Genomic DNA, 142,993 nt, shown 5'->3' on the forward strand with positions numbered 1-142,993 from the left:
AGGGGTTCCTCCCAGCTCAGGCTTTGCAGAGGGAGTTCAGGGGTGTTGAGGGGTGGAGACAGGAAGAGGGGGCTCTCCTGCTTAGTTTTTGTCCAAAAATGCTCATTATTTGTCCCATGCACTGTCCCTTGCTGATTCTGAATAGCAGATACAAGATCTTAATGGCATAATCACCTGTCTATCTGCGGAGAAAACCTGAGGAGAAAAATGGACTGAAACGGCCAGAAGAAGGGAGGGCGGCGAGCAACATGATGCGCAGAGAAAATGAGAGCAGCTTCTGCATCTGAGGATGTTCGAGCTGCCAGGGCCTCAGAAAGCAACCATTTCGGGCCCAGGTTGATGCCTGGGGAAGGGGTAAACACCAGGGGTAAGGGGGCCTAGACCCAGCCCTCCCGTCTCCCGACAAGAGGCAGGCTCCTAGACCCCTCCCCTCAGGAAGAAATGGTGCAAAACACACCCAGGGCCACTGGGGTCCCAGAGTTTCCCCCCTCACCCCTGCAAAAATATAAAAGTCGTTCAGGTCAGGTGGGAGTGGAGGCCCCGCTCTGACTACCCCTGCTGCATCCTGGTCTTCACCTGCTCAACCTACTGGAAAGACTGGGATAGGAGCCCTGGTCATGCCCTCGGGAAGCCCCTGGCAGGTGGGGGGACCAGCCTCCCTTACAGGTCGGCTGGAGAAGAGCCTGGGCTGAGGTGACAGACAGGCTGCAGGGTACGGCTCTGCCGGCTGGGTCAGGGGAGCTCACAAAAGAGAGGCTGGTGGGGGCCCGGGCAGTTGGGGAGGCTTCTATGAGAGGGTGATAGAGCTGGTCCTTTGGGACCGACCAGAACATGGAGGTTGAGGCGGAGGAGCCCTCACGCGGAGGTATTGTCTTGTGCTAGTTGACGCTGAGTTAAAAACGAACAGAGACAGGGATGGGGAGGAGCAGGAAACCTCCACCTGGCCGGGTCAGGGAAGGCTGGAGTGGAGACTCGGAAGCCGATTGCAGAGAAAGTTAGGCTGAGGGTGTTAGACGGGATGCGATGGGAAACAGGGAGCCATTGAGGATTTTAGAACGAGAGCACGGCTTGGTCAGATTAGCAGGGGGCACACTCACTCTGACGCTGGCTAAAGAGGGGGTGGGAGGAGAGGCCTGGTGACCAGTTGAGAGGATACTGCAACTGGTAAAAGGCGGTGACCCCCTGGCTCGGGTACTTCCCGTGGTTGAAAGGAGGGGCGCAAACCTTCCTAACGTTGGTGAGGCCCGGGCTGGGGCTCATTACGGCTGGATGGGAGTGATCTATGCGGGGTGATCGTCCTACCTAGGTCCTGGGTCTGGCAGCTGGGGTGCGGGGAATGGCGGTGCCATAACACAGGGATGGACTTGATTTTGGACTGTGCGAGTGCGAAGTATCTGTCAGGCATCGATGTGGAAGAGTCCAGGACATGCTCGGGTGATAGGCTGGGGCTCAAAGGAGGGATTTGGTCCAACTGGCAAATAGACAGTGGATAGAGAACAGCACTCGGGCGGCTGGGTGTTGGGGGGCTGGCAGGAATAACAGCCCATGGTGACATCTCTGTCCCCTCCCACGGAGATTGGGATCCCAGTCTAAGTGCCGCCAAAGAGTTTCTGCTCAGAGTGAGAAGAGGGTCAAGCCCCAGGGGCACTGTCATTTAAGGGGCGGCAAAGGGGGAGTGGTAATGAGTGGGGTCAAGGAAGCCAAGGGCATGGTCGTAGGCGTCCAGGGTTGCAGATCGGGAATGTGGTGAGGCCTGAGGCTGGCAGGAGGTCATGGGGCCTCCAAGGCCTGGGGTCAGCTGACGGAAGAGTCCAGATCCCAGAACTAAGTCTGGTCTGCTGCTGCTAGCACCCATTGGGTAAGCTGGGGTCTGTAAGCTGTCCAGGAAGGAATGGGGGGCGCACTACTCTGGGCCCCCAAAGCCGAGGGAGGCCCTCCATCTTGTGCTCCTGAGGGTCAGACTCTCTTTCCAGAAGGGCAGGGTTACCATGAAGATCGAACCTGAATTGTGTGCTGCAGGTCAGATCTCTGGCATGAATAACCCACGGCTGAGCTTAGGAAGGCTAGGCTTTTGGGGGACGCTCAGACTGGGACCAGACTTTGAGGCGAAAAAGTGTACCGGCAAGTTGGCCACAGGCTCACTGGCTGGGAGAGTGGATGGCTCTGTGTCACCTACCCTGCCACGGTGATCAAAGATCAGTGACCACAGTCAGGCCGACGGCTGAGGGAGGCGGCCAGCACCCGGGCGCTGGGGCGCAGAGAGCACAGCTCTGAGGTCCCTAAAGGGGGCACTTGGCGGTCTGGGCAGAGGCTGAGTCATCTCCGAGGCTGCTGTGGCTGAAACATCCAGTCCCTGCTGGTGGACAGCGGCTTATCTGGGCCACCCGCCTGGCCTCCTGTCTGACGCGACCTCCTTGGAGAGACAGAGTCCTCGGCACTTGCTGCAGCACGAAGGCCCCGGGGAGCAGGGCCGAGGAAGGGTGAGGGCGGGTCCCTGAAATTGTTGACTCTCCGACCCGTGCACAAATCTTGGGTCTTAGAGATACAGGGTGAGCTCTTGTCCAGAGAGAAAGGGGACCCCAGCTGCTGTTTACACAGTCCCTGCCAGGTGCCCCTGGACTGTAGGCCCCTCCCAAAGGGGCACCAGTATCTCACCCTCTGGGCTCAAACATCCTTCTGGGACCACCTTGCTATGCCGGGACAGAGGTGAGGGATGGGTCGGGGGGCCTGCAGCATGGAGAGAGGCAGACGGCTTTAAACACATAGGACTTTTAGAGAAGGTCTAGTCTGGTGTAGACTTTCAAGCATTTTTAGTAGAAGCGCCATGACTAAAACATATGAAAGTGGTCATTCTGATTGCTGATGGGCCCACATCGCAGCGGCCACTGGCGTGCTGGATTAACCCCTCGGACTCCAATTGTTAGAAAAACTTAATCGGCTTCAGTCTCTGCATGATATATTTGGCCTACCTGCCTTACAGATAAGAAGGAGGAGCGACTTACATGAGGTTGTTTGTGGCAAAGCCAGGGACATGAACCCAGGTTCCTGCATCCCAGCCTGGGTCCTGCCAGCTGCCTGCAAGGACTCCATCTTCCTGGTGGCCGACTGGATTCTGTCAGCTCTGTTTTAAAGAATAATCGTACTGTCCTAATTATGCGTCTCAATATTCTGAGCCACCTTGCATCTGCTCGGGAGCTGGCAGAGTAAATGTAAGTGCGTATGTAAAGTCATTGTGCTCCCTTTTTGTTCGGCTCTGCTCCTCTGTGGGAGGAAATAAAAGACGATAAATCTGGCCCTGCCCTTGACGAGTTCACAGTCAGATCGGGGAGTCGGGGAGACACGGTGGCAGACTCTGGACCCACCCTCAGGAGCTGTAGGCAGGCTTGGGAGGAGAGCTGGCACCCCGTACTGTGCAGGCTAGGTGGGCAGTCTGGTAGGTGCTCCCAGGGCATCGCTGGCTAGCTGCAGTTCCTAAGTCTCTGGCCTGAATGCTGTCAAGAATATGGACGCTGCCACTTACTAGCTGCACCCTTAGTCAGGTTTGCTAACCTCTCTGTGCCTTAGTTTCCTCATCTGCAATGTGAAGATCACAAAAGCACAAATCTCAGAGTTGTGAGATTGATCACGTATCAGTTCTTGCAAAACACTTAGCACGGCACCTGGCACAGAGCATACGCCCCTTAACAATTAGCCAGTGATGATGATGACACAGGGGGGTTGCAGTGAGCTCATGCGAGTGTCCACCTCAGGAGGGGCAGTGCTTCTTGCCTGAGGCTTGGTCATTGGAGAGGAAAGAGCCCTGGCCCAGGAAGCAAGAGCCTTGGGGCTCAGGTCCTTGCTCTGCTGCCGAGGACCCGTATCCTCTCTGAACCTCAGTTTTCACATCTATAAAGTGGGGAACATGACAGCAGGCACACCATGGCGCTGTGCGTGTTAGAGCAGATCGATGTGTAAAATGCTACCACTTACCTGGCTCATCGGAGGAGGTGTTCAGAGGCTCCTAGCTCCCCTCCCAAAGAGGCTGGGCGGGAGGGCTCGGGGTTACGGGTTACATAAGGGTCCTCCTGAGAGTTTGGGGGGAAGATGGCAGCGGCTAACACAGATGGAAATGGGCCAGGACAGAGGAAACTGTCATTGTTTCTCATTTCCCTGAAGTTCCTGAGCAGACGGACATGATGACATTACACCTGCAGAGCTCCCGGGCTGGACAGAGCAGGGTGAAGACATCCTCTCAAATGAACACTCTGCCAGGTGGGGGTACAAAGTTGCCTGGGGGCTGAGGGCTGTCTAACCTGGGAGGGTTAGGGTTTGGTTCCTTTTGGTTTGGCTGCGTTTTGAAGGACAACCACCACAGAAGACATTTAAGCACGCCGGACAGGTTGGCGGGCACTCCAGGTAGAAGGAACCCAGGGCAGGCAATCATGGGGGGCGGAGGTCCAGTAGATTGTGGGAAGGTCTAAGTCGTGAATTTTTCTCCCCAAACCGAGGCAAGCTGGATCTGAAACTCAGCTGCATCCCTTGCCTAGGTCACCCCATTCAACTAGGAGCCACAGTTCTTTCTAGAGGCGTCTGCAAGCCTTTCAGCCCAGAGCCGTTCCCAAAATTCCTACAAAGCAACAAACTGTACACTTAATAGTCCACTCTTGAAATACAGACCAAAGCTCTCCGGACGCACAGGAGAAAAGTGACCGAAAACCGCCCCCCGCGGGCCCTGGGAGGGCTCAGTGAAACCTGCGGCGAGCCTGGGCAGGGTCAGCCTAGGCCAGGAAGGCTTCTCAGAGGAGGTGATGTTGGCAGAGGCCCGCCCCCTGGGTCAGGAGAAAGCCAGGCTAAGACAGCCCCCGGTACGTTCATTCACTTCCTACTGCAGATCAGAGCTGGGAGTTTTCCGCAGATTCCTTCTCACTAAGACAGGCCTCTTCTCAGCGGAGCTGCTGACATGTTTTGTTTTCCCCAGATGGGGATAATCAGCTTGTTTGGGAGTCGGGCTGACAGCTCAGGCAGCAGGCGGGGGCTGGGGGTGGGAGGCCCCGGGGCTGCAGGCAGCTCTAAGGAGCAGACGCTGCTGTCTGGGCGACAACCTCCAGCAGGTGGGGATTTCCGTTTGCCACATGGAGGAGAAGGCTGTGGGGCAATTTCGCTCAGTTACTGAACCCAAGAGCCTGCCTGGCCGCCTCCCCATTAATTCATGCCGTCCCCTGAGACTTCTCGTGATCTGCTTGGAGCTGCTCTGGGTATTTCCAGACCTCTCACAGGAGGGGGCTGTCCCTTCTCCCTCCCCTTCTCAAGACGACTTCCCCGGCTTCCCTGCCTTGCTGGTGGCCCCACCTCCAGCGGCCCCCACAACCCTGAAAGGCCCAGACTCAGACTCCAGCCCAGGTTGGGTGTTTGCTCATCGCCAGCTCACGAACTGGAGGGTGGAGTGGGGGAAGCACCCACCAGCCCCTGGGGGCTCCGTGGGCAGGCGAGCCCCTCTCCTGCTCCAGGATCAGCACCCAGGGCCTTGCCCTGCTCAGCATATTTAAGCAATTGGCTGGAAGCCTTTTGCACTAAGCACAGCAGGGCTGAGGAATGTCTGTTTGAGAATCACCTTCAGCAAGACAGTCATGTCCACCTTGGGGACAGTGGGTGCCTCCCTCCTGCCCCCGCCCCTGCACCGTGGGTCTCTGGAGGTCTCCTGCTTCTCCAGCTCCAAGGAGGGGAACCCGGCCCGAGAGCCCTTCTGAAGTCCTGGCCCTCTCCCCACACCCAACACACACCGATTTCCTCCTACACGGAAAGAAGAGGGTGGACGGCCCCCGTCTGAGGCCCCGCTACCCTGTCTCAGCGTCCCCTCTCTGGCTCCCAGTCAGGGCCCAGCAGGGAGCCCAGCTCCCGTCCCTGTTAGCTCCCTGCACTCTGCAGCCACACATTCTGGCTGCTCATGCGAGCAAGGTTTAGTAGGCGCTCCTGAGGCTTTTCAAAGGGTCAGGGCGGGAGGCCCGGCCTGGCCTCGGACAGCAACGTGCCGCGCGGCTGCGTGTTCTGAGTTTGCAGCTCCAGGAGGTGGGCAGAGCCCAGGGTTGAGAGGCAGGGCTCTGGCTCTGTCCTCCGCCCCTCCCCACAGACCCTCGGTGTGTCACTGAGCGAGGAACTCCATCCCCCACATCTCAGCGTTTCTGTCTGCCTCACGGCTGTCTGGGAGACCCCAGCGAAGTGCACAGGAGGCTGTGGCCCTTGGGAGAGGCACCTGTGGGACCACCAGCCATCTGTCCCTCAGTAGCCAGTAGCCGTGAGGAGCAGCTTTTCCCCTTCGTAGTCTCCCAGGCAACGCCGAGCTGCCTGCCAAGCTCGCTGCCCAGGCCTGGCTCCACACACATCTTTAGTGTCACACAGAGATGGCTGATGGCAGGAGCCAGGACGAGGCTCAGCCTCCCCAGCTGTCGCAGGGAGCAAATCAGACAAAGGCTGAGTGAGGTCGGGAGGGGGCCTGGGAAAGTAGCTCACAGCTCCTGGCTGCCCTCCGCCTACCTCATCCTCCGAACAGTGCCCTCGCAATGACCCTGCTTTCCAGAACACTCCATTTGGAATCTCGCAGCTCTGGGCCTCAGTTTCCCCACATATCAAAGGGGACGGGGGGCGGTCGATCTCTAGACCTCCAGACTAACGGCCTGAGGCAAGAGCCAGGATGTCAGAGGCCTGTGGGGTGGGCCCTGAGTGGTCTTCAGAGAGCGGCCCCAGCTGCCCCGGCAGGACCCTGGAGGTGTCTCGCTCATGGGCATTTATTAGCTACGGTCTCCAGAACCATTTGCTCCAAGATCCAGAAACCACTCTCCGCTCCTCACTCTGGGCCCCTGGCGAGGACCCTTCTCCCGGCTGGCTTTGCTCCATTAGCCTGTCCCTCTGCCGCTTCCAGGATCCGCAGGGCCTGGAGGCTGGGCACTTCTTTCTCAGGTTATAGTCACTCCTGCGTTAAGGCCACCATTCCCTCCCTGTCCTGAGTGATGTAGAAGCTGAGGCTGGCCCTGGGGGATGTCCAGAGAGGAGAGCATCCTGGGGACTGCTGCTGGGGCCACTTCTCAGCACCCACAGATGCGGGCAGGGGAAGGAGGTGCTGTTCCTGCAGCAGATTCCCAGGTCCGGAGCGGAGATCCAAGCATTTCCCATCCAGGCTGGGTCCCACGGGGCCTGGCCAGGCCTAGAGTACCAGAAGAGACCATGTCCGTTGGGACTGGGCACCGGGCAGTGCCAGGCCGCCAGATGGGCAAGGGCCCCTCTGTGTGAACTAGAAAAAGAAGCCTGCTCTTGGCAGACGCAGCCCTGCAATGGGTGGATTTCTGCTCCTCACCACCACCGCAGACTGCCGAAACATGGCCCAGAACCTGAATTTCCATCCTAGCGGCCGGCCGAGCCAAAACCGGAGATGCCGTGACTCTGAGTCGAGAGAGATTCCTGGCACGGCTGCATGGGGACGCTTTGGTGACTTCTAGCTGAGGCCTGGAGGCCAGCGCAGAACAGGCACTGGTTCCTTCAGCAAATACTAACCGAGAGCACCTCCTCTTTGCCTGGCACTCTTCTGGTGCTGGGAGGACCGTGCTAATCAAGACAGACAAGGTCGCTGCGGTCCTGGAGCATATGTTTCAGAGGGAAGAGACAGTAGTAGCCTAGAGGGATCTCAGGGGGCGTGCAGAGACCTACACTACGGAGGTGATGATAGGGTGGGGCCAGGTAGAGACAGGTTGGGGGGCGGTGCTCATTGAGCCTTAAGCTGAGACCTGAATCCACAGAGCGAAGGTCAAGGGGAAAGCGTGGCAAGTAGAGGGAACAGCTGGGCGAAGGCCCCATGGAGGGAGCAGACTTGGCCGGTTCAGGAGCCGCAAGGAGGCTGGGAGGACTGGAGCACGGGGCGGGGGGTGGGGGTGCCCAGGGGAGGGGAGATGTGCCCAGCAGGCAGGGGCCAGGTATCGGGACTCTGTCACCACGGTGAGGCGTTTGGACTTTATCCCCAGTGCAGTGAAATGTCATTAGAGGAATTTAAACGTAAGAGACTCAAGAACAGAGATTCTCAACCAGGAGTGGCTCCTCACCCCAGGACATGGGCAACGTGGGACTGAGGGGAGGGATGGGGGTGCTGTTGGCGTCTAGTGGGTAGAGGGCAGGGATGCTGCCAAACATCCTGCGGTACACGGGACAGCCCCCACGATCTGGCCCACACGTCACGGTGCCGAGGTTGCCAACCCTCTCCTAAGTGTTGGTGCTCCCCAGGGCTGGTGCTCTCCTTTCGAATAACCCAGGCTCACTGCGCTCACATCAGGCTCTTTCTATATATATGCTGGGTTCAAATTCTGGCTCCACCCTTGCCCGGAATGTCCCTGGTGCAGAGGGACAGCTGTAGGAGAATGGAAGCGTCAGGACCATGAGACCCACACTGGCCGATGCCGCAGCCCCTGGCCACACGAGGCCTTCAAGGGTGAGGTGTGACTGGTGTCAGCTGAGAAGTGCTGTGAGTGCAAAACACACCGGATTTCAGATTTGGTCCAATAAAAATAACATAAAATCTTTATATTTTATATCGATCGCACGTTAAAATCACATTTTAGCTATATTGCGTTAAATAAAAGGTATCGTTAAAGTTAATTCCACTTGGTTCTTTTTCATTTTTTAAATGAGACGACTAGAAAATTTGGGATTACACACACGACTTCCCTTGTTGCTCGCATCGTATTTCCATCGGAGGGTACTGAGTTGGATAGTGATAACCTTGATTAAACGGCTTCCTATGTGCCAAGTATTGTTCTTTTTTAAATAGGTCATTTGGCTGAATTTTCGCAACCACTTTCACAGAGGAGTTACTTTGAACAGCAGGTGGAGGGCGATGCCGTTCACGTTCACGGAGGTGGAGAAGCCGGAGGAGGAAGCAGGTTGGGAAGAGGAGCTCAGGGCTCTGGGTGGTTCCTGCTAAGTTTGAGATGACAGCGGACACCGTCTGGAGATGTTAGGGCAGCTGGGCTTGCAGCGAGGTGTTTGGGGTGGAGATAGACATTTGGGGGTCAGCAGCAGGTAGAGAAAGTGCGGATGCTGGAGAGAAGCTTGCTCAGGACGGAGCCTGGAGCACATCGGCACCGTGGAGAAGGAACCCAACGGGAGGCTGAGAGAGAGAAGCCAGTGGGAGGAGGAGGAGGAATCTGAAGGGAGGCGGGTCGGCGTTCACGCTCACCCTGGAGCCGGCGAGCCTCTATCCACTTGGACCAACACGGCGGGAGAACTCGCTGGCCCTAGTAGGGCATCTGGGCTCACTCTGGGCTGGAGCCCCGCAGGCCGAGCCCCTGGAGCTAGGCACCTCAGGTTCCCGTGTCAAGGGGCCCCAGCTGAGGTGAGAGGAAGGTGCGGGTGTGGGAAGGGTGACCCAGCAGCTCGGTTCGTTTGGCAGTCAGGGAGTCTGGTAACCCTGATTGCAGTCCTCACTGCCTCAAAGTGAGCTTGCAGTTCTTCTCCGTAGCTAAGCTGAACAGACCCCCTCATACATATCGTCGAAAACAGAAAATGCTTCTTTTTACCCCCTTATCCTCTCATAAACCCCTCAGCTCTGTCTTTCCCAAGCTACTTCTGCTTCCTTCACCCAGGGCAGACATTGCTCCTTCATGCAACAGCCACAGATTCAACTCAGGGCTCCAACAGTTTGGAGCTCAGGACACATGGGGAGGGATAAGTAGAGAGTCTGATCTGAACTTCCCAGGTCCTGTCTCTGGCTCTAGAAGCTTCCAGCTGGCCCCCATCCCTAATTCCCTATCTTTTCCAGCTGATTTGAAAGGTCTCTGCCTGCAGGAATCTCTTGTCAGGAGTACTTGTTTCCGGTTTGGCAACTTGCTTGCTGCCACCTGGCTCCTGACTGCGGCCCAACCTGGCTTCTGCCCTCAGTCTGCCCACTCTTGGCTGTTTCGTGCCCCATCCCCACCCCCACCCCGGCGCACGCCTGGCTTGGCTCCGCTACCTTTCCTCAGAGCCATCACCGCAGTGCTCCAGCCCCTGCCTGTCCCCGATCACTAATCTCTCCATCAGCAGCTTCTCTTCAACCGCACTGCCCACAGAACCAAGTGCTCTGTCGATGAAAAAGCCCTTTGGGGGCAAACACAGGAAATTAAAGACTCTGAGCGCAGTAAAAAAAATCTATGCTTTTTCATGGATTTCTGCAATCCAATTGCTTTGGCTTCTGCTGGCTGTCTGGATCTGCCGGTCTTTGCTCACACCCTTGGGGGGCTGTTCAGTGCGGGGTGGGAGGTGGTTGTTAACAAGTGTGGCCTCTGTCTGGGATTCCGCTGCCCACAGTCCATGCCTTTGGGCCCGTGAGGCTGGCCACTGGGCCACCAGGTGTCTTTAGCAAAAGGGAGCATTGAGGCCATTGTCAGAGGCTAACACACTTGGTGGGGATTGTTGATGGCCAGCTGAGAAGGAGCATGCCCTGCTGCAGGGGAGGCTGGCAAGGCCGGGGCTTTGTGATTGAGTGTCACGTGTGAGTGGAGGGGCCTCCTGCAGGATCACGAGGGAACCACGGCCACACCTTCTAGACCAGCAGGTTAGTGCTGCTTTCAGTGGCGTTGCTGCTCGGTCTGTATAATGAGGAGGTTGGGTCAGCGAGACTTAGGGCGCCTTCCGGGTGTAATCTGTGCAACAAATGTTAGTAGAGCTCCATCCACGTGAGAGAACTTTTAGGAGCCTTGACTAATAGTGCCCAGGGCTCTGAATCAACCAGGAAGCAGCTGCCTCCCCTCACCCCCTGAGGCTGGCCACTGCCCAGACCAGACTCAGCCTGCAGCCTGGCAGACAAGCTCACTGGCCCACAGCTTTGGAGGCCCCCATGCTTCCGGAGGGCCTTAGGGACCCTGGGCTCAGGTGGGCATCTTCTCTGAGAACCCCGAGATTCCATCCACTGAGGGCTTTTCACATCGTGGCTGGGCTCCACACACTGGGCCACTGAGAAGGCAGGCCAGGTACTGGGGGAAGGGAGGCAAGGGACGCCTTACAGGGGAGGTGACAGAGTACAAGGAGATGTGGCCTCAATTTGGGACCCTTTCTTATTATCTAGGGGGACAGGGTCAGAAAGACGAGGAAGCGCAGGGCTTTGGGGTAGGGTGCCTGGAGGATGCCTTCGAGTTCTCAGGCCCTGCCAGCATGCCTGGGTGAGGAGAGTGTGGGCAGAGGTTGCAGCTGGCCCTGGTTGCAGCTGGCCCTCCGCCTCAGGGTTCTGGGAGGTGGCCACAGGTCAGGCATTGGGAGAGCAACTGCCACAGGCAAGACAGGCCATCCTGGCCTCAGGGGAATGGCAGCAGTCATGGGGGCTGGAGAACCTGTTAGCACCCAATTATCCAAGTTGGCCAGGTTTCTAGGCTCAGCCAGGGGCACGTGGACTCCAAGATGCCATTCATTCATCTACCCACACAGGAAACACTTTCTGGTGGCCCGTCCTTTACCCTCTACCCCGCATTCTCATTGACCTCCTGCTCCAGGGCTCCTCCCGCCCCCACAGGCCGTGGACCGGCCCCGTGTCAGGCAATTCTTCTTGGCCCCGTGTAGGACCTTTCACATCTGCTCCTGGCACCCCAGGTGGAGTAACTAACTGGCTGCTCACCTTGTAGACGGTCACTACAGGAGCCGGTTCTCAAAGGCCCCTTCCCTCGACAGCCTACGACACCGCCAGAAACCTCACCGTTACAGAGAACCGATAGCCCTGACTCCGCACCTGTCCGGCACTGAAGGTGCACTTGCTTGAACGTGGTGGGAGAAAGGGAACCAATACGCACTCAGCGCCTTGGTCAGGCCTTTTCCGTATGAACTCGCAACCTTCTGAATTTGTTATAATCCTGTTTACGGCCAAGGTAGCTAATATTTACTATTGCCTACTGCTGCGTTCTAGGCTTTATACTAAGCGATCTGTAGGTGAAGAAACAGGCTCAGACCTGAAAGCACTCGGTAACTTGCCCGGTGTCACGTAGAGTGTGGCAGTGTTGACATGCAGCCCGGGTATGGCTGACCCTTGGCACCTTCCACCTTGGCCTCCCAGAGCAGACCCTGGCCATGTGCTGTGGGGCTCTGGCTGATGGATAAAAATGCTTGCTGTTAAGAAATGCTGGGGCTGGAGTGACATTCTGGTGGGGCTGTCTGTATGCCGTCCATTCCCACTGGCCTCTGCCCTCGTAAGCCGTGGGTGCTCCCGACTCAAAGGCTGTGGGCTTTTTCCTCTGGGGCTCTCGCTCGTGTCAAGCATGTCGCTCTATAAGCGTCCAAGAGCAGAAGGGATGTCTGGCTGCCCCGCATCTCTCTGCCTCCCTCCCTGGCCCTTCCTCTCATCCGATGTGCAGAACAGTAGAGAGAGGGCAGAGGAAACGTGCTCCGGACAGTCTTTTCATTTCACTGAGCACTTTGAGGCTCGCTCAGAATGTACAGTCTTGGTAGGGCTGAATATAGCAGGGGTCCCCAACTTCCGAGTGCGGACTGGTGCCGGTCTGTGGCCTGTTAGGAACCGGGCCACACGGCAGGAGGTGAGCGGTGGGTGGGCAGTGAAGCTCCATCTGTATTTGCCGCCGCTCCCCAGCGCTGGCATCACCGCCTCAGCTCCACCTCAGATCCTCAGGCATTAGATTCTCATAGAAGCCCCGGTCCCTGGTGCCAAAGAGGTTGGTGACCGCTGGCATATAGCCATTCTGTTTAACAGATGGGCAAGCCGAGGCCCAGAAAAACAAAATGGCTGGAGAGAAAGAAGGTGGTAGGTGCCCCGAGGACTCACATGGGCGTGTGCTCACAGTGCAGCCTGGCCTGGCACTGGCGGGCAGGGCAACCGGCTGCAGCGACATCTCGTGGAGTTGCCTTGGGCAGGGCTCCCTCCCAGGAGGGCAGATGAAGCCCCCTCCCGAGCAGGTCAGCTGTGAAGGCCAGAGCAGCTCCCTGAGTGGCAGACAGGTGGTCCCAGGAAGGAGGGAGGAAAGGACGAGGGTGGGAGAGAGAAGAACCAGTTTTGTCCCCCCGAAGCCCCCGTGCATCTGAGAGGACGACTGTGCTTCCAGCTTGGTTCTCCGCGTTCCCGGTGAGGACTGTGACAGGGGTGGCTGGGCAGTTGCTGTGTGTTATCTGCTCTTTCTCATTCCCCAGCGGGGCCCAGGAAGTGTGAGAGGGACCGCAGTCCATGTGACCTGCCGATCGATTCTTTTCTCACTCCATACTCCTTCCCTCGGCCGTCGTCCACCCCTGCGGTTTCGGTCACTTCCATCCACACCTGTGGTTCTCATCCCTGGCCGTATGTGAGAGTGAGAATCACCTGGGGAGCTATGAAGAATGCCGACGCCCGGCCCCGTCCCAGACCTGACAGAGCAGAATCTCTGGGCTCGGGCCCAGGCATCGGAATTTTTTAAATGCTCTTGCGCAGTCAGGGTCAAGAAGCCATTCGTCCTGTGATGACGCTTTCTTCCGATACCGGTCCCTCTCCTGAGCTCCCCACCTGCTCCCTGCACATCTCTTCTTGTTTCCTCTTAAGGCGCCTCAAACTCAGCTTGCCCAAGTCAAGTTCACGGTCTGAGCCACTCCCACCCCACTCTACCGTGAAGGCTGCATCTCCCCCTAGGGCTCCCTGTCGGAGGGAACTTGACCAGCACCATCCAGTAGTGTAAACTAGAGGCCTGAGGGCAGCCCTGCCTCTCTAGTCCCTCTGCTCCACATCTAATTCTCTTTAATCTATCAAGATTGGATTAAGCAGCTGTCACAGAAACTCAAAATAGCAGTAACCAGATAAAAGAGAAGTTTACCGCTTTCTCGCCTGAAAGTTCATGTAGGCAACTCGGGGCTGGTATGGCGGCTCCATTACCACAGGGGCCAGGCTCCTTCGCAAGTGCGCACCTTTGCTCTCCTGCGTAAGTATCTTTCCTCTCTTCATCTATGCTGGTTGTTCCAGTTCCCATCATCTTGTCCCCGTTCCAGCCAGTTCTCTACCAGACAAGGGGCAAAGAGGTCGTGCCCTTCCCTAGTGGCATGAGCTAGATGTTCACATGGCTTCTGCGCATGTCCCATTGACCTGAATCACAGGCTCACACCTGGCTGCAAGGGAAGATGGGAAATGGAGTCCAACTGATTTCCTCTCCTCAGGTGGGCTCCAGTTTGCTCACTTCCCTCTACTTCCACCATTCCCTTCCCCCACAGCATAATCTCCTACCTCATCTCTTGCCACAGCCTCCTAGTTGGTCTCCCCACCTGCTCCAGGGCGGATAGTTTTTCCTTTGCATCTTGAGTGATATTATTTACATGCAAACGAGACCTGATCATCTGTTTAGCAGCTTCCCACTGCCCTTAGGATAAAGCTCCAGGGCCTTGATGGGCCCCCAAGGTCCTCACCATCCCATCTGACCTGGCCCTCTGGCCTCATATCAAGCCTCTGTCTCTTGCTGCCTATTCTCCAGCCATATTGGTCTGATGCATTGAGTCAGGGTAGCTCCATCTCTGTTCATGCCCTTTGCTCTTGTTGCTTTGTCCGCTGTAGTATGCCCCATCCCCACCCCACCCACCCACCCCACCCCACCCATGTCACAACCAGCCCCCCTCGCTTGTCCTTCAGATTTAAGATAAACTGTTTCTCTTGGATGAGATCAGGCCAGTCATTATACAGGCATATGGCACCCTAATCTTTTATTTCAATATCACAAGTTGTATTATGTCATTTGTGTGATCATTGCTTAACTTCTGTGTACCTCATCTGACTGTGAGCCCCAGGAGGGCAGGGACCATTGCCACTCCAATGCCTGGCATGGTGCCTGGCCACAGGGTGTTCTCGATAAATGGTGGTTGCCCAGGAGAATTGTGAGGGATGTAGAAGTGCAAAGAATAACTCTCAGGTTTCTGGCTCACTAAGGAGACGCATGTGGTACCGTTTGTGGAGACGGGGTGCTGGGAGGGGCCTGCGGATTGAAGCTGGATCCTGCATTCAGTGTTGGAAATGCTGGACTGGGCGTGAGACGGATGGATCTGGATCTCTGGGGAGACGTCCTACTTGAATCAACTGACATTGGATTCTTGAGCCGACTCAAGGTTATCATGGGTCAAGTCCACTAGAATGGCAGCTGCTGCTGGAGACGGGCATCCTGGCAATGTGTCTGACTTTAGAGGGGGAGGAGTTGGCAAGGAGGAACCAGAAGAACTCTCCAGTTCTCCTTACTGAGTTCTGTTCCTGAAAGGGCCTCTTCAGAGTCTTTTGGATTGTCGGGGAAACTGAGGTTCCGAGTAGCCAGCACAGTGAACGCAGGAGGCCTGGAATCTGAGCTCGCCCACCTGTGTGACGGTGCATACGTCTCACTACGTGCCACGCTTACGAGCGGTCTAGTCCAGCAAACACATATGGACCGTCTGCTGAGTGCCAGGACCCATGCGGATCTATGACGATGGTGGGGGTAGCAGCAGAGTGAGAAAGCTACCGTTTATAGAGTACTCACTCATACCAGACATCATTCTAGGCGCTACATATTTAAACACATTTATTCTCTGCGACAACCGTATGCGGCTTTAGTCTTCGCATTTTGGAGCTGGGAAAACCAAGGCACCAAAAAGTTAAAAAACAAGATTACAGCTACTGGGTGGCAAAAAGGAAACAAGACTTTGCTTAACCCCTTTGCTTAGAAACACTCCGAGGTGTGGGGTTAGCTCCTGTGATACAGAGGCAACTGTTGTCACTCCATTGGACAGACGCGGAAATCGAGGTCCATGAACGGGATTTCGGCGGCGATAACACTTCTTAGCTGCACTTTTTCTCCCCGCCTATCTCTTGTGCTTCCCCTTTTCTACCCATTATGACCGATCAAGTTCCCCTGCGAAGAGAGAAAACCAGCTTTAAGAAGACAGAAAGCAGATGAGCTGGCTGTATTTTAGCTGGGGCTGGTCGGTTATGGACAGGGCAGAGACCTAAACTCAAATCTCCAGACTTCCAGTCTGTCTGACTGTTCCTACCGCTTCTGCCTACATCATTTCTTCCTGGCAGGTGTTCAGATTCCTTCCCAACTAGGTTTTCATTTCCCTGGTGGTATATTTTCCTTTCCCCACCAGTTTCTTTAGAACCCCGCTTTTACTAATTTTCAACTGTTCCATGAGTGAATCAGCTAATTCATGCTAAAGTGTTAATGACTGATAATGGCTCTCAATACAGCCCCTCTCCAGAGGGTTTTACATATTTTTAAATAGAATAATAACAATACAAAATTCCTCTTATGGGTATTGCTCTTGGACTCATTTATCTTATTTTCTTCTCAGCCCCAGCCCCAGCTTTTCCTCTCTGTTGCCACTGCCTCAGTTCAGTTGAGGCCTTTCTCATCTATGTTCCGAGACAGGAATCCCTCGACCTTTGTAGGAGTGAGCAGGGGTGATGTGTGTCGGACACGTTAAATGACTAAGGGGGTCTCTTCCAGTTCTGCTGTGTAGCCGCGTTGGTGGGGAGGAGGCGGCCGTCCCTCCACCTTAGAGATGCTGAAGGGAGAAGTAGGGAACGCAGAAAGACTCAGGTTTATTTGTTGTTTGAATCGTTACAGAGTTCTTCCTCAAAAAGCTCCAGGCTTGTTAAGGAAAAACAATGACCTATTCCAATGACCTGACACTGTCTTGGTGTCAGCCAAGGTGACACCAAGACAGTGGGTTTTAAGCTGGTCTCCCTACCTCCAAAACGTAGTCTGTCCTGCTGCCTAAAAGATTCTGTTTAACATCCCTTGCTTTAAACGCTTCCCTGGCTCTGCACCCTCCACGGATAAACCATCTCTTGGTGTAGTTCTTCCTACATCTCATGCTGGGACATGTCTCCGTGAAGTCAGCTGTCAGTCTCCGTGTCACTCAATTTCAGGGACAATTGCCAAGCTCTCCAACTGCATCCTTCACCCTTTCCTACCTGCCTTTCCTTGGGAGCCCCTCATAAATGTAGCCTGAGCAATTTTCATTTAAACTCTTATCTTCTTTCATATAGCCTGGAGGTGGGAGGGGGGATGATGTCGGATAAACAAGCCATTCCTTTAGCAAGTCTTGCATGGACAATCTCTCCAAATAGTTCTCAAGTGGGTAGAGTATGGGCCATGTTGCAAATGAATGGGAGTGTTTTTAATGTCCCAACATCTGGGCAATGCCACTGGCATTGAGTACTATAGCCTGAGCTAGGGATGCTAAATGGTTTGTATCGCAAAGGACAGCCTGGCAATAAAGAAGAAATAACCTAACCAAAAATCCCACCTCGAAAAATGAGTGCGGGGCTCTGTGGCAGATATATCAGTTGGAAGCAGTGTTATGCAGTAGAATGCAGATCTCTCACCGTCACACAAGAGCTCTCTGTGCTGCATATTCCCACTTTTTACCAAAAGAGAATGAGTCATGGTGGAGAAATTTTGCTGAGGCACGGAACAAGGGAGACTGCTGAGGGAGTAGAGCATCTTTCCCTGCGACCCTCACATCCCGCGGTCATATGGGCCACACTGCGTCCTGTAGTGTAATTAGCACGGTACCCAGAATATGAGCTACGGTTTCCCCCTTCTCCACCTAGGTGACTGCAGCTCTGAAAGTTCTGTGGGTCCATCCGTCCTTTCCAGACAGGAATCCCTCGACCTTTGTAGGAGTGAGCAGGGGTGATGTGTGTCGGACACGTTAAATGACTAAGGGGGTCTCTTCCAGTTCTGCTGTGTAGCCGCGTTGGTGGGGAGGAGGCGGCCGTCCCTCCACCTTAGAGATGCTGAAGGGAGAAGTAGGGAACGCAGAAAGACTCAGGTTTATTTGTTGTTTGAATCGTTACAGAGTTCTTCCTCAAAAAGCTCCAGGCTTGTTAAGGAAAAACAATGACCTATTCCAAGACACTAAAACCAGCCAAGGTGACACCAAGACAGTGGGTGGCAGAAACGGAAGGGAGAAAAGAGTGAAGTTGAGAGAAGAGAAAAAAAGTTGGGAGATGTCGTGGAGCATGTGGCCACTGCCAGGCTTACGGGGACTCATCGGTATCAACATCTTCATTTGTCAAAACCATCAAGGTCAACATCCCCGTGGCTACCTCCAGCTCCAACACCACTAGGGCCACTTCCGCCGTTGCTCACCTGACTGTCTCACCAGAGTCAGCATCTCCACCGCCAATAGTATCTTGACTCTGGGTCAGATTAACCCCTGACCTCCTTCTCATATTAGAAAGAGCTCAGAGTGGAGCAGAGCTGCTTCTGGACAGAAGACCTTCCTCATGCCCGTGTGATGGAGAGCCAGCTTGTTCTGGGCTTGGGGGCAGAGTTCGGCTAGGTCTGTAGCTGTGAGTGAGTTTCCAAAAGCCAGCATGTCTCAGGGGGCTCTATTCTACCATTTTAAGGAATCCTACTGGTCTTTTGGATTTGGATTCTTTGAGAGAGTCCTATTTTCAGAGATGGATGGCTTTATTAAGCATCATTTGGAGGAATCTGTTGGTGAGATCAGGGCTCGATCTCAGGTTAAGGCTAGAGGTTAGAGGTCAGTGTGTGACCCGGGCAGGGTCTTCCTCTGACACTGAGATTAGAGGCTAATTTGAGGCAAGGTCAGGGTTCGGCGTCCAGCCTGGGTCAAAGCGCTGACCCGAGTTGAATCAGTTCTCGGGGTAGAAGTCATGTCAGGTGTCCATTAACTGAACCTACATTTTATATCCAAAATTTCTTGCAAAGTACCACCATTTTACCCCGGGCCAATTCATTTTCTTGATGGATTTCTGCACCCGCTAGACCCCTTGCCACCATCTTCCTTTTAGCCCTTAGTGCCCCGGGGCTCAAGACACAGCCGTACTCTTGCTCAGAACAAGATGGATGGATGACCTTCTAAATTCAAAGCCCTCTGCAGCCTGAGCTTGCAGTTGGAGGCGAGGCCACTGCCAGGCCTGGTGCTCAGCCAGCCCTGGCAGCTGGATGGCTAGCTGTAATGGGATTAGGGCTGGCCATGCCCGCCCCCTTACATGCCACCCCGAAGCCCTCCCTCCCTACCTCTCCCTGCAACCTGATTAGGATGCAGCTCTCAGCTCTACTTACCCAGCCAACCTCATTGTCTCAGCCAGTCCAGTGCCTAGCAACCCTCACTGGGAGCCCTTTCCCACCGCTGTCCTAGCCACTCTCCTGTCCCTCAGCTGTGAGCACTGGCACTTGTGTTTTATCACTGCAAGGAAGCCAACGAAGCAGAGGCAGCTGGTCTCACCAGATTCTCCCGATGACCCGATTCCGAAACTCTTCTGAAATTCGGGCCTCCTTTCCAAGATTCTTAGGTCTTATCAGCAATTCTCAGGTTACATTCTGAGATTCCAGAATGTCAGGGAATTCCAGAATTCCCTTTTGGAATTCTACAAGTCTTGGAGTCCATTCGAGGAATCCATGAACTCTACAATTCCAGGATTTTATGATACAGGTGTCAGACCGTTTAATTGTATTCTGGAATTTGGTCATTCTATTACAGAAGGGTCTGTGGTTCCAGAAATGAAGTCTGCTGTCACGAATCGGGGTGACAGAGGTTAGGAAATGAAGAGGGCACAGAAGTCGCATTTTTGTCTTCTTAAATTAGAACTCCGAAAGGTGCAGAGCGAAAGGGAACCGCCTCCTTGGAAAAGGGAAAGTGGGATTCGCTGATTGATTCAACGCTGTCCAACCCCCTCGAGGCGCTGGAGATAGAGCAACGAGTAAAGACCGACCCTGACCTCAAGCAGCATCCATTCCCTTAGGGGAGACGAATATTAAAGAAATGGACAAAAAGTATACAGCATGTCAGAGAGTGACGGGTGCTGTAAAGAAAAACAGTGAACAAAGGAACGATTCATACTTTATTGTGCTTCCTCCGTGCTAAACACTGCTCTAAGGCTTTAACATGCACTGACTGATTGAAATTTTATATTCTTAAAAATTAGATGCTACCGTTTAGTCCCACTTTGCAGACGAGAGAACTGAGGCACAGGAGGTTAAACGGTGGCAGAGACATGATTTGAACCCAGCAGTCTGGCTCCGAAATCTACCCTTAACTTCTGTGCTAGAAGGGAGGGCAGGGACATTTGACCAGACACCTACAGAGGTGAGGGGGCGATGCACACGCATATCTGGGGAAGGACACTCCCCTGGAGAGCGAGGCAGACCGGGCTTCCATCATGGAGTACCCATGTTCTCTGTGGCTCGAAAAAGCCTTCCCCAGCGAATCTGGTGGGAGGGGTCAGGCTCAGGGAGATGCTTGTCCCTGCAGTCATCGAAGACCCCTTTGCCCGCCCTGGTCAGATTCGCCTGTGTCCTCTCCCTGGTCACATAGATAGCTCCCCTTCTTTGCACAGAAGTGTCTTCAGAACACAAAGGAAAGAACTAAAAGAAACAGTCCCCTTGTGACAGGATTAATCAGGCTGGCTAATTATGAGTAATTAGAGACAGCTCCCCACTTGTCAGGCCCAGTGTGAAACAGAGTGATGACTCAATCCCCCTGGGATGGAATGGAGAGTGGTGGGCAGAGGCGCCAGGGAAGATGGCCAAGCATCCTTGACCGTCCTGCACACCTGGCCTCCTGATGCCGCTCTCAGTCTGTTCTGCCTGCAGACACGGGCAGCACAGTGTGGGAAAAAAAGCATCAAGGACCTTAGGATCAAGCCGATGGCATTGTGACAGCGCTAGCAACGCTCTTGGAAAAGAGGTACTTCACCTGCCAGAAACTTGGTCTGTTCATCTGTAAACTTTGGGTAACCATAATCTCTAATCATGCAGCTTTTTGATGATTCGAGGAGCTAGTAAGATAATCCCATGTGGTGCCTAGCATATAGTCAGTGTTTAGTAAATGATAGTGTTATCATTGTTTCGGCCGTGTCATCTCTTGCCTTGAATGACTTGAAACTGTACTTTCCCACCCATACAATGAAGGTAGGGGCTGGTGACTCATTTATTCAATCAATCAATCAATCAATCAATCAATCAGTATTTCTTGAGTTTTATGCCAAGCACTGGGGACAAACAAAACCAACACAGGCTCTGACCTCAGGAAGCTGTGGTCAACGGGTTGTCCCCACCCCATCCCTCATCTTCTAGTCTCTAGGTGATAGGAATTGTGACAGAATTGCAAGGCCCTGTGATTTCTGCCCCTCGGTGTACAAGCCCAGACAAACTCCTCCTCCTGAAGATAGATGGGACCTAGAAGTAGTGGGATTTTACTTCTCTGGTTAGGCTAGTTATGTGGCAAAGGGGAAGGGGTCTTGTAGGTGTTAAAATCCCTAATGAGTTGACTTTAAATTTGTCAAGTTTAAATTTGTCCTGAGAGGGCTTGAGCTAATTAGGGGAGCCTTTTAAAAGAGGGGCTAGGGGTCAAAGGGAGAGGCGGCAGTATCCTTTCTGTTGGACTTGAAGAAGTCCATGCTGTGGAAAGCTGAGGGCTCCAGCCCCATGAGCATGAGGAACAGGCTCTGCAACAATGTTGGGCAAAGACCCTGAGCCTTGGGTGAGCCCCCAGGCTCTGCCGACGCTGTGATTGCAGTCTTGTGACACTCTGAGCAGGGGACCCGACCCGTACTCCTGCTTCAGGGAAACCGTGAGATAATCAATACGTGTGTTTTAAGCTGCTAAGTTTATGGTAACTTGTCAGACAGCGATAGATACTGATACACAAAGCCTGCCCCTTGGTGTGTACAAGGCCTCGGGTCCACCCCATCCTACTGGCTCCAACTACCTTCCCAGCCCCCGCTCAGGGCCTAGAGTCCCACCACCCATCCCACCACCCTGTACCCCGGTGAATTCCTTGCAGGCATGATCCTATCAGCCATGGCAAAGGATTGTTTCATCAGCTGCCAACCTACTCCCAAAGTTGGTCGTCAAAGAACAGTCTATTTGCCCTACTTTTAATATAATTATCAGCATCGTTTGCACGACACCGAGTCAAGGCTCAGCTTGTCATGGGCCCCTCATTATCCTGAGATGCTTTGCTGGGAACGGCTGTACCCGTGTGCCTCTTGGTTTTTGCCTCCTCCCACACGAATTATCTGTAATTTCCACACATCCGTGTTGGCTGTGGCCCTGCGTTAAAATCAGGACTTAGAGCCAGGCACACTGTTATTTCCAAGGCAGGTAAGTTAGGCTCCGAGGAAAGTGCAGCATCAGCAAGTGAGACCTGGCCTTGACTGTGGGACCCGCAAGGAGGAGGGGAAGACAGGCAGAGGAGGCGCAGGCACCACCCCCAACGGGAGCTGGAGGCAGATCGAGGGCAGTGAACAAGGCCCTAACAGCCAGGGAGCAAGGCACATGCAACGTGGCTCTCGAGCACACGCGATGCGGCCCATTTGTAAGATGCCCAGGAGGGGTCTTCTCTGCAGCAGACCACTGCATCCTAGGTCCACAGCGTGCCCAAGACGGAGGAGAGCTGGGGAGACAGAAGAGCCCTGGGGGCAGAGCCAAGTTCAAGGTGAGAAATAGCACATTCCCCTTCAACCAGGGTCCCCTGCAGGATATCCAGCTCCCATGGGTAAACAGCTGAGTCCCTGGGGAGGGAACTACGCAAGGTGAATAAGTGTCACTGTCTGATGAGAATTTGCCTGACAGCCGTGAAGCTTTGCCTCCGCAGAAAAGGCCCCTGCCTCCATGTAATTCTGCAGGAGAGAAACCATCTCTATCTTGCTAGAGATGTAGTTTCATACTACAGAGCTGTGGATGGCGCCCTTGTGTGTGCATGTGAGCGTGCTCGGACCCTATGGGACTGCACCTCCAGGCACGTGTATTGACGGAAATGCACGTTTGTATATATGCAGCGTATCCTCATGTGCAGCAGTGAGTATGCACATTTGGGCGCACGTTGATCTGGACACCAGGCATCATGCGCGTATTTATGCACATAGGTAATGAGATTGAGGCACTTGGCCCTTCTCTCGCTTTTACTCCAGCCTTCAAGGGATTACTTCTTTCGCCACCCCATTCCCAATACGCCCATACCGTCCAGCTCCCTGAAAGTGTCTCCCCTTCTAAGAGGGAGCCTGGTTCAGAGCAGAGAGCACAGGACACAAAGCCCAGAGACCTGGTATGTGGCCGCAGCTCTGCCACAGTTAGCCTGGTCACTTCGAGCCAATCATTTCTGTTCTCTGAGCCTCGTTTACTTCATCCGTGAAATGGGGCACGTGGATACTTAGAATTTAGAGTTCTAAATCGCTGGTCCCTTGATCCCATCTCCCTTACTCTGGACAGTCTTCCCTTTGCTCACCCTTATCCACTGTCATGTCCTGTGGGAGGGCGGGGCAGAAGCTCTACAGACTCCTCAGCTCTGTGGAGCTCCCTGGACCTCTGAAGGCAGGTCTTCCTTCCTCTTGTACTCCAGGCTTCTGGCGAGGCAGCTGCAAGGATTTCTAGATCTTCTGGAACACAGCTTGAAAACCCCAGATCTGGGCAGTCTCACATTCACTGCCTTGCTGTCTCAGAGAATCCCTGGGGTCTGGAGGCCCCATGTCCATGGGGTAACTGACAAGGCTTGAGATGGCACAGTTCATCTGATGAGGACGCTGCCTCCTGGATGACAGTGCATCTGACCTGCCGTAGCTGCTTCTGGAACGGGTGCTCTTCCGGGGGAGCCCGGGCTCTGCCACCTGGACTGTCCCTGCCGTCTGAGGATCGGGGAAAGAGGACCTTTATGGGGCAACGGGCATGGCTCACACAGCTTCGGGAGGCTCAGCGTTTTAAATGTCTCGACTGGTGCCCTGTTGTGTCTCCAGGCCTCCGGTGGTCACTCCCTGAGGCCCTTGGGGCCCCTCAAAGTCTCCTCGGCTGTCTGACTCTGGCACAGAAGCAGGAAGTGATCAGATTTTCCCCAGAGCTGCGCAGTCTAGGCCTCTGGCTCTCACTGGCTTGAGTGAGAAGTAACTCAGGATCAGCATTCTGCTCCTCCATAGGAAGAAACACATACTGCACAGCCCGGCATTCAAAGCCATGACATTCCCCAGATGTGAATTACATGGGCTAATGCACACAAGGCAGTTACTCCTCATCCTTTTTCATGCCCTGGAGAAAGCTAGATACAAACATTAATAACAGTTCCTGGGGAAAGTGGAGCAAGCTGCTTATGGCTACCCAGGGGGCTGAGGGACAGTATCTCAGCACTCCTCAAATGGGTTGTGGACATTTGAGCATGCCACCTTGGGATACTCACACGCAAAGCATTTAGCAGAAGGCCTGTGACTGTGGTTCTGACCCTTGGCTGTACGTTTCAATCCCCGGGGGAGCTTTAGGAAATACTTTGGCTCAGGCATCACCACAGACCCATTGTCTAATGATCTTGGGTGGGGAGGTTCAGGCATGGCTATATTTTTAAAGCTCCTCAAGGATTCTGTAGCACCAGCAGGTTTGAGAAACAATGGGCCAGGACAAGGGGAGTGTCCCGCGAATGCCACCTATTTACAGTAAAACCCCCTAGGTGTCCTGGAATGTGCTGTTCTCCTTGCCGGACCCCCGTAAGGGCCGGGTGGGGTCGGGTCGGGGGCCGGGACTCGCAGAGGTAACTGCTGCTCAGGAGAGATGAATGCTGGGTAGGGCAGCCTGGCATCCATCTCCCTCAGCCACGTCTCGGAAAATTCAATTAAAACTCATATTTTTTTAGCTGCTGCCCGCCTGGCTGGCTGGCTTGTGGAAGGGATCTGAGGCAGTGAGCACCTCAGGGAAGGGAAAAGCTGTTGAGAAAACCCCCAGCCTCTCTCCCTAGGGGACAGAAGGCAATGCAATGGGTCTTCTGGGAGAAGACCATTCCCAAAGGTGGTTCCTTCAGCCTCCCGTCATCCTGAAGCCAGGTGGGAATGGATAGGCTGGCTTGGAGGATGAGGGAGGTTTTGGCCCTGTCATTGGGGAGGTCCAGTCTGGGGGAACAGACTTGGCGTAGCTCCTGCTGAAGGAGAACCAAGATTGTTTCCTGCATGGGCGGAGGACAGTCCAGAGAACAAACAGTCCAGGGCACGAAAGCTCGGCGTGGGCCTCCAGCACGATGGGGTGGCTGACCAGGTAGAGCATGCTAAGCTGGGCCCCTAGACGCAGGCCTCAGCCCCCAATATGATAGGAAAGTTACCCATATGTCCTCAGTCTAGCCCTGTGGACCCTCTGGGCTCAGGCATCTTTTTTTTTTTTTTACAGAGAAGAAGGCTAGACAAAGCCCTGAATCCCAGCTCTGGTGCTCACCTCCGTGCCATCCCCAGGCCGATGTTACGAGATAGGCTCAGATTAGATCGATCCACAAGGACCTCTAGCCCAGGTAGCACCTGGGGAGATTAGAGAGGTGCCCCCTCCAAGACTGACTAGAAACAGTGCTCCTTTTGGGTGGACTGCAGGCCTGGCAGTGGGCAGAGCGGGAGCTGGATTTCTAACCTCCCGCGCCCCTTGGTCAAGTCCCTCTTGTGTGGGGCATGAATTACACAGTGGCACCTGGGGCCCTGACTGTTCCTGAGCTGTGGCCAGCTAGGAGCTCACCTTCCCACCAGGGCCCGTGAAGAGGTGAAGGGAGTGGGAGCAGAGCACGGCTGAACTTCTCCCCTGGCCGGCTGTCGCCCAGGCAGAGAGGAAGCTGTGCTGAAGCCGTGCACCGTGCCAGTCTGCTCATTGCCCACACCATGGCAGACATCTGGAGACGCAGAACAGCGAGCAGGGGATCCAGAACCCAGAGTGCGCTCTGGAGAATTCAGAGTGTGGAATAAACCTGGAACTGAATGTAGACCCCCAGAGCCCAGGGGATGGGCCTGATCACAGACATTTCCAGAATGAACTGGCCTACAGTTGGTGACTCTGATCTCCACCTGTCCTCACGCTCCTGGGATCCCCACATCCCTCGCTCCGTTCTCCCCTCTTGTCGCTGAAGCGAGGCTCCCGACAGCCTTTCCTCCCCTCTAATGACATTTCACAGTTTACAGAGCACTTTCACACACAGCATCTCATTTGATCTTCACAACCCTGGCTGGAGGCGGATGAAGCAAGCAGGCTTCTAGGGGCTAGGGTAACAAGCTAGGAAGGGGTGTAGCCAGGTCCAAAGGGAAGTCCTGTCTGTCTGTCTGAACCTGGCATGACCACTGGCCCTCCTCTCTCCAGAGGGGTCTCACTGCTTTTTTGATACAGAGAAAGACTGATGTTCTCCTCCTCCAGGAAGTTTTCCTGGACTGACAGGAATGTGAATCATGCAGCTCTGCAGTGAGGTGTCCCAGCGGCCAGCGTTCACTGTGCAGTAGAAGGAAACCATGGACCTGACGTGTGGGCCTGGGAAATGCTCACACTTTCACATCTTTTAACTTTTCATTATGGACTCCTGTTTTATCTTCCAGTGCTCTTCTCTTCAGTTCAACTGAAATCTCCAAGGAAAGGCTCGAGTCTGCTTCTCGTCCCTCCTCTTCCTTGAAGCTTCCTCAATAAGGCGCCCACAGCCAAGATTTGGCCCACGAGAAGGCTGGACAATAACCGACCTGAGTAGGGGAGGACAGAGCCTAGTTGCAAAAAGATGGTGTGGAGGGAGCTCTTGGGATGCTTCCGCCTGGGGTAGTGACCAGAAACAGAGCAGGGGCAGGTGGCCGCAATGGGATGGGGGTGGGGGGGTGGGGGTGTGGGCAGAGGGAAGTGCTTTGCCTGGGGTGAGTTCTCAGGCTTGGTTCCACCCCTGACTGGTTATGCAGGTGACCTCGACCTAGTTCATTCCCCTCATTAAGCCTCAGTTTACTGGTCTGTACTAGAAGGAGGTTCAGCAGGACCATAATAACAGTAGCAATAGAAATTTATTCATCACTGAAGAAAAAAAATTGGTGAAAAGCTACTATAGGTTGTGTGTACCATTCTTCTTTAATGCTGCTGTCAAGACTGGTGAAGAAGCTGAGGCTCAGAGAGGTCAAGTCACCTGCCCAAGCTCACAGAGCTAGCCCTGGCACAGCGGAGACTGGAGCCCGGGCAGTCTGACTCTGGAGCAGTGTCATTTTAAATTGCTGTAGGCTCCTCTGTATGACCCCCACCCCTTTTCTTGCCATAGAGGTGTTCTCTAGCAGATCACACTTGAAGACATCCAGGCAGGCCCCCGCAAGCTAGCTGATCTTCCCAGGCCAGGGTATGGGGGTGAAGAAGACCCAAGGAGAGTAAGGTAAGGAAGGCTTCCTGGAGGAGGAGGAACAGGCTCTGACAGAAACGCGAGGATGTGGGAGGGAGAAAGAACAGGGCTTTCTCGCTCTGGGTAGCCTGGGGGTGATGGAAAAGAGGGTGGTGAGCCCCGGGGAAGGCCCGACTGAGCCTCAGAAGCCGTGAGTGAGACCGAGCGGGGTTCTCGCCTCCGCATCCTCACCCCGCTGGTCCCTGCCGCAGCTTCTGCTGGAGTCTGCCTCCCGGCGAGCGAAACCGGCGGGTGGGGTCCGGCTCCCCACTACCACCGCCCCCCCCACCCCATCCGCGGCCTAACCCCTCCCCCGGACGCCCATTGGCCTGCACCCCACCCCCGAGCCTGCGAAGCGCGCGGGGGGAGGTGGTGGTCCGCCGCCTCCCTCCCGCCCCGGGCCTGGCTTCGCGGCGGAGGCGGCGCCTCTCCCGCAGGGCAGACCCGGCTGGGCGCGAGCGGGACGCGGGGCGGGCGAGGGCCGGCGGGGGACGCCGCGCTTTGGCCTCCGGTGGTGACTGACAGCGGCGGCTCCGGGCGAACGCGGTCCCTGTGTGCGCACACGCACACGCCGCCGCAGGGACCCACGGCCGGCGGACACACGGACGCGAGACCCGAGCTCGGCGCGCGCCCCTGGGCGCACACGCTCCGCATCCGCGGGCGGCGCGGGGAGCGCACTCGGCGCCGCGCGCCCTCCGCGCCGTGCCTGCCCCAGGCCGACCCGCAGCCTGCAGCCCCGCGACGAGGCCCCGCCGGGAGCAGGTAAGGGCCGCCCCGCCGCCCCTGTCCCTCTACGCTCGGTCCCCTGTCTCCAGACTCCAGAACCTTCGCCGCTTGGCGACTGCGGACCCCCTCCTCCAGCTCGGCGGTCTCCGCACGCCGCGCCATCCACCGACGGAGAGCGGGCCAGGGGGCCAGGGCCGCGCGGGGCCAGCCCTCCGAATCCCAAATGAAACCCCCTTCGCCGCTGCTCCCTTCCTGCGCGACACGCTGACATCCCTCCCCCGCAGATGTCGGAGGCGCCCGATCCCTGCAGCCCCCAGGGGGTGGGGTCGGCCTGGCTACCTCGCGCCCCTTCCGGTGCCAGAGGGGAGGACCGGGGCTGGGAAGGCGCTGCGGCGGAGAGACCCTTAGCGACCCGGAGGGACCTGTCTCCCTACTCCCAGGACAGACCGACGCACCTACGCGAACTGAGAAGGAACGCTCCAGGGTCCCTGGGGGCTGGACACCGCAGTCCTCAGGGGTTTGCAGGGTGAGCAAGAGATGTGCTCAGTAGGGGGTGGTGTGGGGGCAGCATAGAAGGCCCCCCTATGGTGACACATTCGAGTTCGTTCCAAGGACCCTCTTCTCTCGGTTTCCCGCGACGTGGAGGGGCTGGGGTCGGAATAGATCTGGTGGTCCCGCGAGGAAACGTTCTCTGGGGACGTGTGGGAGTACCCCCCACCCCCACCCCCACACACGCACCAGAGACCCTGCTGGCTGCCTTAAAGGCACAGGTTCCTGCGGCAGGTGCGGAAGGGGGCCACATCCTGGTGGGACCTTCGCGGGTTGGGGAGTCAGAAGGGGCCAGGGCGCCAGTGGATAGAGCTGGGCGTTCAGGAGGGAGCCCGGCCTTGGTGGAGCTGGGGAGTGGAGCCTCATCCTTGGTCGGAGCTCAGGCCCGCTTCGTGAACGCGGGGGGAGGTGGCAAATCCCTGATCATTCTCCAGACCATTTCTGTGCTTTCAGCGTAAGTGCGTCAGTTTCCCCTTCTTTACCTTCCCCAGCCTCACAGTGTCCACGAAGCCACCCCCTCCAACTGCCTACCCCCCAAAACACAAACAAACATCTGGCTTTTCTGGTGAGCAGCCCTGTGTGTGTGGCAGGAGAGGTGGGCAGCTGGGCATGGGGTGGGGGCTACACACAGTCGGTGGAGGGCAACTCACCTTGGCACTGCTGTGGGGCAGAGGCAGACAGACATCCTGGAAGTCAGGCTAGAGTCTTCAGAGTGGCTGTAGGATTCAGAAGAGGGTGGAAAACTATGCTTCAGACTTGCAGACTGGGGTGGGTAGCAACAGCATCCAGATTTTTCCAGGATGCCTCAATCCGAGTTTGCTGCTGGGTACAGGTGGGGTTGGGTGGGCAGAGTCCACAGTTCCAAGCTGAATCTGGGGCTCCTGTTCCCCACTGACCTTGGGGAGGGCAAGCAGAGGCGCCAGACTGGACGCAGGCCGAAATTAGAACGTACAAATTAGACAGAACACACTGGACAGGCCCTGGGCTGGATCTTCCAACCAATCCGTCAACAAGTGTGTGCGGGGTGACCAGAGAGCTGGCCAGTCCCTTCACTCCCCCGCCAAGGGCAGTTCATCCTTGGGTCTGTGTCTGGGACGAGACCCGGAGTCTGTTTGCCCCCGTGTCCTGTGAGGGCAGGTGTCTGTGGAGAACGTCTCAAAGGACCTTTTCCTGAATTCTAAGGATTAATTGGGCTAAAGGCTCCATGAAGGTCCTGTTCTGTCTAAGGTTCAGGCTGGCAGCAGTTGATTTGGAGAAAGCTTCAGAAGCCATCCTTTCGCATGTGGCCACCCTCTCTGCCATGCTTCTACTTAGGGACACTCCTTCAATTTGAGTTGAATAAACAAGCACACAAAATGGGTGTTTACAAATCAGTATATGCAGCTAAAAGACTAGGATAGACAGGAGCTAAGGCCACAAGGTGGCTTTCTCCCTGGGGACGTGGCCTCAGGTTGAGTGTCCCAGTCTCCGGCCTCCCAGTGAGGAAGATTTCCTTGACCTAGGGCTGGCACTGGTTAAGTAGCTGACACCTCGTGCTGTCTGCTAGAGAGCAGAACTCAGGTGTGCCAGGTGTGGAGCATGAGCTCCGCTCAGTGCCTGAAGGCCTTGCTTCCCTGCGGCCACCCGGCATGGGGCCAGTGCCTGGGTGACCATGGATTTCTTGTCACGGAGGCATGTGAGCAGAGGTCCCGTGCCCCAGGCAGGGGCTGCATGGAGGGCTTTCTACACTGGGAGAGCTACAGGCCTAGGAAGCCTCGGCCACCTTGGATCAGAGGAATCAGAGTCCAGAGTCTGAATGACTGGGCCTAGTGGTCCAGCTGCCTGGCAACACGCAGGCTGGCACCATCAGCTGCGACATGTTTGTACTGAGCCCTGGATGCCGTCAGAGGCACATGGTGACAGCCACCCCCGCAGTGACACATAAAGTAGGAGTGACACATAGCTGGGGAGGCATATAGGCTTCCCATGACACCTGCCAGAGAGTTGGGGCAAAACATACAACAGCAGAAAGACAAACGGACATTGGGACACATACCCTCCCCTGGATCTAGACACACCTGGGGACTCAGACGTTTGCCCACGGGAGGTCACAAGAGTCCTGCTTAATGAAAGACCAGGTGCACGTCGAAATGAGTGGAGAACGTGCATGTATTGCACGAGAACGGAACAAGGGTTGGCGAAGTTTCCGTAAAGGGCCAGATTGTCAATATTTTAGGCTTTGCCAGCTACACACTCTCGCAGCTGCTGAATCCTGCTATTGTAGCGTAGAAGCAACCGCAGATGACACGGAAACACGGGCTCGGCTGTGTTCTGATAAACCGTATTTATGGACACTGGGATTTGAATTTCATACAGATTTCATGTGTCATGAAATGAGTCTTTTAATTTTTTTGCTGACCATTTAAAAATGTAGACATCATTCTCGCTCGGCTCACTGGCTGTAAAAAATATGGGCGACGGGCTGGATGTGATCTGCAGGAAGGGTCTGCCACCCCCCTGCTGGGCTGGAAGGTGAGAGAAGAGAAATGATTCAAGAGGTTGAAGAAGGTCGGGGCCGAGGGCTGAGAGCCCACGCTGCTCCGGGGGCCCTGGATGCTGCCCTCCGCTCCGCCTGGAGCTCACAGAAGCTCTCTGTTTAATGGGTCAGTGCCAGCAGAGGCTCCCTGCCTGCATCAGCACCCCACCGCAGACAGGCCCGCCTCATGTCCCTGTGGTAAACCTCCCACGCTAAGGACACCTGAAAACCACATTTGCAACTGAAAAAAAAAAAAATGACATCACAGCATTTGAGCTCAGCGAACAAGCCCTGAGCCTCCTCTCCCCATTCTCTCTCTGCACCCAGGTCTGTACCCACCTCCGCCAGGCACTCATCAGAATTTTCTGGGCCTCAGTTGCTGGGGGCCTCAGAGCTGGGTCTCTCTTCCAGGGACTCCCACTCGTTCTTTGGAGGGACTGCTGGATAATAAAGGTCAGTGCAGACGGAGTGGTGCTCTCAGGCCACCTCTCCAGGAGCCACACCCCCTGCCTGGGAGCTGCTCAGGAAACATCAGCCAACTGTCTGCTCCTGGCTTCCTGTTCCCTCCCGCTCAATACCTCCCACCGCCTTCCATCACTTCCCTTCCCACCCTACTCTTTCCCCCCTTCTTTTATCTTCTGCTTCTTCCTTCCCCGCTCTTTCCCCTCATCCTCTTCCCTGGTCCAGGGGCCTCTCCCTGCTAGAGAACTCCTGGAACCCGTCCAGGACAGGAGATGTGCCTGGACGACCCAGTGTGGAAAGGCTTTGCAGTATGAGCGTGTGAAAGTCTCCCGGTGTCCTGGGGCCTCCTACCCTCACCGGTGAAATGGGGTAACACCACCAGTGTGCACATGTGAGCTCTACGCGGCCCTTCCTGCCCTGAGCCTGAGGGCCCCAAGTGGGAAATGCAGGGCTTGGGTGAGATCTTAGCTGGGGCCCTTCTGGGGACCTGGCTTCTGCCACCTGCTGTGTGCTCGACCCTGGGAAGACATTTCACGGTTTACAGAGCACTTTCACACACAGCATCGCATTTGATCTTCACAACTCTGGCTGGAGGCGGATGAAGAAAGCAGGCTTCTAGGGGCTAGGGCAACAAGCTAGGAAGGTTTGAACACCCACGAGGAGCACCAGCATTAATGATTAAATCCGCGGTTGTCAGGAGGCCCCTGGTGTCTGGGCCCTGCCCTTTATCAGCTCCACCCACCGTATTGGGGAGTGAGGGGTTCTGATGGTACCCACTTCCTTCCCAGACGGAAGTGCAGTTCCCTCCCTTTGAGAGGTGAGCTGGGGGTGGGAGGCAGTGTTTCATCTCTCAGCCTTCACTCCCTGGCTCGCTGCACTGGGAGGGAGAGGAGGAATTGGGGGTGGGGGGCTGCTCAGATTTTATCAATAAAGGGAGCATGGGGAGAGCAAGGGAGGCCAGTGGTCCAGTTCTCCTGGGTCATCTTCTGTCTGGTGTCCAGGCGTGGCACTGCTTGGTGATGGGGAAGGATGCTGAGCAGGCAGAAGAGTCCAGTAGGAGATGGCTCAGATGTCCACGGTCTCATGAGGTCAGGAGAGGGACCCAGCTGTGTGGCTCCGTGGAAAGGGAGGGTGAGGAGCTGCCCTCCTACTGTGGGGGCTTCTCCAGGGCAGCCGATGGCTTGGAAGTACGCGGTGGAAAGACTCAGAGCTTCCCCCCAGGGGCCTGGACCAGCGTCTGGAGAGGGGTGAGCGCCCCATTCCAGGGGCTGAGCCATCCTCAGCCAGGGAGCAGCAGAAAGGATCCCACAGAGTGTGGGCAGTGAGGGATGGCTGGAGGGTCACTCGGTTCCCTCCCACTCCATGCAGAAAGTCGGGAGCCCAGTGAGTCACCACTGGCTCCGGTGTGCTGACCGATGACGCCAGCTTCCTGTGTGCCTGGTGCAGTGGCTCATCGGAGGACGAGGCTGCTCTTGTCAGTTTCTGCTCCCAGTCAGTCACTGGGCTGATGGGGCCTGGGGAGGGCAGGCCATCCTGAGTCTGGACCAGGGAGCAGACTCCCCTGCAGCCCAGGTATCTGCCACACATCCATTCCTGAAAGGCAGGGGTCCAGGGCTTTCCGCTGTGTCCACCTTGGGAAGTGTCACCCCCTCTCTAGCCTCAGTTTCTCCACAGGTAACTCAGTGCCACAGGGAGGTGATCTTTACAGTCCATTTCGGGTCTGAAATACTGTGTTCATAATTAACTCTTCCTAAGGAGGGTACTTCAGATATGGACATATGGGCAGCAGAAAGCATGACCAGTCCCCAAGGGTATGAGAGAGATCGCTTAGGGGGCACCAGTGCATTTTAGGCCGATCTTCCTTTCATCAGTAACAGAGGCCGGCAGGAGCACGTGGATGGAGTGTGCGAGCTTTGGCTCCAGGCGGTTGGGGCTCACTTCCCAGCTTCACCACGAATTTGCTGTGTGATCTTGGGGAAGTTGCTAAACCTCTCTGTGCCCCAGTCACCTCGGCTATAGAATGCGGATAATGCTAGTAACTACTTCACAGGTTTGGGCAGGCGAAATGAGCTAATGTGTATTTATTGCTTGGAAGAGCGCCTGACACATACTGAGTGTTTAATGAATGTTAGTCATTAGCAAAGAAAGGTGCAGCTGGCCTGCTGTTCCCATTCTGAATGTGACACAGGCCTGTGGGGGTAGAGGTGACAGCAAGACAGTGCAAACACCTGAACACAAGTGGTAAGGTAATCATAATAGTTACATGTGTATAGCCCTTCCTGGGAGCCAGGCTATGTAATATAGTCTATAGTTTACCTATATAAATTTGTTACTACCTCACAGTAACATCTATGGAATAGGTATTACTGTAATTCCCACTTTACAGGTAATCAAATTGAAGCACAGAAGAGCTAAATGACTTGCTTGAGGCCCTAAGGCTAAAACCTCTAGCAAAATGGTCCCAAGTCCACCACCATAAACGTAGAAAATAGAGTTTAATTGTCCTCAGAGCAGTTGCAAAAGCTATTTGCCCCAGCAGCGCCTGGATCCAAGAGAGAGAGCGCCTGGAATATGGGTGTTATCCTGAGCCACTTGAGCCCAGTGTCCATCCTCAGGGAGGGGAGAGTCTAACCCCAGGTTGCAGGGCCAGGCGCTGTCCTATGAGAGGGTCACTGGCAGCTTGGGGGAGTCCACAGGAGGGAGGCAGCCAGGACAAGGAGGAGGAGGAGCAGGGCTCTGGGTGGCAGACCCAGGGGACACACCTCAGAAGGCAGAGACGCCATGCATGTGGCCCAGAAGGGTACCGAGTTTGAAGCAGGTGGCCTAAGACTAAATTCTGAGTGCTGTCCAGCAAGGGTGCCGGGAGGGGCTGAGGAGCTCACCATCCTGGAGAGGACGCAGGAAGTGGTCCCCGAGGTCCCCAGCTGAGGTCGGGGGGTGGGAAGATCAGGGCCTGGGAGCTCCCAGGTTCTCTCTCACTGGTGTCTGTGTCCAGTTGGGCAGGGGACGAGCTGTAGTGGCTGAAAGGTGGGGACAACAGTTGGCAAAGAGAATGGATCTTAAAAGTTCTCATCGCAAGAAAAAAATTGTAGCTATATATGGTGATGGATGTTAACCAGACTTATTGTGGTGATCATTTTGCTATATGAACAAATGTTGAATCATTACATGTATGCTTGGAACGAATATAATGTTGTATATCAATTATATCTCAAAAAAAAAAAAAAGAGAGAGAGAGAGAGGGCAAAGCAGCATCGAGAACTCTGGGTCTAGCTCCGGAGGAGGCTTACGTTGACAGGACCCCTCCACCCTGGGCCCCTGAGCTGGGGCCACACCTCTCTCCTGGCTCACCTCATTGCCTAAGCAGCCTGGTGACAAAGCAGAGAGCTGGGGGATGGTTGGGCCGGGGCCGCTGCTCCAGTGTGTTTCCGATCCAGTGCAGCTGCAGCTGAGAACAGGGGTGAGCATTCTGCCAGTCTGGCCTCCCCGTGTGAGCATGTGTGTGCGCATGTGTGTGCGTATGCGCACACGTTTGCATGTGTGTATGTCTGCGTGTGTACCTGCCCCTGCATCTGAATCCAGATACATTTAATCGTCCCTATATATCTGAGTGCCTTTGCACAGTGAGTGTGTGCAACTCTGCATTTTTTATATGTATCAATCCGATAAACATATCTGAATATCTACATTGCGGTGTGATTGCGTCTGCACAGGTCTTTGTTCTCTGTTCTGTGTTCTCTGCTTCTGTGATGCTGGGAAGAGGAGACAGGAGAGAGAGAGAGGGAGGGGGGGAGAGAGAAAGGGAAAGAGTGAGTGTGTGTGTGTGTGTGAGAGAGAGAGAAGGAGAGAGAGAGGGGGAGAGAGAGAGCGAGAGCGAGACAGGCAGGCAGACAGACAGAGGATCAGAAATCAGCCCTCAAGACACAAACTCTTTCTCAGCTTGCTCCCTGCCACCCACTTGACCTCTACTGCAGCCCCAGCCGTGGAGGCCACTAGCCCTCGCGGCCAGCTCTCCTGGTTCTCATAAAGGTTATGATCCCGCATTACACGAGAGTTACCTGGAGAGCTTTAAACAACACCGATGTCCAGGCACCATCCCCAGAGAGCCAACTCAGTCGGGCAGGGGTGATTTTAGGTGCTCCTCAGTGGTCTCATGCGCCCCCAACATTGAGTGCTGGGCCAGCAGGGCAGGGGGACGAGGCAGCGAGTCTTCATTTGCGGGACCCCCGTTCTGAAGGAGGGCGTACTGCTGTTGCTGAGAGCAGGGAGCTCTGATTTCATCCGAGTGTTCCTCCTCCTCCTCCTGGAAGCTTTCCCTGTGCCCCGGGGCAGAGGTGACCCTCAAGAGCCGGAAACAGCAGCTGGCTGATGTTTCTGGTGGCACCTTGCTGGGAGTACAAATGAGACGGTCTTTAAGAAGGGGCACTGTGTGTCCACTTGGTGACATAGGCCATTTCCCTCCTCTGGCTCTCGTTTGGGCCCTGCTAGCCATGAGGCAGTCCGAGGAGTCACCTTCCTCTGCCGAGAAAGCTGACCCGTGGAAACAAAGGGTCTGGACTGTGGACCAGAACGCGGGCCCAGGCTGCTGGCCGAGGCTGCCGGCACCCTTGCCGGAGGGGCCGATGGGAGTGCTGGAGGCCCCCAGCACTGCACTGGGTGGAGGCCTTCCTGACTTCACACATCTCAGCTGCCTTTAGCCCGATGTTGTCCCAAGCGTGGGAGAGTCAGCTCCAGATCTCAGAGGCCTTCTACTTTGTGGGGGCTTCTCTCAGCCCTCTGAGAGACATGGCCTCTAGCATCTGACGGGTGGGCCAGGCAGGTCAGACAGGACCTTGGGCTCCCCAGGGAGAGTGGATGGGACTGAGCCCCCTGGGGACCACCAGTGCTGGGTCATGCCAGTGGCAGCCCGTGACCACCGGGGGTGTGGAGGGCCCTGGGGATTTGTGCAGAGACTAAAACTTGAGTGTGCTGCACAGCCAGTGCCTCGGGTGCCTAGGGGTGCTGGGGCCAGTGCTTCCCCATCCTGCACGGTCCTTCCTGAGCTGCTGGGGAGAGGCGGGGCCAGCATCCGCACGGCCTCCTGGACTTCACAGGGCACATCTCAGAGCATCTCTGAGCGGGCCCTGAGCAGACAGGGCAGCAGTGGGGAAGATAGGGCTCCTTTCATAGAGCCTTCTTGTGGCGGGTTTTCTGTCACCTTTTTGGGTGCTCAATTATCACCCAGTTGAGCTTAGTTAGAGAGGGCAGCTTGGAGAGGTAAGGAGAGAGAGAGGGAGGGATGCGTGGGTGGGTAGAGAGCCAGGGCACAAAGGCCCTAGGGTGACGGCAGCTCTGCTCACTAGTGGGGGGTGTGTAAGGACTAATGGTCAGGCCGCAGCCCCCCTGGGCTTCCTGAACAGGCACCTGGGGGTTAGTGGTGGCCCTGACACAGTTCTACTCAATCTTTTTAATAACTTCATAGTAATAAAAATAAATTTTAAATTACTGTGTAGTATTCCATTGAACGGCTACGCAGGGCCTGTTAACAGTGCCTGCTTGACGCGTGCTTTGTTGCCCCGTTTTTTGCTGTTGCTGCCATTTTAAACGATGCTGCAGCGAATATCCTTACATATGCTTCTTTTTGAACAAGTGCAAACGTTTCTCTAGGATAGAGACCCAGATGTGGAGTCGTGGGCGTGAAGGAGATGTTCGTTAACGATCGGTTTTAGAAGCAGCCCAGATTCTTCCCCTGGGAATGTGCTACCACGTTCTCCTCACTCGACTCCCCGAACCTCGTCATCCCCCGTAGTGGCCCCAGTCCTCACGGACTGCCCCTCTTGGAGCTCCTGCAGCTCTGAGCCCGAGGACACTCTTCAGCAGTCACTCCGTATGTGGCAGAGGTAGAGGCTTTATCCTGGAGGCCAAGCGGGCTGAGTCCGGGTGAGGGGAGGCCGTGTTTGTTCGGGCACCAGGCTCGGCGGCGGGAACAAGGCGTCCCTCTGTGAGCATGCAAGTTGGCCGCGTGGTTCTTCCTCACGTAGCGGCCTGGAGCTGGTGGAGTGGCCCAGCTCCACTTGATCACTCTGGTTTCTTTCGGAGTGTTGCTTCCCACCTCTCAGGTGTTCTTCCGGCTGCACCGTCGAAGCTGGGTCGGGTCAGGCGTCTGGGAAGGCCGAAGGCACAGAAGTGCTTTACGGGCAAATGGTGAGGGTGACATGTTTCTGTCACCCTCATTCTATACGTGGGAACTTCATCACATGGCCTCACCTGAGAGCAAGAGGGACTGGGAAATGCCCTCTCCAGGCAGACATACATGTGACAGCTAAAACTCTGTCACTGTGGAGGGTGATTTGGGGACAGAGTGAGTCATCTACCGCAGAGGAGAAAGCCCTCTGGGCCATGCCAGTAGACAGCGGCCTGAGCCGGCACGCTCCCCGCCGTATGCCCTGTGTCCAGCACTGAGGGGGTGCTTAGCAGATGTTTGTGGGACAGGAGAATCAAGAATGGCCTGAATGAAGGCTTGGGGGGGGTTCCCCTTGGAGGCTGAGAGCCTTGCTGCAGGTAGGGGAGGAGTCAGGAGGAAGGGCAGGTTGTCCCTGCCCCAACTCTGACACTACCCACAGGATTCATGCCTTGCCTTTCTTTCTAGCCCCTAGACACCTTGGGGCTGACCAGCGGCTGCTCCGAGTCGGAGACAGGAAGTGCTGGCTTGAGCCTCCTTCTGGGTGAGAAGCATCATGGCCAGCATCGTGCGGGCCTCCCTGGCTGCTCTCCTCCTGCTGCCTATGGTAAGGACCCAGGAGCCTCCACTTCATGACCAGCTGGAGCCCCAGGCTCACCTGAGCCCCCACCCCAAAGAACCGGTGTCTTTTGGGTTCCCTCAGCCAAGCCAGTACCCTCACTGGACCATCTAGCACCATTGAATTAGAAAAGATGCCCCTTCTCCAAACCATCTGCTGATTTGACCAGAAATTGTTACACAGTTCACAAATCTATTGCGATGGGGACGTGCGTGACAATCTTTAGCGTTGTGCAGTACACGACCTGCTCAACTGGATGTAGGGTCCCTGTTCAGGGCTGCAGAGGCTCTTTTGATCCCATTCCTAGCCCCCAAGTCTCTGCCAGATTCGAGCTCAGAAGCCTGTTCTCCGCTCATGTCTCTTCTAGAGCAATGGGGTAGGGTGGGTTCCCCGGGTTGGCCCCGGCCCCTCAGGCTGGGAATACAGCCTGGCGCTGGACACAGCTGTCTTCAGAGCCCTGGATGGGAGTCCTGCCTCTGCCCCGCATCACCGTGTGACCACAGAGAGGCCCGTCCCTGGAAGCCGCCCGCACATCTGTGAGCAGTCGGGGCTAGACGGGAGCCCTGAACACCACCCTTGGCCGCTCAGATGCCTGGTGCCTGCCTCCATTGCTGACATCCCTTACGGAACCATTCTTGACCTGGAGCTTTGAGTTAGTGACAGCACTGAGACATGACTGTCACGATAGCAGTTTGTGGGCTTCGAAGTCCCTGGGTCCTGCGCTTGAATCCACTAATGAGCTGTGGGAGCTCGGGCGAGAGCTTCTTACCTTCTCTGAGCCTCAGTTTCTGCCTTTGTCGAGTAGGCGAGAGTAAACGAGAGTGGCTGGTAGGTAGGCCCACTGAATGCCGCCGCTGCGCCTTCGCCCACAGCTCCTGGCGGTGCACCTCCTCCAGGAGCCCCCAGAGGAGAGAGAGACTGAACTCCTCTGCCCCTCCTCTCTCCCACCCTCTGCCAGCTCCCCTAATGTGCAGTAGTAGCCTTGTGGTCTCTAGAGCCAGACTGCCTGGGGTCGCATCCTGGCTGTACAATCTACGAAGCTGTGTGACTTTGAGCAAGTTGCTTAACAGCTCTGTGCTTAAGTCTCACATCTGTAAAGTGAGAAATGGTAAAAATAGTACGTACTTTGCAATACTATTGAAATACGTACATATATACAGGTATATACACATTCGTAACAATAATGCACGCACATAGTAAAGTGCTGGAGATGCGTTTGCTGCTATTATGACGAGACATAGAAACTGAGACCCGGGCAGGGGGTGGGTCCTCCCAGAGGCTGACACTGCGTTGGTGGAGAAGACGTGGTATCTAAGACAAAGTGGAGGTGAGGGCCCCTGCTGGCCCTGAAGTCTCTGTCACTACCTGCTTCCTGCTCCTGACCCCACCCCCAACTTCCCCTGGGGCCTAGGGAGCAGCGCTTGTACGTGAACCTCCCTGCTCTCTCCCACATCCAACCCACGTGTCCCCGCAGACCACCGCCATGCACTCTGACTGCATCTTCAGGAAGGAGGAAGCCATGTGTCTGGAGAAGATCCAGAGGGCGAACGACCTGATGGGCTTGAATGACTCCTCCCCAGGTGAGCAGGGCGGCGGGCGGGGCGGATAAGGCGTCTCTAGCATATCCAGGCCGGCCTTCAGAACTGCTGTCCCAACCTCCAGCTACCTCATAGAGAATGGCAGAGGGTACCAGTCCCTGGATGCTTCAGAAAGCCTTTGGGGCCATGGCATTCTGCATCTGCCCTGGACAGTGGCGCTGGGGTTGCCCTCTTTGGGGACGGCCTGCTCTCTCTGGAAGGGGCTGTTCTGGGTGGATGGAGGTGGCCGCCTTCGATCTCACGGGTTCTGGTGTTTGGGCTGGGCCGTGGCTGCCAGAGAGCTCCTTAGCAGGCAGCCTAGGCCTTGTGGCACCAGGGACACAGCTGCTGCAGGTGCGCGAGCTGGCGAGCACCTGGTCAACCCAAGGCAGGAGGTGTGGGGTCCTTTCCCACCTCGTTGGTCTGCTCACTTGTCAGAAGCCAGAGAACGAGGCGGCAGCGGGAACCCCCGTCCTAACCTGTCTGCTGCAGTGCTTCTCCAGGGACCGCTGTCAGCACGGAGAGGGCTGCTGGCTTCTTGTGCCGGAGTGGGCCTCACCCCGCAGGACAGTCAGCAGCCCAAGTCTTCTTGTTAGATGCGCGTGACAACCCAGAATGTCTCACGACATTTCCAAAGGTCCCAAGGGAGTGGCACGGCCTCCAGCTGAGAGCCCTTCTCCCAACTCTCTCGCTGTGGGACCCGGAGGCGCCCTTGGCTCCCAGACTCCCAGCGGGGCCAGGGAGAGGGTGCACGTGGGGAGATGGGATTCAGGAGTGGGGGCCTCACTGGAGGCCTCGCCAGCCTCACTTGTGCCTCGGAGCGGCTGAGCGGGGCTCTCTGCCCACATCAGAGGGATCCGCTTTTCCTCCCCGGTTACAGGGAGCTCTTTCTGAGCACCATCTGTTTAAATACGTGATTAATCTGCAGCCCAGTTATGTGTAACGGTCCCTCCGGGCTGAGCTCCCCGGCCAGTCGGCAAACATTAACTGGTAATGGAGCCGCTCCCAGCCATGCTGGCCTTTGCCTCCAGATGAGCTCCGGCTCAGCCCTGACTGAGGCTGCAAGTGGAATCTAGGCCCCACCAGCTGGGGAAACCAAGGCAGGCGGTCCAGATGGGCGCCCAGTTGCTGGAGGCCAGAAAAACACCTGGTCCAAGGAGCTTGTCTAGGGGATGGGAAGGTGGAGCCTCGAGGTGGGCCTGGAACCCGGGTCTCCTGCCCCCTGCATGTCAGGTCTCAGCTGCATTTGGGGTTGAGCAATAAGCAGCATCCAGGAGGGAGGGGTAGAGCTGGGAGGTGGGGTGAATGGCACAGCGCTTTGCGGAGCCCTGGGCTGGAAGAGGACGAAGCGGTGAGGGGGGACAGTGGCGGGCTGCAAGGAGTGTCCAGCTCCGCTCGCTTCAGGCCTGTGGTCTTGCAAGGGCTTTGCCGGCACGCGGAGGTTGGAGGAGCACCTTCTCAAGGGGACTTCAGAACAGGTGGCCTCCGAGTACCTTCCCGGTGCTGAAGTTCTGGGGAGATGTTGACTGTGCTGTCAGCTGCCAGGGGAGGGTTTGCTAGGGCCTGAGGGAAGCCTTAGGCCTGGTCCTGGAGCATCCTTGAGTTCAGAGCAAACCCGTTCGTGCAGTATGGACAGCGATCCCTGCCGCTGTGCTGTGTGGCACACGAGAACTCTGGGGAACATTTAAGATGCCCGTCCCAGACCCGCATGATCAGCGCTGGGGCGGGGGGCTTGTTGAAGGCATGTGTTAAAAGCCTCCGGATGATTCTAAAGCGTGTCCAAATTTGAGAACCACTGATTCGTCCAGAGGAGAGCCTCCCCCGAGGTGCTCATGCCATCTCAGGCCAGAGGGTGGCCCACGGGGTGCAGGTAAGCCAGGCAGGGGGCCCAGAGTCAAAGAGAGTGTAGCAAAGAATCAACAGCTGTGTGTTGGATGATTAATCTGTGCTTGGGGTGACTTGAGAGAGGCCAGCCCTCCTGCTGTACCCCTTCTCTGTCCCCAGGCACATGCACTGTGCACAGAATGCTAACCAACCATAGGTGAGCCAATGTCCCTGAAGCACAGTTGCAAACGAAAAAAGAAAATTTGTGCTGGTGACTGTGAGTTTGAATTCCCAGCATTGCTTTTATATATTTTTAATGTATATCTCCCCATGATCCTTTAAACCCAACACTCCTGAGCTGTCAGAGGTGAGGTGTGCCCCCGGCACTGTGTGTGTGGTCGGAGGGACAGTGGCGGGCTCCAAGGAAGGCACCTGCACCCATCAAACCCTTGTCCCTCGCTGGTCCTGAGAACGTCACATGGTAATGTGTTTAGTGGCCTTCAGAGTGGAAGCCAAGGGACAGAGGCACAGGAGCTGAGCGGGTGAGGGGGGCAAGCAATACGGATGAGGTAATGGGGGGTGGAAGCAGGCCTCCTGACCAGGTCGATTTGTCTGCAGCATCCTTGGGAGGTTTTAAAGATGTTTCTTCAGACCGTCATTGAGGAGAAATATTTAGTGGTTTTGTCCCTCATTCCAAACCCCTGAATGCTAAATGGGACTTGAGACAACACTGAGTCCAGCTCTGTCATGTGACACACAGAGAGGCTGCAGTCACTGGCCAAATCACACAGAGGGCCGAGCCAGCTCTGGGACAGGGCCCAGGTCTGCCGCCCCGGCGGGGGTGCCCTTTGTGCTGCAGGCTCCGGTGCCAGACAGAAGGAAAAAGGACTCCTCTGCGTGGGAACCTGAGCCTCCGCTCCTGAGGTCCCCAAACCCACGCAGGTCGCAGGCACCGCCTGCTGAGCTGGCTGCTTTGTTCTGTCTGCTCAGCCTGCCTCCCAGGACAAGTCCGGCCAGCACCTCCTCTTTGCAGGGCTGCAGGCTTCCGTCAGCCTGGAGGCCTTCCCTGCATTTAAGCAGGGCTGGTCGGGTGTGGTTCTCTTTGGGGTTCCCCCAGACTCTGGAGAAGATGGGAGAGGGAGGCCTGCAGTGGCCTTGGCGGGAGCAGGAGGAAGCAGGCTTGACCCAGCCTCTGGGGCCTGTCCAGGGTGTACAGTGCCTCGTCCAGCCCCACCCACTCCAAAACCGAAGAGGCCCGGAAGAGGGGAGGCTCTCCACGGCTGGGCTCCACTCCGCATCCTTAGAGCAAGATCGGCTTCCGGTCTGTGCCTCCTAGCTGCTCCGAGACTGAAGCAGCACCCAGCGTGGGGAAGGGGTGGGGTGTGCAGGCACCCTCACCCTCGCTCTGTGGCACTCCTCCTCACCTCTGACCTGAGCCTGCATCGATCGGACCCTCCCAGAAGGTCCGATTAACACAGACTCCTGGGCCCAGCCCCCGAGTTTCTGACTCTCTGGGTCTGGATGGGCCCTGGGCTTCTGCGTTTCTGGCAAGTTCCCAGTGGCGTGTGTACCTGGTCTGGGGTCCGCACTGGAGGACCACTGACCTCCGAGGGGAGGGCTGCCTCTGTAGCCACCCCCCGCCCCCCAGCACATCGACCTCGCAGATCTGCTCATTTCACAGATCAGAAACATTAGCTGTAAAGTGAATTTCAGTAGATCGAACCATTTTTTACCCTTGACTTGTATACTAAAATGAGGGGCCCGTTCTGACAACACCCAAGCATCCTTGCACGGCTTCTCAAAGGGAAGCTATGCCTTTGTCTGAGTACCTGTAGTGTCCCTGGTCTCACGGATTTTGAACACTGTGTGGAACTGGACAAAATCATCTCCATGACAACCTGAGATTAGGTCCCTATTTTGTTCCAGTCGAGGCTAATGGCTCTTTCCTTCTCCCTCCTGTCCAGCCTGCCCGGTGGTCCTTGTCCCTCCTGTTGTTGCCAGGTGCTGCCTGTCCTTGGCTGTCTTAGTGGGAGCAGCCTCGGAGAGTGGGCACAGCATTCTCTTCCCCAAACAGGAACCCCCCGATGCCTGAACTCCTGTGACCATGTTCCACAGAGGCTTTCAGTGGGACAGGCTGAGCCAGGGGGCACAGGACTTAGCGTAAATTGGGGTAGACCATGAGAGATGAATAGGGAAGCTTTGGAGATGTCCAAGCAGAGAGTTCTCCCAGACATTTCCGACCTCCTCTGCAGGGGGAGGAAGCGGAGGGGAACTTTTCCAGCCTCTCAACAGTGTCTGATGCACTTGACCGTCTGCCCTTTGAACCATGTGTTCCTGGCGGCTGAGTCACTGACCTTTCCCGGGCTTCCTTGCGTTTCTGGCCACCCCTCCTCGGTCTTCTCTGCCAGCTCCTCTTCTGATGTTGATATTTCTTCTTCTGTTGGGGCCAGGCCCCCTTCTCTTCTCTTCTCTTCTTAAATCTATGCTTTTTGACTAGACATAGCATCCAAGTCCATGGCCCTACGTGGCATCCCTGTGCTGGCCGCTGCCCATTCTCTTTGCCCAGCTCTGACTTCTCCTCTGGACTCCGGAATTCCCCCTAACTGCGTGTTTGAAATCTAGCTCCACTTGGCTCTTTGCACCATCTCAAGCTAAATATATCCCAGACTAAACTCTTGAGTTCCAGCTTGCCTAATTCCCCCCACCGTTTGCTCCTTAACTCATCTCAGTCCTCCTCACCGTGGTGAACGGCTCCTCCACCCAGACACTCAGGCCAGAAACCCAGGTGCCATCCTTGGTACCACTCCCCGCTTCACGGCATTAGTCAGGTAGCCTAGACTGTGCTGCAGTAACAAATAAGCCTTCACGTCTCAGAGACTTAGCACGGTACCATTTAACGTTCGCACATGTCTCAGGCCAGTGTGGTCAGCAGAGATGGAAGGTGGAGCCTGACCCTACATGGCCACTCAGAGATCCAGGTCCCTTTCATCTGTGCCACCCTCAACATGTGGCCTCTGAGCATGCCGCAGAGAGGAGAGAGAGAGAGGAAGGGCGTGGAGGCTTCTGGGAATGTCTTTGAGACCAGTTCGTTCATCATTTCCACCCACTGAGCGTTGGTGAGAACCCAGCAAGAGGGAGAAGCACTGCCACACTCACCGGCCATGTCCAGCCAGTCTGTCCCCAAGCCTCGTCAGTCCTTCCTCTGGACTCCCCTACACAGAACTCCTTTGCATCTTGACTGCCGCGTCTCCACGTGGAGTCTGCCGTCCTTCCCAGACCACGGCCATAGCCTGACAAACACATCCAGACGTTTGCTTTCCTGCTCCTGAAATGTCACCTTCCCACATTGCTGAACCCGATCATGTGACTGCAAGATAATATTGCTACCAAACACGCCCGTGTCCTAATCCCCCAAACCTGTGAATGTGCTCCCTTAAAGGCAAAAGGGACTTGGCAGGTGGAATTAAAGGCTTTAAGATGGAGAGAGTATCCTAGATTTTTCAGGTATATACAGAATAGTCACGAGGGTCCTTATAAGTGAAAGAAGGAGGCAGGAGGGTCAGGGAAGGGGAAAAACTTGAGGATGCCAGGCTACTGGCTTTGAAGATGGAGAAAGGGGACGCAAGGCAAGGAATGTGTCTGGCCTCTTGAATCTGGAAAAGAAAAGAAACGGTTTCTTCCCTGGAGTTTCCAGAAGAAACGCGGCCCTGCAGATACCTTGATTTTAGCCCAGCGAGACCCATTTCAGACTTCTGACCTCCAGAACGGTAAGATAAGAGGTTGCGCCATTAAGTTTGCTTTGTTACAGCAGCAGCAGGAAAGCAACACACTGTCCAAGGGCTTCTCCTAGCACTGAGCAAAAAATCCGAAATCTTTCGCTCGGCTGCCAGACTGTAAGCTCTGTGCAAGCAGAGAGCGATGCTGTTTTTTATTCACTCTTGTATTGCTCTGCAGCGTCTGACTCATAATAGGCTCTTAATATTTCTTGAATAAATGAGTGAATAAAGGGAAGGGGGAGGGGAAAGTAAGAATAAAAAAAAGGGTAAAAGGAAGAGGAGGAGGAGAAAAAAAAAGGCATCTTGAAATCTTCCAGGCGCAACAAAACTAAGCTGTGTTGGGACTGGAGTCTAGAACAGATGAGGATGGGGAAGCTGAACATGTTCTGTGGGCGCGGAAGGAGGGTGGGTTGCTGTCTTTAGTGAGAAAAACCCGAGGATCCCTCAGGAGCCCAAATCCTGTTCTTAACTCCCTGGAAAGGGTCCCTGGGAAGACATAGCTGGTCCCCGAGACCAGCACAGGCTCCACTAAGACAGGGAGAGGAGATAGAGCCTGCATCTCTTTCCGTCTGGGTCAAGCCGGGAAGCAATAACGGCGAAGGAAATATGAATGGAGCACCCCAGGAAGGTCTGAGGAGGCCGCCTGAGTCCCCTGTGACGCCAGTGATGCAGGCTAGAGGACTGAGAGCTCCTGACGGGGTCGGGAACATTGTACCCCGAAGGAAAACTGGTTCTCTGCTCATATTTCTGACATCAGATGTGTGGGCTTTCCACACCAAGCAATTCTCCGATTTTCCGCAGACACCAACTGGATGTCCCTACAAATTAATTCACTTCTGACACAAACTATCTGGAGTTAGCACAGAACCCACAGGTTAAGGGTTCTGTCCCTTAAAACTGCCCCTTCCCAAGTTCAGACGCCAACTGCAAGTTGTGGGTCCACAGATTACCCCCGCGTCTGTCTGACGTGGCTACAGATTGGGGGTTCCCATGACCGCCTCTGGTTCAGTAATTTGCTCTAGGGGCTCACAGAACACAAGGAAAAATACACAGGGAAATACACTTCACTGTTTACTGTAAAGAGAGTTATAAATAATATGAATGACCAGCCAGGTGAGGATATTCACGGGGTGAGGCCTGGGACGGTCTCACATGCGAGAGCTTCTGCCTCTGTGGAGTTGGGGTGCATCACCTCCCGGCACGTGGATGTGTTCCACCAGCCCAGAAGCTTCTGAACCCCACATTTAGGGTTTTCATAGGGGATCCATGATGTAGACATGATTGATTAAGTCATTGGCCATCGGTGATTAACTCGATTTCTAGCCTCTCTCCTCTCCCTGGAGGTTAAGAGATGGGACTGTAAATTCCACCCCTCGAATCACATGGTTGGTTCCTCTGGGGACCCACTCCCATCCTCGAAAAGTCACTTGATTAGCCTAGGTGAGGTGTGGCTGAAAGGGGCTTATGCATGGCCACAGATGCCCCTCTCAGCCCATCGCTCAGGAAATGCCAGCAGTTTGAGAATCTCTGCGTCAGGAACCCAGGACGTAATTCCCATCCCATCCCACTGTCGCAGTGATAGAAACTCAGACGCAGAGATCGGGTCCTGGAGTTACGGGTTCTGGTCTGGGGAGGGGACCTAGGCTGGGAATCTCGGGAGGCACCAGGAGGGCTTTGAGAATGTGGCAGCACACTGGGTGGGGTGGTGGGCACCTTGGGAGATGTTTGTCCTGGCAGTCGGCCAGCGGAGGCAGCCGCAGCTTCCCTGGCCATCCTCTGGGCGGCCGTGGGTCCTGAGTGCATCCGTTTCTGTTTTGGACTCTGGTCACTCAGAGTTGGGAGCACCCTCAGGGACACTCAGCCCTCGGTGTGCACACAGGGAAACTGAGTCAGGGAGGAGGGTGTAGAGACTTGCCAGAGCAGACACATCTCAAGTCTTGCGGTTGCCATGCATGGCTGAAGGGACATCCGGGCCCTTCCCTCCCTCTGCCCGAAACACAAACTTCTCACGTGTGTTTTCTGCACCACTGTGTCGCTGGGCCTGGCCTGGCGGGCCCTGGCACATGCTGGGGGCTCCGAAGATACTTGTGAGGAGAATGAATCCCCGCCCTGCCCCACGCCTCTGACCTCCCACCCAGGAGCCCCTTCCCCGTCCCCTGGTGCCACCCCACCCTTGGCCCTCGTGACCGCTCACCTCCACCTAAAGAGCCCTGGGACCTCAGGAACATCAGCTGGCAGTGGCAGCTGGCCGTGCCAGAGCCTGACGTTCCATGTTAAGGGAATGTCTGTTAACTGGGCTCCCGGGACGGGGGCCAGACACAGCCAGGATCCACGGCCGCTCCACGGTCGGCACAGGCCCTGGCAGCCAGCCAGAGGCATGCGGCTGGGGCCCTTTCAAGGACGTGATGTCATAGGCAGCCATGTGCCAGCTGGAGTCCTGCTGTCGCGGTGAGACCTGGGACACGCTCCCCCTGTGTGGCCGCAGCATCTTCGCCGTCTTGGTTTGCTTTGCTCAGAGATTCCTGCGGCCTTTTGGGCTCCCAGACTCGGTCGTTTCGGGAGCAGAATGTCGTAGGCCACTGTGACTGGGTGTGACTTCCATAATAGCCAGGTCTGAATTCTGAGAGTCAGATCACTTCTGGTCCAAACAGGACCCGACCGTCAGTCATGGACCCAGCAGAGAGGCCGTGAGCTCACAAGGCCTGCCCCCGGCCCGTTCCCTGCCCAGCGCCTGCTCAGGCTTCCCCTGACCTGGCCGCGAGCCCTCCGCTGGCCTTTCTTCTCACCTTTTGGGGCTCTGGTTCCTCTCCCTGCCCAGGCCTCTCTCGGGGGAATGATTTCCGGGAACACCTAACCGAAATTACGAAACTATTGATAATAACAGTAGGGAGCGGGCACCGAGCGAGCCCCGTGCTCTTCTGAGAGCTTGACGCATGTGAGCTCATTAACCCTCACCACAGCCCCGTGCAGTGGGACGCTGCTGGTCACCTGCTGGCTGTCCCTTATGTGGCAGAGTAGCCCTCTCCACAGCCGGTGTTTATAGACTCCTCAGCAGGATGCGGACCCTTCTAGAAACTGCTCTGCTGTTGGACCCGCCACCCTCTCTGCCTTTGCCTGTCTGTCATGATCACATCGCTGCATGTTCTTCCTCTGTCTGCCCCGTAAGTAGGGGGTCCTTAGGGCTTCCTCATCTATGTTCTTCTCTCTTTGTGTCCGTTTCCTGGTGAACTCCCATCCCATTGCCTCCCCCGCACCCACAGTGCCGGAGTGAAAAGCAAAGACTGGGCCAGAGGGACCATGTTGAGGCATTGAGGTGATGAGCCCACTGAGAGGTGTTCACTGCTCACCGTGCTCTCTCTCGCACAGGCTGCCCCGGGATGTGGGACAACATCACGTGCTGGAAGCCCGCCCACGTGGGCGAGATGGTCCTGGTCAGCTGCCCCGAACTCTTCCAGATCCTCAATCCAGACCAAGGTGAGTTTCCCCCCAGGGCCTGTGCAGGCCACACTCAATGCAGCCCCAGCCTTTCCTGGGACAAGTACCAAGGACACAGGGTGCCCTGTAGGCAGATAGTCCCTGCTCCAGAGCTCAAGAGCTGGAGGGGCATGAAACCACTGAGCTCATGCACACAGGGATATGGAGCTTGCCCTCAGACATGGCTCCCAGGTCCACGTGGAGATACGTCATCGTGGGTGAGACAGGGCTGGGCTCTCAGACGTGGCCTCGATCACTTACCCAGCTGGGGACCTGGAGCAAGGCATTCGCCCCTCTGTCCCCTGTTCCCTAGTCTGTCAAATGGGAACGTGGCGTGGTGGCTGGAGAACTGAGAGATGCACGTGGGCATCGTTCAGCGCAGAGCTGGGCGCGTGTTAAAGTCCAGCAGTAACTGTTAGCTGATGTTGTTATCATTGTCACTCCTATAGAGATGCCCAGGGGTGCAGAGAGACACACAGGCATGGACGCACAAGGAGTCACCCTCAGGCAGCTGGACACAAGACGCTGGTTCACGTCCACACTCGCACACCTGCTTAGTTCGGTATAGGCGCAGGGCCCCAGAGGCTCACAGTGCATCAGTGCACACTGTGTGCCTGGAGCAAAGCGTGTTCTTGGTCCTCGCTGCCCTCAGGGAGGGCTCAGGAGAGGAGTTGCTGGGGGTCCTGCCCCCCCGGCGGCTTCTGGACTGCCAGTGAGAGGACAGTGGACACACAGGAGCAGTGTGACTTACAGATGCCGGATTGGGTGGCCGGCGTGTGAAGGGAGGCTAAGCGGGTACAGTTGTGCAGAGCTCAGCGTGGGCGTGTCTGTGCTTGGTGTGCATGGTGGGGGAGGAGCTACTGAAGTGCCGTGGAGGTGTCGAGGGGCCCCGGACCGATGTGGGAGTCCTTGGGGTGGGCAGTGGCTGAGCTTTGTGGCTCAGGACATAGGGATATGGGGCAGGGGAGAGGGCAGTGCTCTGCCCACGGACACTAGGCCTTGATGACCACATCTCTATGGGAAGGAGTCTGAGACTGCATCTCTCCCTTGGGTGTGACTCTGGTGGGCTCTCCAGGGCTCTTCCCGCCTTCAGCTGAGGCCTCGTGATGCCCAAAGAAGGCTGGTGTCTGACCACATCACACCGACCCAGGGAAGAGCCTAGAACCAGACCCCGACTCTCCACCCCAGCCCTATGGGTGTTAAGGGAAGCAGTTCAGCAAGCTGAGGGTGCCGAGTCGGAGCTGGGCGGGGAGAGATGGCAGGTCTGGGCTCCAGCCAGGTGGCTTACTGGGAACCACCCACTGGCCCTGGGTTGGGGCCTTGGTTTGAGGAGGGGTCTGAGTCACATGTGTGGCCATGCCCAGGTGCCTTGCAACCTAGGCCTCAGCTTCCTCCTTCACCTGCCTAAGGCTTCGGCCAGGGTCCTTCTAGTAGAGAGTGTCCAAGCTTCACTCCACTCTGAAGTCCTGCTTGCCGCGCCCCTGTCCTGTCTGTGAGAGATAGAGGCAAATTCTTTTTCACACCAGTGACAGCAGTGACAGTGTGTTGGGGTGCCAAGCTCCTGCCATGGGCTCCCAGTTCCAAGACCGGGGAAGGCAGGCTTTAGCTACAATGCAGTGGACTCACCTCCCTGCACTTCCCCTCATCGGGACAGCTAGGGGACTGGATGCGACCACTTCCTGTCCTGAACAGGACAGGAAGTGAATTTCGAAAGAGGAGACGTACGAGGGAAGTGCTAACGGGGACGAGGTACAGTGAGTGGGGGCGCGGTGACTAACTTGATTGGGAGGAATGACTTAGGGATTGGGCTGAATCGCAGGACGTGGCAGCCCTGCGATTCAGCCCAATCCCTAACTCATTTCTATAGAAACCGAGTTAGTCACCACCTCCATTCAGGTGCTCCTTTTATTCATTGTTTATTTAAAGTTTATTCAAAATCTACTTTGGGTCAGGTACCCTGGTAAGACTGCTTCTTTTCAACAATAAAAAAGAAAAGGCAAAATGAATCCGCAGTAAAATGAGATTTTCTTGGGGTAAACTTCCCTTCAGACTCTACCCTTCCCTCCGGCAATTGCACAGTGAATGTGTTATTTAGCCCTGTTTCTTAATGGTTCGTTAAGGTGGGACTTTTTAGCATCTCTATTCACAAAGATGGATTCCTGAGACTTAGAAAGTTGAGAATGGCGTTGCTCGTTGCCCCTCTTGGTTCCCAGGGCTGGATCTGGCGTCCACTACTGCAGTAGTTGCTACTCTGCAGGTTATGGAGCTGCCCTGTTCTCTCTCCTCCGAAATCCCATACTCATTTCTCTTTTACTGTGTCCCGTTCTGGAGGAGAGATAGAAGTCTCCGGTGTCTGGCCGGTCCCCAGCTCGTAGGTAGTCCTTATTGGCTCTGGGCCCCCAGCAGAGCCTCTGCAGAGTTTGGGCGTTGGAGAGGGGTCAGTAATCGGGAGGGCCCAGTGAGAGCAGACCCCACTTCAGCCTCCTTCTCACTAATGTGCTCTCTCTTTCTCGGTTTCAGCCTGGGAGACAGAAACCAATGGTAAGAGGAACCCTGGAGAGGACAGACTGCCTATCGTTTGTCCATCTGTCTGTCCAGCAGGAGCCCAGCTCTGACTGCTGGGACTGGGTGGGGTGGAGTGAGAGGCTCATCAGGGTCCAGGTTCTTCCCTCCTTCCCCCTCGGCCATCCTAGAGGGATCCAGGAAGATGGAAGACACAGCTCTTGGCCTCAGGATGCCCATGGGCTTATATGGGAAGATGAGACTAACACGTGGAGGGGTTAGAGAAGAAGCCCCCACATGCATACGTGGGCCTGAATGTGCGTGTGTGCGTGTGCGTGTGTGTGTGTGTGTGAGTGAGCCCAGACACAGACACAGATGTCCCCAAGTGGCCTCTGAGTTGGAATGTACGGCAAGCAGGAGAACAAAAGAGACCTAGTGATGTAACATGCAGGCAGAATCACGTAAAGGCCAAGGAAGGCTTCCTGGAGGAGGCAGCATGCCAGCTGGAGCTTGGAAACAGGATTTGGAGAAGTAGAGAGGAAATGGGGGTTCATTGCTCGTAGGAGAGTTGGCATGGGCGGAGGTGGGAATAGTGAGTCAAGAGGGAAAGAGAGAAATGTCTGAGGATGACGTCTTTGGAATTTCTGGGACCCCTTTGAGGAGAGCGGCCGGGGGGCTGAGGTGGGGGGGTGAGCACCTGTGCCCAGGGCTCGCGTTGCTCTTCCTTGCCCTTTACCTGCAAAGGCCCAGTCGTCCTTTTTCATTCCTCTCCCACTCCAGAGGCCCTCCCGTCACCCTGACAATGCCCCATTTCCACTTCCTGTGGGCCGGGGGGAGAACTGAGTCATCAGCCATCACGAGTATCTCAGAAATAACAAAGCAAATGAGATTGACATTAGAATGTGCAGTGTGTCAGAAAGGTATGCGAGACTGCCTCTTGGCCGAGATCCCACCCCTGGTCCCCCAGATCAGGGGCAGCCCGGGCTTTCCATCATGGACAGTCAGCAGTGGACAACCCTGGCAAGCTGATGGCTGGGCTTTCTGACTCCTGCGCATGTCTGTGTTTTGCAGGGGAGCCTGGTTTCGTGGACAGTAACTCCTTAGACCTCTCAGGTAAGGAGATAAGCCGGGGTCAACTGTGGGCTGGCTGGAGGGAGGGCATCTGCTGACATGTGAGCGTGGGGACCCTTCTTCCAGGCCTCTCTGTGGCTGTGCAACCTTTGGTCAGTCGCTTTCCTCCTCTGATAAAGCTGCTATTTTCTCCATGGGAACTTGCACTCAAGTTCTCAGACAGAACACTGTGCGTACAGTTTCAGGGGAGCAGAGATCTCGCGAAATCCCGTCGTGAACTCCAAATACATCGTGGACTTCAAATATTAGGTTGCCCCTGGTCGTTTTGGACTCCCACATACGGAATGGTGGTTCTCACACGATCAGCATATGGGCTTGCTAAAACTCAGACTCCTGGGCCCCGCGCTCAGGACCTCCAATTGAATAGGCCTGGTGGGGTCTGAGGATGCACATTAGTAGCCAGTGTCCCAGGTGACCCCGACGGGCTGGTCTGGAGCGGGTGCCTACTTTGAGAACCGCTCTCCCGAGATCCTTGCTCCCACGGAGTTGCTGGGGCGAAGAAGCCCAGCGAAGTAGATGCACTCGCTGGCGGGTGACAGTCTGCAGAGCTGTCCCTCTTCCTCTCTGAGCACTGGAGTGGCAAATGTATAGACAAGTACTGAACAAAAAGGCGTACACTTTTCAGGGCCCACACTGCGTCATAATCAGAAAAGGAGAAAGAAGCAGAATGAGAGAAAGGAAGCGGCTCCTACCTCCAGGACATTTTTCCAAAAATTGGTTTTCAAAGCCATGTGCCTTTCTTCTCCTGGCACCCTGAGGTGGGCAAAGCGGAGAGGGGAGGAGGCTCAGGAAGGGAAGGGAGGGGACAAAGGCCATGGTCCCTTAGGATGTGAGGACTCTAAAAGAAGTGTTCACGGGGGCTCGGAAGAAGGTTGCCTTGGGGGCCTGGGACGAATTTGCTGGAAGAAAGAACAGTTTGGCATCAGACTGTGAGGCGGAAGTGACTGCTTCTCTGCCTGGGGCTGCCAGGCTTCCTTCTTGTCCTGCGTCATAGGACTCAGAATCCCAGGAGCTTTGGAGATCAGTCTCCCTACTCTGGGCAGAGCTGGCCTTAGATCTTCCGACTCAACCGGCAAGGGCATGAGTTTGGAAAAGTGGAGGTGGGGGTTGGGGAGCATTGCATGTCTTGGCCTCTGCTCTGCCCTCGCCTCCTTCCCAAGCTCTCCAGAGGTGGCCTTGGCCACGCAGGGGTGATTCTTGCAGCAGCATGAGTGCCAGAGCCCCTTTACTGTTAATGTCTCTTCTTGTACACAATTTCCTGGTCCCTGAATCCTGTGAAAGGAAGAACCATCCCTTGTGTTCTGACATACCAGGTGAACTCCCAGGAGGCCAGTCTGGGAATAGTGGTCAGTCTGGGGCCACTCTAGGGACTAGGCTGGAGGCAGAGGGGGCTGCTCGCCTTCTCCCTGCCCTGGACATTGTGGGTCACCCTTACAGATGATTAGGAGAGGGGAAGATGAAATGAACAATCATCCAAGGCTGAAACAGCCCCGGGATGGGTGAAAGCCACCAGTAAATGACTCCTGCCACATCCAGTGTCCCACAAAATAGTCTTTAAAGTCAATCAAAAGAAAAAAATACATTAGTGACAGGAAACAGACCTCTAGATCTGGAAAGGCAGAAGTTCTTTTTTTAAAACACATAAATATATGTCTTAATAAGATCTGGTCCTGGGTTAATGGAGGTCTGGTTCTTGTTAATGAAGCCACGTGTCTCCTTGGTGCGAGATGTGGCAGCTGCTAGAGGACCCAGAGCTCCCAGGGGAAGTGTCACCTGGGTTGAGTTTCTCAGGATGCGACAGAAACTCCTGCCCCACAGTCACCTGAATCGATCCCTAGACCACAGTCCCTGGGTCGGGGGTGCTGGGGTGGTGAGGAGGTTGGGCCTGAAATCTGCATTTTTGATCCCAGATCGTTCTTCCTGCTCATTGACATTTGATAAATGCTGACCCAGGGCCTGGGGGAGGGGCTCCGGCCTTTTGCTGGCTGGGGAGCATTTGCCAGTTCCAGAAATGGGAAGGGGAGGGGACAGGGGCTGGATTCAGGCTGGCTCAGACCCCTCACCCCTTCTTCAAAGATAAGCTTGGGCCTCGTACCCACCCCACCCCTAGGTCCTTCGTAGAACTTGAGCTTGAGGTCATCAGCAATCACTGTTTTCCCTCAGACAGAGGAGGAAGGATTTCATAAGCCTCGTGTCACCAAGTTTCCCGGATGGGCGTATGGGTTTCCAGGAAGTTATTGCTTCCACTTAAGAAATAACTTTTGAATAAGATTCTCAGGGCCCTCTGAGATGAGTCTCGTGCCTCACCGAGGTGTCCTTCTCTGCAGACATGAGGGTGGTGAGCCGGAACTGCACGGAGGACGGCTGGTCCGAGCCATTCCCTCATTATTTCGATGCTTGTGGGTTTGATGACTATGAATCTGAGACCGGGGACCAGGTGAGAGTCTACCTCCCACCGGGAGGCGGTGGAGGTGGGGCCGAGGAGGTGCATGCAAGGGTATTCCCACCAGGGGCCTTGACTGCCCATGGGACTGCAGGAAGCTCAGGTCCTTAGGCAGCATTCGTAGGCATTCGCTGTGTCCCCAAGCCAGATGCTGGGAGGGGAAGACTTATTCATTCATTCTGGGCTGAGAAGTAGCTGGTTTGCTGCCTGAGCTCCTCCAGCCCCCACCACGTGTCCTCCACCTCCCTGGTTACTCCCTGGCTACCCAGGACACCCAGCCTTTCTGTGGCCCAGTGACTGGAGGGTTGATGCTGGGCCCAGCAGGGCTCCTCCTGGACCCTTCCCCAGGCTGAGGCTGGTGCCTATTAGGATTGGTCAGTGCCTCTGCATTCAGCAAGCCTTTGTTGAGCATCTGCAGAGTGGGGACACCTGTGCAGAGAGGAGGAAGCAGCTCAGCAGGGGATAAGGCATTGGGGAGGCCTCATGGTGGAGGCACTGAGGAAGGGAGTGGCGGAAGTGAGGTCAGCCAGAGGGGAGGAAAGGCGGGAGGAGCTGGGCAGAGGGCCCAGGGGCGGGCAGGCCCTGGCCTGGGAGACTGGGTGCAGTTCCGCGGGGGGCCAGAGGCTGGGGTCGGGCCCACGTGGAGCCCTGCACGTCCCTTGTCCTGCTCCAGGATTATTACTACCTGTCGGTGAAGTCCCTGTACACAGTTGGCTACAGCACGTCCCTCGTCACCCTCACCACGGCCATGGTCATCTTGTGTCGCTTCCGGTGAGCTCCCCAGCAGTGCTCCAGTGGGCGCAGCCACCCCAGCTCAGACCCTTTGCTCCGTCCCCTGGGTGTCGGTCCTGGAGCTTCCTGGAGGCATTTTCCCTACCCCTAGGATAACAGTTGGGAAACTTGACCGCAGAGAGGGCAACTGCCTTGTCCAGGGCCACCCAGCAGGAGGCCTACGTGCCTCCCTTGTATTTTCCTGGTCTAGGTAGAGAGGTCACAGGAGGGAGAAGTCTGGTCTGGAGGCGTAATGGGGCAAGGCGACAAGGGCTTGAAACAGAGGCGGGAGGAAGGGGGTGATCTGTGTGGGAGACCCCACTGAGACAGAGCCCTGCCGCTGGCCCAGAGCACATCCAAATGGGGGTTAGAATGCGATGGGTTCACTGTTTCAAAGCCTTTTCCTCCGCCGGCCCGCTGGCGTAGGAAGCTGCATTGCACCCGAAACTTCATCCACATGAACCTGTTTGCGTCGTTCATGCTGAGAGCCATCGCCGTCTTCATCAAAGACTGGATCCTCTACGCGGAGCAGAGCAGCAACCACTGCTTCATCTCCACCGTGAGGGAGCTGAGCCCCACGTGGAAGGGCCCCTGCCCTGCCAGGACTTACCCCCCAGCCCAGGACACCCCGCCATCTGGGTGTTTCCCTGCAGGTTAAGGCATTGTCCCCAGTGAACACGGAAATCTAGGAGTGACCATGAGATTATCAGGAGCCAGTGATTTCCCTGTATGGCATCACTTCCTGTCCCTTGGCATGTGCGTGCCCTTGGCAGAGCAGTCAAAGAAGGTCAGGTGGAAAGGCCAAGTCCTACTTGGCTGAGGAGGAACGTAGGCTCAGAAAGAGGGCTTGCCTGGCCCCTGGTCACCCGACCCACCCACGATAGGGCTGAGGGGCCGATTGGCTGGCATTACTTCCCGACCACCTCCCCCGTTCTCAGACCTGTGGAGGTAAGCAGAGGAGGGAGGCCACGATGGCGCCGGATGGAGAGAACAATGCAGAGCACCCGGGAGGGCACAGTTAGAAGGGGTCTCTTGAGATTTTTGGGGACCAGGACTATCTCTTCACCGATGTGGTGTCCAAAACCCTTATTTTCCTAAGGGGCCTCCCTAGTCACCTCGCCTGTGGGGGCCAGGGGAAGGGCAAGACGATGAGGGAGCATGAGCTTAGGGAGGAGAGGGGGCTCTGTGCTCAGCCCCCAACCCCGTCCTTCTCTGATGTGGGCATTGTGGCCTTCGTGGGCAGCCTGGGCTCAGAATCTTAGGCTGCTACAATGTTAAACTCTCAGAATCCAGGAAGGTCATGCAATTCAGACCCATAGGGCATATGAGCCCGAGCATGCCGTGCCGAAGGGCTCCCCTGGTCCTGCGGGGCTGGATTTGCAGGGTTCAGTGGGGCGGGGCGTGGGGGCTCACGTCTCCCTCACCCTCCGGGCTCTGTCCGCAGGTGGAATGCAAGGCCACAATGGTTTTCTTCCACTACTGCGTCGTGTCCAACTACTTCTGGCTGTTCATCGAGGGCCTGTACCTCTTCACCCTGCTGGTGGAGACCTTCTTCCCTGAGAGGAGATACTTCTACTGGTACATCATTATTGGCTGGGGTAGGTCACTGGCTGCAGCCTGGACAGGCTCAGGCCTCATGGCCAGGTATATCCTTGGTGCTGCTGTCAAGGAGTGTCAAGTCAGAGGACAGAGGTACTTTCCTGCCCCTGCTGATGGCACGCTCCTGGTTTTTGGGCTCTTTCTCGCTCTTCTTGCCCATGGGAAGCCCACTGTCTGAGAGAGTATATGCTTAGGGGTCTTTCTGAGAGCTGAGATAGCCCACAATGAAGGGGAGACATGGACCCCTAGGAAGCCTGGGTGTGAGGGACAGTTAGGATCCTCAGAACTCTAGGTCTGAGAGGGAGATATGCCTCATGGGCGAGAGCCCCAGGTCTGAGGGGGTGATGGCCGCTGGGAGCCCCACGTCTGAGGGGGACATTGGACCTGCTGGTTTTCCTATTATCATGGAGCTCCTTTTCCTGCTCTTCCAGGGACCCCAACAGTGTGTGTGTTTGTGTGGGCCATGCTGAGGCTCTACTTCGATAACACAGGGTGAGTACATGCCTACGAGTCAGGAGGGCCAGAGCCCAGAGGAGCTCCCTACAGACAGGTTCTCGGTGGCTCCACGTTAACTGCCCCCGACAAACCATCCAGTGCAGGGCTCAGACTGCACTCCCAGCCCTGGGCACTGACTGACCCTGACTCCACCGTAGGTGGACCCACCAGCCACATCTTAGCTGAAGGCAGTGAGAGAACACATGATTTTAGAGCCCACTCTGCTCTTGGGCCCAACTCTGAGTGTCTGTTTTCCTTTTAGGGAGGGAGGAAGAAGGTCCATGGGGGAGATTGCACCCCCAAGAGCCCTAGATCTAAGGGGGGAATGTAGCCCTTGCCCAGAAGCCCCTTGGTGACCCTAACTCTTGGGTACCAATCCTGCCTGGACAGGGAAGCAGAAGGAAGGACCATAGCACTCGAAGAAGCAGGGCCCTGTCTGCAGCCCCTCAGAGCTCTCTTTCCAGCTGTCCCTCCTCATGGAGCTGCAGGAAAAGAAGCAGCGCCCAGGGGCCAGGGACATCGTCCCACAGGCATCCCAGCCCCTGAGCATAATCTCTGTTCCTCCTCTCTGTCTGTTTTTCAGCTGTTGGGATATGAATGACAACACAGCTCTGTGGTGGGTGATCAAAGGCCCCGTGGTTGGTTCCATAATGGTGAGTGTCCTTGGAGCAGGGAAGAGACAGTGGCCTGGGTAAAAGGCACAACATGAGAGGAAATAAAGAGGTCACCACCCAAACCAACCTCCTTCTTTTTCATGGCTGTATTATATTCTGCAACATGGACGTACACATTGTACAGCTGTTCTGCTGGCGTTGGCCATATATATCATCCCATTTTTCCTTCTCCTGGAATATACTACTAGGAACACTTCTGTGCATAACTTTGAGCATAGTGACTATTTCTTTAGAATAAATCCTTAGGAGTGGGATTGCTGGGTCAAAAAAGGGTACCCTAAATCACTGTCTGCACTGTAATATCAGTCATTTAAATTTTTCCACAGTCCTATGAGGAATAAAGGTTGCTCGTTGTTGTTAATGTACATTTCTCTACATCATTAGTGCTGCAGAACATTTCTTTTTCCCAAACGCCTATTGACAATTGTTTTTATTCTGGTTATTACTAGAATATTGCTAATTTTGCTTATTTTTATAGCCCAGTTGTTATCTTCTTACTGTTTGAAGGATAGTATGCTTCATCTGGTACATCTGTTGTAAGTGTATTTCCAAAGTGGTATAACTCTCATATAGTCAAACCGTCAGGCTTTCTTTTTACAAATTTCAAGCCTTATTTCTTGTTTAAGGAGGCCTCTTCCTACCTAAGATATAAAAATAGGCTTCTCAATTGTTTTGTAACATGTTCATGAATTGGGTTATTACATAATTTAATCCAGCTGAAATTTTATTTCTTTGATCTAAAATGCTTCCTAATTTTTTTTTTTTAAATGGGTATATATTCCACTCTCTCAATATTTTTTAATTGACTAGGTCATCTTTTCTCCATTATGTTGAAATGCTATTGCATCGCAAATACTCAGCATACTCTGTTTGAATTTAGTTCCAGATTTTCTATTCTGTGTTATTAATACCAGCTTTTCCCATGGCCAGTACTCCATGGTGCTAGTTACATGTAGCGTGTTTTGGTATCTGGTATGCTAATTTTCCCTTCTTTATTCTTTTTTCTTCAAAAATTTCTTGCACATTTACTTTTTCAGGCAGATTTTGAAATCCCTTGTTGAGTTACAAAAATAAAGTCTGGTTGGGATTTTTATAGGAATTACATTGAATTTATAAACTAATTTGGAAGATACAATTGTTTGTATCTTCACTCGTATCTACGGTGTTGCTTTCTGAGTATTCAGTTACCGCGCTCAGTCGTGCTCTGAAAATATTAAATGGAGAATTCCAGAAACTCTACGATTCAGAAGTTTTAAATTGCGCACCATTATGAGCAGCGTGATGAAATCTCACCCTGTCCCATCCAGGACATGAACCACCCTTTTGTCCAGCACATCCTCGCTCTGTTGGCTACCCACCTGTTAGTCACTTAGCAGCCATCTTAGTTATCGAGTTGGTTATCATATTGTGAGAGAAAGAGAGACCACATTCACATAGCTTTTATTACGGTATGTTGTTGTAACTGTTACATAGTGTCATTAATCTCTTACTACACCTAACTGATAGATTAAATTTATCATAGGTATGTGTGTATGGGAAAAAACTTAGTATATATAGGGTTTCATACTATTCATGGTTTCAGGCATCCACTGGAGGCCTTGGAAAGTCTCCCTTGTGGATAACGGGATACTGCTGTAATTGCTTTTCTTAAAATATTATGCCTTCCTCGTCAAGAATATGTCATGAGTCCCCATTTCTTCAGTCTTTCTCATAGAGTCATTTTGTATAGTTGCCTTGTTAAATTTGCCTCTAAGGTAAATCCAGCCAGTCTGCTTTTATTGTGTCTAGGAATCACTCTTCCATTATATTATTTTAGGTTACTACTGCAGTGTAAGGAAGCTATTCGTTTTTGTTTCTCTTTTCTCGGCTACCTTTCAAAACTCTCTTATTAGGTCTCACCCCTTTTCATGTTGTTTCTTGTGGATTTTCTCGGTAGAAAATTACACAAACTTTAAGTAAAAATAGTTTTTACTCTTTCTAATGTTTATATCATTTATTCCCTGGTTTTGTTAAGGATGACGTTTGCTATAGTTTTGGGAAGTTACCTTTCGATGAATTAGTCAAGTTTCTATTCATGGCTTGTTCAGTGTGTATTTTTTTTTTTAAATTCAGGAATAGATGTCGAATTTTATCAAATGTGTTTTGGAGACATTTATTGAAGTAATTATTTCTTTAGTGATGGACATTTCTATTATTCCATTGTTTCTTCATTATGAACAATGCCACAATGGATATATTTGGGCATATCTTTGTGACTATGTGAATATGTCTTTAGAACGAATCTCTAGGAGTGGACGTTTTAGGACAAAAGCTGTGTACATTTAACATTTAACATTTTCACTAGCGGCATATAAGAGCGCTCAATTTCTCGTGTCTTTGTTGGTGTTACAATTACTGAACTATATGCATTTTTGGCATAAAACCGTTATGGCCATGATCTGTTTGTTCTTTTAGTACACTGCTAAATTCTATTTGTTCATATTTTTATAGTTTTTGGTTTCAGATGTGTGTGCGTGTGTTTGTGTGTGCGCACGTATGCTTTCTGTCCTTGTCTGGGTTTTGTGGCAGGGTTTTGTTAGCCTCAGGTAATTTGAGAGGTTTTCTTTTTATTTGCTTTCAAACAACGAAGTAGTACATAAATTGCATCTTCCTTAAAAAGATATTCTGAAACTGGTCTGTAAAGTGATCTGGGTCTGGTGCTTTTTTCTGCACACATCTTTGATTACTTTTCAAATTTCTTTTGAGGCCACTGCTGTGAGAAGATTTTCTACACCTTCTCGTTTTGGCTTTGTTAACTTATATTTTCCCATTTCGCTTGATTTTTCTCTTAGGATTTAAAATATTCTGTGCATCTGTTGTTTTACTCTTTTATTTTGTTTAATTGCGTTTTCTCCTTTTGAATGGACTAACACATGCAGTTAGCAGCATTTACCAAGCTAAATTCCAGGGACTGATTAGACACTGGGCAGGTAGTGGAGACCTGACCGAACCCGCTCTCCTGGAGTGTGCTTTATCATTCTAATAGATCTGTGAAAACAACAAATAAACAAAACAAGGCCTGAAAATGAAATTTATTTTGATTGATCAAGTCTACCTTTTCCCCCCTATTTCTTTATAATGATTTTTTATCCTTATTAATTTCTTTGTTATATAAGTTAAATTTGTGGTACCCTTTCCCTAGCTTTTGATTTGCATGCTTCATTATTTTATCTTCAGTATTTATTAGTGTTTAGTGTTCGGCTATCCATTTTTTTCTCCCAAGGCTGCTTCGGCTGCACGGGGAAGGGGCTGCTGTGCAGTCCCCTCGTGGTGCCTCATTTCGATGTATTTGCTTGCCTCTTTCCTCGTTTCTCACCATATGCTCAGCTCCCCATTTTGTTTAGAGAGCGCTTGTCCCTGAACTTTATCTGAAGGTAAATGCTCCTGTTACTCTTCCCAGGCAGTGCTTTAGTTAATCATGTGTATGATTGTCCATTCTGGTTCCCCGTGTTCGACGATTCTGAACTTGGAGGTCCTCCAGCGGGCAGCTCTCCTCTCTGTAATAGCCTCTTCTCTATCTGTCTGGCATTGGAGTTTTTCCATTACCCTGACCCTGTTTGCTCTCTCTCGTCCAGAAATTGCTCACTTTTCTGGCTCGCCCACGATAATCATTCTCGTTTCTCAGTACTTCTATGGAATTGTTTTTCTTCCCTCTCTTCTGTCATTTCAATGACACTGTGGGAGGCTGGGGAGATGAACCCGTGTTCACATCACCATCTTGGATTACGAGTCTAGGCGGGACCTTGATTGGATGGGCGAAGGCTCTGATGGGGGAACAGCAGCCTAAGCAGAGGCAGGGGTGTGGAAAGTCTTTGCCCACAGTCATTGCCATCTGCTTATCTTTGCTCCTCAGGTGAACTTTGGGCTCTTCGTGGGCATTATCATCATCCTCGTGCAGAAACTTCAGTCTCCGGACACAGGAGGCAACGAGTCCAGCGTCTACTTGTAAGTACCATCGTGCGAGTGCCACAGTTGCTCCCGACAGCTGCGTGGGCCCTGCACTCAGGTCACGGGAGCAGAAGGCCTGATTTTGCTGGCAGAGTAATCTAGCAGGGGCTTTGCAAGATTTCCTTCTGATTAAAGTGCCTTCAAAGTATAGCCTCCCACCACCTGTCCTTCAGCCACCCCGGGAGCTCCTGATCCACACAGTGGTTACACAGGAGGGAAAAGAGAGTCATACCAGGGAAATCACGTTGGGAATTGCCAGATTCGCGAGGGGGGTTAGTTAGGGCGTTGGTTGTTGAGAAGTCAGATTTCCTTTGGAGAATACCTGTTCTTTGGGAAGCCACCAGGTACACTGTTGCTCGACAGTCCCCCACTCAGCCCAGTGTGTACGAGTTGCTCCAGCCCCCATCAGCGAGTCAGGTGGACCTTCGCGCTGGCGTGGGTATTGAGAAGGGGGATGCTTTTTCTTCACCTCCCCTGAGGGCAACTCTCCCGAGTCTGGTTCTCCCCCTGCAACTCCCTCCTCCCTGAGCAGAGCAACATCTGATACATTTGGGATGATGAGGTTCGCAGGCAACGTCTTATCGTTGAGTGTAGGGTTTTCTTCACTTCCATAGCCATTTGTTTTGTTTCCTACAAGTTTTTTTTGCGGTCACGTCCCTAACAGCCTGTCCCTGCTTGCTCTGTCCCCTTTCCTAGCCCTCAACTCATTCTGAATCAGACTCAGCACCTTTCATCTCAGCTTTTTGCCTTGTGATCAAAAGCACGACCAGCTAGGTGTGTGGGGTGTGGGGACACTTCCGATGCTGGGGAGGAAGGTCCGTCCGTCCCTGTGCTCGGCTGGAGGGGCCAGATGGGCAAAGACAACTGAGGGCAGTTTTTGGGGTCCATCCACGGGCAAGGTATAATCCATATGTGTTGTGTCCTTGGTTTTTAAGAAGAGAGCAGGTTGAAAGCAGCTGAAGGATTCTCATGGCATCAGTGGGGGGCTTTGTCCTGCCTTCATCAGAGACCCCAACCTGTGGCTCAGAGTTTTAATAGTTGTCCAGTGGACAAGTGGGGCAGCAGAGAGACCCCAGCAGAGGGCTCCCCGCCTCAGCCAGCCATTCTCCTGGAGGGAGGGAGAGGCAGGTATGGCTCAGAGACCCACCCTAGGTCCTTCCCTAAGACTCCTTGGGGCTTCTCTTGGTCTCTCTACTCAGCCTGGGCACCTCCCCTTCTAGAAGCCCTTCTTCTGGGGCTGTGGGATCAGGACAGGGCCTGGCTTGCTCAGCTTTGTTTTCATCTGCATGGAGGACGATTCCATTACATTGGAATTTTTCTGTTATCCATTTACTGATTTTTCAAAAAATTTTAAGTAGTTTTGCAAATTTTTACCAACCCCTGTTTATATATGTATGTGGTCAAAAATTGTTCATCCATGTAAGTCATAAAGCATCTGAGGCACCGCACTGGGGGCCAGCGGGGCCTGCTCTCTGCAGCTAACTGCCTGCCCTGGGGAGGCCACTCCTGCCTTTGTCTCAAGGACCCACACAACGGGGCCCTGTGCTCCCCTCACCTCCCTGTCCAGAGACCATGTCCTTGTGCCTGGACCCACCTTCTCCTGCTCGAGGGTGCATTGGCTCCCACACTAACAGTCACCTCAGATGTCCGAAGCCGCCGTGTAGCTACATCGGCCTCTGTCCTTGGAGCTCTAGCAGCCTTGGCCTCTGCCCCTCCCCTAACCCCTCTGCTTCTTGTTAGGATCTATGTCTTCTTCTGAAGTCCCTGGGGCTCTCCCAGCTTCTTCTCACTCTGCCTGTGCCGGGACACACACAGGAGCTCAGTCGTAGCCTAAATAATGACACTCCGCAGACTCCACTTTATCAGTTCAGACATCCTGTCCCAGGCAGTAAGAACCCCCAAGGTCTGGCCAGGGTTTTGAAGTTATGGCAGACTGGGAGCTGTAGATTCCTACCGGGCCTTCCTGATAGCACCTAATAGCAAAAGTAAGAACCATATGTAGTTAGCACGTGGTTCAGATGAGCATACCTCAGAGATATTACAGGTTTGGTTCCAGATCACTGTGATAGAGTGAATGTCACAATAAAGCGAGTCACACAAAGTTTTTAGTGTCCTCGTGCGTATAAAAGTTATGTTTACACTATATTGTAGTTTATTAAATGTACAATAGCACTATGTCTGAAAAAACAATGTACATACCTTAATTAAAAAATACTCTATTGCTGAAAATTGCTAACCATTATCCGAGCCTGCAGCGAGGAGTAATCATTTTACTGGTGGTGGGTGTTGCCTCAGTGCTGATGGCTGTTGACTGATCAGGGTGGTGGTTGCTGAAGGCTGGGGTGGCTGTGGCAATTTCTTAAAATAAGGCCAACTGTGAAGTTTGCTGCATTGATTGACTCTTCCTTTCAAGAAAGATGTCTCTTTGCCATGTGATTCTGTTTGATAGCATTTTACCCATAGCAGATTTTCTTTCAAAATTGAGGTTAATCCTCTCATACTCTGCTGCTGCTTTACCAACTAAATTTATGTAGTATTCTAAATCCTTTGTTGTCATTTCAAAAGGCTTCACAGCATCTTCACCCGGGGTAGAGTTCATCTTTAGAGACCTTTTTTTTTTTTTTTGCTCGTCCATGAGAAGCAACTCCTCATCCATTAGAGTTTTATCAGGAGATGGCAGCGGTTCAGCCACATCTTCAGGCTCCACTTCTGAGCCTCGTTCTCTTGCTATTTCTACCACATCTGCAGTTACTTCCTTCATTAAGGTCTCGAACCCCTCAAAGTCATCCCTGAGGGTTGGAATCAACTTCTTACAAACTCCTGTTAATGTTGGTATTTTGACCTTTTCTCATGAATCACAGATGTTCTTAATGGCATCTAGAATGGTGACTCTTTTCCAGAAGGTTCTCAATTTATTTTGCCCAGACCCATCAGAGGAATCACTATCCTTGACAGCTATGGCTTTAATAAATGTGTTTCTTAAACAATAAGTTTTGAAAGTTGAAAGTTTTCCTTGATTCATGGGCCGCAGAATGGATGCTGTGCTAGCAGGCATGATAACAACATTAATCTCATGTGCATCTCCGTCAGAGCTCTCGGGTGACAGGTGAATTGTCAATGAGCAGAAATATTTTGAAAGAGATCTTTTTTTCTGAGCAGTGGGCCTCAACGGTGGGTTTAAAAATTCAGTAAACCATGTTGTAAACAGAAGTGCTGTCATCCAGGCTTTGTTGTTCCCTTTATAGAGCATAGACAGAGTAGATTTAATGTAATTCTTACGGGCCCTAGGATTTCCAGAATGGTGAATGAGCATTAGCTTCAACTTAGAGTTATCAGCTGCATTAGCCCCCAATAAGAGAGTTAGCCTGTCCTTTGAAGCTTTGAGGCCAGGCATTGAACTCTCCAGCGATGACAGTCCTAGATGGCATCTTTTTCCAGCAGAAGGCTCTTTTGTCTACACTGAAATCTGTTGTTGAGTGTCGCTCCCTTCACCAATTGTCATATCTAGGTTTTCTGGATAACTCATTGCAGCTTCTCCATCAGCACTTGCTACTTCACCTTGTACTTTTATGTTATGGTTTATTTGCTAAACCTCATGAACCAGCCTCTGCTGGCTTCCAGCTTTTCTTCTGCAACTTCCTCGCCTCTCTCTGCCTTCATGGACTTGAAGAGAGTTAGGGCTTTGCTCCAGATTAGACTTCGGCTTAAGGGAACGTTGTGGCCGATGTGAGCTTCTATCCAGACTAATACAATTTTCCATATCAGCAATGAGGCTGTTTTTGCTTTCTTATCATTCACGTGTTCGCTGGAGTTAGCACTTTTAATTTCCTTCGAGAACTTTCCCTTTGCATTCCGCACCTGGCTAACCATCGGTGCAAGAGGCCTCACTTTTAGCCTGCCGCGGCTTTCGACGTGCCTTCCTCACTAAGCTGAATCATTTCCAGCTTTTGATTTCAAGTGAAAGACATGTAACTTCCTTTCACTTGAACACTTAGAGTCCATTGTGGGGTTATTATTTGGGTTAATTTCAATATCGTTGTGTCTCAGGGAATAGGGAGGCCCGAGGAGAAGGGGAGGGAGTGGGAAAGGCCTGTTTCTGGAGCAGTCAGAACACACACATTTATCCATTAAGTTCAGCATCCTTCATAGGTGCGATTCGTGGGGCCCCAAAACTATTACAAGAGTAACATCAAAGATCACGGGGCACAGAGCAGGATAACAATAATGAAAAATTGAAAATATTGCGAGAATCACCAAAACGTGACACAGAGACACGAAGTAAGAAAATGCTGGTGGAAAAAATGTGGCCGGTAGACTCGCTCGACACGGGGTTGCCATGACCTTCGGTCTGTAAAAAATGCAAGATCTGCGAAATGCAGTAAAACGAGGTATGCCTGCACATTTAAGCGCAGACAGTTAAAGAACCAGCTAGTTGGCCGGCTTCTATTGTGTAAAAAAAAAATCCCTTCGTGATCTCAACAAATCCTTTTTTTAGAGAAAGCGAAACCTGCGCTCATCTCAAGCCCCCAAAATTAAAACCTCAGCTGGATGTGATCTGCAAAGCAGGGGGCAGGTCCGACGCAGAATAAGGGGTCATCTCGATCCTATTAAGTTCGGCAACATGTTTGAATGTTTCCAGGGTCAAGGAGACCCTATTAGGGATAGTCACAGTGACAAGGCCGCTAAGAAATGCAGAGCGTTGAAAAACACTTGCGGCTCAGCCCATATACATTTCATGCTCGCAAACACCCAGAGAATCTGGTGAGATAGGTATAAAACACGTGGGTCTGTAAAATATAATCCCGTTATATCACCGAGGGAGCTAGTTAGTTACCAGTGAAGTGCGGTGAGCCCTGCAGGGAAGAGTGAAGCCGCAGCCACACGGCAAGCAGGTCCTCGACTCCCAGCTCCACTTACACCATCCCTCCTGTCCTCAAGGAATTTCCAGGCGAGAAGATGGTGTTAGGCAAATATATAAACAAGGCTTCCTGGAAGAAGAGGCTCCGGTGGGTTCCAGCCTCGTATAAAGCTGCCCACTTGAGGAGCGTTGAGCAGGAGCGGGGGGCCGCTGTTGGGGAAGGGGAACTATGGGGGTGCTGGAATGGGCAGCCCATGGTGGGAGAGGGAGATTTTAGGGCTGTGCCTGAGTCTCCTTGGGCCACCAGAGTTTTGTGTTGGGCTGAGAAGCACTTCAGATCTGCCCACAATAGCTTTTTGATTTTTTCCTCTGTTTCCAGAACAAATTTAAGCCCGGGAGTCCCCAAGAAAGCCCGAGAGGACCCCCTGCCTGTGCCCTCAGACCAGCATTCACTCCCTTTCCTGTAGGTTGGCTCCAGCTGCTCAGATGATAAGGGTTTGTCCTTCGTAGACCAAGACGGCGCTCCCCACCCAGCCTCAGAAGGACCTGTTGGGGGCTGGGCCCCGGCAGGGGGCAGTGGCCCGGAGCCACCCACACTCTCACCTGATGCTCCTGCTAGAATGAGTATCTGGGCTCAGGACTCTGGCATTGAGTGTGGGCCTGGATCAGGGTCAGCTTGTGCTCAGGCACGACTTGCTGTTGGGCAAGGGTTAGGCCTCAGCCTGGGGCTGGGGTCAGGGTTGTCCTGCCATTTCCTGGGGACCCCAGTTTACCTCTGGGAGAAGCCAGCTAGCTCCGAAAGGGGAGGGTGAGGCTCCAGGGCAGACAGTGATTGCGCTGAGAGCATCTCGGGCCTGGCCCTGTGGGGAGCTGTCTTTATTTCCAGGGGTCTTCTTATTTGAAGTGGGCATTGGACGCTGACTCTAAGGTCTGGGGTGGGGGAGGGAAATTCCATCTGTATCCCCCTCAAAGATCCTGCAGAGGGGGTCTCCATAGCCCCTCAGGATAGGGGAAGGAGGAGAGAACAGGCACCGTGATGTTGTAGTTGGCTGAGCAGGGCTGTGACATACCCAGTGTCAGAAGGATGGCGTTTGGCTCTGAAGACAGGCTTTTCCATGGTGAGGCAGAAGTTTTGGGTCTGGGAACTCAGCCACCGGCTTCGGTTCGTGTGGAGCTCCATCTTTCGCTTCCCAAGCACCCTCTCCCCTGCCTAGGAGTACCCCATCTTCCCAACTCCTGTTAGGGACTGGCAGCAGAAAATTGTCACTCCCACTTTTCAGATAGAGAAACTGAGGCCCAGGGAAGGAAAGTGGCACCACCTAAGGTCACCCAGCAAGTCAGGCACCTTGAGTTCAGGTGCCCTGAGCTCCCAGGCTGGGCAGGGGGCACTGAGGTCCGGCTCCTTGGTGGTTGGGGAGGAGGTGGTGGCTGGTGGGAGGCTCTCAGGTTTGCAGAGCTGGCTTCTGGCTGGGGTACCAGTGCGGTGTGGAGTGCCTCCCTGGGGACTGGTCTGCATTCTGGGGCTGCGCAGCATCACATCATGAAGGATCCTATGGAGAATGTTCTGCTCAGGCCACGACATTCCGTAGGCCTGCCAAGTGTCCAACGCTGCACTGACCACTGGGATCTGGGCGAATAGAAAGGGGTCTCTGTCTAGCATCCTGTTAGGTCTTTCCTGGGGCTACAGCCTGACAGCCTTGTGCACAAAAAGCACTAAAGCATTTGGGAGTTTGGACCAAAGCAAACGCCTTGTGCATCCCGGGTTATAGATGGGAGTGCCAAGACCTGGAAGTGGCTTTGACCTTCCTGCAGATAAACAGCAAAGCCTTGGTGGGAAAGGGTCTGGGAGCCAGGCCTCTCTGACTTTCTGCTGTGGGGTCTCCCCTCTGATTCCGGCTGACACTCACCAGGCAGCCCCCACACTTCACCCTTATCTGAGTTTCTTATCCGTCCTTGGATCCAAATCAGACCTGAGCTCGTCCGCCAGCCAGGATGATCTCTTCCTCTTGATTGAATCCCTTTCCCCCTTCTCACTCATCGTGGTGACTTTTCAGAGAATCTGACGTCTTTCTTTCTCACGCCCATTTCTGGCTTTTCTGCCACCCTTTTGTGTGTGTTTTTTTTCAGTGGATCCTTTTGCAGTCTTTGAAAATTTGGGGAGAGGGGGGTGTTCGGAAAGAAGAGCCCCACCTTTGTCCCTAGATCTCTCTCCTGAGAGCCCTCCCAGGTGCCAGGTACCCCACCTTTTCTTGCCCCCCTCCCCTGTCTCCATCAGAGGAGTCTGATTTCCCAGCTAACTTGCCACTAAATGGCCTTGAGCCTCCTTTGAAGAAATCAGAGGAGTCTATATTTACTGGATCCAGGGTCCCGGAAGGGCAGGGAAAATCTGAGAGCTCAGGGAGGAAAGATGTCAAAGGAGGACAGCCGGGGCTTAAGAATTCTGGCCGAGGGTTTGTGCCTGGCGTGTAGGAGGCGACATCCAAGGTTTGGGCTCTCAGGCTCCTGGACCCTGACTTCTGTGGTTCACCCAGGCCAAGGGCGAGGGACCAGGCCACTGAATGGAGGGGAGAGTAGCCATCTTTCAATCTGGGCAAGATAGAAAATAAATTTGAAAACTAAGATGGCTTTCATTTCTGAATACCCAATTAAGCATTTTTAATGATTGAGAAAAACATATATGTCCATCTGTCTCTTTGTATGAATACAAAACAGATCGTTGACATTTATCGAGCACATGTGAAGAATTTCTCAAATACGTGACTTCTTCACACAGTGCCTCTTGAGCTTTGATTGGCATGTGGATCACCTAGGGGTCTTGTTAAAGGACAGAATCTGAGCCAGCAGATTTGGGGCGACACCTGAGATGCTGCCTTTCTAAGAAATGCTCCAGCGGTGGTGATGCTGCTGGTTTAGGGTCCACATTCTGGGTAGCAGAGCGTCATAACTCACACCTCTCATCTGTAAAATGGGCCAGTAGCACCCACCTCACGGCGCGGTGCAAATTGAAAGCTCCTTTTTATGAAATGGAACCACAAGTCCCACCGAGGCGCAGATGGTTATGTGGACCTCAGCTTGCCCCCTCTTTGGCGTATGTGATTCAAATGTTTGCCTTAGCAAAATGACTCATCACCACCTGCCAAGGACCTTCAGACTTGCTCTTGAGAGATGGAAGCACAAATAACGAATCTGTGAATGCCAAAGGTCTGGTCTCTTCATGCATCTCTGTCCTCGTTTGCATCAGATCCCCTCAGACTGGTCAGTTCACCGGCAGGAGCTCAGGGCTCTGGGTGCCTACGTAGGGTTTGTGATGTAGGTCTGTTGCAGTCTATTTAGATGACACAGCTCTTAATCCATCTCTTAAGTTGTCCGAGAAGGAACACAGGTGTCCATGGTTTGTGCCATCCCGAGCATAAGCAGGACCGAGAAGGCCTAGAAGAGGTAGAGATCCAGCCTGAGGCCTCTCTGAGGAGAGGGTGGCTCTGTCCCCACCAAGCAGAATGTCCAGCTAGACTGACACTCTGCCCGTGGTGGACGCCTCCATCGGATCTCTCATTTCTGCAGGCAATGGGGCCGTGGGGCTGTGGGGCTGTGCCCACTGAACTTCTGTCAGGAGGTCTAGCCTGGCTGGTGTGGAGCAGTAGAACTCACAGTCATGGAGTGCTCTCCCTCCGTGCTGCCCACGTGGGAGCCACTAGCCACCTGCGGCTGTTGGGCCTTGGCGGTGTGGCTAGGGGTACTGAGCAAGTGGAGTTTTAATTTGATTTAATTTTAAGTCAGTCGCCTCAGAGCGGTAGGGGCTGTCGCCTTGAATCCCTCGGGTCTAGACTTACAGTCTGTCCCGTCCGTCCCCCCTCTGCTCCCCCGCCCCAAGGTACCTGGGCGCTCAGAGGCGGGAAGGTGCATGCGGAAGCAGAGAGCTGTAGAGGGGGAGACCGGTGGACCCTTGAGTCAGGTTTCCTAGTCCAGCCTGGAACTGGCCTGATTCTAGACTTGGTCCGCCAGGCTGGGCAGCACGAGGCTCGTGGCATGAGTTTCCAGCTGCCCGTCTCACTGACTGGCCTCCCACAAGGCCACGCTCTGAGCCACGTGCTGACTCTGGAGACAGGTTCTGGCTCCCTGCATGAGACCCAGCCCGGGCCCCCACCTTCCAAACACGTGAGGTCCCTCCGAACTCCCCTGACCCGCGTGCGGTCCCAGTGCGAGAGCTCGTGTGGGCACGTGTGTCCGTGCACACACGTGTGCGTGTACGGGCACGTGTGTCCGTGTCCACAGCTGACCCGGTCTTGGCCCTCGGCTTCCTTATCCTCTCCCACGTCGCCGCCTGGCCCTGCGTCCACACCCCAGCCCTGGCTCCTCTCCCCTCTCCATCAATCATGTCGCTCTAAGTCCCGCCTCAGTTTCTTCATCGCCCAATGCCCCCCCCAGCTGACAGAAACGCTGATCTTGTCACACCCAGCAGCTGCGTGCAGAAATGCTACTGCAAGCCACAGCGGGCTCAGCAGCACTCTTGCAAGATGTCAGAGCTGTCCACCATTACTCTGTAAGTGTGCGTGGCGTGGCTGTGGCCTTGTCCTGGAGGGGAGGGGGACGCATGTGGCTGCCACTGCCTAGAGCCTGCGTCCTGCCGCTGGGCTCGGGGAGAACAGAGAGCAGCCTGTGCCTCTGGCCCCCAGCCCTCTCCTGGCTGTTGCATGTTGACGTCTGTGTGCCTTGTGAGTTCTCGGCCGCCTTGTGACAGAGGGCGGGAGGGGAGGTTTTGGCGATGAAGCAGCAGCCATTGTGGGAGCAGATGGGGCTTGGCTGGGGCTGAGGAAGGGCCCTGAAGCTTCTGCCACTGCTGCCTCGACGCGTGGTCTGTCCCAAATGCCCTGCTTCTCTGGTCCAGTCTTCGGAACTGCCACATTGTCCCCGAGAGGCCTAGAGCTTGAGTTCACGTCGACAGCCCCCCGACACGGGGCAGGGACCTGCTCTGCCGTGAACGCCATTCACACTTTGGTTGGTGTTCACTCTCTCAGTCCCCACAACCACCTGCGAGATGGGTACTTGTGTTACCCCATTTTACAGATGAGAAAACCGAAGCACAGAGAGGTGAAGGGACTCCTCCAGGTCACACAATTGTCAGGGTGGGGATGTGAACCCAGGGAGTCCTGTACCGGTGCCAGGGTGTCTCCGACAGGAGCAGTGGCCTCATTCAGGTGTCCCTTTAAGTGGGGGAGCCCACCGTCATTGGGCAGCTCTGACTTGGAAGCTCTTCTTGATATTTTTAAGGACTTTTCTGCCACTGATGCCTCCTTGTGGCAGGGAGACCGATGCCAAGGCCCTGTGTCACTGCCGCCCCAGGTTCACCAGACTGTAGGGTGACTCTGTGACTATCCTCAAAGAATGTCCCTGTTCCAAGGCCTCTGGTCAACTCCGAAGTATGAAGGTGCCAGAGATCCAGGCCCTCGTGACCTCCTCATCTGCCCACACTGCCCTGTCTGCCAAAGGGCTCACTTCTGTCCTGGGTCCCTGGCAGAAGCTCCTGGACACTCCTGATTGCCACGGGGCGACCAGTGAGGGAGGGCGTTGCCCCTGGACTGTGCGATGGGACACCCCACTGCCAGTCTCCGCACCTGCCTGGGACTGGGAAGGTCCGTGCCTGAAAGGTCGCTTTCTCTAGCACTGAACTTGTCCCATCCGCAGCCACCACAGTGCTGGAGGGGTCTAGCCTTTTGGTTTCCATGGTGTTTCCCAAATCTCCCTGGAAACGGGCCCATTTGTGGGAGAACAGGCAGGAGGGGGGAGGCTAGGGATGACGCCCATGCTGTGTCCCGTCAGCAGGGTCACAGAAGGGTCCAGGATGCCACGTGCCTTCCCTTCCAGGCCACTTTCCTCTTCTTGTCCAACTTCCGTTCTGTAGCCAACACTCCCTGCTGCCTTCTGGGGTCAGGCCCTGGGAGCCTGGCGAGGGGCAGGAGCCCGGCGCCCAGGCCCTCTTTAGTTTTAAGGTCTGCGAGGCTTTCACACCGGGTCAGTGTGGCCCGTCATTCCCTCATGGCCAGGCACGTTCTGAGCGTGAGTCCGTGCTGGCCTGTGCTGGCCGGGACATAGCAGACAGTGAGGCACCACGCCCGCCCGCAGGGAGCCGCAGTCTGAGGGACAGCAGACCGGAGGAAGGGTGAGAGGGCAGCCCGCTCCAGGACCACACCTGGGCTCCGTGGGGCCCTGCTCAGATCCCATTGGTTCCAGCCCTTGTCCGGGGACCCCAGGCTTCAGCACAAGGGCCTTCAGTGAGCAGGGGGAGAATGGGCGGCGCCCAGCCCTGGAGGCACTCCTCCCTTCCAGGGATGAGCCGAGGTCCACCGAAGGTCTCCCCGCCTACCCCTCCCCTTCCTCTGGCTCCTGCCCTCCTCCTCTTTCTTCCCCTCCCCCCTCCCTCCTTCCTCCCCCTTCAGTAGGCACTGGGAAGCCAAGGGCCAAACTCAGACTCCATGGGTTTGCTTCTGCTGAGAGCTGGAGCCCAGATTCAACAGAACATTCTCTCCCAGAGAGGCTGGGATGGGGAAGAGGGAGGGGCACACGGTGTAACTGCCCCCAGTCGAATGGTCGCCTCCATGCTCAGCTGTCCACCCTGTGCACGAGCTCTGTCAGGAGACGGGGTGCTGAACCTCCCGCTCACCCCGACTCAGAGGGCCCAGGGGATGGACCGCACAGGCAGGGCAGGTCCGCTCTTTGAGGAGACTCGGGGCAGCCCATATGCTGGGGTGGTCAGAGGCGGGGTCCCAGTCCTGGAGATGCTCTGGGAGCCGGGCTCCTGACAGAGCAGGACCCACAAGTGCACGTGCTGGCACACTCCTGATGCCTTACCGTGGCTCTGCGTCCCACCCCTCAGAACAGAGTCCTGCCCCCCTGGGCCAGGGAGCCAGTTGCAGGCAGGGAACCCCGGAAGAGCTGGTCCCAGGGGCCAGAGGTCCTTTTGGCCCTTTCTTCCCTGCCCAGCCCACCCGAGCACACGGCTTTCTCCCCCGTTGACTCAGCTGCGGGTGGCAGGTTCCTCCCGCTTGGGTGGGCGCCGTTTACACCCACTGTCAGACAGTCCTTCCTAGCACAGTGCCCATGTCTCTTCTGTGGCCCACCCATCTCCCCTCCCCCCAGCCCAGCTCCCTGTCCCCGTCGCCCCCTGACTCTGCTCAGACAGGTAGAGCTCCCTTCCAGAGCAGGACGTTCGCTTTGCTTGAGGACCCACCATGTCACCTGAGCCGCCCAATTCCCACCTCGCATTTCGCCTTGACTTCACTTCTCCCAAAGGGGTTTCTCTTCCCACGAGGGGTGTCTGTAACTCACTCACTCACTCACACGTGCGTGTCGAGTGGCTCTACGGGATGCTGATGTGACCTAGAGGGACGGGTGCTTTGCGCACTGGGGGTTGTCCCCCTGGACCTCCCAGGGAGGGGGTTCTGTGGGTGGGTGGGGGCCCGGCTCTGGGGGAGCAGAAAGGGCTGGGCCTGGGGTTCTCTGCCCCGCATGGCCGCGGTCCGAGCTCTGGCACCCCTGGAGCGGACGCCTTGCTCTCGTCCACAGACGGCTGGCCCGGTCCACCCTGCTGCTCATCCCGCTGTTCGGAATCCACTACACGGTGTTCGCCTTCTCCCCGGAGAACGTCAGCAAGAGGGAGAGGCTTGTGTTTGAGCTGGGGCTGGGCTCCTTCCAGGTAGGTGTGGCACGAGGGGAGGGGGGCGGGCATGGGGCGGGGGGCGGGAGGGGAGGTGGGGCATGGGGAGGGCGGGCGAGGGGTGGGGCGGGCGTGGGACTCCAGCGGAGCCCTGACCTGCTGGCAGTTCTGGGAACTTCTCTAGCCTAGACTGGGCCTCCGTGTCTCCGTCTCTGAGGTGAGAGGACCAGAATAGAAGGGAGCTGGGAGACCCTTTTCTGCCGCCGACGCTCTGGGCTCCTGTGAGAAAACAGGAGCTGTGTCTGGGTGTCCTGGGTGTCCTGAGCCAGGCCTCTCTTGGGTGACCGAAGACGGCAGCTCCTCATCCCTCACCAGGAGCCCCGGGCGTGGGCGGAGTGCCCTCGAGAGACCTGTGTCCATGTCCTGACTTCAGTCTGTAGACTGTGCACCCCAGTATGCCGGGGTTTTGTCTTTCTGCGAGTTGTCTAGACAAAGCCCTAGCCGGGAAGTCAAAGCCTGAGCTTCCTGCCTCACCACAAGAAATCTAAGTGCAAAGAATCCATGGAAAGAATATGTGTAGGACAGCGGAACGCCCACTGTGTGCCAAGCGCTCACTCACGTGGTGTTTGGGCGCGCTGTGCATGCGAGTGTCCGGCCTAGGGAGGGCGGAGTGGGGAGGGGGTGGGGATAACACAGGTCTGTGCTGGCCTGGAGGGGTGCTGTCCTCAGGAGGACTTCAGTGTGGTTGGGGAGCCCAGAGAACATTCTGGGGCATCCTGGGGGAGGCCTCTTGTAGAAAGAGAGGGAGAGCTGGCCCTTGGGAATGTGAGATACGAAGCCAGGTGTTCAGTGGGAGGGGACTCTCCCACCAGCCACTTGGCTTCATAGGTGTGGCCATCTTGTCTGAGCAGAACTCGTCTCATCTTACCCCAGATTCCTGGGCAGGTGCCCCTAGACGACAAATCCTTGTATTTTTTTGCTTCCCGGCATTACTCTCCGCTCCCGCCGCCTCCTACACAGCCTGCGTGGAAGGTTCCTTGCTAGCATGCTCAGGCTTTTCCCTCTCTCTCTCCCCAGGGCTTTGTGGTGGCCGTTCTCTACTGTTTTCTGAATGGGGAGGTAAGACCTCGGCCCTCTGGCTTCTCAGCATTGGAGGTGGGGCTTGCTGGGGAGCGGATGGGAGTGTGGCCTGCTGGTCACACAGGTGCTTATTAGACCAGGGCTCTGCCAGATTCCCAAAGCCACAGGAGGGGGTCAGCAGCAGTGCCAGCAGGGTCTCCTGATGGCCTCCACCCTGTGCCAGAATCTCTCCCGCTTTGCCTACAATGCAGCCAAGGCATCAACTGCTGAGCACAGACCCCTTGGGGAAGGCTCTCACCATAAGACCCACCTTAGTAAAGAAGAATCGGAAGTGAGGAAGGGCGAGGCACAGGAAATGGTATCTGCAGTTCAGGAGGCCGTGAAGGCAGGGTGCTGAGCAGGTCGTCGCCCAAACTCGTCCCCGATAGAGGGGGCACCATGGGGACTTGGCACAGACCATGGGGGGAAGCCTGGAACCTTCTAGTGATGCTCCGTTTCCAGAGGTCTGGCCTCTTAGGGTGATGCTTTTGAACAGAGCCCATAACAGAGAGGCTGCTATGGGGCTCGGGGCTGGATGGGTGGGATGTGGGCAGGAGTCCTTGCACCAGAGCTTGGGTCTTGGCCGAGAGACCTGGGCAGGTTCCTCCTCTTTTTGCGTCTGAGAAACAAGAAAATTGGGCTCAGTGATCACCACGACCACCTACAGAAGGGTCCGATAAGAACAGATAAGGAAAGGCAGACAGGGCACTGCCGGGAGTGGTAGGGAGAGATGGGGGCGGGTGTATGCGGGGCTTGTCCAGGGCCTGAAGTAGGAGCTAGAACTGGAGGGGGAGGTGCCAGTACCATTCCCAGTTGTACGGTTCCTGCACTGCATGAAGATGGCAGACGGAGGGGGCATATGCAGTCTGCAGCCGGGCATGCCATGCACACACCGTGCTAAGCTAATGCGAGGTGAGAACCACATGATTCAGTGGTTCTCAGCCTTGACTGCATACTGCAATCCCCTGGGAAGCTCATCCCAGAGGTCTTGATGTGATTGTTCTGGGTATGGTCTGGACATCTAGATTATTAAAGGTCTGCACGTGATATAACATGTAGCTCACTGTTGACTGTCACCAAGAATGGGGCTCCTCACCTGATCTCTCTGTGCCTAGGGCTGGCTTTGTAGACTCCCTAAAAATCCCAGTGGGATGGTCTCTGAATGTAGAACCCGGAGGTCCAGGGGCCATGCCCACAGGACCCAGGAAGCCATTAGGGCTTTGTTCAGACAGTGACACGGGTGAGGGACTGAGGTAGCTCCTCAGAGCATTCCTTTCCCTTGAGGGCTGCAAGCTGCAGTGTGGGAGTCGGCAGGGTGCTGCTGGAGGTGACAGGGCCAGTCTGGAGGGGCCCAGGGCAGGCAGGCAGGTGGATGAGGCTGGAGAGGGATCCATCCGGAAGTGATGCCCACCTTGCTCCCTGCAGGTGCAGGCCGAGATCAAGCGTAAGTGGCGGAGCTGGAAGGTGAACCGCTACTTCGCCGTGGACTTCAAGCACCGGCACCCGTCCCTGGCCAGCAGCGGGGTGAATGGGGGCACCCAGCTCTCCATCCTGAGCAAGAGCAGCTCCCAGATTCGCATGTCTGGCCTCCCGGCCGACAACCTGGCCACCTGAGCCCCTCCCCGCCTCTCCTCCTCACACAGGCGGGGCTGCCCGGCGCTGGCCACACGTGTCGCGCTCTCCTCTCCCTTCTGGCCGGCCCTGGGCGGGAAGCAGGGCTCCCTGAGGGGAGAGAAGGATGCAGGGCCCCGATGGGTATTTCCCCTCCCTGTTATCGTACTGGTCCCGCCCACCGTGGACCCCCGGGCCCTGGTCCCAGACATGTAAATACTACTCAAATGTGGAAAAGTTGTCCCATCCCGACCCCTTTGTGTCCCCTCAAGCAGATCCCCAGCTCCGCTCCACCCCGTCTGCACCAGCCTCAGTGATCTGACCCTATGCGTGAGGCCTTGTGGGTGAAGCTGATGACCTTGCTTTGGGGGATTGGGTAGGGCCTGCCTGACAGCCTCCCGCAGTGTCTGGCCCTCACTGTGGACTCCTTGTGTCTGCTCGCCACCCTGGGGCCCTTGTCAGGCTGGCCCAGTCCCCGAGGCTGGCCAGAGGTCCAGCTTGGATGGCCAGAGTGTCCTTCAGCGCAGGCCGGACGTGAAGCTCCCTCATGTTCACCCAGCATCGTGGTGTCCGGGTGCCCAGCCTCTGCATTTCAGGGCAATGGGACAGCTCCAGGGCTGTTCCAATCAGAGACTTCAGTTTGGGTGTAGGGCTAAACGTCAGAGAAAGTTCTGGTGCTTTTCATTTGGTCCAAGGAAAATTGCTGAGAGCCAGAAATGTGGACGTGACTGGAAAGGAGATGGAAGAGTCTGGGGGAACCCATGGAAGAAGACTTTCGCCATCTCCATTATTTTCCCCCCGACGCTAGGGGGTCAGGGCTTCATCTCAGAGCCTCCCTTCTCCCCCGCCACCCCAAGCATCAGCTGTAGAAGGTGAGGGATGGTGCCTCCGAGAAACCATGCCCCCGCCATGAGAGCCCCGTCCGCATTTCCCCTCAAGTCAAAGCCATGACTAGGATGAACCGGACGCCTTCCTGTGATGTTGGTGAATTCTGAAGCACTTTTCCCCTCCCAGTGCCCAAGTCCAAGGCCCAGGGTCCCTGCCACCCCCCTCCCACCTCCATAGACGATGAGCTCCAGCCACCAGCTCCTCGGGCTTGGACTCTGAGACCTCTGCGAAGACTTCTCTCCACGTGCTCTTGTCATCAAATCACTGAGGAGGACGCTTGGGTGGCCTGGGTGTTGAGAGAGGAAGCCGCGCCCACCATGGCTGTTAGCGGAAGCTGCTGAAGGAAGGAGTTGGGTACCCCACACCTGTCCCAGCTCCCCACAGCCTAAGCATTTAAAATGGGTCAGAACTAGGTTCAGGGAGGTGGAGGGCCATGGCCTGCGTGTGGGGCCGGCTTCACTCCATGTCAGCGTTGGGTGTCCCTGTCATGTGTTTGTGGACTTGTTTCCTGATTGTGCTCTGGAATGCTTGGCGAGTCTGGGTGTCGGGGGGATGCTGCTCTGCCTGGTTTTAGAAAGAGGAAGGGACCTGGCGGGCCTGAGGAACTGTTCGCTTCGAAGTGACTGAATAAGGGCTGAGCTGCTTGGTTGAGGGACGAGTCCCGTGTCTTTGGCTAGTTGAGTACTGTGGACCCTGGATCCTTGGCAAAGCTGGAGGGAGAAAGGGAGCTACCTGCCATTTCGTGGGTACATGTGGAGACTCAGGCTGGTCGTGGGGTGTACAGCGGCCCTTCCCTCCTGCACACACCTTGGGATCCCCCTCTCTCTGCTCTGGGGCACAAGTGTGTTACCCTCGTGGGTGTCCACTGGCCACCTCACACTTTGGGCCTTGATGAGGGGCTTCAGATAATTGGAAAGAGCCATAAGCTGGGATTCACAGACACAGGATTTGTCCCTGTCAAGCTAAGACCACTGAGACTGGACAGAGCACCCCTGGCTGGGCCTCAGTTTCCCCCTTTTTGAGATGAGGTGACTTCTAATGCTTCTCCGGGCTCTGGACTTCAGCAGTAACTCTCCAGTTCAAACCTAAGGCAGGTGAAAGGGCATATATCATTGTTCAATGTGTCATCTGAGGTTTTGAAGTGCATGTCTGTGTGTGTGTGTGTGTGTGTGCATGCACGTGCGTGTATGTGTGTGTGGGGGATGCTGTGTGTGTGCACGTGTGTGTGTGCATGCATGTATTACGTATTAATGAGAGATGCTGTGTGTGTATGCATGTGCATGTGCATTGTGTATGCACATGTGTGTGAATGTAAGAGTGCTGCGTGTGTGTTTGCATGTATGCACGTGCATGTGCGTGTTGTACATGCATGTACCCCGATAATGAGGATACTGTGTGTGTATGCATGTGCATGTGCATGCACGTGTGTGTGTGTGTAGGGGATGCTGTGTGTGTGTGTGTTTGCATGTGTATGCGATGCGTGTGTGTAATGAGAGATGCTGTGTGTGTATGCATGTGCATGTACATGCACATGTGTGTGTGTGTGGGGATACTGTGTGTGTGTGTTTGCATGTATGCATGTGCGTCTGTGTGTGGGGGGGGATGCTGTGTGTGTGTGTGTGTGTGTGCACCTGTCGCATGTCGCGTCTGTGGGGGATGCTGTGTGTGTGCGTGCGGTACACACAGCGTAATATGTCGCGTGTGCATGCACCTGTGTGTGTGTGTGTAGGGAGGATGCTGTGTGTACTTATAAGTGGGATATCTGTCCCTTCCATTTGGACACCACGGTGGAAGCTTGTGGGCCGGAGGGAAGGGTCATGTCAGGGATGGTCAGACAGATGCCTTGGGCATGGCGCGCAGACCCAGCCCTGTTCCTGGCCCGGGGCAGGGTGCCACAGCTGGGGGGTTCCCCCAAGTATGCACCCTCTTCCTTCGTCCTCGCCCCCACCAGCAAGTCAGCTTCACCGTGGAAGAAGAGGCTTTGACTTTATATATAGATCATCACAAAACAGCAAAAACAAAATCAACCCCGAACCCCACGCACTGCTGCCTGAGCCCGGGGCCTGTGTCCTTGTGGAGATGCCGGCTGCTGTTGGTCTGTTGGTTTGTTTTTTTTATCCCCAAACGAACTATTGCCGGTCTCGTGAGCAGATGTGCTCAGTGCATTTTGAATGTTCCAGGAGGTTAGGCAGCTGGCCTTCAGGGTCCTCGGCAGTGGGGGGACAGCATGACGTCTGAGTCAAACCCTTCACGCTCTGACCCTCTGTTTTAAAGCCTGTAAAATGGGCAGTAAGACTAGGGGACTTGTCTAGCCCATTGGATCTCTGGAATTTTCTGTCTTAAACACCAGCTGTCTCCTGAGGACGGGCACCGGCTGAGGCCTGCGGTGTTTGCCTGGTCCGGGAGAGTGCGAGAAGCCACGCCGAGTGAGGCGGCGTCGGGGACCTTGGCACTGGTTAGGCTGGAGGGAGGCAGCTTCCCGAAGACTCCAAGTCTCCAGAAGGTCATTGCCAGAAAGGGGATTATTCTCGTTCTGTGCAATCCTAAAGGATGAAACTCACCCACGGGAGGCCGCGTTCTCCTCGGGATGAAGACGTCTCTTACCGGCTGTCGCGACTGTCTCAGCATGGGCAGTGTCAGGAGAGCCTCTAGCCTTGAAGGAAATGGAACTCCAAGTCAGGGATGCTGAGGCTGTCAGGGCCCGTGTGGGGTCAGAATGTGGGATTGGTGGCTCTGGTGGTCCCCGTGCTGTGGGCTTCGTGACTCCCCCCACGCCTGAGGCCAGGCCACGTTCTCTGTCTCAGTGGGCAGCTCTGTGACCCTCCTTGACATGTCCAGTGGCCTGCAGTGATCACTTCTCCAATCCCCTCCCATCCCCAAACCAGCTTCTCTGGGGAATAGGGCCAGGGAGCTGGAGCTGGCACAAGGCTCGACATACACCTGAGTCCATCATCACCCCGCATGGGTGCTGACTCACCTCCTTCATCAGACCCTTTCCCTTCCCAGAAGGAACACGAGAAGAGGCTTTTCTTGTAACTCTGTGAGTGCCCTTGACCTCCTCAAGACCACTCCAAAGCGAGAGCACTGAGTACTTCGTCACCACAAATTCTTACCTGAGCCCGGTGGCCTTGGAAGCTCCTGGGAGAGCCCTGAGCGGGGAACGGGGCACCTGGGCTTCTCCCGACTTTGCCACTGACCTGCTGTGTTGGCCGATGAGAACACATGGGGGGCCTAGCCGGGTGCCTGCTCCCAGTATGCTTTACAAACTCGACTGGGGAAATGGGCCAAATGATACGTGCCCAACCCTGCGTGTGAGCCTGATGAGACCCTCGACCGAGCTTCCACGCAGCGAACACTCGGCCTTACCCAGGAGAGGGGCTCCGGCTCCGGTGGTCGTTAGGGCTGCAGACTGCATGAGGAGCGGTGGAGCCGGCGTGCCCTGCCTGCCAGCCTGGGCCTCAGCACCTGCTCCGTACGCCAAGGCCGAACCTCTCCAGGCCTCCGCATCCTCATCTGAGAAATGAGAGGATGTGATTGGTGGTCTTTCCCATGGGATAAGGATGAGGAGATGCCCTGTGTGTGAAAGGGCTTTGGTCACTACACAGCCGTGGCCTGGTTATTGGGGTGAAGCCCCCTGAAGGAGGACCCTGTGCTGTTTGTCAACTGCTCTGAGCCCTCCTGGGTCAACCTTTGTCCCATTTGTAAAAACCACCAGCACTGGGGGCAGGGGAGAGCCAGGAGCTCTGATGGACACAGAATTCCAGGTTTATTCCTTTGGCCGATTGAGTTTGTTCTTGCAGTTAGGATGGGGAAACTTCCGTGTGGGTGATGTTGGGGTTCCCTGCCACCCACGTGGAAATCTTTCAGAGACCTGGGAATCCCTCAAGTGGGCCGAGTGCCCGTTCCTTCTCCTTTCCTTGACCTCGAGGTCCTGGGATGTGTCTGCGCTTGGCCACGTGTGTCTCCTCGTGTTCGTCTTCTGTAGCTTTGCCCCTGTGAGGGCTGGAGGGAGGCGCCCCTGGCGTCCCAGGCGCAGCTCCAGGGTCCCTCGCGAGAGCCTGCTCAGCCCGGGCTTCATCTCCTGCAACAGAGACGAGCCCCACAGACCTCACCGCTGCCGCTGCCGCATTAACGCTGTGCTCACAACCTCGTCCGGGATTTTAAGGGTGTCAAACTGCTGTAGGTGACTCAATAAATGTCTTATCGTTTTTTTCCTGGTGGCTGTAACTTGGCAGAAGTGGAGGGCAGGGAGGAGAGGAGGCGGGAGGGGAGGAAATCTGATCCCTTGGAGTAATCCTGGCTCCTGTGACCTTTTAGATTCCAAAGGAGGGGTAGGAGAATGGCCCAAATGAGCTTAGATTGGCCTTGGGAAAGTCAAGTCCTGGCCTCGAAAGGACCTGCAAGGATCAAACAACTCGAGTGGAATCAAGGTCACTTGGATATTTTGGGTTCCCAGAGATGGAAGCGGCTCACCTCACGGCCTGCGATGCCTCATGGCCTCATATTGTTTTATGAGAGTGGCCACCACACATCCCCCAAGCTCGCCTGCAGCGAGCACTTCATTCAGGTGACTGCAGGTGCATCTCTGGCTGCCATCGTCCCCTCCCCTAATGCGTCTGCATGTTCAGAGCCATCAGCCCCTGCCAGACTAGGTAACCGATTCCAGGCAACCCCTATTTCCTTGAGGTTCTATGGACTGCCACAACCTCGAGTGCCCATTTTTACATTTGCCGAAGTTTTAGTAGCTACCCACAGAAGACAATTTTGGCTGATAAAGTAGAAAAAGAGGGAGTTTAGGAAAAAGATGTTGAGCGGCTCATAGTGTTCTTGTGAGGCCACGGAAACCAGAAAAGGTGTCTCGAGCCACGTCTTGCCACAGAACTGATGAAGGTGTTGGCTGTCACTGCCAGCCCAGCGATGTCTCAGGCCAGGGACCCAAATCCACAATGACCGTTTCTGAAAGCAAATAGCTGTGCTGCCATTCTCGCCAGCAAACCAAGTTCCACCCATAGCCTCTTTCCTCAGGGTGCCCACTTCTGAATCCATCTCACCTGAGTCCCCTGGATTAGCTGTATTCTCTCTACCACAAGGGAGGCTGGACATTGGCTGTTTTGGATTCTACCTTGGTGAGGTCAGGGTCAGAAGTCTGGAGATTTTCTAAACTTAACAGTTGTATTAAGAAGTCCTGAAATAATAACTGCCCTCCACCGCAGGACTGGAGTCTGAAGCAATTGCAGGGGCTGTCAAGTCGATGAAAAGAGCCTGTGAGGGATCCCTACAACCAGCTAGGCCACTTGCCGAATGCACCCAGGTGTCTAGTGGCAGGTGTTCTCAGCTGGGAGGCTTGCGGGGAAAGTGAGAGAAGGAAAAAGAACCCTTTCTAGTTCAGTAATTTTCTTTTAAGAAGCCTCATGTATACGTACATGTCATTGTTCAAAATCGCATGGCCACGCTTCATGGCAAGGCAGTGAAGTTATGCGCCCCTAATAACATCGGAAGAAGAGAATGGGTTCTGGCTGGCAAAGAGTGGTTTGTGCCACAGTCTCAAACCTCTAGATCTTTAGGGGTTTAGGTGGTGGTGGTTGGGCTCCTCCGCAACCTGTGAAAAATCAAAGGCTGAGTCATCCCATGACATCCCACTTACTACGCTGGGAACAAACGAGGGGTGCCGTCTCCCATCTGGACCATAGAATGACCTGGAGCATCCCCAGTCAAAGCTGAGGGACCTGCTTCTGCCGACCCGCAGGAACCCGCTCCCATGTGAGGTGTCCTCCCTGCTCTCGTGAGCGCATCTCCTGAGGGGCTTCTACATCATTTAAACTTTTTAATTTGGGGGATCCTCAGAGTGATGATGTTATGCAGTTCACTTTTGGGGGGAGGAGTCTTTTCATTTCTGTCAGTTGCCCTCAAGTGAACTCAGCTGAGATGTCCTCGCCTCCCTATTTTGTTAGACTGTCCATCGAGATGGTTCGCCCCGCTGTCCTGGAGGCGGAGATCAGGAAACTCAGTCACAAAGAGTTCTTCTAACTCTCAGGGTGCGGTTTCGTAAATGCTCATGTAGAGGTAGTTTCCCTCGGCCTCTGAAACACTTCCTTCCTAAGTTTCCAAAAAGGAGAGGCTTAGGGGGTGTCAATCTTTTTAGAAGGATTGTGGCAAAAGGGGATGCGCTTTTTATTTATTTATTCAACAAATGCTTGTCGAGCATCTAACGCTTCACTTGACACATATTTCTGGAGTGCCTACGATATCCCAGGCGCTGTTCAGCCACCGGTGAGCATCACAGATAAGGTCCCTGCTCCTAGGAGCTTACATTCTAGGGAAAGAAGGAAAGAAACGAGGCGACTGCAGATAGAGGAAAGTGTTATAAAGAAAATAAAGCAGTTGATGAGTAGAAAGTGCTGGGAGTGAGGTGGACTATTTTAATGGGGCAGCCCGGGGACGCCCAAATAAGATGCAGACACTTAAGCGTCTACCCATCCTGCCTCTCTCAGCCTCACTGGTCCAGCCCATCTGGGGATCCCTCCAAACACCTCAGTGAATAGAATTCCACATAGAGAGGTCATCGAGAATGAAAGCACCCCCTCCCCCCCAATAAGAATAAATGCACCAAGGTATGAAATAAATGAACATGTCCAAGGAAGGATGTATCACTTTCCATAAACAAATTACCATAAACTGGGTGGCTTAAAGCAACAGAAATCAACTCTCTCACAGTTCTGGAGGCTAGAAATCTAAAATTAAGGTGCCAGCGGGGAACGCTCCTGGAAGGCCCTGGAGGAGAATCTGTTCTGTGAATTTCTCTTAGCTTCTAGAGCTGCTGGCAATCCTTGGCCGTCCTTGGCTCATAGATGTACCACTCGAATCTCTCCCTCGGCCACCATGTGGCTTTCTCCCTCTATGTCTGTCTTTGTCTCTCTATCTTTTGCTCTTCTTATAAAGACGACAGTCATATTGGATTTAGGATCCACCCTAATCTAGTATGGCCTCATGTTAACTAATTACATCTGCAAAGACCCTGGTTCCAGATAAGGTCAGGTTCCAGGTACCTGGAGTTAGGACTTCAACGTGTTCAGAGGAGGCACAATTCAACACGCACCAAAAAGCAATAAAGTTCAAAGGTTCCCTGGCTGAGGTGACACCCTGGTTGGACTTCGATTTTCATGTTTTCCATCGAAATTGACTGGCTCCTAAGTTTCCATTGCCTGCTAGGTCACAGTTCGCACAGCAGCATCGACACCCTTCGGGGGCCCAATCTCAGCTGGTGAATCTGGATGAAATTAATTTATGCGGGGGTGGACACTGATCTCTCACTGTCCAAACAACCCCAGCTTCCAAAGAAACTCAGTGCCCACTTCGACGCAGAAACAAAAGCAAACCAAAACAAGATTTCAACGCTCGGCCTCACATCCTCATGGATGCTGGAAGACTTATACAAAACCACCATTTACATCTATTCCAACTCATGCAGACTCTCGCGGAGGGATTGGGGAGTGAAGTCTCAGCCTCAGTCAGCTTTTCATCCACCAACTCCGGTCAGGGGAAGAGTTTGCTCAGGCGCTCAGGAGTTTCTCTCGGGCTACACCTCTCAGCCGTTCTTCGCTCTCGTCTCTTCCCCTTCCAGACAGTCTCTTTCCCTTCCCACTTCAGTCTACTCCATTCTCACTACTTCTTCTCCCTCAGCCCACGCCCATCCTCTCTAGCCCTGGTCTAGACTCAGGCGTGGCGTGACGGTCAGTGCTTTCCTTGAGCTGATTCTCTTTGGTGCCTCCGTCTTTTGGATTTCCTTGGCGCTTGGGAGTCCTCTGTGGTTTTCTCTTCAATCCCTTCTCTTTAGACAGTCTCTCCATGGGCAAAAGCATCCATTGCTATGCATTAAACATGACCTCAGTTGATAATCCCTACTATTTCTCTCCGGGCACAATCTCTTTGGCACAGACAGGCTTATGCAGTAAATACCATGGAGAGAGCCGAGTGGACTTGGGTCCAGCACCATAGACAGTTCCAAAACTGCCTGCTTGAGTGTGGGATCTTTGGCTACTTTATCTGACGTGAACAAAGGCAGATCTAGGTATTACGGGTCCTGAAACTCATATAATTGCGGGGAAGGATCCTCTTTAATAAAAATGAAAACATTTAAATTCAAAATTGGCATAATAGTGAGGTTTTTTTTTTAGAACGACGAAAATTGACAACGATTGTAATTATAAAATCCAGAAAAATAACATGATATTTGTATTAATTACTCTCTGATATTTTTCTTTTGCCTGGCTCCATACATGCCAAACTTTGTTTCTCTACCACTCCTCTGACATTGTAGGACATTTTCATATGACAATATGATCTCTGGCCCTCTGCCTTTCTTTGTATGTAATACAGAGTGGAATATAAGAGTATTCCTGGATGGATAATAAAAATCTAACTCTATAATAAAGCAACAGTACACTACTTAGTTGTAACCCGATCTGAATGTACCTCTGACTTAACTTCCCCTTAGCTGGATCACCAAAATGCTCACGGTCATTTCAGCACTACCCGACATGTGAGATGGTGTTAGGGTTGCAGCCTTTTGCAACGTATAGGATCTTGACTGTGAGAGGCATTTGATATAGCTGCCTTACGGGGAAACGGATCCTGAGAGGGCAGTTTAGGGCTTCTCTGTGATGTAGAGGCCACTGAGGGGGTGATGATGACATCAGCTGATGACAGAAACCCAGAACACGGACATAGGAGGAAGACAAGGAGGCCAAAAAGGAATTCCAAGAGGGAAGGAACGGTCTTCTGTGTCAAATACTGTTACTGATTTATGAGGTTTTGGACAAAAATTAGCAGCTGGAGCGGGGAAGGTGGGCCTGTTGGAGTCAGCCCTGGCCCCAGGCTCCACAGACCTCAGTGCTTGCAGGCAGCAGAGCACAGGACTTATCCAGCTTCCCCAGGGGTTTGAGACTTAGAAATCACCCTGACGGAGGCAGGACAGGCAGTTGGCTTGAAAGAGAGTTGGTCACTTTGCAGTCCCTTTTGACTCCAGTTATTAGGAGCAGGCCCCAGCACCTTCTGGAACCACAGGCCCAGGATGCTGGCATTCTTGGCTTTGGCCGGACCCCCAGGATTGGCTGGAGCCCCTGTGCTCGAACGGAGCGGCGTACTGAATTCTGAGAGGTCTGAACGCCTCTGTGGAGCTGTGCGAGACCCAAGCAGCCCTGAGCCTTCGAGACACCGAAGCCTGAGATTGGGCCCTGGCCCACGAGGCAGGCCACCTGGGAGCACTAAGTGCAGAAGACAGGCCTCCTGGGGTCTGCCGGAGGCCTGGGGAGTGGCCCTGCCTCCTCATTCATTTGCATCACAAGCAGAGAAATACTTAAAACAGGTCATGACGCAACTGGTTATTTACTTGAACTACAAGCTGATGAGGCAGCAGCAAATATTAAAAAATAACCCTCAGGAATTGAGAGTAAATCTTCCTCCCACCTCACTCCCCGCCAGCCAAGGTGTGTATAGTCGCGTTCCTGAGCTTGATTTCTTTGGGAGGAAAATCAGTTTGTGGGGCTGCACTGCCCTCTGCTGGTCACTGGGTTAACAGCAAGAGCGCAGCACGCTCCCTTCTGGAAATCGCGGGAGCTCCTCCCAGAGCCGAGTTTTCTGCCAGCCCTGCTTGTTTCCACACAATGACTCATAAATGAGATAATGAGGGGCAAGAGCAAGTTAAAATATTTACTATAATTAACACCAGGAGGAAAAACTTATATCTTAAATTGCTCGTGGAAAGAATGAGGCCTAGAGAGGATTTTGCAGTGCATTTCCTCTAGATGAAGACTACATTTACATCTTTTTTTCCTAATGTCCATGTAAGAACATCCAAACCTTTAGAAAAACTCTTTTTAATTTTATTTGAGCCAAACCGATGACTCTGGGAGGCAGGCTTTCAAATGCTCTGAGAATAATAGTTTTGTGGGGTCTTTTATACATTTGAAATTAAGAGGGTTCTCTTAAAGGCTGATTGATAATATAATTCTTGGGAACTCTGTGCTCTGCTCTCCATCTTCAGAATCATGCGTTGCGTCCTGTGAATCAGCAGTTCCTGTCTCTTAGCAGTGGGCTCTTCTTCTATCCTATGTCTCAGCTAGGTGGTTACCTTCTCAACCTCTGCTTCCAAAAGTTAAACAATAGCCTTGTGTTTGGTGGGGGAGAGTGGAACCCATCTGTTCCCTGCCTCCAGACCCCGTTTCCGGCTGGAGCTCCATGATGGCAACAGGCATTAATTCTGGCAGACAGCGGGGGTGGGAGGGGACTGGGGATCTCACTGCCCTAATTTCTTTGATTCCTCTCTGGCTTGAATCTTTATTTCCTGCCATGCTTCCACTTTCTGCCTCTGTTCATGCAGGCTTTAGTACTTGGAAGACATTTAGCTTTTGCAGTTCTCCATAATGTTTAATTCTCTGATTTTTGACTTCCTAGACCTTAACAAGGCTGAATCCTGTTTCCATTCTCATTTCAGATAGGCCTGCTTTGACCAAACCACTCCTCTTTTCTAAAGAAACTTACTAGAGTAAAAGGAAATGGGAGAGGAGGCTAAATTATATTATCTAGGGCTATACGCTGGCAAAGTAAAACTTTAAAGAAACAAAAGAAGCGATTGCTTTACATCAGGATAGTCATTAATTTGAGTGGCAGGGACAGGACTGTAATTGAGATGCCACATGGAGGACTTCTGAAGTGACTTTTGATTTGAGTGCTGGCTGTAAAGACATTATCTTATGATTTATTAAAGCTATACATTTTTGGTATAGTTTCTATATCTGTATTTATCTTACATTAAAAAAACAGATTAAACAATTCCATTGAAAGGCAGAGACTGTCAGACTGCATTCAAAAATATGATCCAACTATATTCTGCCTATCAGAGACATTTTAGATTCTAAGAAACAAGTAGATTAAAAGTAAAAAGATGAAAAAGGATATATCATGCAAATGACAACCACAGGAAAGCTAACCTGGCTATCTGATAGACAAAATAGACATAACAATAAAGAGGTCAATCAATCAGGAAGTTATAACAATTATAAACACGTACACACCTAATAACAGAGCACGAAAATACATGAAGCAAAACTGACAGAAATGCAGGGAGAAATAGATAATTCACCAATATTAGTTGGATACTTCAATACCTCCCTTTCAGTAATGGCTAGAATGACTAGACAGAAGATCAATAAGGAAAAAGAAGACTTGGACAACATTATAAACCAAACTAGATCTAACAACATCTATAGAACACTCCACCCAATAACAGAGTAGACATTTTTCTCAAGTGCACATAACATATTCTTCCGGATAGACTATATGCTAAGCTATAAAATAAACGTCAATAAATTTAAAATAATACAAATAATAAAAAATATGCTCTCCACAATGGAATGAAATTAGAAATCAATAAAAGGAAAAAATTGGGAAACTCACAAATTTGTGGAAATTTAACACTATACTCCTAAATAACCTATGAGTCAAAGAAGAAATCAAAAGAGAAGTCAAAGATTACTTCGAGAGGAATGAAAATGAACATACAACATACCAGAGACTTACGTGATGCAACTAACACAGTGTTTAGAGGAGAATTTATAGCTGTAGATGCCTTTTTAAGAATAAAGATAAAAAACTGGTACATGAATGTTTCCAGTAGCATTTTTTCAGAATAGCCAAAAGGTGGAAACAACCCAAATGCCAATCAATTGATGAATAGATAAACAAATGTGATAATCCATATAATTATATATTATTTGGACATAAAAAAATCAAACAATGATACATGCTACAACATGAATAAACCTTGAAAACAGTATGCTAAGTGAAAAAAGCCCGTCACAAAAGGCCGCGTATTATATGATTCCATTCAAATGAAATGTCCAGAACAGGAAAACATGGAGATAGAAAGTAGGTTAGTGGTTACTTAGGGCTGGGGCAGGATTGAGGGAGATAGAAAAATGATAGCTGTAAGGTGCAGAGTTTCTCTCTGAGATGGTGGCAATCTTCTAAAATTGACTGTGGTGATGGTTGCAAATATTTGTGACTCTACTAAAAACTACTTATCTCAATAAAGTTGTTTTTAAGAAGTTAAACAATGAAACAGCTTCCGGTTAAGATGGCGGAGTAGGTAAACGCCATGCTTGCCTCCTCTCACAAACACATCAAAATTGCAACTAAACTACAGAATAGACATCATTGAGAGTTACCTGAAGTCTAGCTGAACAGAAGATCTACAACTGGGAACACACAGAAGAGGCCACTTCAAGACAGGTAGGAGGGGCGGGGATGCAAAGCGGGCTGGTCCCACATCCGCATGTGGTGGTTGAGAATCGGGAGGGCTACCTTGGCTGCGGAGGTCCCCTTGGAAGAACGAGGGGTCCCAGCACCATACCAGGCTCCCCAGCCCTGGGTTCCAGGCCTGGGAAGAGAAGTCTCCACAACCTCTGGCTGTGAAAACCAGCAGAGTTTGTGGCTGAGCGAAACGAGGGCTGAAGGAGTCACAGGCGCTCCCATTAAGGGGCCCACAACCAGACTTACTTGGAGACAGACTCACTCGCCCTGAGCTTTGGGCTGGGGCAGCAGCTCAGGAGGCACCAGGGACACATAGGAGGAACTAAATTGTCTGATTTCAGGGTGAGGGCTGGAGGGGAAGCTTTCTGCCAGACAGAAGTGCTGCAGAGGGCATTGTTCCTTTATTGAGCCCTCTGGGCTTGCAGACCCAGGTGGCCACTATATCTGAATCTCCATCACCACAGCAAATACTGGTCTCCCCGCTCTACCTAACTTGTGGGCCCCCCCAGGCCACTTACTGGCTTTTCTTGATTTATGCTGCGGACTTTTCTAAAATCTCTCAAAGGTTCACAAAACCCAAACAAGCAGCATCTGCCTCGGCATGCTCCATACTTCTCGTTAAGCAGCCCCAAGCCTGGCACTAGTGGCAGCCGGCCTCAGTTTGCAGCTTGGCCTCTCGAGGCACTTCCAAGCCCAGTGTGGGTGGTTGCCATCTGCAGATTGCTTGGTGGCTCATGCCAGGTGGCCCTGGGCAGGGCACAGGCTGCAGATGTACTAGGCCTGCAGCAGGGTTCCTCCCAGGTTTCAAGTGGCTGCTTCAGTGTGAGCTAGAGCACCACCCAGGGGCACATCTGAGGATGACACATCCAAAGGGCAGACAAGGAAGGCATCAGCCCTGCTAAAAGTGAATCCTGCTCTGTAGGGTCAGCCCCTGCACAATAGCTCCTCCGCTGGTCATGGCTAGTCCTCACAACCAATCAGCCTGAGGGGCAATGCCTCTCACTGATGTGCAAACAGCAACCAAGGCTGGACTACAATAGAAAGGCACACATAACCAATACAAGGTAATATCTTGTACCTAGTTCTGGTGACCCAGGAAGACTGTGTTGCTGGGCCCCACAGCATACTTACTACATAAGGTCACTCTACTAAGGCCAGGAGACATAGCAGCCTTACCTAATACATAGAATCAGACACGGGGAGGCAGGAAAAATGGGGAGACAAGAGAAACATGTCGCAAAGAAAGAACAGAATGAAGCTCCAGAAAAAGAATTAAGCAAAACAGAGACAAGCAATCTACCAGATGCAGGTTCAAAATACTGGTGATAAGGATGCTCAATGAACTTAGAGGAAGAGTAGATGAACTCAGAATTTTAACAAAGAGATAGACAAGATAAAAATGGAGATAGAAAACAAAGAACCAGTCAGAGATGAAAAATACAATAACTGAAATGAAGAATACCTTAGGAAGAATCAATAGTAGATTAGAAATAGAGGATCAAATCAGCAATTTAGAAGATAAGGAAGCAGAAAACACCCAATCAGAATAGCAACAAGAAAAAAGAAGGAAAAAAAATGAGGATAGTTTTAAGGGGCCTCTGGACGATACCAACATTCGCATCATAGGGATGCCAGAAGAAGAGAGAGAACAAGGAATTGAAAACCTATTTCAAAAAAATGACTGAAAACTTCCCTAATTTGGTGAAGAAAGTAGACATACAAGCCTAAGAAATGCAGAGAGTCCTAAACAAGATGAACCCAAAGAGGCTCACACCAAGACACATCATCATGAAAATGCCTAAGGTTAAGGACAAAGGGAGAATTTCAAACGCAGCGGGAGAAAAGCAGTTAGTTACCTACAAGGGAGCTCCCATCGGACTGTCAGTTGAGTTCTCAAAAGAAACTTTGCAGGCCAGAAGGGACTGGCACGGAATAGTCAGAGCGATGAAAAGCTAGGACCTGCAACCAAGATTACTTACCCAGCAAAGCTATCATCTAGAATTGAAGGACAGACAAAGAGCTTCCCAGACAGGAAAAGCTGAAGGAGTTCATCCCCACCAAGCCAATATTATAGGAAAAATTAGAGGGACTTCTTTAAGAAAAAAACTACATATAATAAAATGGCAATAATTACATTTCTATCAACAATTATTTTAAATGTAAATGAAGTAAATGCTCCAATCAAAAAATAGAATCGCTGAATGGATAAGAAAATAAGACCCTTACATATGCTGCCTAGAAGAGACTCACTTCAGATTGAAAGACACACACAGACTGAAAGGAAAGGGTTGATGAAAGATGTTTCATTAAAATTGAAACAAACAAAAAGCTAGGGTAGCAATACTTATACCAGACAAAATAGACTTTAAAACAAAGGCTACAACAAGAGACAAAGCAGGACATAGTTACCCCTTCTCTGGGTATTTATCTGAAGAAATTCAAAATACTACTTTGAAGGGACGAGTGATATTCATTGCAGCATTATTAATAGTAGCCAAGATATGGAGGCATCCTGAGTGTCCCTCGATGGATGAATAGATAAAGAAATGGTGGTGTATATATACAATGGAATATTACTCGGAATAAAATCTTGCCATCTACAACAACATGGATGGATGGACATAGAGGGTATTGTACTGAGTGGAGTCACACAGAGAAAGACAAATGTCACATGTGGAGTCTAGAGAAAAGTATAAACAAACAAACAACAGAAACAAGCTCATAGGTACAGAGGGCAATTTTTGATGGTTGCAGATTGGAAGGTGGAGGATGAGTGAAGGGGAAGGGGATTAAGAGTTATAAACTGGTATTTACAAAATACTCGTGGGGATGTAGAGTACAGCATGGAGAATATAGTCAGTAGTATTGCAATAATTACGTATGCTGTCAGATGGGGATTGGATTTATAGGGGTGATCACTTCTTAAGTTATATAAATGTCTAATCACTGTGTCGTACCCCTGAAATTAATATAATATTGTGTGTCAACTATAACTGAAAAAATAAAAATATAAAAATAAAAAAAATTAAACACCACTAAAAAAGAGAAATATCACTGTAGGTAGATTTGATGACAATTGAGTCAGACATATTTTGGAGGATCTGTAAAGTCAGTCTTAAATAATAATGATGATAATAGTAATAATAAATATAAACATTAAAAGTTTAGTTTTTCTTGTCTTTATCCAACTTAAACTGTCCTTGTTTTATGTAAATGAATATTATCATAGAATAGATTCTATCTTTTATGTTTAATATCTTCAGCATCTTTTATATTTTAAGTTAGCTTTTGTAATGAACTATCGTAAAGGTTGTACAAAGGCTGTTTATAATTTTAAGGTATAAATGTGCGGAAATTTAGGTAATAAATCTCCCTATCCTCTGTAAAAAATTGTCAAACTGTTTTCCAAAGTGGCTATGCCATTTTGCATACCCACTAGCGATGCATGAGAAATCCAGTTTTTCTGTACCTTCACCACTCCGTATTGTTAGTTTTTTTTAAAGCCTTTCTACTAGGTATATAGTGATGTCCACTGCAGTTTTAATCTGAATTTCTCTAATGAATTATGCTCATTAATATCTTTTCGTGTGTTTGTTTGCCACTCATATCTTTCCTTTAGTTAACTGTCTCGTCACATCTTTTACCCATTTTTCAAAAATATTGGGTTATTTGTATTCTTATTACTGAGAGTGAGAGTTTTAAAAAATTCTTCATTAGTTATGTAATTTATAAATATTTTCCTCCAGCTTATGGCTTCTCTTTATTTTCTTAATGGTATCTTTAGAAGAATAGACTTAAAATTTTTATAAAGCCCAATTTATCAATTAAAAATATTTTGCTACTTTCATTTTCAAAGACATGTATTACACAGTAGGAAACAGAGATATTTTGAAGAATTTTGAGCCACATATTGAAGGAGACATTAAAGAAAAAAACCCTTGGTCCAATTGTAGACAGCAATATAAATTGAAATGGAAATCTAGAGTAAGAAAAGTCAGTTGTTACGATAAAAAACTAGAGTGAAATAAATGAGGATTTAAGTAAGCGTGGTTACAATAGAAATTGTAGTTGGTTAAAACATTACCTCTGCCTAACCGGAGTATTAATAATTGCAGAGAGTCCTTGACTGGCAACATGAAAAGGCCCACCCTCCTTAAATCCATCTGGCCTTTTTTTTTTTTTTTTGCTATCATGATTTCCTATTCGTCAGGAAATATAAATTTTCTACCAATTTGGCTATAATGTTTACGTCGGTTAGCTATTGCCGTGTCACCCCCAAACGTAGAATTATAAAACTATCGCCATTTATTTAGCTCATGATTCTGAAGATTGGCAGTTTGGGCTGGAATCACCCGGATGGTCTTCTGGTTTCTGCACATCCTCTCTTGCATCTGTGGATGCCTTTGCCCATCTTGGCTGGGCTTTCCCGCACGCCTCAGAACCTTTGTCGAATGGCTCGTCTCGGCGGCGCCCCCAGGCTGGCCTGGAATCGTTTGCTTGGCAGCCAGCAGAATTCCAAGAGACTGAGCTGAAGAATGCAAGACCTCATGAGGACCAGGCTCAGACCTGGCGAGGGTTCTCCACTGCATTTTTATTGGACAAAACTAGTCACAGCCAGCCCAGACTGCAGGAGTAAATACAGAGAGGAGAATAATTGTGGCCATTTTTCACAAACCAGCTATTTCAAGGTCTATCTCATAGCCTGACCTAAGGATATTTTGTGATGGGGAAGGGATTATTTCCTAAGACAAAGTTTCATTAGATTCATTATTGAAGGATTTGGGACCCGTAAAAATGAACCAGAATTACGATCTAAAGTGTAAATTCCAAATCTTGTTATTTGCTTCCCACAAGGATAAGAAACAGACACATTATTAAGAGCTGTACTTTGCTACAAATATTAACTAACAACAATTGACCCTCTGTGGGATTTTCCACTTAGTTATTTACTAGAAGCTGTTCCTGTAATATCCGACATGCTGTTATCTATGAGATTATCTTCCTTTTAGCTGTGCTGGGTTTTCAGATGCATTAATACAGCTTAATATCTCTTCCTGTTGCTTCTCTAATTAAAAGCTTGTTAGATTTCCAAATAAGAAACACTATATCCAGTCACTAGTAATAAAGACTGCTAATAATCAGGAGAAAAACATCAGCAAGGGACAACATCAACCAGACGTGCAGGATCTTCTGATCAGGCAAAGAAAAGGGACCAGTAATCTGGAGAGGATTGTACGGGAGTGATGTGGCTCTGAGAAGCCAGCCTCCCTGGAGAGGGGCCACTGCAGATGAAGGATCACCCATGGGCAGCCTGAATGTAGTCCAGGTGACTTTTGTCCAAGATGAATGTATGAATCCTGGGTCCCAGAACAGGTCATGTTTGCCTTTCCAATCATCTCTGTCCTTCCTTACTTCCCTAACTCCGAGATTCCTTCCCTCTGGCTGCCTTTGCGGCTTTAGTCCTCACAACAGGTAACAGTTCTACTAGTTTAAGGATCAGCCACTAGATGGCACCAGCCGTTCAGATTAAAGCACTTGATTGAGCGGGTTCCACAGGCCCCTGCTTGGTGAGTGAAGGCAGGGTCTGAAGACAATTTTTCTGCAATGCCACTGTCATTCTCCCACTTTTCTCTCCATCTTCTCCCCTTCAATCTGCTCTTCTTTTCATAGTTCCTTCCTCATTTGTTACACCCTTATAACCCAATCGGTTCGAGAACTGAAAAACCTATTTTCTTACACAGCTCACACCCTTCTCTCCCACCTGCTACCAGTTCGCGTTGCCTCACCTCATGTCATCCTCTTCCACTCTCCACTTGCACCGAGGGATGCTGCCGTTTGTCTGATTGCCTGTGTGTTTGAATATGGTGTTGTCGTCGGCACCGATGCCGGGGATACAACAGTGACATAGAACCTGAAATCTCGAGGAGGAGTCAACGTTAGCCAGGCAAACGGGGGTAAAAAAGTATTCTCTATAAAGCAGTGGTCCCCAACCTGGGGCTATTTTGCCCCACAGGGGGCTTTTGGTGATGCCCGTAGATACTTTTGGTTGTTACGACCTATGGGGAGGGGAAAGCGGTGCCGGCATGTAGTGGGTAGAGGCCAGGGACGCTGCTAAACACCTTACAATGCACGGGACTGCCCCCGGCACAAAAAATTATTCAGCCCCCAAATATCGATAGTTCTGAGCGGGAAAACTCGGTGACAGAGAAAAAAGCAGAGAGGTGAGAGAACGTGGCTTTTTTGAAGTGGCTTTTTTTTTGGAAGAATTTTACTATGGCGGAAGAAAGGTGTGGAGGTGTGGCGAGAGGCTCAGCGTGCAGTTGCCCTCAGGAGTGTGGACTCTCTCCAAGGCCAGGGGAAGCCGTTAGAATTACCAGAGACTTTATTCTAAGGGTCATCGAGGGCCACTGTATTTTTATACAATGACATTTATTGGTGGAAACTATGGAGACTCAGAAATATTTAGTGAATAATTAGGCACTATGTCAGCCACTGGTTGAACCAGGACTTCTTGTCCAGACCTCTATAGAAAAAATACTGGTATGCTATGATCCTTCTGGTTTTTTTTTGCTGCTTGTCTAAATAAATACAGTTAATTTTTTTGCATAAAACAATTTTGCTAACGTATTTATTAAGCATTATAAATTATCTGTAAATTTAAAAATTTTCTATAGACGATAATGTCATCTTCAAATGCTGGCTTGTTAAATTGGAACATAAATTAATATTTTTACCACTTCTCTGTTAATGCAAAACCATGGAATAGTTATCATACATTTTAATTTTATATACCTATTAATCCCTATACAAATTATTATTTTTATACAATCACATTTACTTCGATTCACTCATGTTGACTTTCCTTTTGCTCTTTATTCTTTCCTGCATTTCTGTGATTAATCTGGGATCATTTTCCTCCTGCCTTTGGTATTCCATTTATTGTATATCTGCTGCTGATGAATTCTCTCAGGTTTTTATTGTCTGAAATATCTTTAAAAATTTTTTTTGAGGATATTTTCTGGGAATCATTCTAGTTTAGCAGTTATTTTCTTACAGTACTTTAAAGATGTTATTCCATTGTTGGCTGGATTCCATTATTTTCATTGAGAAGTAAGCTGTAATTCTTATTTTGCTTTGTTGAAGAAAATGTATCCTTTTTCCCTAGTTATTTTCAACATGTTTTTCTTGTTTATATTTTTTTCAGCAGTTTTACTGTGATAATTAGATGTGTTTTTCTTTATATTTTCTGTTTTGGATTCATAGTGTTTCTTAAACCCATAGCTTGATATCTTTCATCAGGTTTAGAGAATTTCTACTTAGTATCACTTCAAATGTTGCTTCAGTCCATTTATTTTTTACATACTCTCTTGGACTATAATTATACATATTAAATTTTTTACTATGTCTTATATGTCTCTTACTCCATTCCTCCTTCTTTTATGCTTCACTTTTGATATGTTCTTCTGATCTATTCCCAGTTAACAAATTTTCTCTCTTGCTCTATCTCTATCTCTCTAAATACATATACATACACAATAGATATGCATTTATTTTTGTTAGATGCATCTGTTGAGTTTTTAATTTCAGTTTTACATTTAAAATTTTTTTATTGTATAATTTTCAATTTCTTTTTTAAATTAATTTATTTTTATTATGGTGACATTGGTTAACGAAATCCAATAAGTTACAGGTGTACGATTCAACAGTAAGGCATATATCTATTGCATTGTGTGTTCAACACGCATAGTTAGATTTCTTTCTGTCACTACATATTTTCTCATGAAATCTACCATCTTGTCATCTATTTCTTGAACAACAATAATTACTTATTTAAAGACCATATCTGATGAAACCAGTATTGAATTACCTGTGGCTCTGTTTCTGTTATTTGTTTTTTCCCCCATGGTTTGAACCATCTGTTTTTATTTCCTGATGTAACAAGTTTTGACTAATCCCTTCAATGAATATAAAAACATTTTAGAGATGCTCTGGATGGTGTTATTTTGCCTCTGGTAAGGAGTTAGGGTAGGATACAATCATTTTAATATAATCATTCCAGTCCAGTCAGATAATGAGTTAATTTGAAGCTGAGCCTCAGTCTTTGTAAGAGATGGTCTCTTTCTGGTTCATTTCTGTTACAATATAGGTCTTTTAGGGCTCTCAATAAAAATCATGGAGTGTTTACCTGGGCACCGCCTCTATTTTTTTTCCCTCAAGTCTTATAAGAATGTAAGAAATCCTTGCTTAGCTTCTGTCTCTTGGCCATCACTTGTGAATCATCAAATTCCTTGATCAGAAAAGCAATGTGAAATTAATGCCAAGCTTACCTTTTTATGAATTTCTTTTCTCCGGGATTTTGTTTCCAAAACAAATATGTTCCTTAAAGAAACATATTTCCAAACATTTCTAGTAGATTTTAGGTCTAAAATAGGTCTGAATAGGTCTGAAACCATTTACTTTCTTGTTATCAGAAGCATAAATATCTGATTTAAAGTACATACGATGAGCTTTTCACAAAGGGTTTTTGTAGAAGAATATTAAGTGTTCTGTGTAAAGCTGGGTAAAGTTTTTTTTTTTTTTTTTAACGATCCAGGGTTTGGTATATTTAACCTTCATTTCTTTTCTGTGAACTGAATGGACATATGTGGGATTTTTCTTTTTCTCATTGCTACAAAGAAAATGTTTACGGTGCCTGTGTTTACATTTTCAATTCTTTTTACTTTACAAAGACTTCCAGAGACATAAAGGAAAAAATTTTTAGCCTTCTAATGCTATTTTCAAATCAGAAGTCTGATTTCATTTTCATTTAAAATGTATCACTTTGGCTATTGCCTGAAATATTATTTCAAATAGCAAAAGACTGGAATAAATCTATATGGACATGAATACAGGATAGTTAAATAAATTGTGATAAATTCACATAATAAAACATCATAACCATTAAAAATAATTAGATAGCTTTCTATGTAATGACATGGAACTATTCCAAGAGGTATCGAGTGAGAATAGCAAGGTGTAGAACACTATATGTGCTATTACTGCTACCATTTGTGTGAAAGAAAATTATGTGTACATATTTTTTTATAACGCATAAATTGTCTTTGGAACAACATACAAAAACTAGTAAAAGTTGCTACTTTCTAGAAAAGTTACTCCTGGGAAATGGAACAAGGTCACTGGGGGACAGGTCCAAGATAAACATTAACTTTCCAATGCATATCCTTCTATTATCTCTTGGATGTTGTACTGTGGGCATGTGTTATCTATTCAAAAATGTAAACAAAATATTTTTAAAGACAAAACATGCATTTTACTATACTCTAGTGAGATAATTTTCATCCGTAGACATTATTCAACTACCTTTTGCTTTCTGTTATTAGTCTAGTAACATACATATTTTCTATACTTATAATCAGAGAATTTTATGTTCTTTTTCTTTCTTAATATAACTTTTTCATATTTTTATAATCTTCAAAATTATTTTAAAATTTTGTATAATATTTTATTTAGTTCATGTACCATGATTTACTCATCCTTTCCCCACGGTCGGTAATGTATATATTTGTTTCTTTATTACATGTAATATGATGATGAATATCATTTGGTCTCTATAATTAGCTCTAAAACTTTATGATTATTTGGTAAGGATGAATGAAAATAAAATAAGCACTATATGGAGTAGAAAAAAGGTCAGGAATGATTATAGAGGATCCTTTGAGATACCTGTGACAAGCAAGGCAATTTTTATTCATTCTGAAATGTGTCTATATGGGTAAAACAAACAGAGTTGTTGTTCTTTAAACATACATGCAGTGAAAACTGAACTCATAGGAAACAATGCACTTAAAGAATCATTAATTATTACCTAATTACTTGCACCACTGTGGCATGGACAGAAAAATGCTCTGCTCTGATGAAGTTGTCAATTATAGTTGATAATTAAGGGGCCAGGTGCGTATTTAACTTAACAAGATAAATATCTGCCCAGATGTTGTTTGTCTGCTGCTTCATTACCAGGTAGGTTAGAAGATTTTCATAAACTAGAAAGACTATTAAATACATAACCTTGCTATATCAAGAAATCTTTAACAAATCTGTTACTGTAGCCAGTATTTATTTAAGAAGGCTGTTCACCAGACCAGAGAACCGAAGAAGGAAGTATGTGTGTATAATAACATGTTTGCAGATTCTCAATGAAATGGCTATTTGAATATAAAATAGGGCAAAAATATGACAGTATTAGAAACTAGAGAAGATGCCTCCCCATGCCAGAAACATGAAGGAAATTTATGCAAGGTTTAAAATGGCAGATCGAAAGAAGCCAATAAAGTATCAGTCCATGTTTGGACCATACCAAGGAACCCAAGATCCTTGGATGTAAAATATGAAGATTCTGACAGTTATAATAAGATACCCTAAGTCGAAGAGAGAGAGGCTGGGAAGAAAGGATTGGTTGCAGGAAACATGCAAGTCAGATCATATCACTCCTCGGATTGGGTTCCTAGGCTGCCTTACAAAATTCACAGAATGGATGGCTCAAACAACAGAAATTAATTTTCTCAGAGTTCTGGAGGCTGGAAGTTCAAGATTAAAGTACCAGCAGGATTGGTTTCTCCTAAGACCTCTCTCTTTGGCTTGCAGATGACTGTCTCTCACCATGTCCTCACACGGCCTTTTCTTTGTGCATATGCATCTTTGCAAGGACACCAGTCATGCTGGATTAGAGCCCGTCCATATGATCGCGTTTAACTTTCACCACCTCTTTAAAGGCCCTGTCTTCAAATGTACTCACATTTAATGTTTCAACATATGAATTTGGGGGCGGGGGCACAATTCAGTTCATAGCACTCCTGTCCTTAAAACTTTCCAAAGTCCTTAAAATGGCCTGCAAGGCCCCGTATAATCTGGTCAATGCTATTTCTGGAACGTTTTCTCCTAACATTCTTCACCTTTGTATATTCCATCCCATCCATGTGACCTTCTTACTGTATCTCTGCTACCAAGCCTTCGCCCATGTCAGGGCTTTTGCAATGGCTAGTCTCTGTCTCTGGGACACTTTGCCTTCAGAGAGCCACGCAGCTAGCTCCCTCACTGCTGGAAGGTCGCTGTTCAAAGAACTCCTTGTCAATGGAGTCTTTTCTGACCAGCGTATAAAATAGAACCCTGTCACATGATTTTCCTTATTACCTAGTTTTATAATCTTGTGGTATTCATGTGACTAATGTTTTCCTTTGAGAATAAGTCAAATCAAAAAATAAATCCAATATATTTTTTTTTTTATAGAAAGAGTAAGTAGAATAGATAAGCCTCAAGCTGATTTTTTTTCAAGGAAAAAAGAGAACACACAGAATTAGAATTGAGGAAAAGGATATTGGCCATCAAATTCAAAGAGCAGATTAATGCTAATATATTTGGAAAACTCTATGAAATATATGCCATTTTTGGAATGTGACAAAATGATCCTGAAAGTCATTTATAATAATAAATGGAAGGAAATTACGGAGAAAGTTTTATGAAGAGTGATAGAGGGAAATGACTTTCTCTATTTGTTATTAAAATAAAATTATAATAAGTAAAATATACTCATATAAGAATCACTGGGTTTGTTCTTAGTGTAGGGTATGTTATACTCAATACATGATTATTAATTTTTTTACAATACGTATCTTCTCTCTTAAGGACATCATTTGAATTCGTATCCCATTTTCTACTATATTTATAATGTATAATTCACTGAACATATTATGATTTTTAACCGATTTCAGGGCTTGCTGTTAATCTACTTTTTCTATATCTTTATTATTTTTTAAAGTTCTTTTTTTATCTCATTTTTTCTCTATAGCATTTATCAGCACTTAATATATATTTATTTGTTTTTTTGCTTAATGCTTTGTTTTTCAGATTCAGTTATGATCTTTGTTGGATTTTCTGATGATGAGAGATGGAAGCAATTAGGACATTTTAATTTCATCACTTTTGCTAAAGTGGTCCATGTATAAAAACTGTTTGGAAGCTAGTACTGAATCATTTGCATTTGTAAAATTATATAAATAAGGTCTATATAAAGAAGTCTAAACAAGTCAGACCAGCAGTTCCTAATAGTTGATGGTTATTATTTAGGGCCATAAAATACCCACATCCGATATTTTGTTCATACCACTATCTTCCGATTCAATTCACATAATCAAATTTAAGTAAAGATTAGACAAATGTTATTTACTTGATTTATCAAGTAATTATAACCTAGAAAGCCAGGTATTAATAGCCACCATTTATTAAGCATTTACTAGCCAAATGACATTAGGTTAGACTGAAAAAATCATTTATTTATTACGAGATGTTTGCAAGGCATGTAGCAGTGACCCTGTTTTCACAGTGGAGCACAGAGAGGTAAGTAAACCACAGGTTTCTGAATGAGCACTAGAAAGAGGTTTGAACTCAGGCCTGTCTGAATCCAAGTCCTACTCTTTCCACTACAGAACACAGATTATTAGGAAAATTCAAGCACATGGCTTGTGTAAAATGTCTAACAGTCTGAACGATTCGCGTGGGCCTGGCTGAGCTGCAGGGCTGCGTTTGGAAGCCCCATTCTTCACTCGGCACAGGCATCCCCGTAATGCCCGTTCTACAGGTGCCAGAGAAGAGGGCTTTCCTTACCTGAGGAGATTAGTGTGTGAAAGGTCTCCATGCAGCTCGACCTCCCAGAGAACTCGTGCTTTGTCCCTTCCAAGGTGGGACCGGGACTTCCCCTCTCTGTTTCTGACATTGCCTGCCTCTTCGTGTGGCAGGTACGCAGGCTGGGGTGCAGGGTCCCAGCCCATGTGGAGCTCTACTCCGAGTAATGCGGCTGCTCAGATGGGTGCTTCAGTCCATAGCATGACCTCGAGGAAAAAGAAGCTGGCTCTGGATAATTCTGTCCTTGTGTTTGGGATCACATTTCACCTATATACTTCCCTATATTTTGTTTCGCTCGACTTTATCAAGGATTAATTTGCACACTCCCTTGTGTTTTGGTAGGCCCCCTTCCCCGCCTTTCTTCTGATTATGTTACCGGCAAAGATTCCGGGGAATGAGTGTTAATTTTGCTACAACTGGCATAAGCTTGTGTGAATGCATGCACAATATTATGAAACTATGGGAATGTGAGGAACTGTGGAAAATTATTTAGAGCAAGAGTTTTTACGTGAGCTATGTCTCTGCGCATGCGTGTGCGCATGTGTCGCTCTATGACTAGATCCTGCAGCTTCAATTACGTTCTCAAAAGGATGGCTTCACAAAAGTTAAAGAAATACTCATTGGAGGCCTTGTACAGCTTCTGTGCAGAGGAGAGCGCCTGCCTAGATAGAAACTTTAATTCGCAAACAGGAATAAGCACCATCTAAATTCGACCTTTTGGGATTCGCTTTACTAGGTGTTTCGGACTCAGTGACGAGGCATTTAATGGATGTTTCTTTTGCTCTCAAGTAAGCTGAGGACACAGAAAGCGAACTGGAGCTGCCTTGTTTGGGGGGTGAAGATTACTCACTGGCTTTTCCGAAGCGCCCCTCCCCTGGAGTTTTGCAATATTCAACGGTGGAGTCTCTGAATGATCGTTTTGTTTCCGCGGAACTTCATTTTCCCCACCTTCGATCCTTGCTTAACACCATGGAGCATCGCACAGCAGCAGAAGCGCAGACAGCAAAATGAAAACCATACAGCTCAAAAGCAGTCGGAGTGTTGAAAACGTCATCTTTATTTCTGAGCATGCAAAAGGGCTCTCATCATTCTTGCAGAATGCTGTCGGTGTCAGATACCTGCAGGAGAATAAAACTCTCCTTGTATTGTAACCACATGCTTGTTTGTGCTCTCTGTTGAGACTTCTTTGCCAGAAAACTTTTGCAAAAGCAATTGGGAGAAGAGAGGGTTTTATTTTATTTAACTAGTCTTATATTACGCATTTAATGTTTATATTTCCATATTTCTATTAACATCACATAAAATACCAATACTGTTTTGCTTTTTTATTAATAGCCCATTCTCTTGCAGGAAATGACCCAGAAAAAAGAAATAAAGTCAACCACTTTCAACTAATGAAAAAGATCACTTCTACTGTGATTTTTCTTCTTCTTTTTTGCTTAATTCACACATCTGCTTTGGAGAGATGGCCCATTTGCCTAAGTGTCCATCACCATTTTAAATTAATTTGCTGAAATCTCCCATATGTAACCTGCTTTGGGCTTCCCAGTATGGCTTTTGCAAACTGAGATTTCTTAGTTGTTATCAGCAATAGTTCTTTTTTTTTTTTTTAAAAAAGTATCATCTTTTGATTTTTTCTCACCTTCATTATTTAAAATAATTTTTTACAATTATCATCGGAATACATTATATTAGTGTCAGCTGTACAATATAGTGGTTAGACATTATATAACTTAAAAAGTGATCACCCTGATAAATCTAGTACTCGTCTGACACCATACATAGTTATTACAATATTACTGACAATGTGTCCTATGCTATACTTTACATCCCCATGACTATTTTGTAACTACCAATATTACTTCTAAATCTCTTTTCCTTTTTCACCCAACCCTCAACCCCCTCCCATATGGCAACTATCAAAATGTTCTTTGTATCTACGAGTTTGTTTCTGTTTTGTTTGTTTATTTTGTTTTTTAGATTCTACATGTAAGTGAAATCATATGGCATTTGTTTTTCTCTGTCTGACTTATTCCACTCAGTACAATACCCTCTAGGTCCATCCGTGTTGTTGCAGATGGCAAGATTTCATTCTTTTTTTTATAACTGATTAATCTGAAGTGAGTCTCTTCTAGGCGGTATATGTAAGGGTATATCTTTTTGATTGGAGCATTTACTCCATTTACATTTAAAGTACTTGCTGATATATATGTAGTTATTGCCACTTTATTGTTCATATTTTTTACCTTTTTTTTTTTCTTTCTTCTTCTTCTTCTTCTTAAAGAAGTCCCTCTAACATTTCCTGTAATACTGACTTGGTGAGAATGAACTCTTTTTAAGCTTTTTCCTGTCTGAGAAGCTCTTTGTCTGTCCTCTGATTCTAAATGACAGCTTTGCTGGGTAGAGTAATCTTGGTTGCAGGTCCTGGAAGGTCCTTGGTTGCAGGTCCTTTTCATCACTTTGAATATTTCATGCCAGTCCCTCCTGGCCTACAAAGTTTCTGTTGAGAACTCAGCTGACAGTCTTATGGGAGCTCCCTTGTAGATAACTAACTGCTTTTCTCCTGCTGCTTTTAAGATTGTCTCTTTGTCTTTAACCTTCGGCATTTTTACGATGATGTGTCTTGGTGTGGGCCTCTTTGGGTTTATCTTGTTTGGGACTCTCTCCATTTCCCGGGCTTGTATGTCTATATCCTTCACCAAGTTAGGGAAGTTTTTGGTCATTATTTTTTGAAATAGGTTTTCAATTCCTTATTCTCTCTCTCTTCTGGTATCCTTATGATGTGAATATCAGTACACTTGATGTTATCCCAGAGGCCCCTTAAACTATCCTCATTTTTTTTTTTTAGATTCTTTTTTTCTCGTTGCTATTCTGATTGGGTGTTTTCTGCTACCTTACCTGCTAAATTGCTGATTCAATCCTCCATTTCATCTAATCTACTGTTAATTCCTCCTAAGGTATTCTTCATTTCAGTTATTTTATTCTTCATTTATGACTGGTTCTTTTTTGTTTTCTGTCTCCACTTTTATCTTTTCTATCTCTTTGTTAAGTTCTGAGTTCATCCACTCTTCCCCTAAGTTCATTGAGCATCCTTATAACCAGTATTTTGAACCTGCATCTGGTAGATTGCTTGTCTCTGTTTTGTTTAATTCTTTTTCTGGAGCTTCATTCTGTTCTTTCATTTGAGACATGATTTTTTGTCTCCCCATTTTTCCTGCCTCCTTGTGTTTGTTTCTATGTATTAGGTAAGCCTGCTATGTCTCTCAGTCTTAGTAGAGTAGCTTTAGGTAGTGCCCAGTGGCGTAGTCTTCCTGGGTCACCAGAGCTGGGTACAATATATGTTCCTTGTATGGGCTGTGTGTGCCTTTCTGTTGTAGTTGAATCCTGATTGCTGTTAGCACATCAGTGGGAGGGATTGACCCTCAGGCTGATTGGTTGTGAGGACTGGCCATAACCAGTGGAGGAGCTGTTGTGCAGGGCCTGACCCTACAGAGTAGGATTCACTTTAGCAGGGCTCTGGTGCCTTCCCTGTCTGCCTTTTGGGTGTGGTCCTCAGATGTGACCCTGGGTGGTGCTCTGGCTCAGACCAAAGTCGGCCACTTGGTGTGCAGACCAGGACCTCCCGGGAGGGGCCTTACCATAGGCTAAGTTCATTTGCAGCCTTTGTCCTGCCCAGGGACACCTGGCATGAGCCACCAAGCAATCTGCAGATGGCAACCACCCACACTGGGCTTGAAAGTGCCTTGAGAGACCAAGCTGCAAACAGAGGTCAGCTGCTGCTAATGCCAGGCTTGGGGCTTCTTAACAAGAAGTATAGGGCATGCTGAGGCAGATTCTGCTTGTTTGGGTTTTGTGAACCTTTGAGAGATTTTAGAAAAGTCCACAGCATAAACCAAGGCAGGCCATGTGTATGGAGAAGCCACTGTAAGTGGCCTGGGTGGGCCCACAAGTTGGGAGGGACGGGGTCTCAGGGAATCACCTTGTCAGGGCAAAGGGTATTAGTTAGGTTGATAGTTGATGTAGGCTCAAATATGGCGGCTGCCTGCGTCTGCACGTAGGACGAGAAGAGCTCAACAAAGGAATATGCCCTCTGCTAGCACTTCTGTCTGGGAGAAAGCTGCCCTCCAGTCCTCGCCTTGAAGCCAGACAACTCAGTTCTTCCCTGTGTGTCCCTGGTGCCTCCCGAGCTGTTGCCCCAGCACTGAAGCTCCGAGTGATTGAGTCCATCAGCAAGTAAGTCCATGTGTGGGCCCTTTAACAGGAATGTCTGTGATTTCAGAGGCCTTTCGTCTCACTCAGCCACAATCGCCGCTGATTTTCACAGCCAGAAGTTGTGGGGACTTCTTTTCCTGACACTGGAACCCTGGGCCGGGGAAGCCAGTGTTGAGTAGGGACCCCTTGCTCTTCCAAGGGAACCTCTGCAGCTGAGATATCTACCATGCATGGGTGTGGGACCATCCTGTTTTGCATCTTCTGCCTCTTTTACCTGTCTCAAGGTAGCTTCTTGTGTGTGCCCCAGTTGTAGGACTTCTGTTCAGCTAGACTTCAGGTGACTCCGAATGGTGGGTGTTCTGTAGTTTAGTTGTAATTTCGATGTGGTCGTGAGAGGAGGCGAGCCCAGTATTTACCTACTCTGCCATTTTGCAAAAATAGGAACAGTTCTTGATTTGTTAGCCATGAAGCTGTAGATAGATATTGGTTCCACTGATCATATCAAGGTGCTAATTAGGTAGAATAATATGACTGATATATGAACAATTTATCACAGCTTATAAACTGCTTTTATAGTCAGACCTCTTCTAATCTGAATGAAATGTGTTTGCTTAGAAACATAAATTTTATTTTCTCAGGAAAATATTGTGTTAGGTGATTATCTTGCAAAAATGTGCAGAGCGACTATGTATGCAGCTATCTATCATCTATCCTATTGGTGCTGTTCCTCTGGAGAACCCTTACTAATGCATTATCTTGACCTCTATCTCTGTCTCCGTCTCTATGTCTGACTGTACCATAGTTCCTGTCTTTGGGATTGCATCTCCCTCGCTACTAATGCAGTAAAGTAGCTGGGACCTCTTTTCCATTGAGAAGAGACTCACACACCGAGATCCCACAAGGGAACCTCCGTTATATTTTTATATTTTGGGGAGCCTCTCTTTCTATTTTCCACTTCTGTTTTTAGCTCCTTTTCTTCTGGGGTCACTGTGGGAATCAGAAGCAAAAGCGCAGACAGAAGGGCAGGGATGCCCCAGTTGTGACTGTGGGACTTCTTTAAACTCCAAATGCTATTCTGATGGAAATTTTTATCCTTAGCCCTCCATATCACATGGCTGTGTAAAGTGCCAGAGTTCAAGCTCTTGGGAGTGGAAGTCTTTGAAACTGGGAGAAAAAAATGATAGAATTTGGATCATATGCCATTGTTCGGCTTCAGTTACAAATGAGTTAGCAAAACAAAGTTTAAAGTTCCCAACTGAGCATTTAAAATAAAAATAGAATTTTTCAGGGAGCATAACACGTTTCATTGCAGGAAGGGATAAGCAAGTAATGAGCCTTTTCTGAAAAATGGCATAACAGAACAATCCAAGGTGGTTGTCCAAGGTGACTGGAAACTTGTGAGGGAAACTAGAAAATTCTAGCTACTGATTCCTCTTTGCTTTCGTCAAACTGGGAGAGATAGTCTGCAAGACATGTGCTTGGCTACAAGTACCTTTTAAGTCCTAAAGTGTCTACGGGCTGAGTGGAAGAGACTTGTTTTATAATGGCTATTTTAGTATCGTTTCTTGAAAGTTTATTTTTTTGTATTTTTGTGAGTTAAAAGGGCTTATTTTTCTACCATCTTGCTTGTTCTGTCGCTGATCCATAAATGAGCAATTATATGAGTCCACATGAACAAAACAAATCTTTTTTTTGTCCTAACATTTTTATATGCATTTTTAAAATTAAATTTATTTTTGTGACATTGGTTAATAAAATTATATAGGTTTCAAGTGTACAGTTCTATAGTACCTCATATGTACATTGCATTGTGTGCTCATCATCCAAAGTCAAATCTTTTTTCGTCACCATGTATTTGTTCCCTTTTACCTTATTCTACTTTCCTCCCTCCCTCCTTTTCTCTGGCAACCATCATACTGTTGTCTGTGTCTATGAGTTTTTGTTCGTTTGTCTTATTTGTTTGTCGCTTTCAGTTTTATATCCCACATATGAGTGAAATCATATGGTTCTCAACTTTTTGTCTGACTTACTTTGCTTAGCATGGCATTCTCAAGATCCATCCATGTTGTCGCAAATGGCAGTATTTCATCTTTTCTTATGGCTGAGTCATATTCCATCATATATGTGTCCCGCATCTTCTTTATCCAGTCATCTATCGAAGGACACTTCAGTTGTTCCCACGTCTTGGCCACTGTGAATAATGCTGCCATGAATATAGGGGTCCCTCTATCTTAATGAACAAATGTTTCCAAATTTGGGGGTTAGATGCCCAGGAGAGGAATTCCTGGGTCATATGATAATTCCATTTCTCATTTACAAAACAAAGCTTGTGAGTGACGTAACCCATACATTTGGGAGGGACAATTCTCAGAGCTGTAAGTCATCTGACGGTTGTGAAGCCAGAGCAGGAGGCTGAAGACTCTTTTCCTTCTTGCTGAAGAGTCTTGCTGCACCTTTGCATGTGCCATTCCTAGTCTTGGGAATGACATTTCTCCCAACCTGGCGAACTAGTCTCGTGTCTACTCAGCTGTCACGTCCATTGTACAGACCTCCTGACCATCGTTTACTCTCACGTGGATTAGTTGCCTGCTCCTCTGAGTTCCCACAGCACTTTTTTTTCATGCCTCCTTGGTAGACCCTACCACATATGGTAAATAAGTGTTTATCTGTTTGGACCCTTCATTAGATCATTACATCATCAAGGGTAAGGAGTTAAGTCCTCTTTATTCCTGTGTCTCTATAGTGTTTTTAGCACAGTGCCTGGCCCAGGAAGTGAACGAATGAGTGAGGTCGGTCATCCATAATGTATATTGAGCAACCACCACTCCAGTTATGTGACCAAGTTCTCTCATGGTAGAATGTGCTCATCCCAGTTGGATGCTGCTCCTCTGCATGTGGAGGGGACACTGCAGCAGCAGTGGCATAGCATGGAGCAGCCAAGGTGGCCGAAGCTACACTGACTCCTATCGGTACTACTGATGATTGCTACTAGGTACCCTGCTGTGCCTTTCCTTCTCATTTTTGATGACTTCCCAGCACACCCCAAAAGCTTACAATTCAACCTGCTCCAGATGCAGAATCATGGTTGGATAGGAGCTGGGGTCTATTTCTTGGTGCTCTCTGCCTGTTTTTGATGGCACGTGCATTCTGCTGACATCCGACCATCAGCAGTGTGGAGCTGCTCATCCTGCTCCTTTAAAATAATTTTCCCTGATGGTTTGAGTCTGTGCCTTTTCAAAAGAGTGACCAGATGTCTTAGAGTGCCTCTGGCAGGCTTGACACTGCCATCCCTCCCAGTGTACCTCTCTTCGGAGGTCAGGCCAAGATGCTGGAGCAGACTGTTCTGCCTGCCCTGAGGAAAGAAGCTTTTCCAACAGTGTCTGAGTTCTCTCATGCCTGCCTAGGACCTAGTAAATCCGCACTTGTTAATTTATCAACAGGCCTTTAAATTAAACTAAAAAGTCTGGCTAAGATCATTGTGCCATGGAGGGAAGATAAAATTAGGTCAAGTTCATTCTTCCAGAACTCCATGCCATGCATACACCAAATAGGTGTAGAATATATCCACAGTGAGCTGGCATTGGACCTGGCATCAAAAGGCGTCCGCCCCAGAGTAAGACCAATTAGTCATGTTCATCCCTGTTAAAAGTGGTGAGTGGGCCCTTGTAAAGTCCAATGTTTACCAACCAAGTCAGCAGACCAGTACTCTGACTGCTAACCTAGCTTTTGATTTTTGGTTTCCTAAATCTGAAAAATATGAGCAAAGAGCAGCTCAGTGGAGAAACTATAAGAACATTTTTTATTGCCCCTGGGGTGCTGTGTCTCAGAAGCCTCGAGGCCCAGTGGAGTACAGATTGCAGGCCTGACTTCTAGGCCTGCCTCTGCCAGCATGCAGCTATGTGACTTCACACTGGTCACCTCTGTTTTCTGGGCTTCACACTCACCTCACAGGAGATGAGGTTCTCTCCATCTCTAACAAATCACGCATGGAGAGACTACAGGAGCATCAAGGATTCAGCTTTCTGCAGGAAGGTTCTCCCTCTCACCGGAGACCTTTTTAATCCCTCCCTCAACAAACAAGCTCTAAATGGTCTGGTTGCTTTGTCCGGATCTGTCAAGATGCCCCACACTCCAGAAACACCATTTTTACAGACTAGGATCTGAGGCTACCCCTGGAATTGTGAGCCACAAAAGTACATCGAAGTCTGCTATTTTTTCCTTGAAAAGACACGTCCATTTCCAATTTCATAGCGATAACAAATAAACAATGGTGAATAAGTCATGAGGCAAACAAAGCATCATTTTGTAAAAAGACATGTGAATATTCCTCACAGCCAATGACATGTACCCAAATGTAGCTACACCAAACATAACAGCATATATACCCTCCTCCCCCACCGCCCCCAGCAACAGTGGTTTAAAGGAATTATTCATTCTAAATACCCTTCCAAGTGCAGAGCTATCTTTGACAGTTTCCTTTCTCTGGTTATTGAAATCCAATCTGCTGTTTGAACCTTATATGTTCTTACTCTCTGCATTTCTGATATCTTTCTACTTTCGCTCTCATTCAAGCCTTCTCATTTAGGCAACTTCGTGGAGCACAGCTCTGTGTAAGTCCACAGTGGCCCCACACTGCCTGCCAGCAGTGGTTAAGACTGTGGGCCATCTAGTCAGACTCTTCGATTTGGGTCTTGGCTCCTCAGCTTGCAAATGTTATGCACTTGTATAAGTTACATACCTTCCATAAGCACTTTCTTCTATGAAATAAATTATTGATCTAACACTAAAAAGTGTTAGAGAAACTATATGCTCGGCCCATAGTAATTGTCAAAAAAAAAAATGTTAGCTGCTCTTTTTTATTATTGGCATGAATGTCTCTTCATAATCAGGCCTCATCATTTCTGCCCAAACGTGTGTGTCACCATCCCCTTTACATAACCTGTGCCGTCTGCCTTGCTCAGTGTTCCTTACAGCGTACGGATGTTCCCACCTCTGCCCCTGAACACATGTAGGTCCTTTTACGTGGTTCTTCATTTATCCATAGTTAGATCAGTTATTCATAAAAATGTTATGGAAAATTTTATATATACACACAAAAATAGAAAAGTGAAATGAACTCTCGTGGACCTATCAGCCAGCTCCCACAATGATCAATAAACGGCCAATCCTGCTTCAGCTTTACTCCTGAATAGATTATCTTGAAGCAGATTCCAGACATCTTACCATTTCATCCATAAGTACTTCGGTTAAGTATCTCTAAAAGTTAAGGACCCTTCAAAAAAAAACATAACCACAATACCATGATCGCATCTAGAAAAAAACAAAAAAAAGTCATTCTTTAATGTCAAGTACCTCGTCAATGTTTAAATTTTCCCGACTGTCTCTTAAAAGTTTGTTAAAAATATTTTTTTATAGTTGGTTTTCAAATCAGGATCGAAAATCCACCCATTGCATTTGGTTGCGATGCCTCTTAAATCTCTTTTCATCTATACATTCTCTCTCTTTATTTTCTTTCTTGACATTTATTTGCTAAGGAAACTGGGTCATTCATCCTGGAACGTCCCACATTCTGCTTGCTGCTTGCATCCCTATAGCATGGCTTAACGCCCTTGTCTTCTATGTTGCCTGTAAACTGGTAGTTAGGACTACAGGCTTGCTCAGACTCAGGTTTGACGTTTGGGGCAAGAATATTTCATAGACAACGTCAAGAACCATTTCTTAGCCACTGGGTGCTGCGTGGTTCTGTGCGTACAGGGGGATGAGTCACGTTTCGCACGCCAGGTTGCCAGCGCCCCCTCCAGCATCCACCTCCCTGGCATTTTCTCACCTGTTATCAGAGCTTTTTGGGTATGACTCTCCCTTGCCCTTCTCTGTAGTGGGCAAGAGAACTCTCCATGTGGAAATTGACTTTATAAACATCCTTTTCTCCACCACCCCAAACCCACACAGCCAGGTTTCAGTAAGAACCAGTGACAACCATGCTGAAAAATCAGGTACCTTTTCTGAGTGCGAAACCTGTGGCAGACACTGTGCCAGGCCCTAAATACAAATCATCTCACATACGTTCACAAGAGCCTTCTGACAAAGGTATTCTCGTATTCCCATTCTAGAGATGAGGAAAGTGAGGGCAAGAGTTTACAAATGTCATCTGAAGGAACTTTTAGTGATGTCTCATAACTGGGACCGGTCTCCAGCATTGAGTCCTTACCTATGGCAGTGAACCAGCCCTGTAGATCACTTCCTTTCCTCCTCTATGGGAAACTCCCGACTCTTCCTTGTGAACTGGAAGTGCTGGGTTACCCAACAGCTAGCAGGACTTTGCTATGAATGGATAAAGTCATTGAGGATAAATTCAGGTTTGAAAAATGCCTCCAGAGCTACAGTTTGGAAGGGATCTGTAACCTGCCAGCCGTGCGACCTTGGGCAAGTCACTTAACCTCTCTTTGCCTTAGTTTCCTCATAATAAAATGTGTGTGACAAATGAAAGCACCTAGAACAGTGCCTAGCATATCAGAAAATTACCTGCTACTGTTGCTGTTATTATTAACATCATTATCCAAAATGTTTGAACAATTACCATAAAGAAGCAAACGAAAGGCTTAAAAATAACTTACTTTGTATCTCGTTGTGAAAAGGCCATCTCCCCTTTCCTTTAACTATTTCTTTTCTTTCTCATAGAGGAGTTAAAAGTACGGGAGCCTCTTCCCCTCCCCTCGCCTCCCCACCACACACAGTTTAATTAAGGTATCTTTTGAGAAGGACTACTTTAATCCAAAGTGATCACTTTGATACTCAAAGAGACACATTTGGAGGCTACTTGGCGAGGGGGAATTAAAGACGGAGAAGCTGAATAAATAGCAAGCAAAATGTTAATGTTTTGGCTTTGTGGTGTCTGCATCTGAGAGCACTCGTGGCAGATTTTTCGGCGGCCTCCAGCTGGAAGCTCGCGGCTCCTTTTGTGTGCGCCCGGCGCTGGCTGCGGATTGCCGCGCTGCCCCTAGGGGTCAGTCTGATCCAGGGATTGTCCCGATCCGCGCCGTTCTGGACGCGGGAGCAGAACTGGTCGCCAGGGACCCCGCAGCTTCCAAGAGCGCTTGGGCGGCGGTGAGATGGAAGGTGCACGGAGCGCGGAGACCCCGCCATCCCGCTGCCGCCGCCGCCGCCGCCGCCGCCGCCGCCGCCGCGCACCGCCCTCCCGGCCTTGGCCGCCCGCCTCTTCCCGAGCACAGGTTTTGCCAAAGTCAAGAGAGGTCGAATTTTTCTTCAACTTCATAAATGGCTGGGATTAGCTTCACTTCTTAATGTAGAGAGAGAGAGAGAAAAAAAAAAAAAAGAAAATGGATATAGATGGCCTAGTAATATTTTCTAATCAGCTCTAATTCTTGCTGGTGCCACATTCAAACTATGGCATCCACGGGCCGTGGATCCTTTAGATCAGCCCTTCATCTCGCAAAGAAACTGAGGCCCAGAGGAGAAAAACAAACGAAAAGCCTTGATTATCACTCTTGAAGTCACAACTAAGGGTGATCTCCACTATACACAATCTTATTCATTATTTAAAAAAGAAAAATCTCATGATGAATGATTATTAGTTTCAAAGGCTATGAATTGATGTAAAAAGTAGTTATTACGTAGTGAGATGGCCGAGTAGCTTAGTGGTTAAGCCCTGGACTTCAGGGGCGGATTATCCGTATTCGGATGGGGGCAGGGAGGAGAAGGAAGGGGTTACTACTGTTTGCGAGGTCTTATGTCCTCATTAGGTACCTCTCTGTGCCTCAGTTTACTCATCTGTAAAATGAGGGTTAATTGGGAGGATTCATCTTTTTTAAAAGTACAGAATAATTCAGTAAACAGTCAGTGAATGCTGGCTGACATTAGTTATTATAATTAGAAGCATTACAAGGGAAGTTTTTGAACTTGGAGGAAGAGATGGGAACAACTTGGTTCATTTTGGGGAGCTCGAGTTTATTCCTTCCAGTTTATCCTCCCACATGACTGCTAGAATGATCTTCTTTAAACACATTTTATGAGTCCCTTCCCCAGACCCCAATACAAAACTGGATGTCCCTCGGGAATCTGGCGAAGGAGTCAGGAGCGAGGGTGATAATGATTGGGGAGGTAAGTATTGGACAGTCTGCCCCAGGAGACATTTTCAAGGAAGAATTCTCAGAATCCTGCCTTGAACACTTTTCTCCCATTAGTACTTAATCTGCCCTCTGGAGAAGGGCTGACATCTAATCTGCTTTTCACCTGGCAGCTTTGGAGATATGTGAAGACAGCTTCCAAGGCTCCTTGAATTCGCTTTCCCATGTCCCCAGCCATTCCTCATGAAGCATGACTCAGAATCATCATCATCCTAGTCATCATTAGCTTCTAGATCTTCCTCAGCTTATAAATGTCTCTCATCACCTCTTAGATTTCAGTACCCAGAACTGAACTTGGAACTGTGGATCGGATCAGATCTTCCCAGAGTGTCAGTTTATCACCTGCTTAATTCTGAACACCACACTGTCGTTAACACATTCCAGGAATACGTTAATATTTCTCAGAACAATATTTTGCTCTTGAATCATGGAACATGTAGCAAAATAAACTCCAAAGTCTTTTTCCTGTCAACGGCCATTGAGTCACATCCCTCCCCATCCTATACTTGACTGGCTGGTCGTTTGAGTCCAAAAATTGGATTCTGTATTTATCCCATCAACATAATTTATTCGTTTTGCAGACTAATAGTCTCTTTGGCCACATTGTGAACTCCTTGGAGTCAGAGACTATGTCTCTCAACTATATGTTTCTCATGCCCATCGCAGTGCCTGGCATTACATAGGTGCTTTAAGCTTCCTATTCATAATTATTTACCATATTAGTTGTAAATATGTAAAGCTGTAATACGTCAATATGTCACATGTAAACCTATTCAATGTTCTATGTTTTCAAACCAAGTCAGTAATATTTTGATTAAGACAGACTATCCAGGACCTAACTAGACATCATCCTTCATACAGTTTAATAATAACAATGATAATAATCAACACTGTTTGACCAATGTACCATACATTTATTTCATTTGTTGACACCTGGTAAATGTTCAGATCTTCTCACAGGATTTCGGGAAGTTATGCTGAAGGCCACATTAAAATCAAGGTGCATAAATCCATGGCATTCCTGATATTCATATGTGAGAGCCAAGCCCTAGAAATGAGGTCCGTGTGTCACAACTTGAGTTTCAGTGATTTGCTGCTTCCATAGGCAAATTACTTAAACTCTAAGTGGTATTACTGCCTCGTTTGAGAAATGTTGATAAAATAATACTACATTTTAGGTTATTGTGTGGATAGCACAATAATTCAAATAGAGCATTTAACATAATTCCTGGCATAGGGTCTAATGGTTAAAAATAATAACTGCTTTTATTATGACTTTTATTTGGCCAGCTATGAACCCATTCAATTGGATTCATAACCACTAAATTGTGCACTCAACCAGTCAAGTCTATTAAAATTAGTTTAGCCAGTTTGGTATTCTATAGCCAAAAACCATGGCTGGCTCAATTTTTATCATATCACCCTTTTTTGTTTACTTGTTTGTTTTGTTTCTTTGCCTGGAAGAGACAAAGACCTGAGTGTGTTTCTTATGAGCAGATGCATGTGTTTGTTTAAGCTAGTGGCACAGGACTGGGAAGAGAATCAGGTGGGAAAGCCAACAGTGAACCTTGTAAATACAGGTCAGGCCAATGCAAAGAAAGTTTGTTGGCTAAATCATTTGTGTCTCGGTGATTGTGCAAATGAGATGCTGAGAATTTTCTCTTTCTATCTGCAAGGTAGTTTAAGCAGATGGCATAATGTCCAGTATTTCTAATGCAGTTGTGTAAATTAATAAATCTGAAATCCAGTATCGACTGAGGTGTGGTCACTTGCCTCTGTGTGGTTTGATCGTTTGAGTTTTATCATGTGGGTCTTTCTTGCTGCTTTAGTTGAATATGTGCCTTGATATCCTTATCTGTCACAGGGGATGGTTCCAGGTAATTGTTAAGACCATGCCATTGTTCTAGATGTTTCTGAATTGTCTCTATGGTCTTGATATTATTTAATCCCCAAATCACTCTTATGAGTTAGATATTACTATCCAAACTTTTCAAAGAAGCTGATAATTTGTCCCAGGTCAGATAACCAGTAAGTGACAAGGCAAGATCTGTTAGACTCCAATAGTCATGGTTTTAACTGTTATGCTATAGTACTAGCTTCTCCATGACACGTTTCTGTCCTGTAGGAGAGGGGACCCCAACCCCTGGGCCATGGACAGTGGCCTTTTAGGAACCGAACCACACAGCAGGAGGTGAGCGGCAGGCAAGCAAATGAAGCTTCATCTGTGTTTGCAGCCGCTCCCCAGCGTTAGCATCACCGCCTCAGCTCCACGTCAGATCACCAGGCATTAGATTCTCATAGGAGCACTGGTCCCTGGTGCCAGAAAGGTTGGGGACTGCTGCTTTAGGAGATCTCAAAAGCCCCCTCGGCTCATTTAGTGAGCTCCGGGAATGTTTTATAGAAGTAGGGATAGCGTATATTTTATTAAAAAGAGCAAAAGAGCCATCTCACTTTTCGTCTACTCTCTGGGAGAAGTAGAGCTAATGGATAAGGTGGATATAAATGATTCATAAATAACCACTAATTACCATCTTAGACTTTTGAAGTTTGATCTTCTGTTACTCAATTCAGAATTGATTAATTAATAATTTAATTAACTCAACACATATTAATGAAGCACTTACCATTTGCTGTCATTGTCCACAGTTGAGGAATGATGCTCATTGAAAGGCTTTCTGTAGAGTCAAGTATTGGTCTAAACTAAGTACTAACTTTTCAGGAGACTTAGATTCTAACCACAATTGTAACTTAAGTTGTCACTTTATTGAAATATTCTTTACCCTGGTAGTATGATTTATATACACGTAACCAACCCCTGAACCCTGGCCAGGCTTCGCCTCTTATAATGACTTAGAAAATTCTATGCCTCCTCCAAGGACCCAGTCCACCTTCCTCGTGAAAACGTCCCTGACCGCAAGGCTACAGGTTCCTCTTACTCTATTCAGTGTCTGTAACATTCTCTTGTCTCCTATTTCAAGGTTTCTTAACCTGGGCTGGGCCCAGAGTCGTCGTCTAGGGAGTCTTATCAAAATTCATGTGCCTGGGCTTTATCTCACTGCATATTTGCTGATTCAGTATTTCTGGTGCAGAGCTCGATTATAGATCATTCGGAATAGCTACCCGAGTGATTCTGCAGCCTGAGCAGGTTAAGAAACCATTGTCTACCATTAGTGTCAGACGTTATTACTGAGCCCCTATATTTTATAAGCAATGCTGTTTGACAAATATTAACTTTTCAACTAGATTTGAGTACCTGGAAACACCGTGATTATAACTCTTAGTATTTTTCTAATTCTTAGCACAGTGCTGAATAAATAAATACTCAATAGTTAATCACTGAATGAATCATCAGTTAATAGGACTGATTCTGTTTCCTCTTTCCTCCCAACGCACTCAGAAAATTTCAGGAGTAAGTTATGCAGTCTGTTAACTTTCAAAGAAGCTGATAATTCGTCCCAGGCCAACTCCCTGGCTCTGACCTGGGTGGTGGACAGGAGGACGATTCACTTACGTTCTGGTTTTCCACCTGCCAGACGTGGTAGTAGATAGCACTATCCCACACTTGAAATTATTTGTGTGGCCAGGCGACTTGCTTTGTTCGAAGACTTGTGAGTGGAAGTGATGGGTGCCTCTCCCAGGCTGGAGAATGGAACTCCTGAGTGTCCTTCCCATGCCTAGGCAGCCAGCAGTACCCAGCACATCGGTCCCCAAGAGAGGAGACATGATGCAGACTCTCCAGCTGACCCATATGTAGCGTGAGCGAGAAAGCAAGCTTTGTGGTCGTTAACCATATAATCTGTAGGATTTTTTACTGTACCTTAATCTCTCACGACTAAGCCAGCATGGGCCAAATCTGTATTAAATTATTTGCCATATACATTACATAAGACTTTTCAATTTAAACACGAAGGGAGTGTGAAGGGTCAAACGATTTCTGGGAAGGAACAGTGGAAGCAAAGGCAAAACTAAGATCTAGTGCTAAGACTTAATGAATTTGGAACTTTTGTTTCTATGGCCACTAAGGTATTGTTTTTATCATACGTTAATTAATGTGCTTGTGAAAAATCAGTAGTCTGCTCACTCAGCTGGTAACGGAAGGAGGAATTGTTCGGTAGTCCTCCAGCGTGGAGGACCGAGGATGGAACAGGTAATTGTACGACGAGAGTCAGTACCTCGGGCACATCCTTAATTAGTAGTTTGGGATAAATTCCACTAAGTGAGATGGCTGGATGACAGGTGTGCTACTCTTCAGGGTTTTGATACTTACTAAAGTACCAGGACAGCTCTGCTTTATATGACCACCAGTCATTTCTAACAGGCCATGTTTCTTTAAGGTCTCCCCACTAACGGGTGTTGTCTTTTTCTCAGTGTTTGGTAGCTTGATGGGTGGAAAACTGTGTTGTGCCTTGATGTGCATGTCTTTGGTTGGTAGTGAGGTCATCCGACGTTACACGTGCTATTGAATCTTTTATTTCTTCTTTTGTGAATTGCCTCTTCGGGTCTTCGACGGGGGAAATCTATAAGGAGGAAAAAGTCTCTCCTGAAGTCGGGACGCAAGAATCCTAAACCACTCTGCTCACTTCAGGGCTTCAAGACTGTGCCCAGATGCCCCTGCCTGCATCTCAGCACGCAGGCTGGCAGGGGGCAGGAGGAAGCCACCAGTGCAACGCCACGTGGAATCCCTGCATCCTGCCCTGAGCTCTGAACGTCCTGCTCGTTTTATTCCCTGGCCAGGTTTCCGGAATGCCAAGGAAGGGTGGAGAAAATGTGAGAATAGAGCCCAGCTCAGGACCTCGTGAGCTTCTCTTTCAAGAACGGGCCTCTTTTTTCTTTTTCTTCCCCTTTTCTAACTTCTTTCCTCTCTCTTTTCTAGTTTCATGATGGCAGGACTGCAGCAGCATCTCAGACTCTGACCCCCTGATTCCCTAAGGAGCTACCAGCAGCTTGTTCCTTACCACATGCTCCTTACTCTGCAGGAGGCGGTGGGCTCGCTCACAACCCCTCCTGACCTTGTAGAAGGTCAGATTCCAAGGAAGCTGCTGTTCTTCCTCCTTCTAACCTCCCCATCCCACCCCTGCTCAGGGTGCATCCATTCTGGTTTTCTGTCACACTGACGTCTGCAGGATCTTTTCCTGTAATCACCTTACCTCCCCCAACACCCAAGGCCTGTTACCTGCAAGGCAGACAGCGACCCCAGACATGGCTGGCGAGGTCTTTGGTCATCCGACAGACCAGGTGAGCAGGAGTTTTGGCTATACCTGAAGAGATCTGTTGAGGCCCAATTCTAAAGGACCTTGAATGCCAGACCAGGGAGTTTAGATGGAGTTCTTTGGAAGATGAGAAAACAGTGCCGGTGAGTGTGTTATAATCGAAGGTGTACCTTATTGTTTGGGGGGCAGGTGACCCACTCCTCCCTCTTTCGTTTATAAGAGCTGCTAGGAAGCCAGTGGTCACCTTCCTGCGTTGGTGTCTAACAAGCAGTTGACTAGGTGGGACACTTCACCACTGAGATTGCTGTGGAGAGAGGAAGCGGGCAGGACTTTGGCTAAGATGGGTACTAGAATTGAAAGTTTGATTCCTAAAAGAAAATAAAGCCTTCCCTTGACCTCTAAGGAGAGCATCCTGTTAGGTGGCTTTGTTGTCCTGTGAGGAGAGAGTAAAGATGGTGTGGCTTTGTCCTGGAGCCCAGAGGTGAAGTCACTGTGAAGGGCACTATTGAGCACACGGTGAGAGCCCTCTCTTAACTGTCTTCTTACCCAACCTTGGGGAGACTTAAGAAACTTCCTGCTGAAAGAAATACATTGAAGATCAGATTGCTCTTCACTCACAAGTGTTGGAATGCTGATGGTGTGAGCTTGTTACGTCCCTCATCTTGGTAATAAACACAAAGACAGTGGCCAGCGTGCCAGGAGAAGTGATTGTGTTTTCACGGCTCCAAAGGAGCATGAAAAAGTCAGCCAGGACCCTCCTGCCAACTCAGGAGAGAGGCTTGGAGTAGCAGGGGTTCAGTGACTCCCCAGAGCTAGGGCTCACATTCGAAGGTAATGAGAGTACCTCTAAATCCATGATTATCTGTGTTTCCCCATACATCAATGAGCATGCTGGCAAGAAAGAGCACATCCAAGTTGCATAATTTGAAGGAGTTTATATGTAACCATGTATAAAACTGGAGCACGTGCAGAAAAATTCCAGGGGTGCTGCAGCACCCTGGGGTTAGTTAGGGCTCTACCAGCTCTAGGCCAGTAGGGGTAAGAGGAGGGAGCACTTATCAAAACTGGGAGCCAGAGAGGTATGTGGAGCGGGCTCCCTGGCAGCAGCTGGGACTTTCAGCTGAGGGACGTAGTCCATGTAACCTCACAGCACTAGGAGGAGCTGGGGAAACAGACATCATGACATTTCTGTTTCTCTGTGCCCTTCCTGATGCCCCTCACTGGCCAAACCCAACTGGAAACCAGAGGCCAAGGCAGCCTGTTGAAACAGTCTACAAAGATGAGGCTTTTAGGTCAGAGTGCGGGGCAGAGGGTAGAGGGTGGGCCTGGAGGGCAAATGGAAGATACCCAGCACATGCTAATCCCACTGTAGAGGAGAAAAAGGCTTTCCTCTACTCTCTTAGGCTCAGGATTTGGGGGCCTGCAAATTAAACGGACAAAAGAGAAAAGACAGGTTTAAAATGTACTTCAGGGAGTTCACAGAAAGATGTGGCTCAAAGACGCAATTAGGATTTGGGGCTTATGCACCGTCTTAAGTAGGGGAAGAGAGAGAGAGAGAGAAGGGTGCTTATGGGAAAACTAATACATTTTCGGAAAGTTAAATGAGACTTCAGGAGAAAAGATGGCACATATAATTTTGTGACAATGTCTCACGGTCGCAAGGAACTCTTGGGGAGGAAAGTTATGACAATTGAGTTGAGTTCTTTCAGGGGGCTCTATTTTTTAAAAAAATAAAAGATTTCAGGAACACAAATGCCTCCGTTCCAAATAATTTTTATGCCACAATGGTGTGTTCTGGAACCCTTTACCACTGCGGGTAGCATGGTCTGTGGGGGACTGTAGTCTCTGCAGAGGACTGACCAATGTGGCCTTACGCAGTATGACCAAAGGGCCTTGCACATGCATTTCCACATGACCCACAGAATATGGTGCATGGCCTTCTACTCGCTAGCAAGTCAGCATTCTACCTGGCTGGGGAATTTTACTGCCCTTGGCCAGGTTCTGGCTGGAGGAGACAATTCCAGACCTCATTTTCTTTAAGGTCTGGGGAACATGCAGAGACCTTCTGAACACTCCAAGAAGTTTCTAGGTATGACCATAAAAGTTGTTTGGAGTTCAAGAAGAAAGTGAACTTCCTGTGCATGTGAGTGTCTGCGTGTCTGTGTGTGCATTTCCCAGATGGGAGGAAGAATAAAACAGATAAGGTGATAGAATTTCCATTGTTAGTTGACTCTTTTTTGTCTACGAAATACACACGACGGAGCTATACTGAGCCACGGATACTGAAAACACTTGTGTGTTTTCCCACGTGTGAAAATGTTACCCTTTGAAAACTCCGAGGCCCAGCCTGGGCCGCACATGTCGAATCCGGAGCTCAGCTGTTAGGCGGCTCCTCACCTGCACCAACAGCAAAAGCGAGAATGTTACGGCACAGACATTGTTTAAAATGGGTGCGTTAAAAATACCATCTCGGCTTCACAGGTTTCTGGAGCCGTGAGGTAGCGTCCTCATTTATGAGCTCTGATGATGGGGAGCCTGGGAGAAATGCACACGCCAGTCCGAAGTGGTTCTCTGATTGGATTATGCAACCACGGCCTTTTGGATCTCAACACTTTAAACTTTAAAAAGTCACCAACTTCTCTGAGCCCCAAAGTGTGGCCCAGGGACGTCGAAAGTGGGAGGAGTTGCAGCTCAGTCAAGGCGTGACTTTGGTGGTGACTTCATCTCTAAGATGAAGTACCAGGGCTGTAATGCAAGCTAACCCTTCGTGGGGAGGGTGCTCCTGAGTGCTGAGGAGAAGACACGATGGCTTGTGGAAGGGAGGGAGGCGAGCACTCCAGAAGACCTGACCCGGGGAGGCATTTTCGTTCGAGGAAATGGGTGATGGCGTGGCTCGGCTTTCCTTCGGAAGCCACGGGAGCTCCGCTCTCTAAAGCTGAGCACGGCTCTCATGCAGTCAATGCCCGAAGCACCTAAGTCAGGTCCGTGAGCTTGGTTTTCCTCTTCAGAACATATCTGTTTTGTGTGCCCAGGAAAACATATTACGAAGGACTCTCTTACTTCCTGTTAACTGCGACCTCAGCTGCTTACCAGCCCTCCAGCCCATCCTCCCACACGCCCCACACAAGGCCGGCGTGGCCAGGTTCCAGTCCAGTGGCAGAAGCCTAACGGGCTCGTCTGGGACTCACGGGCCTTCTGCAAAGGGAGATCATGGCCTGACACCCAGAATTCTCTGTCGCCTCCATTCTTTATTGCTCCTTCTACTCACCGCTTTATTCTCCAACTGGCCTGTAAGGTGCAGTCACAACTATCAAAGTTGCTGAAGTTCCCGCCTTCAGAGGTGACGGGGGTGGCGGCTGAGGCAAGGGTTAGGAACGGTGACCAATGTGGAGGCACCCTGGAAGGTAACCTCTAGTATTTACTCTCGAAAAGTAAAACAGTTGGCAAACCACCCAGAAGTCAGGAGAAAGGATTGTAGAAACAGAAGAAAGAGGAAAAATACTCAACATGTGCTGATTATGAATTTTAATTACTGAGTTATCTGTTCAGTCAAACAGACTGGGAAAGAAATGTGGGCAGGAAGAGCTCTAGGAACGTTACAGATGATACGATTCTGGTTTTGGGAAATGCACAATTAGACTGTGTCCACACAACCCGAAGTAAAAGCAGATGTATCCGTCATCAGACTATTTTGATTAATGGGGAAATTTGGAGCTTAAATTATCTGGTTCCGCCAGCTATGTTGATCAAATGAACTGGATCATTGCCAGACCTCCGCTTCCCTCGCTGGGGTGTAGACACGACTTTTTGGGTGAGGCAGTTTCAGAGACAGGATTGATCACGTGAAGCAGCAGCAACGAGGTGGGAGGGAAAAGCACCACAGAGCAAGCGATAATGGCAGTCTTACTTTTGGACAACCCACGTGAGAGGTTATGGACTTCGTTTACTTCTAAATCACCTAATCAACTCAGAAAGCCCCATACTCTTCATAAACTTCCTGGAATGGATGACTCATTTAGCGGGGAATGCCCTCATGCTGTTGGTCTGGGATGAGGGGACTGGGTGTCCAGACAGAGTAGAAAACTGCCATCTTTCATGAAGGCTCACTGCGCCTAGGGAATAGTGCCTTGAAGACTGACCACTTCTGCTGTCTTATAGTCTGAACCAATGTTCTTTCTTGATATGATAGACTGTATTATCTGCCCTCCAAAGTTTTCACTGAGCCATTCTGTTTTTTCTTTTTCATTCTTTCCCTTCTCTGGAATGTCACTGATTGTCGATGTGTGTTGGTCACTACAGATTATAACGTGCGTGTATCTTCTTGCACACCAGGGCTGTTTTTAAAATGCACATGTTAAATGATACCACTCTCTGAGAAAGAAGATGATCTGAGTCATGGAGGATGCCATTGCACCAAAAAATACTTTTTTTGAAATAAGGTCCTGTTGGAATAGGATTCTTTAACATTAACTGATGCATTGAATGGTCTGAGGTAACTTTTAATGTGAGATAAGAAAGGCCAATTAAAAACAAAAAGGAGTAACCACACTGGAGATCATTAATGATAATGGGTGATTAAGCAGTGGCTCTAACAACCCAGATGTCTGGAGGGGCAAACAGAGAACCCCAGGCACTCAGGCCAAGGATGCGTTTATGCATCCTGGAGTCACTGAGGAGTCATGACAACTTTTTTTGAGTAGAGACATAATATTATTGGACTAAGTGTTGGGATGATGGTAGCATGTGAATCGAAGTTTGGGTAACTCGGGAGAGGGAAATCTACCAACGGTCCGGTTTGAATGCTCACGACATTCAGGAGTTGCAGTGGGAATGGAGAGAGTGGGGAAGAGGCTTGGAAGGAAAGTATTCGATGTAGACACGTCTTTTATGCCAGTCAGGCGACAGAGTTACCATTGGAGGACTAGAGTCTCTCTCTGATGTTGCATTAGTGAGCCCCGCCAGGAGGCTGTGAGAACTGCACGCTGCAGTTCTTGTTCTTGAAGTTACAAAGTCAAGTACATGTGAAGAGTATTTGGTCTGTCCTCATATCTATGCATATGGAGATCTCATATCAATATCAAAGGAAATCAGTTATGTATATAAAGGAGAAATAATTTATTTGGGGTTTCTTATTTGTCAAACTTCATCAGGGTGTTTTTTTTTGCTTTTTGCTCATAAAAACGACAGAATTCACTTTAAAAGCTTTGACAGCATGTGATGAAATTTGATGCCAGAGGTGGTGGTAATAATAATCATAATAATAATAGTTAATATTTATTGAGTACTTACAATGATCTGGGCATGTGCTTTACATTACTGCCTTATTAATCACTGACAACAAACCTATGTGATGGTATACTTTATTATTCCCACGTTAAAGATGAGGAACTAAAGACTTAGACACGTTCAGTTTAAGCTTACACAGAGAGAAAAAGACTAAGTTGGCTCTCTAAGGCAGTACTGGCCAGCTCTAAGGGCCATACTCTTTTACCCTCTGTTGTACCCTGATAAAATTTATCCAGATGATTGTTTATTTCCTTTTAATTGTGTCTGCTGGTATGTGCGTATTCAGTGCATTTGAAACTTTGGCTATATCCAATGTTGCGATCGAATTTAGCTTTTAAAACATGCTAATAATTGATGGTGGAATACTGTGAAAATGCTTCTGGTATTTCCCCTTTTATGAAGAAAGCGGAAGTAATTATTTCTTATGCATCAGTGAAAATCTCCCCTATACATTAAATTAATATATTTTAATACTCGACCAGCATCAGAATGATGTGACACATCAAATTGATTATAAACTATCAGTCCCCAAGAAGAGTTTAGCTAGGAACACTTGCTAGATCTGTAGTGTGTACACTATAAACCATGTCTACGAACTCTTGCTTTGTTACAGCACCGAACTCAATCAAGGAGAAGAAATCACGTTTCGTCAGAGAACAGGTTTTCCATCTGATTTGTGCCCAGAACATGTAAAAAACATAGCAGATTGCATGCTGCATTGACTAAGGAACATACATATGCATTTAAATCACTTATGTTTTACTTTTTTATGATGCATTGGTGGATTGTATTTCTTTTGCATTTGTAATTAGAAGGCGAAACAGATGTGATAGCTTCGTTTAAAGTGATCTGTCCATTAAAATAACCTACACTTACCAAGTAATTGTTTCCTTTAACAAGGGAGTCTGTCCATTGTGATGCTGTTTTTTGAGACATTTAGACGGATAATGAAGAAAAACATGTGTGTCTTCAGGAAATGGTGATTGATTATGGAACTCAGAAGTTCTTGCGATGGGGTTCAACAATTTTTCTGATTTTGTCGTGGTTCGTGTTTGCTGTTTTCTTTTCTAATTTGGAGATGGGACATCATCAAAGAAACATTCATTCCTTAAACCTTACTTTTTGTTCTCAAATTGAGATGAATAATCAAAACTATCTGTATTTCAAAAGTGACCAAGACGTTTTTTTTTTTATTTTAACAAACAGTGGTATGGTAAAACTGAACATTCAACTATCACACACTTGGTGATCAACTATAGTTGATATTAGCACTGGATCTTTGTTTGAACCTAAATAAAATGTGAGTTTTTATTTTGATCAATAACAGCTTCCTGGAGATCTGCAGTTATGCTTGATTGAGACAGGCTGTGACAGCATGCAGTAGCAGGCAGACGATTCTGTAAATGTGAACTCGAATGACCCAATTACACACTCTCACCCCCAAAGCAAATAGCGTTTCTAGCAACTTTTTCACCATTTTATTCTTGCAACATCGCTGTACTTATGATAAAATTTTAACTAAAATTAATCTTTGTAGAACAGATGCATATTAATTTCTTGTACCACTATAATTAAACACCTCTGTCTTTGAGTCACCAATGCTTGTAGACACATCCTCAAGTTCAAAGTTGTCATTTTTTTAAAAGGAAATTTAATATCAAGAATACTACATGGTCTGCAGGCAGCGTAAAAAGGTAGTGTGGTTTCATACAAATTCTATTCATGATACAAAATAACAGTTCCTTGTTGATATAAAACATTCAGAAAAATTGTTGGGATGGAACATGTGATGATAATTATGATGTTTAATCTAATAATTTATGCTTCTGTCTAGAAGAAGGCTACTCTAAGCCCCAGAGACACCACTATTATGCCCTACGAGGCAGTGGAGAGAAAATCCTTTCGAACTCCTTTAACAAGATCCCTGAGATGGTCAGCACGGTTATATGATTGAACACTAGCAAACGGATTTTGAAGCTTACTACTTTTGGCTTGATGGTTTTGTAGGGAAGGAAAAAGTTTTCCTAGACCCTCTTAGGGTCTCTGACTGGGTCTGAAGATTAAATCAACAAAAACAGATTAACAGGAGGAAAGCAAATCTATTAAGTATAAGTTTTACATAACACAGGGAACTTCATAAGGAAATGAAGACCCAAAGAAACAGTTAGACCTGAGTATATTTACGGTAGGTTTGATGGAGAATGGGCAGTCATGTAGAAATATGATAAGTTAATATGATAAAGTCGTTAGCTGTAGTAAACTGTGAGAAACTTAATAAGGCCTGTTTGTAAGGATGGTGTCCTTGGTCTTCAAAACGAGGGCTGCTCTTTTCCCCCAGGTATAGGGAAAGTACCTCCCACATGAAGGTTTTATGACCTGTTTCAGGGGAGAAAGGTGGGGAGGTCAAAGTGACTTTCCTGTTCTGCTGTTTTCTCAAATTCCTTCAACTTAAAATATTCAATATACCAAGGTGCCATATTTTGAGATAGCCATCAGTTTGCTTTTTTTCTGAAATATATAGAAGAACAGCTGGCTTTCTGTTCTTGATGTAGAGATTAATCTCCATTTCATGTTTTCCTTGTTTTATTAGTCATGGCTCTGATTTTTTATTTCTATAATAAAATTATTGAATGTACACTATCTGTTATTAGTAACTCTTAAGTCTTATTTGGAAGCAGATATACAGAGAGACTCGGATCAATGGTTGTGAATCGATTCGATCAAACAAACAAAACCTTTGATTTTTCCTAGCTGTCGGGTTTCCATTTGCCAAAGAGAAAGAATGATAAATCTTTAACTGCATTTCATGATTTCTTATGAATCCATATTTTAGAGATACTTTAAAGGGTTAGTAAAAATGCCAATTAAATAGTTGTTGGCAAATATTGACAAATATTAATAGCAAAGATGTTGCAATAGGAATAAGAAACTCAATTTATTAAATTGATATTTTATTGGTTAGTTAATTATTTGCGGATATGATATACCACTCAGGAATTATGTTAGGAAGCCTATTTGTGGAATGGCTTTCAGTATGATAGAAATCCATGTTTGAGGTTATTTAGATATAATCCATCTGAAACTTTGACTTGTAAAGATTATTTCTAAGGCTTTTATTTGATTCCTTACTTAGGCCATTTTCATGTTAAAATTTGACCTTCCTTAGAAAGTAAAAAAGATGTTATCACTACGATCTTCAAAATAAAAAGTCAGATTTGTAAGTTAATTTAAAACTAATTGATATTAAGTAGAAATGCCTTTATTCTTACAATAGCCAACAGTCATAGAAAGCTCAGTACTTCTTAAAGCTTATAACTGCTCATCAATACACGCATATAAAATATCATTATCACTTTTGAGCTCAGAGTTTTAGGGAATAAAAAGTATGAGGTTAATGACAGTTCTCTAATCAATGAGAAAGCTCTTTTGGGAGCCCTTCTCAGCTTATCTTTACTCTGATTATTGCCTTCTATGGGGTGACAACTGTGAACTCCTGGCAACCACGTTTGTAGGATGGGATGGATTCTGCCCCTCTGCCCATCGCAGATCAAATGGGCACTGGAAAGTTCTTGCATGTGGTTACAAATGGGAATATCTAAACACAATTGCCATAGGGTAGCCTTGTGTAGAGAAGCAGAGAGAAGAGACCATGCAATGCCCCAGAGAGAATAGCTTTATAAGCTTTGAGAGTTATATCAATGTCCTATCACTGATGGATGAACATATGAAAAACCAGTGTTAGTAATGCAACTGGCATCAAGTTCTTTGACTTAAATCTTGCAGCTTTTGGTCGGGAGAAAGAGGTTAGATCGAATTGTTTCTAGGACCAATACTCTCTGCAGCTCTATTTAAATATTTTTTTTTCAAATGTTGTAAATGTAAAAACATTTATTTTCTCTAAAGGAAATTTTGAGGCCAGCAAGTACTAGTAGTTGCTAAGTTCTTTGATTTTTATTTAGATTTACTATAGCTAAGAAGAAATTGAGATTCCTGGTTCCTCCTCTGATAACATGAATAAAAATGGATATACTTTATTTTCTAAAACGGAGAATTTTTTGATACGTTTCATTGAAAATTTTAATCATTTAAGTGGATACACTTGGGGATTTTTTTCAAGGTTCTGGAACAATGACAGCGGCTGAGTAGAGGCTCTCTGACAAGGGGAAGCTCTCCTCCTGTCTCTCCGAAGAAAGCAGCTCTTCATTTTCCTTTGACTCTTGTTCTCTAAATGCCTCCTATGTCCTTTGCCTAAACGTCTCCTCTGTTTTTCTATTATTTCTCTTGATAACTTAATCCCCTCTCACAGCTTCAATGGTCATCCAAAATCTATATCTTCCGCCCTTACTTCTAAGACTGTAAATGTTCCAAGCATATAACCAAACTTTTCTAAAAGCTGATATATTATGTATTTTCGAACAAAGATTGTGTGTATATAACATATATATCTATAACTTGACTCTGGGCTCTATGACCCTATACTATTTCTACTGCTTGTTAATTCAGTCCTCTCATGATCAATTGTAAGGTTCTCTAATTATTACAAAATACAATTTAAATACCTCTGACAAATAGAGAAACATTAACTCCTAAGGGTAGAGTAAATTTCTAGGTCCATTTCAGAACTTTGGAAATAAGGATACAACATTTAAAAAAATGTTAAATTCATTAGCATAGATAAGCAAATTAAGCAGTTCAGGCCACAAAGTGGATTCTTTGATCTGAGTTATCTGGCTAGCATTTCCCAATGATCATTGCCAAATGTCATACTCAAAGTGTTACCAACAGGCACAGACTATAAAAAGAGTTAGTTTTGTCTCATGGCCAATTTCTCTTGTATAGAAATTCAACTCTGGCATATAATTTACAAATTGAAACAGTGCTATGGTTGATGGGTAATTCCTCATGACTGCTGAAATATTTGGAAAATACAGACCAATGACTACAAAAGACATAGGTCATTAAAGGTGAGCTAGTGGCAGTACCTTTTCAAAATCAGCATATATGTAACTTTAGAAGTATTGATCTACTTTTGACCTTGAAAAATTTGAATAAAAACACTACAGAATTAAGAAATATGAATTGGTCCATAATATTTCTTTTGACTTTTGCAGATGCCTCTAATAGGACAATTATCCAACTCAAAGTAGCTTGAGAAAGAAAATTTTTAGACTCCTGTCTCTGAGAAGTTCTAGACAAGTTGAGCTGACATCAACTTTCTGATATTCTCTCTCTCTCTCTCTCTTTCTCTCCCCCTTTCTCCCTTCTTCTCTTCCTCTCTCCCTCCCCGCTTCCTCTGCTTCCCACTATGTTGGTTTCTATCAAGAAAGATCTCACTCAACACAGCAGCAAAGATGGCCCCCTATCTCTTATGATTCATCATTTTAGAAGGAGAAAGAACCTTTCCTCTGACATACATATCAATCTCCCTCTTTAGGACCCTGGGTAGACCCACCCCCCAAAAAAGGCAGGGTGGGGCGATGAAGCTTCTTGGTGACTGGGAGGAAGGGCAGATCCAAAGAAAGAAGTGCAGGTGAGGCAAAAAGCAACAGATGCCTCATGCAACTGCTGAACTATTTACAAACAAAATCTATTTAACCTCCTTTTTGGGAAAATTCACCATCTTTTCTTTTTTAAAACTCAAAATACATCAAAGTAGAAAGGAATCTTTTTTAAAAGATAAAGAGCCCATAAGAGAGGAAAAATTAATACGATGCAATAAAGTGAAGTAAAGATGAGAAGTCTAAGTAGCATTTTGTGACTAAAGTAGATGCTGCCATATAATACAAATATTAGTGTTGAGAATATTCTGGTCTTCCAAGGTGAATTTTAAAGAGTAGTAGTCATAGTCAGGTACATTAGAATACTTTAAGGCTTTGGGGTAAAATAAACAATCTGGATGTGTTTTCTGGCTACAAACCTTGCTCCTGCTGCTTGCTTATTGGAAATTTTCATTTCTTTCTTTTTCATTATTTGAGCAAGGAACTTAATCTCTTTGAGTTTTGCTTTGTTAATTGTCAAATGAGGATAATTATACCTTTCTTGGATGGTTGATGCAAGGGTTAAAAGTGGTGGTGCATATAAAACACACGTCGTATAGTAGATCCTCAATAAATATTATTTTCCAGCATGATGTAGATACTTAATATAGACAGGTTTGATTCTACTTTTCCTTTATTACCCATTTTTCCCAATTAACAATATACGATACAAATGGAGACAAATGTAGTTTGTTCAGGTAGCATGGACTAAGAGCAGAATTAATAATAAATTATGCTCACCAAATTTCTGGTAATGAAAAAGGAAAGCAAATAAAAAAAGTCATTGCACCTTGTAATATGTCAAAAATCGAGTAGAAAGGGAAGACAGAGCTGGACACCCACTGAGTCACAATCATGGTACGGCAAGTATTTTGATAAGGGAGAATATTATACCTCACATTGTCACTATCGTTCTGTCAGTCATCGTTGACTGTGGCCATCTGAGGCCCAGAATCACGTGCAGCCACTCAGCATCACATCCAAACCAAAGAACAGAGCAAGAACTTAGGTTTAACCCATTACTTTAAAAATTGAAAATAATATTTTTCTTTTATAGTAAAGAAATGGGTTGAATTCTTTACTTTGTAGCTTTGGATTTCGTGTTTAAATTTTGTAGATGACACAAACTGCCTGTACTCTAATTTCTCAAAAATAGGTTATTAGTAGGCCGAAAGTGTTTCGGATATATCTGAAAGACATTTCCTTCTGCTCGCAAAATGGCAAACTTCTCTAATAAGCCCAAAGAAAGAATATTTAAGGGAGAGTGTTCACTAGAGTTAGTTTTATGTAGCTGTTGCTCCTTTGGGTCCATGACTGAGATTGAATGACAGGCATGGGATTTTCATCAGAAGAAATCTCTGTAAGTTCGATGAATAACAGGAAAAAAACCTGAATTAATTTACACAGCCTAACATACGATGGCAATTTTCTTTAGAAGTGGTTTATTGTTGGCAAAATTTAGAAAAACCCACATGCATCATTTTAACCTGAGGTATAGGCTCATGAAATGTACATGATTGTGTGAGTACATGTTTATGGAAACTTTTCAGTTTTTGCTGTTCGGCTTGCTTTCAAAATATTCAAATATATTTGGCTTTTGCAACTTCGCTAATTACACCTTCTAAAACAGATGGAATTATAGAAATTACAGGGTTTAAAATATCACTTTAATTGGTTTATGATCTCTGTGACACATAGTGCCATTCATACTGTAAAAATATATATACAAATGGCTCGAAAGAGATAGCATACCAATTAATTTTTCTTTAACTCTTTCAATAAATTTTATCTTTGTTATTTAATTTCCTTTCCGTTAGCCTGGCTCCAAGCAAGTCTGATCGACCCTAACTATGAAAATACAGGTTATAACCTGAAACCGCATTGGAAACTTTCTTTTAGGGTAACTCAGGGGTGAGGAGAATCTGAATTTACCTTCTTTCTAAAGAAAATAAATGACCTTAAGAGGGGCCTTTAAGCATACATATGGCAGTCACCTGGAATGATGCATAGATTCAACTTTTTTGTTTTAAATATACATGCAATCATATTCCTCTGATGTTCTGAACTGACTTGATTTCAAATATTCTATTTTATTGTCACACTAAGAACAGTTGCATTTATCAGACCGCATGTCCAGATTTTTTAGTTGAAATGGGAATCTGTATTTGCCATACACAGATTTGGGGGAGATTTATATGGGGTGCTTCATGTGTGCCTACGTGCCTTGAGATCAAGTATCTTGTGGAATAAAGCTCACTGAGACCCACAGAGATTCTAATTTTGAGGCCCATAATGAAGACTTCAATTAAATAAACCCCCTTTACCCAGCAAAATAATACACAGTTTTAAAAAATACTATACTACAATATTTTTGGCTACTGTGGGCTAACGAAATTAAACTCGACTTTCTTTCAAATATTTTAATTTGCCATTTAGATGTGATTTTAAACACACTATGCCCCTTTGTCGCCATGGTAACGGATTTGGGTCCTCATGGGTGACAGAAAAGTATCACAGTACTGGTTCCTGTTTGAACACACATGTTTGCTGGGTTTCTCTCATCTTTCAGCCGGAGGACAGAAGAGGCTAGAGTCACCGCACTTTACAGCCAGGTAAATCCATGTATCAAATGACACTAGCAGCTGGGGAAATCATCCACAGCAGGGCAAGAATACCTCTTAGAGTCACTATAGAGAACGATTCAAATTCTAGCTTTAATGATCCCAGATAGAGCCCTCCTCCTCCCCACCAATGTGACATTTTATATATGGAGGAAATATTTAATTGAAACGTGCTTCTGAGAATGCCTACTGAGCTAGCTCTAAGCATCTTCCAACGTTGCAGGGGTCAATTAGAAGAACCAATCAACTGTTCTTAAAACTTTAAAATATTAAAAAAAAAAAGGTTGGGGGAAAAGAAAGTGGACAAAAAGTAATGTTAAATAGCATGGAGCATGACTAATGGCGCTAGCATGTTAAAATCATTGGGAAAATGTCCTTGGAAGACAAATGAATTTTCAGCAGAATAATTAACTTAATTAACAAATTTGCATGCATATTCATCAGGCTATTGAAGTCTTTCCAGCCCAGCTTGATGAGCGTTGGTGTAATAATTGTCTCATTTACATTCTGCAATCTACTACAATTTAGGGCATGCAAAAAAAGCCAACCTCTTCCCTTTGACTTTCCTCAGGACCCGCGTACTCCTGATGATAAGGCCATCACCCACACGGTGGCCTCGAGTTCAGGCCTTTAGAGAGAACCCCAGAGAGAGTTGACTGTGGTTTCCCCCTGCCCCAGCCTTCATCTTCTTTCTTTCTTTTTTTTTTTCCTTTTGGCCCAGGTTTTCTGTTTTTGCCTCTGCGTGCTCTCCTGGGTAAATCTTGGCACCAGTTCTGACTTCAAATCTCCTGGGTCGCCAGACTGCATCATGTAAAAATTGCCATTTCCCTCTATCTCTGCAGGGCAATCTTTAAAGGCAGTAAGGTGTGACGCTCCAGACTGGCAGCTTGGCAAGCCTGGGCCCATGGATACCAGCACACGGGAATCTGGACGGTTCGCTCTGATGGCAGTCAGCACTGGGAACAAAAGGGATGGAGGGGGAAAAATGCGCAAATGTATTTTTACATATTGTAGGCATATGGCCACAAGACCAGCAGAAATATATTTAATTACCAATTGTGCATATTGAGGAGAAAAACACTAGGAAGGGGGAAAAAAAACTGTGTACACAGCAATATTATTCTACTTTAACTTTTCACCTCAGTTGTTTTATTTTTAATTGAAGATGAAAGAGATGTTGATTAGAATCACAGAAGGTTATCTGCTGGAATCCTATCAAAGGTGATGCTGGTTTTCGACGTGCCTTCTTCAATGGCATAACGTTATATAAAGAAATAAAAAGTTTTCTTTTAATTGTAAATATTCTAAAGTAATTTTACTAAGGTATTTTGGGGGGGCTCTGTGGGAACCTGATTTGAAATATAACAACGAGACACTCTTACTGTCCTGTTAAAACTATACTTCTGTCCAGGCTTTAACAATGAAAAATAACCCTTGAAAAATGATAGTCTTGTTCTTTCCTGTGAAATCAGAACAGTTCAACCCACATTTATTATTGCCTGCTTCCTGTCTGTCAGGCACTGAGCTAGCCAATGGAGGCACAGGGCTAAATCAGATATATTCCCTGAACTTAAGGAGCTCATAGTCTAATGGGAGACAAATATGCACATGTACAATTTTAATATTAAACTATTAAATATATTAAAATTATAACTAAAATTAAAAGTCTAGTATGCTTAATAAAATGTGCGTGGTGTAATGAGGTAGGTTTATTGATCCAGGGGCCACAGAGAATTGAGTCGGTTCAGCCTGGGTGTCAGTCACTCAGGAGGGCCATGGAGGGCCAAATTAATGAAAAGGAACTTTTGGTCTGAATAAGGATGTAGGTCAGAGGTCCCAGAATATCCCCCCATCCTGTTTCATTAATCATAAACCCATTGGAAAATTATATCTGAGTCAATGTGATAGAACTTCCCCCTCCCTTAATCTTTAGCAGGTAGGGAGGATGGGATTGGGCAGACATGGATCGGTACCCACGCACCTTTGGGTCATCTGGTTGCCTGTGGCCTGGCAGCTGTGGCTGGAGTTCAGAGCCATGTCCAGTGAGGGTCTGTGCCCAGTGGGTCAGGCTTCCTCTGAAAAGCGCTGCTGAGCGAGACTTCCAACAGTAGCAGAAGCAGCAGCTGCAGATTGAGGAAGCCTGGAGAACTTGGCTGCATGACCAAGTTGGTAGCCTTGGACTCTAGTCAGAATGGGGAATCCCAAGGATCATGACAGGTAAGCCTGTGCCCATAAACTGGTGGCTAGCCTTCAGGTGTCCTAGCCCTGATTGATGATACCTGGCAGGTGTGCTTCTCAGGTGGACATTCCTGAGAATTGTGTGGGCAGCTCTCTTTTCTTCCTGGACTATGAAGGGTTTATTAGAATGATAGATATAGAGAGGATTCCAACCCTTGGGATGGTATAGTTGCGATAATCACCAGAAGCTAATCCCAGATTTACTGGAGCAAGTTAAGTTTATTTGGGGCTTGGCCCTGGAGAGGCCAACACTTAAGGAAAAAAGCCAAGGTCACTGCAGGGCTCAAATGGATCCCATTTCTTGCATATGAGTTGTACTGTCTGTTAAAAGTGAGCACAAGTGTCCTTGGGTAGGAGTATAAAATGGGGTAAAAGCCTGCTGGTAATTACCCTCCTGTGGCCCAAATTTAAAGCACTTCTGGAAAATAAAGACACTATATCAGAAGACTTCTAAGGTCCTTCATTCACTCATCCATCCATCCATCCATCCATTCATCCATCCATCCATCCATCATCCATCATCCATCCATCCATCCATCCATCCATCCATCCATCCATTTATTCATCAGATTTATCAGGGACCTTCTATGTCCAAGTATTGTGCCATTTGTTGGCGATATAAAGGTGAATGAACTACACACGGTCCCTGGCTTGCCAAGGCTTCCAGTCTGGCAGTGGAGAGAAGTGATTAAGCATTTTAAAAGTCAGAGAACACAACTAACTCTGTGTGAGAAGTACAAAAGAAAATGCGAGCACATGGTAGGAATAGCTAACCCAGAGTACAGGGACCAGGAAAGTTTCAGGAGAAAATAATCTCTGACATTAGATGTTTTAGCCCAGAAAAGACTGCAAGGAGGCCAACGACGACCATTCGTTGAGGGCTGATGCTGCGATCAACACTTAAGTGACTTGCCCAAGGAAAACACTAAGTGGTTAAGTCTGGATTTGTCCCAAGCCAAACTCTATGTTCTTAATCATTTTGTTCTGCTGTCAACATCGAATTTAAGAGGCCCAAATACTGCTCACAAACACGTAGGGTACCAGACTGTAGATTTGGCTGCTCTATTGGCCACGTGAGGTTTAAATCTTCAGCTCCTCAACCTGTAGAGAAAACCTGATGTAGACGATTCATTGGTAGAGGGAGCCAGGTCTCGTACCTGCACAGCACGATGTCATCCACATCCTAAAGAACACACTCCAGACAACTTCCCATTGTCTAAGTCCACAGGGCTGTTTTTGGATTTGGTTGAAACATCCAAGTTTGGTTTTCATGAGCCTTACAGTGAAGTTATTAGATCCTATAGACTCCATATGGTGACTTTCAAAAGTTTGTGCTAGACCTATGACAGCAGATACTTGCTGTCATAGGTCTAGCACAAAGCCTTGATAAATTAGACACCTATTTTTAAATTTACAACATTTGCAGCGTCAAATATGTATATATTTATAGTCTGTCTTCCAAAATCATGGAATATTTTAAAGGAAAAGTAACTTTTTTAAAAAAATTAAGATTCAAAAGAGTTTAAAAATAGAAAGTTCAATTTGTACAGAAATATGTATCAAATTTATTTCTGGGCTTCCTTGACTCCAAAGCAAAAAGGGAAATATGGAAAACTGTGTAAATTTTCATTATCAAAAAGAAAGAAGCGTATTCTCAGGAAGAAGTATTCACTAAGACACAAATTCTAAAAGTTACTTAATATAAACTTGACCTTTGAAAGAAGGAAGGAATAGTTTAAGGTGTTTGTAATGTGGTGGATTGTAGTCTATCCTTTCTTTTAAAATAGGGGATGCCTTCCTATTGGGGCACCGTTAATGGGAAGTGGCAGAACCACCAGGCCCTGACACATGGATCTGAGTTTAGCATGCAGCACTAATTCATCTGTTTGGTTGTGTATTCTTGAGGCAAACGTTCATTGATTACCTGATCTGTGCCATTTGTGTTTCTAGGACTGGAACTGAATGATAAAAAAGAAAAAAAAAAATCCCTACTCACAGTCTAAATTAAAACAATTCCTGTACATTAATATAAAATGTTAGAGTTTTAATTGTCACTATGATATGTGATGGATGAATTATAGGTTAGTCATCTTACATGATGCTTTATGGTTTACGAAATGTTTTCATACATCATTACAACCCAAGTATCCTCATGGAAGCATTGGGATATTTCAGGTATGACCGAACAGTTAAATTTGGACTAATGTTCCTGGTTAGAGTCTTGATGTTTCATGAAAGTACTCTTTGTGCTTATTTTCGTTCATTAGAAAGGATGTACTTGAGAGCTCATTTTGGAACTTAGTAAGAAAATCAGCTAGTTAATGCCACAAGAGAGCTTAACATACCTCGATGTGTCTAAGATGTGAACATTACGCTTAGCGACACGTGGTTTAATGAACACCTTAATTTTCTTCACTTCCCATGAAACGTTGCAGGACTTTTGGCAAAACGTGAGATCCTTGTGCTAGGCACAGCTAGGAGATATTAATAACTATTAAATGATAACCACTTGTCCATATCTCAAAACAATAAGGTCTAGTCATGTGGTCCACTCAGGCTCTCGGCCCTTTATTCTCCTTCCTCAGCATGCCTACTGTGCACCACGGGTGAAGAATTGTGCTTCTTTTCTAGTTAATTAACCCACCTGCTAATGATATTGTTTTATCCTTGGTTAATTCAAAGTAATCTTCAACTGTCTGCCTCCTGTCTGTAAGGTGGAGATGGCGGCATACGTTCACCAGGGCAGGCAGGCAGGCAAGGTGCTGGTAGAGTGACCATCTCATCCCAGTGTGCTTGGGACTTTCTTGGTTTTAGTACTGAAAGTCCCAAGTCCTTGTAACCCCTCCATTCCTAGGGAAACAGGGCCAGGATTGGTCACCCCAAATGCAGAGATCTGTCTGTATATTAAAAAAGCAACAAACAAATATCTCCATCACTGAGTAAATTGCAAAGGGTACAGGTAACATTAGGTATCTTGGTTTGGCAGGCCCTGAGACAAGGATTCCAGGGCAAGTAGTGTATTGGGAGGGGATCCCAGGAAACAGTGGTAGGAGAGAAAAGAAATGAGACAGGCAAGCAAGTTGCCACTACAAGCACCTGGAACCTAATCATACCAGGAAACATTGGGAAGTGGTGTAGAACAAATGCCTCAGAGCCCTGTCACCTGAAGGGGCAGAGAAGTTGGGGTTAAGCACCAGCCATTAGCTGAAGTCTGTTCCTAGTGGTGAGGGGTGAAGTTGTGAATTTGGTGTGCTGAGCCTGTGGGCAGAGTGGACCACGCAATCAGAGAAAGCCCGCTGATGAAGAGATGCGGGTGTAGCAGATGGAAGCTGTACCATTTTTACTAAAATGCTGAGGGCCAAAGGGATATGGGGAGGACACTGACAGCACCGTTACATGAGTCTATGCTGCTATCCAGGTCGATGCATTCCACGGCATCGGCCAGCTAACTCTTCCCTGTGTGGTTCCAGGCTCAGAGATGTGTGCTTATTTGGTAATGGGAGAAAGAAATGTGCTAGTCATGGGGGAAATTAAAGGTGTGGGTGCACGTGTGAAAGGCAGTTGAGTTTGATACTTCTGAATAGTGATCAATAGGTGTTCTTTTCATTAGTAATTGTCATATGACCAAACTCTAGAAATATGGGATTCGTTGGAATTTTCCAATTAGGCTTCAATAATGTCATGTCACTTCAGATAGGAACTCTATAAATTTGACTGATCTGTAGGGAGAACACTTTTGAATACTCATTAGGGTCTCATTCCATGGCTTACCAGTTCTCATTATTATAAAGGATTCAATTAAAAAAAAAATTATACCTTTCCTTTAGCCATTAAAATCTATTTTTGTATTCCTGTCTTTGAGCTGGATAAAGTTTACCTCTCAAATTTGAAGTTTATAAAGTCTTTAGGGTGAAATTCAGTGGCGAGCTCTGTGCCCAGGTATCCTGGCCAGGCACCTGGGGTTGGTGACTAAGCCACATCAGCCATCTAGGCTGGTCATTAGTCTTCCAGGTGACCTGACGAATACCTCTACCAATTGAATATGCTCAAATCTGGTTGGAAGCTGATGATTCGATCAGATCATTATCTGAGAAGTTTAACAAAGATGATAGGTAAGTAGAATTCATAAGGAATCAAAAGCCCTGAGGTGGGGAGAAGATGAGAGGGACTAGTGTGAGAGCCAGTTGGTGGTAGAGAAGTATTCACAAATATGGAGTAGCTGTGTGGTGCTGTGTGGCCATGATGGTGAGTCTCTGAAATGGGAAGCAGGGTTCACCTGCCATGAAGAAGAAAAGGAAACCTGGCTTGTGTCTCAACAGTCAGTCCAGTGTCTATGAGTGTGCCTATGAGGCTGTTGGGTCAGTTTTCAGTATTCTTCAGTTCCCACATGCAGCCTTATAAGAAACTCTGGTAGCTGAAGCAAACCGAGTTCCACATCTACCTGAAGGAGCCCAACTAATATATCTTTTATATACTTGAAATTACTTCTAACCTTTCTATGATTTAGGATAAATAATTTTAATTCCATTATAATTTTTTATTCTTACATGTTTTTAAAGATAAGCGTTCAGTAGCCGTGTTCTTGCTCATTCTGTCATTTCGCCTTTTAGAACTGATTTATTTATTTTTCTCAGTCTCATTGAGTGTAATTGTCAAATAAAATTGTAAGATTTAAAGAACACTATGTGATAATTTTATATTTGTATATATCATGTATTCTTACAGTTTTAATAATAGTTTTATTTTAAATGTAAAGATTCATAGATTCAATTCAGCCTCTTCAATTCCTCCTGCCCAGTAGGGGTGGGAGACTAGAATAGTGTAAGGTTTGGGGTCCTGAAATTCACTATAGATGTGCTAATGGGCAAGTTAATGTCTCTGAATCTTAAACAAGGATAATATTTATTATTAACTATAATTTTAACACTATTATTTTCATTACCTCACAAAATATAAGATATGTGAAAATTTTTATCTCTACTCCGCCAAATATATTCTATAAAAGATTGTGGTTTGTCATATTAAAAATATAATCTAATAAAAAAAGAATAAGAACCAAAAACATGGTAAAGGACGAGGAGATAAGCTAAGAAAGTCTATTGTACTTGAGCTAAAACCTTAGTAGTAAGCTTCTTGGAAATAGAGAAAAGTAAAATACAGTACTTGCATCTTACTCTAATAAAATAAAATTAAAAAAAATTTTTTTAAGGTAAGAAATATGTTTTTGGCTTAACTCTAATATGAATTATTACATGATTTTGTCTATAAGAGACATCGAAACACTCAGTTGACATTTTATAGTGGACAGAGAAAGGGCTTCTGAATCCCATTTTTACACTGACTACAAATTAAAAGCTACAAATCGAAGATTGTGCTGAAATTTCTTTGAAGACATATCGATAGAGAGCTGAGAGAAGATAGCCAAGGCATCTATTTTCCAATCAAATAAATAAATGCAGCAATACAGCCTAAAGGAACGAAAGAAATTCTTTGGTTTATGTCCTTTCTCTAATCCTTTTCAAAGATGAACTTTCGTGGTTAACCTTGATGTAGCATCAGCTTCCTAACTGGTCTCCTTGGCTCCAAACTCGCCCACCTTGAGTCCTTCCTCTATGCTGCAGCATATTCCTGAACCTCAACTCTCACTGTATCACTCTTTGGCTTTAAGCTTTTTCTACAGTTCACTACTAAATTCTTTCAGTGTCTCAAATACGCCATGTATTTCACCCTGTGCACATTCTCCTTTGCCTGAAATAGTCATCTCTGTCGTCAACGTCCATCCCCCTCCCCCCTCACCAAATTGCCAAGTTGATACTCAGCTCAGCTCAGACATTGCTACTTCTAGAAAAACTCCCTTGACAAACCAACCTTGTCTGAATTAGTTGCTCCTTCTCTGCGTTCATTAAGCGCTCCACTCAACAGTATTGTTATTTTGTATTTACTTCTCTGTATCTCCCATAAGCTCTGTAAGTCAGGGACATCATTGCCAGTGAGCTTTGTGTGTTAGCAAATAGTAGGGGCTTAATACGTATTTGATAAATAAATGAATAAAAGACTTGATAAGAGCTGGCTTTCAAACCAAGTTAATGTCATGTTAATAATCAATGGACATTTCTCCAAACTATATCATGTAAAACTCTGTTTCTGAGAAATGTTAGTAGGTATCTTGGACTACGCTTGTATAGTTAAGGATGTGGAAAGTTATATATATTCTACCACTAAAATTCACTATTTTATTAGACTATTAAAGGCTCCAGTATGTTTTTCAATTAAACGTATTTACTATA

The 142,993-nt window shown here is 48.9% G+C and overlaps 1 protein-coding gene and 1 long non-coding RNA gene across 12 annotated transcripts; one reads left to right on the forward strand and one right to left on the reverse strand.

Moving 5' to 3' along the window:
• Positions 1-26,534: 26,534 nt before the first annotated feature.
• LOC120602417 (uncharacterized) lies at positions 26,535-32,759 on the reverse strand. Its single transcript, XR_005652749.1, has 3 exons — positions 31,193-32,759; positions 28,989-29,054; positions 26,535-27,152 (listed from the first exon to the last, which is right to left on the reverse strand). It is a non-coding gene; the product is annotated as an uncharacterized LOC120602417 (long non-coding RNA).
• ADCYAP1R1 (ADCYAP receptor type I) lies at positions 27,540-79,588 on the forward strand. Of its 11 annotated transcripts, none has more exons than XM_039862664.1 (18): positions 27,540-27,825; positions 37,944-38,082; positions 39,569-39,674; positions 48,638-48,745; positions 51,266-51,286; positions 52,319-52,360; positions 54,706-54,815; positions 55,495-55,592; positions 56,019-56,151; positions 57,037-57,190; positions 57,623-57,683; positions 58,270-58,339; positions 62,253-62,344; positions 67,585-67,668; positions 71,662-71,745; positions 74,766-74,895; positions 75,934-75,975; positions 77,401-79,588. In XM_039862664.1, exons 2-18 carry the CDS (start codon positions 38,032-38,034, stop codon positions 77,587-77,589), a joined length of 1,575 nt encoding a protein of 524 aa, XP_039718598.1. In that variant the 5' UTR covers positions 27,540-27,825; positions 37,944-38,031; the 3' UTR covers positions 77,590-79,588. The 11 variants fall into 11 exon arrangements, with proteins under 11 accessions (XP_039718598.1, XP_039718600.1, XP_039718602.1 ...); XM_039862666.1 differs by having other exon boundaries at positions 71,665-71,745; XM_039862665.1 differs by lacking the exon at positions 27,540-27,825 and adding an exon at positions 31,283-31,306.
• Positions 79,589-142,993: the final 63,405 nt, after the last annotated feature.

The sequence above is a fragment of the Pteropus medius genome, unplaced genomic scaffold (assembly GCF_902729225.1).
Source record: "Pteropus medius unplaced genomic scaffold, Ma_sr-lr_union100, whole genome shotgun sequence".
Lineage (NCBI taxonomy): Eukaryota > Metazoa > Chordata > Mammalia > Chiroptera > Pteropodidae > Pteropus > Pteropus medius.

Coding starts and splice junctions, on each gene's coding strand:
- ADCYAP1R1 (XM_039862664.1), top strand. CDS start 38,032: ATGGCCAGCATCGTGCGGGCCTCCCTGGCTGCTCTCCTCCTGCTGCCT. Junction 54,816..55,494: donor AATCTGAGACCGGGGACCAG/GTGAGAGTCTAC, acceptor GTCCTGCTCCAG/GATTATTACTACCTGTCGGT. Junction 58,340..62,252: donor CCGTGGTTGGTTCCATAATG/GTGAGTGTCCTT, acceptor TTTGCTCCTCAG/GTGAACTTTGGGCTCTTCGT.